The 123,769-nt window shown below is 39.5% G+C and overlaps 2 protein-coding genes across 2 annotated transcripts; both read right to left on the bottom strand.

Annotated features, from left to right (window-relative positions):
* Nucleotides 1-12,446: 12,446 nt before the first annotated feature.
* LOC528282 (phosphatidylcholine transfer protein) lies at nt 12,447-91,650 on the bottom strand. The gene is made up of 9 exons (XM_002695566.6): nt 91,559-91,650; nt 82,656-82,744; nt 58,823-58,897; nt 54,934-55,088; nt 19,917-20,031; nt 16,271-16,350; nt 14,683-14,854; nt 13,635-13,702; nt 12,447-12,512 (listed from the first exon to the last, which is right to left on the bottom strand). Exons 1-9 carry the CDS (start codon nt 91,648-91,650, stop codon nt 12,447-12,449), a joined length of 912 nt encoding a protein of 303 aa, XP_002695612.1.
* Nucleotides 90,513-108,505, bottom strand: LOC616574 (phosphatidylcholine transfer protein). The gene is made up of 5 exons (XM_024980591.2): nt 98,819-108,505; nt 96,258-96,337; nt 93,804-93,975; nt 92,866-92,933; nt 90,513-91,761 (listed from the first exon to the last, which is right to left on the bottom strand). The coding sequence occupies exons 1-5, from the start codon at nt 98,859-98,861 to the stop codon at nt 91,684-91,686; spliced, it is 441 nt and encodes a 146-aa protein (XP_024836359.2). The 5' UTR covers nt 98,862-108,505; the 3' UTR covers nt 90,513-91,683.
* Nucleotides 108,506-123,769: the final 15,264 nt, after the last annotated feature.

Raw genomic sequence — 123,769 nt, 5'->3', positions numbered from 1 at the left:
TCAGTGCCTCTAGTGACCGTGTGAAGAAACTGGGTGTCTGTTAAGTGAATGTGCTTATGTCTAGCACATTGTAACTCTTTAGAAAACGGAAGATATTTGGGGAGGTCCCCAAGGCTGTTGGTTGCTGGGCAAAGAATCATCTCTGTTTGTTCAGTAAGTGGCAGGAACCAATCTTAGATCATGAAAAGGAAGTGTGTTGTTCATGTAACTTAGTTACAGCCTCAGGCAGAGTTGGATCCAGGTGTACAAATATAATCAGGATTCTCTAACTCCCTCTCTTTCTTCCTCTGTGCACCCTGGAGGTTCTCAGACAGGCAAAAATGTCTCCACCACTCTGGACATCTGTCCTTGCAGCTCAGTAGAAAGGGAGCCCCTCAATCCAGATCAGATCAGTCATTCAGTCGTGTCTGACTCTTTGCGACCCCATGAATCGTAGCACGCCAGGCCTCCCTGTCCATCACCAACTCCCAGAGTTCACTCAGACTCATGTCCATCGAGTCAGTGATGCCATCCAGCCATCTCATCCTCTATCGTCCCCTTCTCCTCCTGCCCCCAATCCCTCCCAGCATCAGAGTCTTTTCCAATGAGTCAACTCTTCCCATGAGGTGGCCAAAGTACTGGAGTTTCAGCTTTAGCATCATTCCTTCCAAAGAAATCCCAGGGCTGATCTCCTTCAGAATGGACTGGTTGGATCTCCTTGCAGTCCAAGGGACTCTCAAAAGTCTTCTCCAACACCACAGTTCAAAAGCATCAATTCTTTGGTGCTCAGGCTTCTTCACAGTCCAACTCTCACATCCATACATGACCACAGGAAAAACCATAGCCTTGACTAGATGAACCTTTGTTGGCAAAGTTCATTCCAAGGAGTAAGCGTCTTTTAATTTCATAGCTGCAGTCACCATCTGCTGTGATTTTGGAGCCCAGAAAAATAAAGTCTGACACTGTTTCCACTGTTTCCCCATCTATTTCCCACGAAGTGGTGGGACCGGATGCCATGATCTTCGTTTTCTGAATGTTGAGCTTTAAGCCAACTTTTTCACTCTCCACTTTCACTTTCATCAAGAGGCTTTTGAGTTCCTCTTCACTTTCTGCCATAAGGGTGGTGTCATCTGCATATCTGAGGTTATTGATATTTCTCCCAGCAATCTAAATTCCAGTTTGTGTTTCTTACAGTCCAGCGTTTCTCATGATGTATTCTGCATATAAGTTAAATAAATAGGGTGACAGTATACAGCCTTGACGAACTCCTTTTCCTATTTGGAACCAGTCTGTTGTTCCACGTCCAGTTCTAACTGTTGCTTCCTGACCTGCATACAGATTTCTCAAGAGGCAGATCAGGTGATCTGGTATTCCTATCTCTTGAAGAATTTTCCACAGTTTATTGTGATCCACACAGTCAAAGGATTTGGCATAGTCAATAAAGCAGAAATAGATGTTTTTCTTGAACTCTCTTGCTTTTTCCATGATCCAGCGGATGTTGGCAATTTGATATCTGGTTCCTCTGCCTTTTCTAAAACCAGCTTGAACATCAGGAAGTTCAGAGTTCACATATTGCTGAAGCCTGGCTTGGAGAATTTTGAGCATTACTTTACTAGCGTGTGAGATGAGTGCAACTGTGCAGTAGTTAGAGCATTCTTTGGCATTGCCTTTCTTTGGGATTGGAATGAAAACTGACCTTTTCCAGATAGCACAAATAAAATTCCCAGAGGCGGTCCTTCTTAACTGGCTTGGGTCATATGCCCATTACTGAGCTAATCACTGACCAGGCTAAGGTCCTGGGATAGAAGAGCCCCACCCAAGTCCTGAGGGAGGAAGGTAGTGCTCCCTGGAGGAAATGCTGAGTCCTTGTGCCAGGAAAGGGCATGTGGAATGTGCAGAATGGCAGCTGCCCCACCACTGCCATCCTGAGGCCCCTGGGAGAAGCTGCCAGAATGACTCCTAATAATGACAGCTGCTCTTTATTAAACACCAGCCTGGTGCTAAGGGCTCTGATAAGTGTTCCACCCATGGAGGAGCTGTGCGGTCAGGCAACCTGGGTTCAAATTCCATTTCTTACTGTGTAACTCTGAATGAGCACTTCATCCCCCAGGCCTCAGCTGCCCTATTTGTTAAGTGATATATTAGTGAATACAGTAAGCACTTAGTTAGTGCTTGTTGCTATTTCCATTGATCATTTTTCTTTTTTTTTTTTTCAGGTTACAGCTCAGAGTTTTATTCACCAAGCAAAGGAAAGTACACCCTCCAGGCATGGGGTTGGGCGGACCTCAAAGGAGAGAGGCCTCAATCTGTCTTGGCTTTCTCTTTTTATACATTTTGTCTCCCCCCCGCCCCCCTCTAACCCCCCGCCCCCCCGCCCCCCGCCTCCCCGGCCCTCTCCATCCAGTCTACTGATCATTTTAAGGTCACTTCTATTTATAGCTGGGAAAACAGACTAGAGGAGAAGCTTTACTTGCCCTGTATCACACAGTCAGGATTCAAGCCCAGGCCAGCCAGACCCCACAGAAGGATTCAAAGGTGGGGCCTAGATCCTTACCCCAGACTTGAATGTCAGGCCAGAGCCTCATGGAGGGACCAGAGGGCACAGGCTGGAGGGCAGGGAACCAGTTCTGTTTTCTTGATTCCCCTGTTATTCCTGGCCAGCTCCTGACTCCACTTCTCTGTTCTGCATTTATACTAAACAAAAAACACCCAGCCCTAAGACTCTGGCCCCCAGCCAGGGGCCCCACCCAGCCCAGCTTCAGGATCCTTGAGAGTCAACTTCCGTACCAGACTTGTCTCCCATGGCAGCCATGGGGCCTCCTGCCTGCACGGTACACAGACATAGCTATACCACCACCCTGTGCAAGCTGGTGCCTCCAAAAATTCAATCTTTGGTCCCACTTAACTCCCTGTTGCTGTAACCAGGCCCAGTCTATGCCTTTCTTGGGCAGACCAGTTCAGTTCAGTTCACTTCAGTTGCTCAGTCGTGTCTGACTCTTTGTGATCCCATGGACTGCAGCACGCCAGGCCTCCCTGTCCATCACCAACTCCTGGAGCCTACTCAAACTCATGTCTGTTGAGTCAGTGATGCCGTCCAACCATCTCATCCTCTGTCATCCCTTTCTTCTCCTGCCTTCAATCCTTCCCAGCATCAGGGTCTTTTCAAGTGAGTCAGTTCTTCATATTAGGTGGCCAAAATATTGGAGTTTCAACTTCAGCATCAGTCCTTCCAATGAATATTCAGGAGTGATATCCTTTAGGATGGACTGGCTGGATCACCTTGCAGTCCACGGGACTCTGAAGAGTCTTCTCCAACACCACAGTTCAAAAGCATCAATTCTTTGGTGCTCAGCTTTCTTCACAGTCCAACTCTCACATCCATACATGACTACTGGAAAAACCATAGCCTTGACTAGACGGACCTTTGTTGACAAACGAATGCCTCTGCTTCTTAATATGCTATCTAGGTTGGTCATAACTTTTCTTCCAAGGAGCAAGTGTCTTTTCATTTCATGGCTGCAGTCAGCATCTGCAGTGATTTTGGAGCCCCCCAAAATGAAGTCTGTCACTGTTTCCCCATCTATTTGCCATGAAGGGATGGAACCAGATGCCATGATAGTGTTCTGAACATTGTTTTTTTTTTAAATTAATTTATTTATTTTAATTGGAGGCTAATTACTTTGCAATATTGTAGTGGTTTAGCCAACTTTTTCACTCTCATCTTTCACTTTCATCAAGAGGCTCTTTAGTTCCTCTTCACTTTCTGCCATAAGAATGGTGTCATCTGCATATCTGAGGTTATTGATGTCTCTCCCGGGAATCTTGATTCCAGCTCGTGCTTCTTCCAGCACAGCATTTCTCATGATGTACTCTGCATATAAGTTAAATAAGCAGGGTCACAGTATATAGCCTTGGGCAGAACAGGCATGTGCTAATTCACTTCAATATCTTCTCATCCTCCAAACATGTGTTGAGTACTTGCTATTTGCCAGACTCTTCCAGGCACTGGGGACACATCAGTGAACAAGACAGGTAAAGACCTTCAGAATAAACAAGAGACCACTGGAAGAAATATCATTCAGAGAACACATGCTTGAAGCAAATAAAACAAGGGCATGGAATGGCTGGTGTTTGGATGGAGTTGTGGTTTGGGTTCAAATTCTGGTTTCCATGCACTCAGGCTCCGTGCCTTCTCTGTGCGGCATTTGCAAATTAGTGGTCCTGACAGTCTGATGTCACCAGATCAGTGTAAGTTTAAAAGCATCAGTTGGTGCTGAATGTTCAGCATGGTACCAGGTGCTGGAAGGTGATCAAAGTTTAGCTGTTGGCTCTTTGAAGCAAGATGTGAAAGGAAAGAAACAGCCAGGTGGCTGCTTGACAAATGCTTGGACTGCTTTTTCTTTCAGGTCAGTAAGCTCAATGGATAGATCAGACACAGGAGGCAGGGAGGAGCCCAGCCTTTCTAGCATCTAAGATTTGCTTGCTGCAGCCAAGCGCAGGGAAGGTGACTGGCAGGCTTCCCCTCAGGCTGGCAAATGTGAGTGGGTAAGGCAGAGACGCCTGGACACCCTACAAAGTCTCCTTCACCCTACATCTCTCAAAGGTACCACAGAGAGATTAGTGGGAGAAGGGGCAGTGGGGTGCATGCATCCATGGGGTCTCTCCAAGGCTTTGACATTTCTCATGATTTTGTTTGAAAAATTCCTATGAAAGCAATTCTTTGTGGAAGTTTTGAAAAGTACAGAGGATTCTAGAACACAAAGTAAAGTGTCCATACCCCTCCCCCACAACCACCAAAAATCCCAAAATCAAAAACCTTGAATCTAATATCCACTGAAACACAATCTTTTTCTCTCTAAAATAATCCTAATTTCTACCAAATATAGCCAAATTTAGATGAATTTTTTTGCAAAATAACTCTGGTTTCAGTACTTGGCCTGATGAGAATTTCAGAAGTATAATTGATCATAAAGGCTGTTTTAAAACTGGTTTTGTGGAAATCTTTTACAAGGAAGCTCAGAGTGAATTTTTAAAATGTTTATCAAGGCCAGAAAAGCCACACTAAAGGCTTGTCACAGATTTCACCTGAGATAACTACAAATTTGGGCAAATTCCTCCATTTTCAAGGTACCTCAAATGCTTTAGGATTCTTGTGCATGTTGGGAAATGAACCTCCTAATTTACCTGATTTTTAAAGTTGTTTGGAACCAAAGAGTTTCCAATCAAAGGAAGAATCAGTTACATAAAAAAGACAACTTTTGATTCTGCTTACAAAAGTATAATTTACCAAATTGTTGTAAGTCATAATTAGCTTGAGAGGAAATCTCTCTTTATATCTAGAAAACACAGATTAAAAGTCAGTAATATTTCACACAGAAACCATAAATTTTATAATGACATTCATCAGTTCCCACAGTCCTATATAAGTGATCCTTTTAGTTAACAACTTTATAAAGTCATCAGATTTTCCATTAGAATTATTTAATTTCTTACTCAGTTCAGTGGTATGATCAGAAAGTTGTCAGAATCTTGTACTTGTCAAAAAGTCCTTGCTAAGAGTCTTCTTGAAAAGGAAGCACTTTTGCAAAAGCATCAAAATAAAACAATAACTGTATGAATGACTATTTAAGAAGATGTGGTTGAAGACCTGTTCACAATGCAATCGACGAAGAAACTTGCTTACTGCTGTGACATACAACATTTTCAGATAATGACTAGAATTATGACAAATAATATTTTACTAGGAAATATGAGAGTTTTAGGAGTTCCATTTAATTTCTGGAATATCTAGATTAATAATATTTACTCATATGATATAACCTAAGGAGATTTATTACTCATTTGACAATGCTTCCCATGTAATTTAACATAGCAAATATACCTAATTAGTTTAATATCTCTCTTTGGGATGTTTCAGGGTCCTTTGTTTTTTTTTTTTTCTCTAATTTTATTTTATTTTTAAACTTTACATAATTGTATTAGTTTTGCCAAATATCAAAATGAATCTGCCACAGGTATACATGTGCTCCCCATCCCGAACCCTCCTCCCTCCTCCCTCCCCATACCATCCCTCTGGGCCGTCCCAGTGCACCAGCCCCAAGCATCCAGCATCATGCATCGAACCTGGACTGGCAACTCGTTTCCTACATGATATTTTACATGTTTCATTGCCATTCTCCCAAATCTTCCCACCCTCTCCCTCTCCCACAGAGTCCAAAGACTGTTCTATACATCAGTGTCTCTTTTGCTGTCTCGTACACCGGGTTATTGTTACCATCTTTCTAAATTCCATATATATGCGTTAGTATACTGTATTTATGTTTTTCCTTCTGGCTTACTTCACTCTGTATAATAGGCTCCAGTTTCATCCACCTAATTAGAACTGATTCAAATGTATTCTTTTTAATGGCTGAGTAATACTCCATTGTGTATATGTACCACAGCTTTCTTATCCATTCATCTGCTGATGGACATCTAGGTTGCTTCCATGTCTTGGCTATTATAAACAGTGCTGTGATGAACATTGGGGTACACGTGTCTCTTTCCCTTCTGGTTTCCTCAGTGTGTATGCCCAGCAGTGGGGTTGCTGGATCATAAGGCAGTTCTATTTCCAGTTTTTTAAGGAATCTCCACACTGTTCTCCATAGTGGCTGTACTAGTTTGCATTCCCACCAATAGTGTAAGAGGGTTCCCTTTTCTCCACACCCTCTCCAGCATTTATTATTTGTAGACTTTTGGATTGCAGCCATTCTGACTGGTGTGAAATGGTACCTCTTAGTGGTTTTGATTTGCATTTCTCTGATAATGAGTGATGTTGAGCATCTTTTCATGTGTTTGTTAGCCATCTGTATGTCTTTTTTGGAGAAATGTCTATTTAGTTCTTTGGCCCATTTTTTGATTGGGTCGTTTATTTTTCTGGAGTTGAGCTGTAGGAGTTGCTTGTATATTTTTGAGATTAGTTGTTTGTCCGTTGCTTCATTTGCTATTATTTTCTCCCATTCTGAAGGCTGTCTTTTCACCTTGCTAATAGTTTCCTTTGATGTGCAGAAGCTTTTAAGGTTAATTAGGTCCCATTTGTTTATTTTTGCTTTTATTTCCAATATTCTGGGAGGTGGGTCATAGAGGATCCTGCTGTGATGTATGTCGGAGAGTGTTTTGCCTATGTTCTCCTCTAGGAGTTTTATAGTTTCTGGTCTTACGTTTAGATCTTTAATCCATTTTGAGTTTATTTTTGTGTATGGTGTTAGAAAGTGGTCCAGTTTCATTCTTTTACAAGTGGTTGACCATATTTCCCAGCACCACTTGTTAAAGAGATTGTCTTTAATCCATTGTATATTCTTGCCTCCTTTGTCGAAGATAAGGTGTCCATATGTGCGTGGATTTATCTCTGGGCTTTCTATTTTATTCCATTGATCAATATTTCTGTCTTTGTGCCAGTACCATACTGTCTTGATAACTGTGGCTTTGTAGTAGAGCCTGAAGTCAGGTAGGTTGATTCCTCCAGTTCCATTCTTCTTTCTCAAGATCGCTTTGGCTATTCGAGGTTTTTTGTATTTCCATACAAATTGTGAAATTATTTGTTCTAGCTCTGTGAAGAATACTGTTGGTAGCTTGATAGGGATTGCGTTGAATCTATAAATTGCTTTGGGTAGTATACTCATTTTCACTATATTGATTCTTCCAATCCATGAACATGGTATATTTCTCCATCTATTAGTGTCCTCTTTGATTTCTTTCACCAGTGTTTTATAGTTTTCTATATATAGGTCTTTAATCCTGCTCAAACTCTTCCAGAAAATTGCAGAGGAAGGTAAACTTCCAAACTCATTCTATGAGGCCACCATCACCCTAATACCAAAACCTGACAAAGATCCCACAAAAAAAGAAAACTACAGGCCAATATCACTGATGAACATAGATGCAAAAATCCTAAACAAAATTCTAGCAATCAGAATCCAACAACACATTAAAAAGATCATACACCATGATCAAGTGGGCTTTATCCCAGGGATGCAAGGATTCTTCAATATCCACAAATCAATCAATGTAATACACCACATTAACAAATTGAAAAATAAAAACCATATGATTATCTCAATAGATGCAGAGAAAGCCTTTGACAAAATTCAACATCCATTTATGATAAAAACTCTCCAGAAAGCAGGAATAGAAGGAACATACCTCAACATAATAAAAGCTATATATGACAAACCCACAGCAAACATTATCCTCAATGGTGAAAAATTGAAAGCATTTCCTCTAAAGTCAGGAACAAGACAAGGGTGCCCACTTTCACCATTACTATTCAACATAGTTTTGGAAGTTTTGGCCACAGCAATCAGAGCAGAAAAAGAAATAAAAGGAATCCAAATTGGAAAAGAAGAAGTAAAACTCTCACTATTTGCAGATGACATGATCCTCTACATAGAAAACCCTAAAGAATCCACCAGAAAATTACTAGAAATAATCAATGACTACAGTAAAGTTGCAGGATATAAAATCAACACACAGAAATTTCAGGGTCCTTTGAAGCATTTTAAAATTAGCTAGACTAGACAGTTACATGTAAAAGAATGCAATTGGGACACTTCCTAACACCATACAAAAGAATAAACTCAAAATGGATTAAAGACCTAAATGTAAGTCCAGAAAGTATAAAACTCTTAGAGGAAAACACAGGCAAAACATTCTATGACATAAATCATAGCAAGATCCTCTATGACACATCTCTTAGAGTAACAGAATTTTTTTTTAAATGGTACTTAATTAAAGTTAAAAACTTTTGCACAGCAAATGAAACCATAAATAAGATGAAAAGATGAACCTCAGAATGGGAGAAAATAATTGTAAATGAATTTCAAAAACATACAAGAAGTTCATGAAGTTATACAGTTCAATATCAGAAAAACAAACAACCAAATCAAAAAGTGGGCAAAAGATTTAGATATTTCACAAAGAAGACATACAGATGGCTAATAAATAGATGAAAAAATGCTCAACATTGCTTATTATTCAGATCAGATCAGATCAGTCGCTCAGTAGTATCCGACTCTTTGCGACCCCATGAATCGTAGCATGCCAGGCCTCCCTGTCCATCACCAACTCCCGGAGTTCACTCAGACTCACGTCCGTCAAGTCAGTGATGCCATCCAGCCATCTCATCCTCTGTCGTCCCCTTCTCCTCTTGCCCCCAATCCCTCCCAGCATCAGAGTCTTTTCCAATGAGTCAACTCTTCCCATGAGGTGGCCAAAGTACTGGAGTTTCAGCTTTAGCATCATTCCTTCCAAAGAAATCCCAGGGCTGATCTCCTTCAGAATGGACTGGTTGGATCTCCTTGCAGTCCAAGGGACTCTCAAGAGTCTTCTCCAACACCACAGTTTAAAAGCATCAATTCTTCGGCGCTCAGCCTTCTTCACAGTCCAACTCTCACATCCATACATGACCACTGGAAAAACCATAGCCTTGACTAGACGGACCTTTGATGGAAAAGTAATGTCTCTGCTTTTAAATATGATATCCATGTTGGACATAACTTTCCTTCCAAGAAGTAAGCGTCTTTTAATTTCATGGCTGGAGTCACCATCTGCAGTGATTTTGGAGCCCCCAAAAATAAAGTCTGACACTGTTTCCACTCTTTTCCCATCTATTTCCCATGAAGTGATGGGAGCAGATGCCATGATCTTCGTTTTCTGAATGTTGAGCTTTAAGCCAACTTTTTCACTCTCCTCTTTCACTTTCATCAAGAGGCTTTTGAGTTCCTCTTCACTTTCTGCCATAAGGGTGGTGTCATCTGCATATCTGAGGTTATTGAGATTTCTCCCGGCAATCTTGATTCCAACTTGTGTTTCTTCCAGTCCAGCGTTTCTCATGATGTACTCTGCATATAAGTTAAATAAGCAGGGTGACAATATACAGCCTTGACGTACTCCTTTTCCTATTTGGAACCAGTCTGTTGTTCCATGTCCAGTTCTAACTGTTGCTTCCTGACCTGCATACAGATTTCTCAAGAGGCGGGTCAGGTGGTCTGCTATTCCCATCTCTTTCAGACTTTTCCACAGTTTCTTGATATTCACACAGTCAAAGGTTTTGGCATAGTCAATAAAGCAGAAATAGATGTTTTTTCTGGAACTCTGTTGCTTTTTCGATGATCCAGTGGATGTTGGCAATTTGATCTCTGGTTCCTCTGCCTTTTCTAAAACCAGCTTGAACATCTGGAAGTTCATGGTTCACATATTGCTGAAGCCTGGCTTGGAGAATTTTGAGCATTACTTTACTAGCATGTGAGATGAGTGCAATTGTGCGGTAGTTTGAGCATATTTTTGCATTGCTTTTCTTTGGGATTGGAATGAAAACTGACCTTTTCCAGTCCTGGAAAAGGACTGCTTTTCCAGGTGGCCATTGCTGAGTTTTCCAAATATGCTGGCATATTGAGTGCAGCACTTTCACACCATCATCTTTCAGGATTTGAAATAGCTCAACTGGAATTCCATCACCTCCACTAGCTTTGTTCGTAGTGATGCTTTCTAAGGCCCACTTAACTTCACATTCCATGATGTCTGGCTCTAGGTCAGTGATCACACCATAGTGATTATCTTGGTTGTGAAGATCTTTTTTGTACAGTTCTTCTGTGTATTCCTGCCACCTCTTCTTAATATCTTCTGCTTCTATTAGGTCCATACCATTTCTGTCCTTTATCTAGCTCATCTTTGCATGAAATGTTCCCTTGCTATCTCTAATTTTCTTGAAGAGATCTCTCGTCTTTCCCATTCTGTCCCCTGACCTCAGACATGGGTTAGTTCCTCTCGGCCGTGCTCTGTGCCCCATCTCAGCCATCCGTGCTCTACTCTGCGCTTTGCTCAAGCAGCCGTGAAGAGATACCCACGTCCAAGGTAAGAGAAACCCAAATAAGACAGTAGGTGTTGCAAGAGGGCAGATACATTGAAACCATAATCACAGAAAACTAGTCAATCTAATCACACTAGGACCACAGCCTTGTCTAACTCAGTGAAACTAAGCCATGCCTGTGGGTCCACCCAAGATGGGCGGGTCATGGTGGAGAGGTCTGACAGAATGTGGTCCACTGGAGAAGGGAATGGCAAACTACTTCAGTATTCTTGCCTTGAGAACCCCATGAATAGTATAAAAGTTTGGGTATATTACCAGATTAAAATGAGGGTATTTTCAGTGTTTTTGTAGCACCACTCAATTGTCCTTGTAAAATAGGTTTATTTACCAAATATTATCCTAGATCACATGAATCTGGAAAACATTTGGGTTAGTTTCTATATTTCTGATAGTACACTTGATTTGTATATTTTTTGTTGAACTTCAAGTCAATTACTGGAGCCTTTAAAAATAACTTTGGAAATATAATTCAGAAATACAAAAAATTCACTATAGCATATAGATAGAGAAAGAAATAAACAGATATGATAATATGAAACTCAGGGGTTTATAAAAGAAGATTTGGGTCCATTGTGATTCTGGAAGATGGAATAAATTAAGGTTATCTGCTCAGATAGTTTTTTACTAATATTTACAAGTGAGACTTTTAAGATGTTTCCTGCTCCTAATTATCAAAATGGACTTTTTTCTCTCCTTCTTATGAGATTCCTTTGTATCCTAGAGAAGACTATGTAGAATATTTATATGTCAAAGACACAAAGAAAGGATGGAAGTTGCACCCAGGACTTTTGTTCCTTAAGTTCATAACTTTTAGAATATCTGCAAACATTTTAAGATGAAAAGGGTACATTTGGGCATTGGTAAAAAGGACAAGTGGGCTTTGGATTCTTCCTAGAGCCCCCTTTTCAGTTATAATAAAGGCCTGGTTTGTAAGATAATATAGGTTTCTTTAATTCCTCAAAGAATTGAGTGGCAACTTGAACAATATGGAGGACAACCCACCCGTCCATCTTTATTATCCTCAGTTTGCTTCTTTAAATCAGGGAGAAGATCTTCAACTGAGATGGAAATCAAAAGATTCCTATGTTCTCAATCTAGAGGGGTGGGATGGGGAGGGAGACCAGAGGGAAGTTCAAAAGGGAGGAGATATATATATATATACACATACACCATTCGTGTTAAGGTTTGACAGAAAATGACAAAATTCTGTAAAGCAATTATCTTTCAATAAAAAAATAAATTATATATAAAAAATATTCCTATGTTTTTGATTTAGAATTGTATGTCTTTGGAGCATTTTGGTAAGTCCATCCACAAAGACTTCTGAGTTTTTCTTCAAGGGTTTTCCGAATCTGACCCACATTTTACAGTGAAACAAGGCAGTGTGTCCCAGAGTGGGGAGAATGGGAAAGGAAGCCAGGCATCAGGCTGGCACCCTTGGGCACAAGGTGCTGGAGTATGTGCAGGCTTCTGAGATGGAAAAATGACAGACATCCTGAGCAGCAGTAGTTGTGGCACTTCCAGGGACATCATTCATGAACAAAAAGCTCCCAAATCTCTCTTAGGTTCTCCCCTGGTACCTCAGGCAGGCATCCTCCAGGTCAGCCAGGAAGCCAGGAATTCCATTCTGCAAAGAAAAGGAGATTGTCATTACTCTGTCCTCACAGCAACTACTCTTGACTCTCAGGATGTGGCAAAGGTGAAGGAAGATGCCTTGGGGAATAATAAATATGACAATAGGGCTCCTGGTAAGATTTCAACAGAATGTTGGCACTGATGATGAAAAAGGTAAGACTCAGGGCACAGGTAAAGTAGGGGCCACAGTTTTCAGACCTTGCATATTTTAGCTTTTGCTAGTAGAAAGCTAAGACAATTCTAAGAGACTATTTTTGAAAAGAAAAAGAAAACTCAGGAAATGGGACTGGGCTGGGCTGTGTGATTCTTCCAAAAAGATGAAAGAAAGGACTTGCTTTACAAAATTAGAAATTGGTAAGAATTGGGAGCAAGAGGCAGGATATGTCTTCTCTTAGTTAGTGTTGAACATTGCCCAGACTTTCCCCAAATGTTGTTTTGGTTACTCCTTCTCTACATTGTGGAAATATCCATCCCCGTGTTTTTTTTTTTTTTTTTTTTTTTGAGGGGAGAAACTGATAGCTTCCCTAGATTACATAGTTGGAAGTAGGGACCAGAATTCAAACTATGATGTGTTTTACTCAAGTTTGTGTACTTTCTTACTCTCCCTGTGAATTGGTGAGCCCACCAGCCCGTAAGTAGGACCTCACAAAGCAGACTGAATGGTCTCCATGAGTGATCTGCATACCACTGAAGTCCCTTCTCCTTATAGAAAGAAAACACAGAAATGAAACTGGAGGCTTCCCCAGGCTTGAGCATATCTCATTGTCTCCCAAGCCATGTTGGCCTAACTCCTCCATAAGCAGATACAGGGCCCACAGGCACCCTTGTTCCTACAAGGAGCAGGTTATTGTCCAAAGGTTCCAGAGAGTGATGCTGGCGGGATCTTGGTGGGAAAGTAGTGGGGAGCTGATGTTCCGGGTGAAGAGTTTGGTCTTTTGTCCCAGCCTCAGTCCTGGGTGTTGGCAACCCCAGTCCTAACCAGAGTCAGTCAACCGTGCTGCTTCGTAAAAGAGCATCATGAGTCCTGAGATTGCACATCTCTTCAGCCTAACAGCCCCACAGGGTAAGTCAACATTTGTCAAGCACGCTTCCCCCCTGCCTCTGGGGGTCTCACCTTGACAAGCAAGTTGATGAGCCAGGATGGAATCCAGCCACCAGGGTTTATGAACCAATAAATTAATACTAGAGAGGGAAAGAAAGGGCAATTAAAAAGGAGGAAAAATACAGCAGCAAACATCCAGGTTTACATTCAGGCCAAAAATTAAGGAGGGAGGTAGACACAATTCAAGTGGACTCTCCCATCTCCTTTATGGGACACTTATATACACACTTTGGCAAACAGTCAAAGCACATTCTGCTGCTATGTCTTAAACCCATGGCAAGTGTTAGATGGGGAGGGCATGGCAATCCAGTCCAGTATTCTTGCCTGGAGAATCCCCATGGACAGAGGAGCCTGGGGGGCTACAGTCCATAGAGTTTGACATGACTGAAGTGACTTAGCATAGCATTGCATAGCATAGCATAAGTACTAGATATTTGGATATGTATCTCAGTTATTGCTCTCAATTATCTTCATTATAAACATTGATAAAATTAAACTCCAGTTTATAAATGATAAAATTGAGACTTAGAAGAGTGGGGTGATGCATCCAAGGCGGCAGATCTAACACACACCAGAACAATGTTCAGATTTCCCTGCAGTCTCCAGGCCACACCCATTCCAGTCCAGCAGGTAGCCACATAAACCCCTCCCAGATTCTCTCCTGAGTATGGAACTCAAGGCAGACAGGTCCTGAGTCCCTTAGTTTTTGCTGAGTGAGAGGTACCTCCTCAGAGATGGTCCCACTAGGTTTCCTGCTCACCTCCAGCCAGAATGTGCAGAACAAGAGCAGCCTGAAGTGAATTCCTAACCTTTTGGTTCACTTCGATGTTCTGATTTCATTTGGACAATGCAAGAGTAAGTAAAAAATAGATTGATCAGATTTAAACATCCACCTTGCATTGCAGCCAAACGTCAGGGGTGAATTGAGTCTCCTCTGTTTCCTTTGAAGCCATGCCCAGTTCTCTGACCTCAGGGGAAATGCATCCTGCATTTTCTGAGCCTCACAGTCACCGCAGCCTTCACAGAGTGCACCACACACCAACAGCTGCCTTCATTTTACCTTTGCTCCGGTTATGGCCATCGCTCTCCACAGCCAGCTTCACCTGGCACTGCCTCACCCGGATGAAGCCTGGCCTCTCTGGAAACTGTGGCAGCGAGGTGCCCTTGGCCAGGACCACCTGAATCTTCCGCCCTCTGAAGTCCAGGTCTCGCCGCTGCTTCACATAGACGCACTACACTGCCAGTCAAGGCAAGGCCAGAGTCAAACCTCTCAGATGGATGAAAGGAAAGCCCACAAGTCAGAAGCAAAAGGCAATTGTTTTGTTGCCTCCACTTGGTGTTTGCTCCCTTAATCTGCCAGTTCACTGCCTGCTTGATCTGCCTAACTTCCCTGCAGAGCCCTGTCACCTCCCACCTGGGGTTCTCTTTTCATAGCAGGCATGGTGTACATACTCAGTTTCCAGCTGGTGTCTGACTCTTTGCAACCCCATGGACTGTAGCCTGACAGGTTCTTCTGTCCATAGGATTTCCCAGGCAAGAATACTGGAGTGGGTTGCCATGTCCTTCTCAAGGGAATCTTCCTGACCCAGGGCTCAAACCCACAGCTCCTACATATCTTGTACTGGCAGGCAGATTCTTCACCACTGAGCCACCTGGGAAGCTCAAGAGCATGCATTACCCAGCTGTCAATGATTCCTTGCTGCTCTAATTATGAGGGGAACCCACTCCTCCTTTCTCCAATAAAGCAATGAGATCTCAGAGGATTGGTCATTTACCAGCTGTGATCCTGGGTAACTTAATTTTTCTGAGATTCGGCTTCACTGTGCAAGAACAGAGAGGAACACTGCCTGTAGACAGGCTTGGTGGGGGCATTGGAGAAAGACTGGAGCAGAATCTCACGCAGGAAACAACGGGGTCATTGTTCTCTGTCGTCCCCTTAAGCCCTAATCATTGACCTCTGGGCACAGAGGATGGTCAGGCAAGGTTACTTACACCTGGTGACCACAGGAAGCTATGTGGATATCCAAATAGTAGTAGGCAAATGTCCTCACTGGTTCTGGTTCACCAAGAGTAATATAATCATTTCATCGCAATAAAGATTCACAGACCAGCCACCATGTGTAAGGCACTATTACAGGGAAGGTAATTCAATGTTAAGAAACTGAGCAGGAAACACACACACACAGGGTCCAGAGCCAATGCTGGGGGAGGAGGGGCGGTGGAGAGAGCTGGAAACGCGGGGCCTGAGTTCCATCCCCAAGTCGGCTGCTCACCGCCTGACTGTGCGCCTCGGTCACCTTAACTCTCTGGGGCCCAGCTTCCTCCTCTACAGACTGAGGGAGTGTAGTGAATACTCTGAAGGAAAAGTTGTTTTCACGCCCCCAAATCTGTGGTACAAGGATTTTCTAGGAAAAATCTCAGGAAAGTATGAGCTGCCTTCCCACAATTATAGATGCTCCATGTCGTCAGACCCAGAAATCACACTGAGATCTCTGAAAGCTACACAAGAAGTAACAGCTTTAGCAGATGCTTATGCAAGAGTCAAAGACAATGTTGTCCACCTTCTGGATATACCGCCATTGAGTCATGGCCATGAAGAACAAAGACACTTAGAAAGCTGAATAATAGTATGCATTCGAAAAGGATACATCTCTGCTGGACACAAAAAAAGGGAACTCCATTTTCATGTAGGTCACTGTTTCTCCATCGCATTCTGTTTCATAGGCTTCTATTAGACAAAGCAAAACAAACAAACAAAAAAAACAACACAAAAGACGTTATTACATCTGGAAGTTCCTTTGGCTTCAATTAACAAGAACCTTTGATATGACAACCTTGTAGGGTAATAAACCACTAACTCACAAGGCATTGAATTTTAGAGAAAGTCAGATATTTAGAACCACTGAAATCTTGTTGTCCAGGTACAGTGCCTGGTAGATAGAAAAACACAGTAGAAATAAAAGAACCCAACATAACTTGTTCATTGTATACCACAAACAACATTCTAAGACAGAATGCAGTGAAACAAAATTAGGCATCCAAAAATAAATTTTCAAGTTCTAAAATCTTGGTAATCATCAGATGACACTACAGTGCCAATAATTTTTCTGTTGTGACCTTTCTCCTCATCTTAAATTTTGTGACATATTACAGGTGTCCTGGAAATGAGCAGCTTAGAAATGAAGTTTCAAGAGAGGTTAGTGTCCTTCTGAAAAAGCTAGAAAGTGGCTTAACTATGTTAACTGTAAGTTTCTTGCCTCTCTCCCGTGTTGCTTTATATCATAGTTACAGGAACCAAATCTCCTTAAACCCACCATGCTACTGTGTGCAAATAGCATCGGCTCTTGGAGAGAGAGAGCAAAGCGATGCTATGAAGTGCACAGCCTCTGCCCTCAAGCTGTGTGGGAAGCTTCTAACTAACCATTTAGAAGAGGAGCCAAGCCTAAGCTTCTGAAGGAACCAAGAGAATCCCTAGAGAAGGTGCTGACAGCACAGAAAGGTGTTATTTAATTCAGCTTTTGAAAGAAAGAAAACCTATTAGAAGCAGAACATGGAGTAAAAAATTTATCAGTCCATTACTACAAGAGGTTGAAGATGACCTTAAAGGAAGGGAATGAGTGGACATCTGCTTTTGCCTGCTCTGCTATGACTTTCCCCTTCTTGCACCAGAATCTCATGCTCCTTCAGGGCATCACCTTTTACCTCCTTCTTCACTATGTGGTTTAAGCAGGACTGTTAAGTTCAGTTCAGTCACTCAGTCATGTCTGACTCTGAGACCCTATGGACCACAGTATGCCAGGCCTCCCTGTCCATCATCAACTCCCAGGGTTTACTCAAACTCATGTCCATTGAGTTGGTGATGCCATCCAATCATCTCATCCTCTGTCATCCCCTTCTTCTCCTGCCTTCAATCTTTCCCAGCATCAGGATCTTTTCAAATGAGTCAGCTCTTCGCATCAGGTGGCCAAAGTATTTGAGTTTCAGTTTCAACATTAGTCCTTCCAATGAACACCCAGGGCTGATCTCCTTTAGGATGGACTGGTTGGATCTCTTTGCAGTCCAAGGGACTCTCAAGAGTCTTCTCCAACACCACAGTTCAAAAGCATCAATTCTTCAGCACTCAGCTTTCTTTATAGTCCAACTCTCACATCCATACATGACTACTGGAAAAACCATAGCTTTGACTCTGCGGACTTTTGTTGGCAAAGTATAAATGTCTGCTTTTTAATATAATGTCTAGGTTGGTCATCACTTTCCTTCCAAGGAGTAAGCGTCTTTTAATTTCATGGCTGCAGTCACCATCTGCAGTGATTTTTGGAGCCCCCCAAAATAAAGTCAGCCACTGTTTCCACTGTTTCCCAATCTATTTGCCATGAAGTGATGGGGCCAGATGCCATGATCTTCATTTTCTGAATGTTGAGCTTTAAGCCAACTTTTTTACTCTCCTCTTTCACCTTCATCAAGAGGCTTTTTAGTTCCTCTTCACTTTCTGCCATAAGGCTGGTGTCATCTCCATATCTGAGGTTATTGATATTTCTCCCAGCAATCTTGATTCCAGCTTGTGGTTCATCCAGCCCAGCATTTCTCATGATATACTCTGCATATAAGTTAAATAAGCAGGATGACAGTATACAGCCTTGACATACTCCTTTTCCTATTTGGAACCAGTCTGTTGTTACATGTCCAGTTCTAACTGTTGCTTCCTGACCTGTATACAGATTTCTCAAGAGGCAGGTCAGGTGATCTGGTATTCCCAGACTGACTCAGTGTTAATTTCAGGGCTGAGAAAATGAGCAGAACATGGTCACAGTGATTAGTTCAGGGAAGGCATATGTGGACAGAATCCTGGCTTGCCACTCTAGCAAGTTTAGGCCCAAAAGTGTCTTGGTAAAGTTCTCAGGTGGCTTATAGAAGATCTGGGAGGACCAGAGTTAGGTTAAGAACCTCAGGATGATTCCAGAAAAGTCAAACTACTGCAGCCTCTGGACCATACTCCATAGTGTGGACTGTTGATAGCAAGTACCACACATCACATCAGAGGCTCTGTAAATGGCTACAGCACATGACTGAATCACAACTGGCAGGGAGATGGCCAGAGAACACCTGGCTTCTCCCTCGAATATACGGCACCACCATTCCCCATAAAGTAAGAGTAGCTGAAAATAGTATGCGGCCCTAAACCATGACAAGCATGCTGAAGGAAATAATATATGATCCAGGCTGAGGCGATAAGAGCCAATCCTGAGACTCTGGATGCCATCAGTAGAAAAGTTCCTGTTCCTCTGGGGTTGTGTACTCGGTTAGAATGTTAGCCTGCATCTTCTGGTGGCCTCTCTGCATGACACAGAATCTGCCTGAGAATCTGGTCAATACAGAAGAAGACAGAATCAAGCTGGAGAAATGAACTATTATGTGCAGCTATCCTGGAAGCCAGACAACTGTGGATTTTCAATGTCATGAACCAATAAACACTTTTTCCTTTCATTACACTGCAATTTGTTAGCTTTTCTTCCTTGCAACCAGCATTCCTAACCACAGCAAGTGCGTGTCAGGGTTTCTGGCCCCTGGGCTAGCTGTGTCTGTTCCGTTGTGCCTGGGACAGCAGAGATCACTCCCCACTCTAAGTGCCAGAAATATCCCCTATTTAATGCCACTCATAATTCTCCATCATTTCTGGGAAAAATCTAAGAAGTGTAGTCAGGTGACCAGCCCAGGCCCTTGGGTCCCTGGACTCTCCTCCCAGGCTAATTCCAGATTCTGTTACCACAACAACCCAAAAGCACCCAACTGCTCACAGATTAAAAAAAAATCATATTGTTTCACACCTTCTTCATTTTACTCATACTGTTCCCTGGGCCAAACATCCTCAACCCACTCACCCTTCACTTTTTACCTCACCATGTATATATATTCTTGCTGTTTATAAAACTTTGGTTCAATTTGTCAAATAAAGCTCAGACACCCCTTTCTCCAAGAAGTCTTCCATGCTTTTCCAGGTGTATATGTGTGTATGTGTGTGTGTGTGTGTGTGTGTGTGTGTGTGTGTATGATGACAACAAACTTGTAGTAAGTTCAAACAGAAGCAAACAGGAGAGTGAATCTATTAAAGTATAAAAAGGAAGTCCTAGAAATATTGAAGGCATATTTCAGTGCAGCACCTCAGATATTTAAGCCAAAATTTAAAATAAAACATAGTATAATAGAAAGTAAACCTATTTATCTCTGCTGGTTAGAGAAAATAGCAATAGATTCTACCTTCTAACTGATTTTTTTTAAGGAATACACGTCACTCACCTGTAACTTGTGGGATCTGCCGTCTTATATAGCCTAAATCCATACCGATATCTACAAGTAGATCTGGTAGAGCTCTCAGAGTACCAATGAACTTATACTCATAAAGTCCAGTTGGCTGTAAAATGAAAACAGATAGAAACAGCCTATTGATTCCCCAGTTGCTATTACACAGCATATGAAAAATAGTTGCTTGTGCCATCTCACTACTGGGCATCTCCTCTGCGGTCTTGGAAATGCAATGGTGAAAAAACAGGTGAAGATCTTGCTGATCTTGCTCTCATAGTTCTATTTGTTCTTTGCCACAGGTGCTGGTGACAGCTACCCAGGTAATTTAAGTAGGATAAAAGGAGGTGATGTGATAAATGGTGTCTAGTTTTGGGGGGCTGGTGGTTTGTTGTATATCACCAGGTGTTCAGGGAATGTCTCTATGAGGGATTTATCAGAAGAATTTGTTCTGAGTATTAGAAAGAGCTGGCCATGGGAAGATGAGAAATGTCCATACCTGGTAGGGAGAAGGCCCACAGGCTGATGTATTGGTTGTCTTCCTCAAAGAACAGAAAGTCAGGGAGACCAGAGAACTGTGATGGGGAAAAGTGATAGGAGCTGCTGTCAGAGAAGTAGTGGGGGCTGGGTCCAGAGGGCTTTGTGAACCAAGGCAGTGGGCAAAAAAATTTATTCTAGTAGCTATGGAAAGCCAGTCAATAACTTAAAATAGGGAAATTTTTTTTTAATAGTTCTTGCTTCTTGGTAGAAAATAGAACATAAATGAGTAAGGAGATGGGTTAGAAGACCAGTACAATGATCCAGAGAAGAGAGGTTGACGATTGGCCAGAGCAGTAACAATAGTGATGGGGAGAAGTCAGTAATTTAGGGTAACATTTTGCAAGTAATGTCAACAGAAATTGCTGACAGGTTGGCTGTAGAGACAGAGATAGCTGGAACAAATCTTCTAACATTTGCTTAAACAACCAGGTAGATGGGAGATCCATTTTTGAGAGAGAGAAAGCTTGCAGAGGTGGTGACCTGTGGGCTGACCGAGAGTTCTACTTTGAGCATGTTGAGTTTGAAGTGCTTATTAAACACTCATGTGGAAATGTCACATAGGCAGAGTTCAGACTATTTTAGATAACCATGGGCCATAATGAAACCCAAAACATTATTGTTTTACCAATTTCAAGATGGAATTTTTCAGCAACTGCTTTTTTTTTTTTCTATAAAAAACTTGTGTATAAAAGAATGAAAAAGAGATATATGTAGATAGAGAACAGATTTGTGGATACAACAGGAGAAGGAGAGGGTGGGACAAATTGAGAGTAGCATTGAAACATATACTACTCTACATATGTGAAATAGAAAGCTGGTGGAAGCTGTTGTATAACACAGGGAGCTCAGCCTAGTGCTCTGTGACAACCTAGAGGGGTGGGATGAAGCGGGAGGGATGGAGGAGATGTACAAGAGGGAGGGGATATATGGATACTTATGGCTGATTCATGCTGTTGTATTGTATTGCAGAAACCAACACAACATTGTAAAGCAATTATCCTCCAATTAAAATTTTTTAAAAAGCTTAAAAAAAGAACTAAATGGGGGAAGAAACACCAGCTTCAAACCATAGTCCTTTTTATTCAGAAAAAAAGATCATTTCTAAGTACAAGAGATTTTCCTTGTTTTCAAGCCATATTCTGTGAGGATGTAGGCTGGAGGGGATACACTTCACTCTCTGTACAATGACAACTAATTCCTGACACCCCTGCCAAAAAGTTTATTGTACAATTCCTGACCCTCTTGGCAAAGGGTTCTTTGTTAAGATTAAACTAATGACTTAATTCCAGTACAGAAACAAACAAACAAAAGAAACAAAAATGAACCTTTTAAATGCACCTCTACTTCCAGGTGCTAACACAGTCCTAATGGCTAACCCCAGAGGAGTGAACCTACATCCTTAAACACTGTTCCAAGAACTTATGTGAAGTCAAGGTGTAAACGTGAAAATCTTTCTAGAGATCCTGAGGCTTCAAGGGTCTCCTGACTTAGGTGGCATAACCATAATTCTCAGTTTAGGAATCTCAGATGTCTGTGAAAGTACCTGGTGGAAAATGGAAAGTAAAGTTGAAACTGAATTCATACGGGTGTTTTAGCTCTGAGAGCATGTGGTATTATACCAAGAGTTTCCAATGAGCAAATGAGAGACTGGTAGGTCTGACCTCCATGCGTGCTGTGCTGTGGAAGCCCCACAGGAGGGAGGGAGTCAAGAGAAAAGCCCTCCTCCTCCTGTCTCCTCCCATCAACTTCACAGAGGATGAGGCTTTATACCAGCACACATCTACACCCACACACGTTTTAGTTAGCTTGGGAAGACAAAGAATTAGCTTCTGTTCAAGAATAGTGTGGCCCCATTTTCTATACCCAGTGAGCAAAAAGGATAGCTATGTATAGAGATTATGATCTCCCCAACTTACATGAATCAGCTTTGGTTATCTGGATAAATGAAGACAAACTGCTTCCTGGAACTAGTCCCCATCCCTCCTGAATGTATTGATAAATTTAGCCCTTAGTGACTTCAGTCCTGTAATATTATAGAAAAGAAAAAAGAAAGCCCTCAAGGAAGAGAAAAATAGAACAGTGTGATTTATGTGAATACCCAAGAATGAACTATCATGACAACTTTCTTTAAACACTGTCTTCATGGCAGCACTGAGAAATGCCAGAACACTAGAGGACAAATTGTGGGATGACATCTTTCCTTCTCCATCAATAAAATGTTCTTTACAGGTGTTTAGCAGCCCCATCCAAATTCTTGCATCAAAGAATCATTTCCTTTGAAAGAGGATCTCAACAAACATATTCACAATTTCATTTTTCCTTTGAAACAATGAAGTGAATTTTTATAACTATAAAAATAATTAATATTCATTAAGAAAAATTATAACATGTGAAGAAAATTTAGATGGCATGTAATGCTAAAATCCACAAATACCTAATTGCAATACATGATATATTGCTTCTCTTTTTAAAACTTTTTATTGAAGTACAATTGATTTACAATGTTGTATTAAATTCTGCTGTTTAGTAAAGTGACTCAGTTATAGATATACATACCTTCTTTTCCATAGTCTTTCCCATTATGTTTTAATTTATCACAGGATATTGAATGTAGTCCTGAGCTATACAGTAGGATTTTGTTGTTCACCCATCTTATATGTAAAAGTTTGCAACTGCCAGCCCCAAACTCCCAATCCTTCCCACCTGCGCTCTATCTCCCCCAGGCAACCACAAGTCTGTTCTCTATATCTGTTAGTCTGTTTTTTTTCATAAACATGCTCATTTGTGTCATACTTTAGATTCCATATATAAGTGATAGCATATGGTATTTGTCTTTCTCTTTGTGACCTGAACTTCACTTAGTATGATCATCTCTAGGTCCATTCTTGTTGCTGCAAAGGGCATTATTTCATTCTTTATAATGGCCCAGTGATGATTATATATATATTTATATATGTATATATATAAATACCACATCTTCTTTATCCATTCATCTGTCGGTGGACATTTAGGTTGTTTCCATGTCTTGACTATTGTAAATAGTGCTGCTTTGAACATATGGATGCATTTATCTTTTTGAATTATAGTTTTTCTGATAATATGCCCAGGAATGGGATTGCTGGATCATGTGGCAAATCTATTTTTAGTTTTTTGACAACCTCCATAATTTTTTCCACGACTGCATCAGATTACATTGCCACCAACCCTGTTAAGAGTTTCCTTCTTCTCCACACTCTCTCTAGGATTTATTATTTGTAGATTTTTAATGATGTCCATTATGACTGCTGTGAGGTGGTACCAGTGTTGTTTGGATTTTCATTTCTCTAATAATTAGTGATGATGAGCATCTTTTCATGTTCCTATTGGCCATCTGTATATATCTTCTCTGGAGAAATGTCTATTTAGGTCTTCTGCTCATTTTTTGGTTGGGTTGTTTGGTTTTTGCTATTGAATTATAGGGCACGTTTGTATCTTTTGGAAATTAAGCCATGTCAGTGGCATCATTTGCAAATATTTTCTCCAAGTCCATAGTTTGCCTTTCTGTTTTGTTTATGGTTTCCTTTGCTGTGAAAAATCCTGTAAGTTTCATTAAGTCCCATTTGTTTATTTTTGCTTTTATTTCCATCGCCTTGGAAAGCTGAACTAAGAAAACATTGTATGATTTAAATCAGAGAATGTTTTGCTTCTTCTAGGAATTTTATGGTGTCTTGTCTTATATTTAAATTTTAAAGTATTTTGAGTTTACTTTTGTGTATGCTGCTGCTGCTGCTGCTGCTAAGTCGCTTCAGTCGTGAATGACTCTGTGCGACCCCAGAGACGGCAGCCCATCAGGCTCTGCGGTCCCTGGGATTCTCCAGGCAAGAACATTGGAGTGGGCTGCCATTGCCTTCTCCAATGCATGAAAGTGAAAAGTGAAAGTGAAGTCGCTCAGTCGTGTCTGACTCCTAGCGACTCCATGGACTTCAGCCTACCAGGCTCCTCCATCCATGGGATTTTCCAGGCAAGAGTACTGGAGTAGGTTGCCATTGCCTTCTCCACTTCTATGTATAGAGTGAGGATAAGTTCTAACTTCATTGATTTACATGTGGCTGTCCAACATTCCTAACACTGCTTGCTAAAAAGACTGCATTTTTCCCATTGTATATTATTCTTGTTTCCTTTATCAAAGATTAATTGTCCATAGGTATGTGGGTTTATTGCTGAGCTGTCTATTCTGTTCCATTGACCTGAATGTCTGTCTCTGTGCTAGTACCGTGCTGATTTAATTACTGTAGGTATGTAGTATTGACTGAAAGTTATGCCTCCCGCTTTGTTCTTTGTCCTCAGGATCGTTTTGGCAATTTGTTGTCTTTTATGTTTCCATATGAATTTTAGAATTATTTGTTAGAATTCTGGGAAAACCATCATGAATATGTTGATAGGCATTTCATTGAATCTGTATATTGTTTTGGGTAGTAGGCCATTTTAACAAAATTCTTCCAATCCAAGAGCATAGGATGTCTTTTTATTTTTATTTTTTGAATCTTACTTAATTTCCTTATTAATGTTTTATATTTATCAGCATGCAAGTCTTTCAACTCCTTGGTCATGTTTATTCCTAGATAATCTACTTTTCTGGTTCATTATTAGCTTTTTTTTTTTTTTACATACTCTTTCTGATATATGACTGTTAGCATAAAGAAATGCAACTGATTTCTGTATGTTAATCTTGTATCCTGCTACTTTGCTGAATTCATGCGTAAGTTCTAATATTTTGGTGTGAAGTCCTTAGTGTTTTGTATATGGAGTATTATGTCACATGCATATAATGACAATTTTACCTTTTCCCTACCATTCTGAATATATTTTATTCATTTTTCTTGTCTGATTGCTATGGCTAAGACACATGTCTTCAATACTATGTTGAAGAGAAGTGGTGAGAGTAGGCATCCTTGTTTTGTTCCCTACTTTATTGGGAAGGCTTTCAACTTTTCACCATTGATTTTTATGTTGGCTGTGGGTTTGTCATAAATAGCTTTTATTATATTGAGACATGTTCCCTCCATATTTGCTTTCATAAGGGTTTTATCATGAATTGGTGTGAAATTTTATCAAATACTTGTTTTGCATCCATTAAAATTATTATGTGGCTTTGTCTTTTCTTTTGTTGGTGTGGTGGTGTATCACAGATTTATTTGTATATGCTGTGCCAGCCATGTGGCCCTAGGATAAATCCCACTTGGTTGTGGTGCATGATTTTTTATGTGTTGTTCAATTCAGTCTACAAATATTTTATTGAACATTATTGCATGTATATTCATCAAAAGATATTGGTCTGTAATTTTCTTTTTTGGTAGTGCCTTTGTCTTATTTTAGTAGCAGGGTGACGGTGGCCCCATAAAATGTCTTTGGGTATGTTCCTTTCTCTTCGAACTTTAGGATGAGTAATAGAATGATCAGTCTAAATTCTTCTTTGTGTGTTTTGTAGAATTTGCCTGTGAAGCCATCTGGTCTTGTACTTTTATTCGTACAGATTTTTTTTTTTTTAATTAAAGATTCTATTTCACTTCTAGTGATTGGTCTGTTCAAGCAACCTATTTCTACTTGATTCAGTTTTGGTGGGCTGTTTGATTCTAAAAAGTTGTTCATTTCTTCTAATTTGTCAAATTTGTTGGCATATAATTGTGCATAGTCATATATATATATATATATATTTTTTTTTTTTCCCCAGTATCAGTTGTTTTTCCTCTTTCACTTTTTATTTTATTTGGTCTTCTCTCTTTTTTTCTTGGTGAGCCCAGCCAGAGGTTTATCAAATTTGTTTACCCTTTCAAAGAACCTGGTCTTGGTTTTATTGATTTTTCTATTTCCATTATTTTTATCTCTATTGATTTATTAACTTCTTAACTCCTTCCTTAAGCTTCCTTGAAGTTTTGTTTGTTCTTCTTTTTCTAATTATTTTAGGTGGTGAGTTTGATTATTCACTTGAAATTTCTTATTTCTTAAAGAAGACCTGTATCAACATAAACTTTCCTCTGAAAACTATTTTTGCCACATTCCATAGTGTTTCTATCGTTCTGCTTTCATTGTCATTTTTCTTGAAGTATTTTTTATTTTCTTCTTTGATTTTATCATTTAAACACTTTTTAGTAGCATGCTATTTAGTCTCTATGTAATTGTTTCTTCCTTTTTTTTTGTTTTTCTGGGATTCATTTCTAGTTTCATGCCATTATGGTCAGAAAAGATGCTTGAAATAATTTCTATAACTCTTAAATTTGTTGAGGGTTATTTTGTGCTCTAGTATGTGGTCAGTTGTAGAGAGTGTTGCCTGTGCACTTGAAAAGAATGTCTATTCTGCTTTTTTGGAATGATACATATTTCTTTTAAGTAAATAAATAATTCTTTGTAACATATGTTACAAAATGAAAGTAACATGGTATAAATGGGTGGTGTTCTTATTTTGAAAGTGAAAGTCACTCAGTCATCAACAAATATCATGGCATCTGGTCCCATCACTTCATGGCAAATAGATGGGGAAACAATGGAAACAGTGACAGACTTCATTTTCTTAGCCTCCAAAATCACTGCAGCCATGAAATTAAAAGATGCTTGCTCCATTGAAGAAAAGCTATGACCAACCTGGACAGCATATTAAAAGGCAGAGACATTACTTTGCTGACAAAGGTTCATATAGACAAAGCTATGGTTTTTCCAGTGGTCATGTACAGGTGCGAGAACTGGACTATAGAGAAGGCTGAGTGCCAAAGAATTGATGCTTTTGAACTCTGATGTTGGAGAAGACTCTTGAGAGTCCCTTGGGCTGCAACGAGGTCCAACCAGTTAATCCTAAAGGAAATCAGCCCTGCATATTCATTGGAGGGACTGATGCTAAAACTGAAACTCAAATACTTTGGCCACCTGATATGAAGAACTGACTGATTAGAATAGACCTTGATGCTAGGAAAGATTGAAGGCGGGAGGAGAAGGGGACAACAGAGGAGGAGATGGTTGGATGGTATCAACAACTCAATGGAGAAGAATTTGAGCAAGCTCTAAAAATTGGTGATGGACAGAGAGGCCTGGCATGCTGCTATGCATGGGGTCACAAAGAGTCAGACATGACTGAGTGACTGAACTGACTGACTGTTCTTATTTTAAAGAATATAATTTTAAGCTATGGAAAGATCATTCCTAGTTTATTTTCATGAGCTATTTCTGTTTCCAAACAATTTTACAAATCTGAATATTGTGAAGTAAATACTCCATATAAGCCTGGTCCATAATTATAATTTTTTGCATTTTAAAAGCAGTAAGTTTTATTAGAGATAAATTTTAGAGTAAAGGACATTAATATTTGAAGTGTCTATACATTTCATAAATTTTTCAGATAGTTGTTTTCTCTATACAATCATTGGTATCAAAAGAGCATCTCATCAAGATTGGGTACCATTGTTTTTACAAAAGAAAAGAGAATAAATCAGTTTATTTGGGCAATGTTTTTAGTATTGATGTGTAAGTCTCTTGCAAATTATATAAACTTTTTCAAACTTGTTGCTATATTTGTCAACCATATTAACACTTCAACAACTTCAAACACGTTTATTCAAGATGTTCTTGGTTTTCCTAAAGCTCCTCCAGAAAACCAGTTCTAAGAATGGCTCATTTTTTCTTAATTTAAAGTAAAACACATTGCATGGTTTTCTATACTCCATTTATAGGATATTTCATTTGCTACACTTAGTATATCTAGAGAATTTTTCAATGGTAGAGAATCAGTGACTATAAAGTGTATAATACAATTACTAGAAGAAATAAAATATTTGTTAGAGCACATACTATCTTTCTTGCAGAGAGAAACCCTATGGTCATATGCATAGTTAATAAATTTTCTGGTCTCCTACACAGGACTGGAAAAGGTCAGTTTTCATTGCAATCCCAAAGAAAGGCAGTGCCAAAGAATGTTCAAAGTACTGCACAATTGCACTTAGCTCACAGGCTAGTAAAGTAATGCTTAAAATTCTCCCAGCCAGGCTTCAGCAATACGTGTACCATGAACTTCCAAATGTTCAGGATGGTTTTAGAAAAGGCAGAGGAACCAGAGATCAAATTGCCAACATCCACTGGATCATCAAAAAAGCAACAGAGTTCCAGGAAAAAAAAAAAAAAACCACACACACACACATCTATTTCTGCTTTATTGACTATGCCAAAGCCTTTGACTGTGTGGATCACAATAAACTGTGGAAAAGTCTGAAAGAGATGGGAATACCAGACCACCTGACTTGCCTCTTGAGAAACCTGTATGCAGGTCAGGAAGCAACAGTTAGAACTGGACATGGAACAACAGACTGGTTCCAAATAGCAAAAGGAGTACATCAAAGCTGTATATTGTCACCCTGCTTATTTAACTTATATGCAGAGTACATCATGAGAAACGCTGGGCTGGAAGAAGCACAAGGTGGAATCAAGGTTGCCGGGAGAAATCTCAATAACCTCAGATATGCAGATGACACCACCCTTATGGCAGAAAGTGAAGAAGAACTAAAGAGCCTCTTGATGAAGGTGAAAGAGGAGAGTAAAAAAGTTGGCTTAAAGCTCAACATTCAGAAAACGAAGATCATGGCATCCGGCCCCATCACTTCATGGGAAATAGATGGGAAAACAGTGGAAACAGTATCAGACTTTATTTTGGGGGGCTCCAAAATCACTGCAGATAGTGATTGCAGCCATGAAATTAAGATGCTTACTCTTTGGAAGGAAGGTTATGACCAGCCTAGACAGCATATTGAAAAGCAGAGACATTACTCTGTCAACAAAGGTCCATCTAGTCAAGGCTACGGTTTTTCCAGTGGTCATGTATGGATGTGAGAATTGAACTATAAGAAAAGCTGAGAACTCTAGGGGAAGATGGCGGAGGAATAGGATGGGGAGACCACTTTCTCCCCCACAAATTCATCAAAAAGCATTTAAACACCAAGTAAATTCCACAAAACAACTTCTGAATGCCGGCAGAGGACATCAGGCACCCAGAAAAGCAACCTATTGTCTTCAAAAGGAGGTAGGAAAAAATATAAAAGACAAAAAAAGAGACAAAAGATGGGGGGACAGAGCTGTGTCCCGGCAACGGAGTCTTAAAAAGAGAGAAGTTTCCAAATACCAGGAAACACTCTCACTGCCGAGTCTGTGCCGAACCTTGGAAGCACAGAGGGCAACATAACAGGGAGGAAAAATAAATAAACAATTAAAAACCCACAGATTACGAGCCCAAAGGTAACTCCCCCAGCGGAGAAGCAGCACAGACGTCTGCACCCGCCACTAGCCAGCGGGGGCTGGGCAGGGAGGCGCAGAGCTGGCTGCATCGCTTAGAGTAAGGATCTGGCCTGAATGCCCTGAGCACTATCTGAGTGAACTAATTTGGGCTAGCAAACCAGACTGTCGGATATCTACCATGCAAAAAGCCAGCCCTAACCTAAGACACCGCCAGGCCCGCGCACGGAACAAAGGACTGAACAGAGATAGCTGGCTGCAGACCATCCCCCTCTGGTGACAAGCAGCCAGAGCCGGAAGGGGACAATCGCAGCCCCAGAGAGACATTATCTACAAAACTGTAAGCAGGCTTCTTTGCTTACTAAGACTTCTTGGGGTTCTGGACGGTCAACATCCACCTGAGAAGGTGCGCCGGTTGTACACCCAGAAAACCAAACAGCGGGGAGGCAATAAGTCGCAGCAACTGCGCTCGCCAAACACCTCATCACCTGAGCTGCTCGGACCTGGGAAGGGCACAAAACGCAGGCCCAACCGAGTCTGCGCCTCTGAGGACTACCCGAGTGCCAGAACCTGAGTGGCTTAGACCTGGGAGGTGCAGGCAGCCCAGGGCCAACTTTGGATGGTTCCTGGCAGAGCAACCTAGAGCTTGAGCAGTGTGGGCAGGGAGGCTACACATGCCATGAGCGGGGGCAGGCCCAGTGTGGCTGAGGCACTGCGAGCACACGCCAGTGTTATTTGTTTGCAGTGTCCCTCCCTCCCCACAGCACAACTGAACAAGTGAGCCTAAAAAAAAAAAAAAAAAAAAAAGTGTCCACCACCGCCCCCTTTGTATCAGGGCGGAAATCAGACACTAAAGAGTCCAGCCAACAGAAGAAGTTCTAACAGAGGGAACCGCCTTGGAGGCTACAGGCAATAGATTAAAACCCTGTCGTTAGTACCGACTACATAGGAAGGGGCCTATAGATCTTGAGAAATATAAGCCGGACCAAGGAACTAGCCAAAAATGAACTGAACCCACAATACCCACAACAACACCAGAGAAAGTCCTAGATATATTTTAACTATTTTTATGATCATTCTTTCTTTCTTTTTTTTTTTAATTTTTTTTAATTTTTAAGTCCTCTATTACTCTTTTAATTTTCACTTTTATAACCTACTATTACTTTGCAAAAAAAAAAAAACAAAAACCCTATTTTTTTAAAAAGCAAACTTCATATTTTTTTTTTATAATTTTTGTGACCTTGTTTTTTTTTTCTCTTTTTCTTTATTTTTTTTTTCTTCTTTTCTTTAACATTGTATTTTTGAAATTTCAAACTCTACTCTAGATTTTTAATTTTAGCTTTTTGGTATTTGTTATCAATTTTGTACCTATATTTTTAAAATAATTTTTGTGACTTTTTTTTTCTCTCTTTCTTTCTCTTCTTCTTTTCTTTAACATTATATTTCTGAAATTCTGAACTCTACTCTAGATTTTTAATTTATGCTTTTTGGTATTTGTTATCAATTTTGTACTTATATTTTCTTTATAATTTTTGTGACTTTGTTTTTGTTTTTTTCTCTTTCTTTTTCTTCTTCTTTTCTTTAACATAGTATTTTTGAAATTCCAAACTCTAGATTTTTATCTTTTGCTGTTAGGTATTTGTTACCAATTTTATACCTTTAAGAACCCAATCTTCAGTACCCATTTTTTACTTGGGAGTGAGATTACTGGCTTGACTGCTCTCTCACCCTTTGGACTCTTCTTTTTCTCCACCAGGTAGCCTGTGTCTCCTCCCTAACCCCTCTCTACTCTGCCCAACTCTGATTTTCTGTGTGTTCCAGACAGTGGAGAACACTTAGGGAACTGATTACTGGCTGGATCTGTCTCTCTCCTTTTCATTCCCCCCTTTTATCCTCCTGGCCACCTCTGTCTCCTTCCTCCCTCTTCTCTTCTCTGTATAACTCCATGAACATCTCTGAGCAGTCCAGTTGTGGAGTGCACATAAGGAAGTGATTACTGGCTAGCCCGCTGTCTCCTCTATTGATTCCACCTCATCTCATTTGGGTCACCTCTAACTCCCTCCTCCCTCTTCACTTCTCCATGTAATGCTATGAACCTCTCTGGGTGACCCTCATGGTGGAGAAACTTTTCATCTTTAACCTAGATGTTTTATCAATGGTATAGATAAAAGGAGAAGTTTTAGCTGTTAGGAGAAGTTAAAGCTGTATAGAAGGAGAAGTTTTGAGACTACTGTAAAAATAAGACCAATAACTGGAAGCAGGAGGCTTAAGTCTAAACCCTGACTCCAGGGAACATTAATTGACAGGAGCTCATCCAATGCCTCCATACGTACACTAAAACCAAGCACCACACAAGGACCAACAAGTTCCAGGGAAAGACATACCAAGCAAATTCTCCAGCAACACAGGAACACAGCCCTGAGCTCTAATATACAGGCTGCCCAAAGTTACTCCAAATCCATAGACATCTCATAACTCATTACTGGACACTTCATTGCACTCCAGAGAGAAGAAATCCAACTCTACCCACCAGAACACCAACACAAGCTTCCCTAACCAAGAAACCTTGACAAGCCACCTGTAAAAACCCACACACAGTGAGGAAATGCCACAATAAAGAGAACTCCACAAATTGCCAGAATACAGAAAGGACACCCCAAACTCAGCAATTTAAACAAGATGAAGAGATAGAGGAATATCCAGCAGGTAAAGGAACAGGATAAATGCCCACCAAACCAAACAAAAGAGGAAGAGATAGGGAATCTACCTGATAAAGAATTCCAGATAATGATAGTGAAATTGATCCAAAATCTTGAAATCAAAATGGAATCACAGATAAATAGCCTGGAGACAAGGATTGAGAAGATGCAAGAAAGGTTTAACAAGGACCTAGAAGAAATAAAAAAGAGTCAATATATAATGAATAATGCAATAAATGAGATCAAAAATACTCTGGAGGCAACAAATAGTAGAATAACAGAGGCAGAAGATAGGATTAGTGAATTAGAAGATAGAATGGTAGAAATAAGTGAATCAGAGAGGAAAAAAGAAAAACGAATTAAAAGAAATGAGGACAATCTCAGAGACCTCCAGGACAATATTAAACACTACAACATTTGAATCATAGGAGTCCCAGAAGAAGAAGACAAAAGAAAGACCATGAGAAAATACTTGAGGAGCTAATAGTTGAAAACTTCCCTAAAATGGGGAAGGAAATAATCACTCAAGTCCAAGAAACCCAGAGAGTCCCAAACAGGATAAACCCAAGGCGAAACACCCTAAGACACATATTAATCAAATTAACAAAGATCAAACACAAAGAACAAATATTAAAAGCAGCAAGGGAAAAACAACAAATAACACATAAGGCAATTCTCATAAGGATAACAGCTGATCTTTCAATAGAAACTCTTCAAGCCAGGAGGGAATGGCAGGACATACTTAAAGTGATGAAAGAAAATAACCTACAGCCCAGATTATTGTACCCAGCAAGGATCTCATTCAAATATGAAGGAGAAACCAAAAGCTTTACAGACAAGCAAAAGCTGAGAGAATTCAGCACCACCAAACCAGCTCTCCAACAAATACTAAAGGATATTCTCTAAACAGGAAACACAAAAATGGTGTATAAACTCGAACCCAAAACAATAAAATAAATCACAACAGGATCATACTTATCAATAATTACCTAAAACGTAAATAGGTTCAATGCTCCAACCAAAAGACAAAGACTGGCTGAATGGATACAAAAATAAGACCCCTACATATGTTGTCTACCAGAAACCCACCTCAAAACAGGAGACACATACAGACTGAAAGTGAAGGGCTGGAAAAAGATTTTCCATGCAAATAGGGACTAAAAGAAAGCAGGAGTAGCAATACTCATATCAGATAAAATAGACTTTAAAGCAAAGGCTGTGAAAAGAGACAAAGAAGGTCACTACATAATGATCAAAGGATCAATCCAAAAAGAAGATATAACAATTATAAATATATATGCACCCAACACAGGAGCACTGAAATATGTAAGAAAAATGCTAACAAGTATGAAAGGAGAAATTAACAATAACACAATAATAGTGGGAGACTTTAATACCCCACTCACACCTATAGATAGATCAACTAAAAAGAAAATTAACAAGGAAACACAAACTGTAAACTATACAATAGACCAGTTAGATGTAGTTGATGTCTATAGAACATTTCATCCCAAAACAATGAATTTCACCTTTTTCTCAAGTGCACACGGAACCTTCTCCAGGATAGATCACATCCTGGGCCATAATTCTAGCCTTGGTAAATTCAAAAAAACTGAAATCACTCCAAGCATCTTTTCTGACCACAATGAAGTAAGATTAGATCTCAATTACAGAAGAAAAACTATTAAAAATTCCGACATATGGAGGCTGAACAACACTCTGCTGAGTAACTAACAAATCACAGAAGAAATTAAAAAAAGAAATCAAAATTTGCATAGAAACTAATGAAAATGAAAACACAACAACCCCAAACCTGTGGGACACTGTAAAAGCAGTCCTAAGGGGAAAGTTCATAGCAATACAGGCATACCTCAAGAAACAAGAAAAAAGTCAAATAAATAACCTAACTCTACACCTAAAGCAACTAGAAAAGGAAGAAATGAAGAACCCCAGGGTTAGTAGAAGGAAAGAAATCTTAAAAATTAGGGCAGAAATAAATGCAAAAGAAACAAAAGAGACCATAGCAAAAATCAACAAAGCCAAAAGCTGGTTCTTTGAAAGGACAAATAAAATTGACAAACCATTAGCCAGACTCATCAAGAAACAAAGGGAGAAAAATCAAATCAATAAAATTAGAAATGAAAATGGAGAGATCACAACAGACAACACAGAAATACAAAGGATCATAAGAGACTACTATCAGCAATTAAATGCCAATAAAATGGACAACATGGAAGAAATGGACAAATTCTTAGAAAAGTACAACTTTCCAAAACTGGACCAGGAAGAAATAGAAAATCTTCACAGACCCATCACAAGCACAGAAATTGAAACTGAAATCAGAAATCTTCCAGCAAACAAAATGCTCAGGTCCAGACAGCTTCACAGCTGAATTCTACCAAAAATTTAGAGAAGAGCTAACACCTATCCTGCTCAAACTCTTCCAGAAAATTGCAGAGGAAGGTAAGCTTCCAAACTCATTCTATGAGGCCACCATCACCCTAATACCAAAACCTGACAAAGATCCCACAAAAAAAGAAAACTACAGGCCAATATCACTGATGAATATAGATGCAAAAATCCTTAACAAAATTCTAGCAATCAGAATCCAACAACACATTAGAAAGATCATACACCATGACCAAGTGGGCTTTATCCCAGGGATGCAAGGATTCTTCAATATCCACAAATCAATCAATGTAATACACCACATTAACAAACTGAAAAATAAAAACCACAGGATCATCTCAATAGATGAATAGAAAGCCTTCGACAAAATTCAGCATCCATTTATGATAAAAACTCTCCAGAAAGCAGGAATAGAAGGAACATACTTCAACATAATAAAAGCTATATATGACAAACCCACAGCAAACATTATCCTCAATGGTGAAAAATTGAAAGCACTTCCCCTAAAGTCAGGAACAAGACAAGGGTGCCCACTTTCACCATTACTATTCAACATAGTTTTGGAAGTTTTGGCCACAGCGATTAGAGCAGAAAAAGAAATAAAAGGAATCCAAATTGGAAAAGAAGAAGTAAAACTCTCACTGTTTGCAGATGACATGATCCTCTACATAGAAAACCCTAAAAACTCCACCAGAAAATTACTAGAACTAATCAATGAATATAGTAAAGTTGCAGGATATAAAATCAACACACAGAAATTCCTTGCATTCCTATACACTAATAATGAGAAAATAGAAAGAGAAATTAAGGAAACAATTCCATTCACCATTGCAACGGAAAGAATAAAATACTTAGGAATATATCTACCTAAAGAAACTAAAGACCTATATATAGAAAACTATAAAACACTGGTGAAAGAAATCAAAGAGGACACTAATAGATGGAGAAATATACCATGTTCATGGATTGGAAGAATCAATATAGTGAAAATGAGTATACTACCCAAAGCAATTTTATAGATTCAATGCAATCCCTATCAAGCTACCAATGGTATTCTTCACAGAGCTAGAACAAATAATTTCACAATTTGTATGGAAATGCAAAAAACCTCAAATAGCCAAAGCAATCTTGAGAAAGAAGAATGGAACTTGAGGAATCAACCTGCCTGACTTCAGGCTCTACTACAAAGCCACAGTCATCAAGTATGGTACTGGCACAAAGACAGAAATATAGATCAATGGAACAAAATAGAAAGCCCAGAGATAAATCCATGCACATATGGACACCTTATCTTTGACAAAGGAGGCAAGAATATACAATGGATTAAAGACAATCTCTTTAACAAATAGTGCTGGGAAAACTGGTCAACCACTTGTAAAAGAATGAAACCAGAACACTTTCTAACACCATACACAAAAATAAACTCAAAATGGATTAAAAATCTAAACGTAAGACCAGAAACTATAAAAGTCCTAGAGGAGAACATAGGCAAAACACTCTCCGACACACATCACAGCAGGATCCTCTATGACCCACCTCACAGAATATTGGAAATAAAGGCAAAAATAAACAAATGGGACCTAATTAAACTTAAAAGCTTCTGCACAACAAAGGAAACTATAAGCAAAGTGAAAAGACAGCCTTCAGAATGGGAGAAAATAATAGCAAATGAAGCAACTGACAAATAACTAATCTCAAAAATATACAAGCAACTCCTACAGCTCAATTCCAGAAAAATAAATGACCCAATCAAAAAATGGGCCAAAGAACTAAATAGACATTTCTCCAAAGAAGACATACAAATGGCTAACAAACACATGAAAAGATGCTCAACATCACTCATTATCAGAGAAATGCAAATCAAAACCACAATGAGGTACCATTTCAAGCCAGTCAGAATGGCTGTGATCCAAAAGTCTACAAGCAATAAGTGCTGGAAAGGGTGTGGAGAAAAAGGAACCCTTTTACACTGTTGGTGGGAATGCAAACTAGTACAGCCACTATGGAGAACAGTGTGGAGATTCCTTTAAAAAACTGGAAATAGAACTGCCTTATGACCAAGCAATCCCACTGCTGGGCATACACACTGAGGAAACCAGAAGGGAAAGAGACACATGTACCCCAATGTTCATCACAGCACTGTTTATAACAGCCAGGACATGGAAGCAACCTAGATGCCCATCAGCAGATGAATGGATAAGAAAGCTGTGGTACATATACACAATAGAGTATTACTCAGCCATTAAAAAGAATACATTTGAATCAGTTCTAATGAGTTGGATGAAACTGGAGCCTATTATACAGAGTGAGGTAAGCCAGAAAGAAAAACACCAATACAGTATACTAACACATATATATGGAATTTAGAAAGATGGTAACAATAATCCTGTATATGAGACAGCAAAAGAGACACTGACGTATAGAACAGTTTTTTTTTTTTTGGACTCTGTGGGAATGGGAGAGGGTGGGATGATTTGGGAGAATGGTATTGAAACATGTATAATACCATATATGAAACGAGTCACCAGTCCAGGTTTGATGCACAATACTGGATGCTTGGGGCTGGTGCACTGGGACAACCCAGAGGGATGGTATGGGGAGGAAGGAGGGAGGAGGGTTCAGGATGGGGAGCACATGTATACCTGTGGCGGATTCATTTTGATATATGGCAAAACCAATACAATATTGTAAAGTTAAAAAATAAAATTACATTAAAAAAAAGAAGAAGTATCAGAACAGAAATTTAAAATATTACACTATGTTGCTTTGGCTGCTTTAGAATATAGGAAATCAAAGGAAATCCTCAAGCTCTTCTACAGTTATCCTATTAAATAAGTCTTGAGAAATGGGCATTCTGTATCTGTAAATTTCACTCGGAATTCCAGTGACAAAAGCTTTACTTCCATGAAAAAGATGCTCTTGCTGATTAAGCTTGAATTCTTGAGATTGCTATCATCAGAGGCTCAACTGATACTGTTGAACAAAACAAAGCAAGGTTTTTTATTCAACAAAAATAAACTTAAATTTCTTAAACAGTCAAAAAAACAAAAAGAAAGAAAGAAAAGAAAAGCTGAGCACCAAAGAATTTATGCTTTTGAACTGTGGTGTTGGAGAAGACTCTTGAGAGTCCCTTGGACTGAAAGGAGATCCAACCAGTCCATCCTAAAGAGAACTAGGTAAAATAACACTGATAGCTAATGTTTACTGCATCCTTATTGAATTCCTGGCCCTGGGCTGAGTGCTTTACAGGGGTCACCCCACTTAATGTACACAATAAAAACATGAGGTATAGACCATTAGTAAACTCATTTACAGACAACAAAAAAAGAGGTTTAAAGAAGTTCTGAGAAATTCTTGGAAAAGTTAGAGATAAGAAGTATCTTATAGAAAAGTTAGAGATAAGAAGTATCTTATAGAAAAGTTAGAGATAAGAAGTATCTTGGTGTTTGTCTGGAATTGGAAAAGGGAACAGCAAGGGACTGCAAATGAACAAGACATTTCTTTGGAGGTTACACAAATGTTCCAACTTAAACTCTGGTGAATGTTTCATAACCCCATAAATTTACTAAAAATCACTGAATTGTACATTTTAAACAAAAAAGAATTTATAGGACTTAATAAGTCTGTAAGGCTTTTAATTATAGTGTGAAACTCACCCAGTGTCATACAACTAAGGAACCTGACTTGAAATTAGTTGCAACAGAACTTGGACTTGAAGCCAGCGATGTGATGACAGAACTCAAAGTGTATTATCCTGCCTTCAAAGAGTCACTGACCTCTCCCAACATATTATTAGATAAACAATAAGCAGTTGGAGTGCACACAGCCACAGCCAGGGTACCTTATAATTTTTCATTTCAACCATAACTCTTTCAAATGACAGGGGTGTTATTATATTTTTCAACAGGAAAAGGGTAAGTTAAGCTTATGGTAGATATGTTGGGACACAGATCACTCTAGCTATAGCTCACAGCCAAACACCATTTAATTTATTAGGTGCTTCAAAATGTATCTTCCAACTGGATCCCTGTACAAATTTGGCAGAGAAGGATTTCTCTCCACTTTATAGACTCAGCTAGGGTTTTAGGTTCATAAATCCTTAACTTACAGAGCAACTTGGCATTAAAACTACATTTTAAACTGGAGGTTGCTGAATCTGCCATGTTAGCTGTTATTGAACAGTCTACAATCTAAGAATAGCTTTTACATTTTAAGTAGTTATAAAAGTCTGTACAAAATAACCATCATTTTGCCTTTTAGCCTGTAAAGCCTAAAATATTTCCTATTTGGCTCTTACAGGGGGAATAAAATGACAATCTTGGCTTTAGACAATTGGTACCATCCATTCTAAAGCAACAACCCAGGAAAGCTCTGAATTACTAGAGTCATGTTGCAATTCCACATATAGGAGAGGAATCTTTGTGTCATAACTCCCCAATATATTATATTTTGAATCACATGGAAGCTTATTATTTAAGTTCAGGCTGCCCTTCAAGTAAATCTGTCAATCTTCAGCAAACTACACAAGATAAATACCAAAATTCTTAAATATATCATATACAAAGAGAAAAATAAAATCTTAAAAGAAGCCATGGAAGGGAGGATGGGGAGCACTTTATCAATTGAGGAATACAGGTGGAAATTATAGCATGCATCCCATCAGAAACCTGACAAAAAGAGAGTGGAGTGAAATATATAGCATTTTGAAAGAAATAAGCCACCAACCTAGTGTATTATATCCACTAAAACTGTTCTTCAAAACTGAAGACAAAATAAAAAACTTTTGGACAAATAAAAACTGAGCAAGCAGAAGATCACCTGCTCTGAAAGTAATGCTAAAAGAAGTTTGTCAGGGAGAAAAAAATGGTTTAGGTCAGGAACTCAGATCTACATAGCATAAAAAGTGCCTGTTTTAGCCTTACAGTTTCTAGATGGCATGGACTTTGTTCTGTTCATCAGGCATTACTGGAGCTTAGCAAAATACTGGCATACCATGTACAATACAACCTGAAAGACTGGTTGGATAGATCATGAACCAATATTCTGGAGTTTTTGTCATATTCAGACAACCCAAAGGCAGACATGGAAAGAGGTATTTCCTACACAAAATGCCAAGATAAGGAAGCTGTATTTTATTTCTTAGCCTTTTTATGTCTTAACAACACATTAAAAGTCCAAGGCTAAAATTCAAAGTTTTATATTCACAGGATTCTCCCTTTCTTACAAAAATATATTTGTCTGCATGGTTTCCATGGAGAGCAAAATAGTTTGCCAAAATAGTGCTGGGAGTGGTGAGCTTGTGAAGTAACAAAGTACCCCCACTGGCGAGCCTGCTAGAATTTTCCTTCTGCTCACAGGTGATGATTTTGATGCTAAAGGCAGGTTGGAAGATCAAACAAGAATCATTTTCTATGTGATATTGCCCTGGTTTCAGCCCTGATTAGCCCAGGTATTGGTGTAATATAGGTCTAAAGATCCAGAAGGTCTAATTCCTTCCTATAAGTCACCATACCTGTCCAGGTTTCCCAAGGCCCAGTGATAATAAAAGTTCTGGTTGATTAATAGCCACCTGGTGTGATCTTCATGCAAGGATGTAGTGAACAGAGTGGCAGCACAAAGTTATACCTTCAGACAAATGTGGGGAATCCTCTCAACTCTCTCACTTCATTCCCTCAAAGCTACATCTTGGGACCAGCATCTTCATACTGCCTCATACCACACCCTCCTCCTGAGAGAGAACCGAAGCTCTGACATGTCTATCCAGTTGTATGCTCAGGGATGGTGCAATAGGACAGAAAGACACGCAGAGGGAGGTGGCCTCAATCAGTAGCACGAAGTAGGAGGAGGCTGCATATGATTTTCAGTTTTAAGCCCTGGTGACCCTACTTATGAGTAAATAGGGTCCATAGTGTCCTGCATGCAAAAAAAAAAAAAAATTGTTCCATGAATCATGCCAGTACATAGAAGGATGGGAGAAGGGAGAAGAATAGTCCCGTTATCCAGAACTAAAGAAGACAATGATTCTATCAGATTATGATTCTACCTGGAGAATGAGAGTGGAAGCTTCTCTTTCATGGAGGTAAATGGCAATTAAATATCTGCTTCCCTCTGAAAGGCCAAACTTCCTCTCAGCCCAGTCTAGCGAACCACAGAGTTTTCCCAGAGAGGCCAGGCTCCTAATAGTTTAGTAGGTTAACAGCATAGGAAAGAACAGTCCCTGGGAAAGTGTGATCTTCTACTCACCAAACTTACTGATTAGAAGATCTATGAAAGGATAAAAGCAGCTTTATCTCACAGTCAGATCAGATCAGATCAGTCACTCAGTCGTGTCCGACTCTTTGCGACCCCATGAATCGCAGCACGCCAGGCCTCCCTGTCCATCACCAACTCCTGAAGTTCACTGAGACTCATGTTCATCGAGTCAGTGATGCCATCCAGCCATCTCATCCTCTGTCGTCCCCTTCTCCTCTTGCCCCCAATCCCTCCCAGCATCTCACAGTAATAGACATCTAAAAAACATAAGAAGTCAAACCATCAGCCAGATCTTTGTGTTCTGCTGCACTGAAGGTCTTGTGGGATGTTAGTTCTGTTATCAGAGATCAAACCTGCAACCTCAGCAGTGAAAGCACAGAGTCCTATCCCCTGGATCACCAGGAAATTCCCCAGATCTTTTTATACCAACATTTCCCTGGCCTAAATCAATGATGTGCATGCTGCACATGATCTGCATGCTGATTTCACATGATCTGCTGTCATGTCACCATTTTTACTGGCATGGGAACCAGCCTAAAGCTCCAGGGAGAACTGGCTGCAGATCCCTGGGAAAACTTTTGTAAGTGACACATGGTCCTATTCTGCCAAGAGAACTTCTCAACATTGTTCAGGGAACCTCTTGCACTAATTGATGACTATTTTAAATATCAGAGAGAGTGAGTCTTAAAGTGGATGTTGCCTTTGTCTTAAGATACTCTTTTACTTTGGCTCTTATCTTTCAGTTCCCACTGTTTATCAACTCCTGCCTCCAAACTCAGAACCCTCTTGAGCACCATGCAAGATGCTCCTCATACATCAGTTGTCCTCAAATCTGGTCCCTGGACCAGGAGTTTCAGCATAAGTTGTTGTTGTTCAGTTGCTCGGTCATGTCCAGCTATTTGTGACCCTATGAACTATAGCACAGCAGGTTTCCCTGTCCTTCACCATCTCCTGGAGCACACTCAAACTCATGTCCATTGAGTTGGTGATGCCAACCAATCATCTCATCCTCTGCCTTCCCCTTCTCCTCCTGCCTTCAATTTTCCCCAGTATCAGGGTATTTTCTAATGAGTCGGCTCTTTGCATCAGGTGGCCAAAGTATTGGAGCTTCAGAGTCAGTATCAGTCTTCCCAATAAATAGTCAGGGCATATTTCCTTTACAATTGACTGGTTTGATCTCCTTGCAGTCCAAAGGACTCTCAAGAGTCTTCTCCAACATCACGGTTCAAAAACATCAATTCTTTGGCACTCAGCCTTCTTTATGGTCCAACTCTCACATCTGTACATGACTACTGGAAAAACCGTAGCTTTAACTGTATGGACCTTTGTTGGCAAAGTAATGTCTTTGCTTTTTAATATTCTGTCTAGGTTTGCTTTCCAAGGAGCAAGCATCTTTTAATTTCATGGCTGCAGTCACAATGTGCAGTGATTTTGGAGCCCAGGAAAATAAAATCTATCACTGTTTCCATTGCTTCCCCATCTATTTACCATGAAGTGATGGGACTGGATACCATGATCTTCATTTTTAGAATGTTGAGTTTTAAGCCAGCTTTTTCACTCTCCTCTTTCACCTTCATCAAGAGGCTCTTTAGTTCCTCTTCACTTTCTGCCATAAGGGTGGAGTCATCTGCATATCTGAGGCTACTGATACTTCTGGCAATCTTGATTCCAGCTTGTGCTTCATACAACCCAACATTTTGCATTGAAATTAAATAAACAGGATGACAATATACAGCCTTGACATTCTCCTTTCCCAATTTGGAACCAGTCCATTGTTTCATGTCTGGTTCTAACTTTTGCTTCTTGACCTGCATACAGGTTTCACAGGAGGCAAGTAAGGTGGTCCGGCATTCCCATCTCTTTAAGAACTTTCCAGTTTGTTGTGATCGACACAGCATGGGAAATGAGTGCAATCGTCTGATTGTTAGTGCATTCTTTAGTACTACCCTTCTTGGGAACTGGGATAAGGATTGACCTTTTCCAGTCCTGTGGCCACTGCTAGGTCTTCCAGATTTGCTGACACATTGAATGCAACACCTTCATAGAATCATCCTTTAGGGTTTTGAATAGTTCTACTAGAATTCTGTCACATCCACTAACTTTATTAACAGAGGTGCTTTCTAAGGCCCACTTTACTACACTCTCCATAATGTCTGGCTCTGGGTAGCTGACCACACCCTGGTAGTCATCAGGATTAGGATGTACTTCATCTGGATCTTTATTATACAGTTCTTCCATGTATTCTTTCCATCTCTTTTTGATCTCTTCAGCGTCTACTAGGTCTCTACTGTTTTTGTCCTTTATCGTGCCCATCTTTGGACAAAACATTTTCCTGATATCTCCAATTTTACTTAACAGATCTCTAATCTTTCCCCTTCTGCCGTTTTCTTCCAGTTTTATACACTGTTCATTGAAGAAGAACTTCTTTTCTCTCCATGCTGTTGGCATGTGTTTAGTTTAACATACCTTCTGTGTTTAGTTTAATATGCCTTTCCCTTTCTCCCTTGCTTTGCACATCTCTTCTTCTTCTTCTTCTTTTTTTTTTTTAGTTATTTGTAAGGCTTCCTCAGATAATCATTTTGCCTTCTTACTTTTTCTTTGGGATGGTTTTGTTCATTGCCTCCTGTATAATATTATGGACTTCTGCCCATAGTTCTTCAAGCACACAGTTTATAAGTTCTAACCCCTTGAATCTATTTGTTACCTCCACTGCATATTCATAGGGGACTTGATTTAAGTTGTGCCCAGCTGGCCTAGTGGTTTTACCCCACATCCTTTAGCCTAAACCTGAATTTTTCTATGAGAAACTGATGATCTGGGCTTTTCCATTCTATTTTTAATATAAGTTGACAACTGGCTAAAAATAGAATGCAAAATGGAAAACATGAAGGAGGAGAAGGAGAGGAGAAAAAAAGCAAAATGTGAACTCCTTATCCATACTTACTGAATTAAAATTGGGAGTTTAGCTCTACTGTGAATTTTAATAGGGCCTGCAGGTGATTCTGGTGCACTCGCATTTCAATGTACACAAAAGCAGGGAGGACAGAATAATCAACCTCTATGTGAAAGGGAAGCTTTTCAAATGGACCATCCCCACCTAAACTCAGCTGCATCTCAATTAAATCTGGATTCTAAGTAAAGTTTGGTGATGTCCTTAGATCTCCTTAGACAATTCTAATGTGCTTGAGCTTTGAGAAACTGTCTCTAGTCCATTTCTCCTCCACATATTTGCATGACACAATATCTCATTTTACTTCTATTTCCACTCAGTTGTTACCTTTGGAAAAGGAGCTTTCCAGATTCCCTTTATCTAGAACACATCACATCACACCTAGATACCCCCATCCCCCACCATAATATCTCTGTATCTCTTCATCCCACTTTTCTTTCTTTGTAGCATTTTTCAACTGCCATTTCATTATATACTGATAGCTTACAGTGAACGATGTAGGATTTGTGATCTCCAAAGAAGATTTAGCTTTGGAATGAGAAACCAGGCTTGGCCACTCTGGAATCTTGTGAGGCAGAAGATTTATTACAGTGAAAAGTAACAGAGGAAGTTTCTGACGTAGACATCAGAAGAGGGCAAAGAGTGCCCCCTCACTAGTCTTAGCAAGGGAGCTATAAACTTTTTAAATTGGTTATTATAATGAATTAAAAGAATTTCTCAAGTTTGCAAATATCTTTCTAGACCCACTCCCACAATTTACATTTTAAGATGATAGGATTAGAACTAAAAATAGAAAGATCTTACCAGACTCACTCCATGAAAGTATGAAAAGGCAAAAAGATAGGAAACTGAAAGATGAACTCCCCAGGTCGGTAGGTGCCCAATATGCTAATGGAGATCAGTGGAGAAATAACTCCAGAAAGAATGAAAGGATGGAGCCAAAGCAAAAACAAAACCCAATTACAGATGTGACTGGTGATGGAATCAAGGTCTGATTCTATAAAGAGCAATATTACATAGGAACCTGGAATGTTAGATCAATGAAATAAGGCAAATTGAAAGTGGTCAAACAGGAGATGGTAAGAGTGAGCATTAACATTTTAGGAATCAGTGAACTAAAAAGGACTGTAATGGGTGAATGTACCTCAGATGACCATTATATCTACTACTGCGGGCAAGAATCCCTTAGAAGACATGGAGTGGCCATCACAGTCAAGAAAAGAGTCCAAAATGCAGTACTTGGATGCAATCTCACAAACGACAGAATGATCTCTGTTTGTTTCCAAGGCAAACCATTCAATATCACAGTAATCCAAGTTTATGCCCCCAACCAGTAATGCTGAGGAAGCTGAAGTTGAAGGTTCCATGAAGACCTACAGGAGTTTCTAGAACTAATAACCAAAAAAGATGCCCTTTTCATTACAGGGGACTGGAGTGCAAAAGTAGGAAGTCAAGAAACACCTGGAGTAACAGGCAAATTTGGCCTTGGAGTACAGAATGAAGCATGGCAAAGGCCAATAGAGCTTTGCCAAGAGAATGCACTGGTCATAGCAAACACCCTCTTCCAACAACACAAGAGACAACTCTGCACATGGACATCACCAGATGGTCAACACCGAAATCAGATTGATTCTATTCTTTGCAGCCAAAGATGGAGAAGCTCTATACAGTCAATAAAAACAAGACCAGGAGCTGACTGTGGCTCAGATCATGAACTCCTTATTGTCAAATTCAGACTGAAATTGAAGAAAGTAGGGAAAACCACTAGACCATTCAGGTATGACCTAAATCAAATCCCTTACGATTATACAGCAGAAGTGAGAAATAGATCCAAGAGACTAGATCTGATAGACAGAATGCCTGATGAACTATGGAAGGAGTTCCATAACACTGTACAGGAGATAGGGATTGAGACCACCCCCAAGAAAAACAAATGCAAAAAAACAAAATGGCTGTCTGAGGAGGCCTTACAAAGAGCTGTGAAAAGAATAAAGTGAAAAGCAAAGGAGAAATGGAAAGATATACCCATTTGAATGCAGAGTTCCTAAGAATAGCAAGGAGAGATAAGAAAGCCTTCCTCAGTGATCAGTACAAATACATAGAGGAAAACAATGGAATGGAAAAGACTAAAGATCTCTCCAAGAAAATTAGAGATACCAAGGGAAAATTTCATGCAAAGATGGTCTCAATAAAGACAGAAATGGTATGGACCTAACAGGAGCAGAAGATATTAAGAAGAGGTGGCAAGAATACACAAAAGAACTATTCAAAAAAGATTTACATGACCCAGATAATCACGATGGTGTGATCACTCACCTAGAGCCAGATATCCTGAAATGTGACACCAAGTGGGCCTTAGGAAGCATTACTACAAAGCTAGTGGAGGTGATGGAATTCCGGTGAGCTATTTCAAATCCTAAAAGATGATGCTGTGAAAGTGCTGCACTCAATATGCCAGCAAATTTGGAAAACTCAGCAGTGGCCACAGGACTGGAAAAAATCAGTTTTCATTCCAATCCCAAAGAAAGGCAAGCCCAGAGAATGCTCAAACTACCGCACAATTGCACTAAATCTCACACACTAGTAAAGTAATGCTCAAAATTCTCCAAGTCAGGCTTCAGCAATACATGAACCATGAACTGCCAGATGTTCAAGCTGGATTTAGAAAAGGCAGAGGAACCAGAGATCAAATTGCCAAAATCTGTTGGATCATTGAAAAAGCAAGAGATTTCCAGGAAAACATCTATTTCTGCTTTATTGACTATGGCAAAGCCTTCGACCATGTGGATCACAACAAACTGGAAAATTCTGAAAGAGATGGGAATACCAGACCACCTGACCTGCCTCTTGAGAAATCTGTATGCAGGTCAGGAAGCAACAGTTAGAACTGGACATGGAAAAACATACTGGTTCCAAATAGGAAAAGGAGTATGTCAAGGCTGTATATTGTCACCCTGCTTATTTAACTTTTATGCAGAGTACATCATGAGAAACGCTGGGCTGGATGAAGCACAAGCTGGTATCAAGATTGCCGGGAGAAATATCAATAACCTCAGATATGCAGATGACATCACTCTTATGGCAGAAAATGAAGAACTAAAAAGCCTCTTGATGAAAGTGAAAGAGGAGAATGAAAAAGTTGGCTTAAAACTCAACATTCGGCAAAACTAATCCAATTATGTAAAGTTTAAAAATAAAATAAAATAAAATTTAAAAAAATAAAAAAAAAAACACCTCAACATTCAGAAAACTAATATCATGGCATCCAGTTCCATCACTTCATGTCATGTATATGGGGAAATAGTGGAACTGTTGCAGTCTTTTATTTTTTTCTGTTCCAAAATCATTGCAGATGGTGACTGCAGCCATCAAATTGAAAGATGCTTACTCCTTGAAAGAAAAGTTAGGACCAATCTAGACAGCATATTGAAAAGCAGAGACATTACTTTGCCAACAAAGGTCCGTCTAGTCAAGGCTATGGTTTTTCCAGTATTCATGTATGGATGTTAGAGTTGAATGCTGAAGAACTGATACTTTTGAACTGTGGTGTTGAAGAAGACTCTTGAGAATCTCTTGGACTGCAAGAGATCCAACCAGTCCATCCTTAAGCAAACTGATGTTGAAGTTGAAACTACAATACTTTGGCCACCTGATGCGACGAACTGACTCATTTGAAAAGACCCTGATGCTGGGAGAGATTGAAGGCAGGAGGAGAAGGGGACGACAGAGGATGAGATGGTTGGATTGCATCACCGACTCAATGGACATGAGTTTGTGTAAACTCCGGGAGTTGATGACAGACAGGGAGGCCTGGTGTGCAGCAGTCCACAGGGTCACAAAAAGTCAGACACGACTAAGTGACTGAACTGAACTGAACTGAACTACCAGACTCACTCCCATAATATAAATTTTAACAGGATTAGTCATAAGGTTTTCAAGAAGGAGAAATTGTCCTCAAACAGGATACTTTGTTGTTATATAATCTTTAGTACAGAGTTAAGCTGAGTTGTTTTGTTGTGTATCATCACCTCTGGGCTTAAAGAAAAATGTTTTATGTGACTAAGACTAAGGAATGCAGAAGAAGAAGAAGAAGAAGAAGAAGAAGAAGAAGAAGAAGAAAAAAAAGTTTGCCCTTTTGTCCTCCTTGAGAATTCCAGACCCCTGTCTCCTCTTCAAGAGCCCCATACCCTTCTCTCCTCCTTGGGGACCCAAGACTTCTTATCAACCTATCTAGAAATTGAGTCTGTCATTACTATGAGTTTATTCTCATTATCAAATATGGTTTATTGTTCATTCATTGAAGCAGCAGCTCTGACCTCCTGCTCTGAGGCAGTGCCTGCCAGGGCAGACTACATAGGAAGCATTTGATGAGTATCTCCTGAGTAAATGGCAACCCACTCCAGTATTCTTGCCTGGAAAATCCCATGCACAGAGAATCCTGGCAGGCTACAGTCCATGGGGTCTCAAGAGTCGGACACAACAGCTAAAACACCACCACATCCTGAGTAAATTAATGAGAGCATGAAAGCGTGGTGTAGCAGAAATGACTATCTGAGTCTAACCCATATTCTTCCCACAATACCACTCGGAATAGCACATACCAGCTTTACATTAGTTTTGCTTCATTTGGGGAAAAGAAGATACATCTGAATTGAAGCAAACTTTATATTTTGGCACTGAGTTTATCAAAGTAGACTGGTTCATATCTGGTTACAAGTTATGAGGTCTTATATGGCTCACTTAACAACCCTGGGTCTAATATCATTTGTAAAGTAGGAAAAGAAGCCTATATCTGTATATCTTCTAGAATTCTTAAGAGGGATACATGAAAACTTATATGCAATAGCATTTTGTATATTAAAACACCATGTAAAGATAAATTATTACCATTACAACATGGAGAGAAAAAAAGGAAAGGTGAGAACAGGGAAGCTGAAAAAAAGAAAAGAAAGTAAAAGAAAAGTAAAAAGAAAATGTGATGGTGTTCGACAGAATGGTTTCTAAGATTTTCTAAGCCTAAAATTCTCTGATTCAATAGAAAAAGAAAATAAAAATATCAAAATATTGTCTATCAAAGTAGCAATTTGTCCAAGAATAAGATTCAGTAGTATTTGTATCTACTAAAACCACAATCTGTTTTACTTTAAAATATATATATTTTTTGTTACATTGAAAACTCTTTCAAATGCCTCTACACTTATTTTAGTCTTTTTAATTCATGTAAAAGTAGCTTTCTTACAGCATCATTTAGATCATGATCATATCTCACTGTGGCTTCTTAGCCAATTGTACATAGCAATACATGATCCAAACTCATAGCAGATTATTCCCTAGGGAATAATACCCAGCTTGGTTCTACTGGATAAAGGCCACTGAAAAGTCTGAGAAGGGGGACTCTCTGATTCTTCTCAATCTACAAATTCCAAATAATAAACCCCTGATGAAGCGGCTGATATGATTTGTATGTAAGCCATGATGAACTGCCTTTATCATGATCAGGACATTCATCCATTGAACATCGCCTTACTCAGCAAACATTTGGCAAGAACTTTGACGACAAGGGTAACCTACTGCAGCAAACTCCAGCAATCCAACAATGCTTATTTGATTACCTGTCTCAGCTTCCCCTTATAGGTCTTACATAAACAAAAATGGGGAGAGACAGTAAAATCAAGGGACTCATTACAGCAGGGTGGAAATCTTTTGATGATTATTAAGAAATAAGATGATTGATATGGCTATTGATGGTCTGAAGTAAACGTCTTAATATAGACTTTCAAAAGTCAGGTGGTATAGTCATTTTCACAATATTGATTCTTCCTACCCAGGAACGTGGAATATCTCTCCATCTTTTTACGTCATCTTTGATTTATTTCATCAGTGTCTTATCATTTTCTGTGTATATTTCTTTTGTCTCCTTAGGTAAGCTTATTCCTAGATATTTAATTCTTTTTGTTGCAATGGTGAATGGCACTGATTCCTTTATTTCTCTTTCTGATTTTTCATTGTTAGTATATAGAAATGCAAGTGATTTCTGTGTATTTATTTGGTATCTTGAAATTTTGCTAAATTCACTGATTAGCTCTAGCAATTTTCTGATACTATCTTTAGGGTTTTCTACATGCAGCATCATGTCATCTGCAAACATTGCGAGCTTTATTTCTTCTTTTCCAGTCTAGATTCCTTTTATTTCTTTTTCTTCTCTCCTTGTTTTAGCTAGGACTTCCAAAAGTATGCTGAATAATAGTGGCAAAAGTGAACACGCTTGTCTTGTTCCTGATCTTAGGGGGAATGCTTTCCGTTTTTCATCATTGAGAATAATGTTTGCCATAGGCTTAACATATATGGCCTTTACTATGTTGAGGTAGGTTCCTTCCATGCCCAGTTTTTGAAGTTTTAATCATAAATGGGTGCTGAATTTTGTCAAAGGCTTTTTCTGCATCTATTGAGATGATCATATGGTTTTTAATCTTTCAACTTATTAATATGGTGTATCACATTGATTTGTATATATTGAAGAATCTTTGCATTGCTGGAATAAACCCAATTTGATCATGGTATATGAACTTTTTGATGTGTTGCCAAATTCTGTTTGCTAAAATTTTGTAGAGGATTTTTGCATCTGTGTTCATCAGTGATATTGGCCTGTAGTTATCTTTTTCTGTGTTGTCTTTGGTTTTGGTATCAGGGTGATGGCGATCTTGTAGAATGAGTTTGGAAGTGTTCCTTCCTCTGCAATTTTTTGAAAGAGTTTTAGAAGGATAGGCATTAGCTCTTCTCTAAATGTTTAATAGAATTCTCCTGTGAAGCCATCCTGGGCTTTTGTTTTGGGGGAGATTTTTGATCACCACTTCAATTTCAGTGCTTGTAATTGGGGTGTTCATAATTTCTATTTCTTCCTGGTTCAGTCTTGGAAGAGTGAACTTTTCTAAGAATCTGTCCATTTCTTTCAGATTATCTATTTTATTGCCATGTAGTTGTTCATAATAGTCTCTTATAATCCTTTGTATTTTTGCATTTTCTCTTGTCATCTCTCCTTTTCATTTCTAATTTTGTTGATTTGATTCATCTTTCTTTTTCTTGATGAGTCTGGCTAAAGTTTTGTCAATTTTGTTTATCTTCTCAAAGAACCAGCTTTTACTTTTATTAATCTTTACTATTGTTTCTCTCATTTCTTTTTCATTTTTTTCTGCTCAGATCCTTATGGTTTGTTTCCTTCTACTTATTTTTTTTTTTTTTTGTTCTTCTTCCAGTTGTTTTAGGTGTAAATTTAGGTTGTCTATTCGATGTTTTTCTTATTTCTTGAAGTAGGATTATATTGCTATAAACTTCCCTCTTAGGACTGCTTTTGCTGCATCCCATAGGATTTAGGTTGCTGTGTTTTTAATACGATCCCTATCAAATTACCAATAGCATTTTTCACAGAACTAGAACAAAAAATTTCACAATTCATATGGAAACACAAAATACCCCGAATAGCCAAGGCAGTCTTGAGAAGGAAGAATGGAACTGGAGGAATCAACCTTCCTGACTTCAGATTATTCTACAAAGCTACGGTCATCAAGACAGTATGGTGCTGACACAAAAACAGAAATATAGACCAATGGAACAAAATAGAAAGCCCAGAAATAAACCCATGTGCCAACTTATTTTTGACAAAGGAGGCAAGAATATACAATGGGGCAAAGATAACCTCTTCAATAAATGGTGCTGGGAAAACTGGACAGCTACATATAAAAGAATGAAATTAGAGCACTTCCTAACACCATACATAAACTCAAAATGGATTAAAGATCTAAATGTAAGACCAGAAACTATAAAACTCTTAGAGGAAAATATAGGCAGGACACTCAATCAAAGCAAGATCCTCTATGACACACCTCCTAGAATAATGGAAATAAGAACAAAAGAAAACAAGTGGAACCTGATTAAGCTTAAAAGCTTTTGCACAGCAAAGGAAATTATAAGCAAGGTGAAAAGACAACCCCCAGGATGAAAGTAAATAATAGCAAATGAAACAACTGACAAAGGATTAATTTCCAAAATATACAAGCAGCTCATACAACTCAATACCAGAAAAACAAACAACCCAATCAAAAAGTGGGGGAAAGACCTAAACAGACATTTCTCCAAAGAAGACATACAGATGGATAACAAACACATGAAAAGTCAGAATGGCCATCATCAAAAAGTACAAACAACAAATATTGGAAAGGTTGTGGAGAAAAGGGAACACTCTTGCACTGTGGGAATGCAAAGTGATACAGCCACTATGGCAGACAGTATGGAGATTCCTTAAGAAACTAGGAATGAAAGTACCATATGACCCAGCAATCCCACTCCTAGGCATATACCCCGAGGAAACCAAAATTGAAAGAGACACATGTATCCCATTGTTCATTGCAGCACTATTTACAGTAGCTAGAACATGGTAGCAATCTAGATGTCCATCGACAGATGAATGGAAAAGAAGATGTGGTACATACACACAATGGAATACTACTCAGCCATAAAAAGGAACACATTTGAATCAGTTCTAATGAGATGGGTGAGCCTAGAACCTCTTATACAGAGTGAAGTGAGTCAGAAAGAGAAAGATAAATACCATATTCTAATGCATATATACGGAATCTAGAATAACAGTACCGAATAATTTATTTACAGGGCAACAGTGGAGAGACATACATAGAGAATAGACTTATGGACCTGGGGAGAGGGGAGGAGAGGGTAAGATGTATGCAAAGAATAACATGGAAACTTACATTGCCATATACAAAGTAGATAGCCAATAGGAATTTGCTATAAGGCTCAGGAAACAAACAGGGGCTCTATATCAACCCAGAGGGGTGGGATGGTGAGGGAGATGGGAGAGAGTTTCATAAGGGAGTGAATATATATGTATACCTATGGCTGATTCAGGTTGAGGTTTGACAGAAAACAATAAAATTCTGCAAAGCAATTATCCATCAGTAAAAAAAAATAATTTTTTAAAAAAGTTGGGTGGATCATTGTGACCCTCTGCTTGTCCCCCAATATTAGTAAACCTTAAACAAGTCTACTCTGTGTATGCTACTCTGAGGAATTTATAAAGAAGGCAAAGATTGCAAAAACCTGATTTGGAATTTTATAGATAATAGTCTGGTATGTTAATCAAGGTAAAGATTGCCAGAGAGGCCAGGCTCTTCTGTTTGACCTCCAATCAAGGACCTGGAGACCAAAAGACATACCTATATGCACAGGTAAAATGGCTGCAAGCAGGGAAGTGCATGGCTGTGGAAAAATGACATAATGTTAACAACATGCATGGTAGGTGAAACCACACAGACCTACAAGACAGAAAAGGGCAAAGGCCTTTAGAGGAGGTAAGTGCAGGCCTAGAGAGAGTATGGGACAAGCTGAATTCACTTTTGGTTTGGAGTGGTATTTGGAAGACAAGATTTACTAACTGGAGATTAGAGGGAATTCTCTTCCAGGAGGAAAGTAAAGGATAGAAATCAACTTGGAAAGAAAATGAGGCTCTAGCAAAATGGGTCAGGCAGCATATAATACTGGATGTGGACTAAGGTTGTAGGAAAGGGCTTGCACCTGATACAACAGGGCCTCTTGCTATTTAACACAAAGGGAAATCAAGGTGGCATGGGAGAGTGGCCCTCCAACCTAGTTGCTGAAGCTCAAGGGCACACCTATAGGACCATACGGCCTCTGACATCTGGAAGTTCTCTGGAAAGACTTGTAGCTTATGACAATGTACCATGACTGCTCTCATGCCCAGAACAGGTGGAAATAAGACATATTATAGTTGATAGGGATAGGAACCATTCTGAATACCTATCCTCCCCCCAAGAGAGAGGTGGGCCTTGCTACATATCAATATACAATGGAAACAATACACAATACAAAGCCAGACACTCTGTCTCAGTTCAGGGGATGAAAGCCACACACACACACACACACACACACACACACACACACACACAAAGAAAAAGGAGCAAAAAGGCTTTTGGGAGAGGTGGGAGGAATGGTCAGTGTTGACTAGAGGGCAGAGGGAGGTGGATTAGTCATGGGAGATATAGTACCTAGTTCCACATGCATAGCCCACCTGACAGCAATTGCCCTCTTTCAGAATCAGTGAAAGAGAACTTTTATGGCACAAGTCTGGAGTTAGACAGCCAAATCAATCATGAGAAATCAATTTAACTGTTTCACATATTCATTTCCATATAACTATAAAGGTGACAATCCTAGTACCTTATATTAGGATTGATTTGAGGATTGAATAAGTCAATGTCTGCAAAGAATTTGAACAATGCCTGGAGCCTAAGAAAGCATTAGCTATTATAGTCACTATTAGTATGAATAATTCTATAAACAACAGTGCCACAGGAAGGGGATTGATAGATCATAGCCTCTCTCTCAGGTGCTTGACTGAGCTCTACTATGTAGGATGGAAGGGATAGAGTGGTGGAAGGCCAAACAGCTAGTTAGAAAGTCATTGGATTTCTTCACGCAGATTGCCCTGCACACCCATTTTCTGAAAAGTCCACTCTCTTCTCTACTTGTATTCAAACCTAAGATACTCCATGCCACACAAACACCATGGGCATCAGCCAAAGAGAGGGGTTCCATATCTTTTGCAGGCAATTGCATGGGGCTGAGAATCAGGCACACCCACATGTTAAGTCTACCATTAACCTCTCTTACATACCACTTGCCCTGCCAGGCAGGCCTCAGATATGAGAATAAATTCAATTGTCCTCTCCACCCACTACAACCCAAAAGTGACAAAGTCAGCTGAAGGCACCACCCAAGTGCTTGCCCCTCCTGGCTCCAGAAGATGTCTGGGGTCCAGACAGGCTGCAGCTTCCCAGTGTCCCCTGTGTGCTGCCACCCTGGCAGCCTGCAGCAGGCTAACTCCTACCCTGTGTAGCTTCCGGTAGATGGTAAGGCCCCTGGATTCCACCTGCCAATTCCAGCCTAATAGCCAGGGACTCTGAAGTTCTGCACAAGCCTCCTGAAATTGCTCCTCAGAAAAACTCCTAGCAGAGGCCATTCTTCCAGCCACAAGTCTTCTGCCTGCAAGGAAGGCCACACACAGCCTTAGTATGTGTTAAGGATCAGGACAAGAGCATGGCCAAGCGTGATTGGCAGGAACCAAAGAAGAGATAGGGTAGAAGACGGAACTTATCTATGCACTTGCTGGCAATGTAGCCCACTTTCCTAAGTTAAGAGCCATCTGGTTCTATAAACAAGCTTCTTAACTTCACTTTCACTTTTCTCCCAGATTCCTTCTTCCCACTCACAAATTTGTGCACCCAAAGTTTTTTTTTTTTTTTTTCAAGAAACCATTAAAACAGGGATGAAAGAAAAAACTGGAAACATTAAAAGAACTGGTGATTATATGAAAACTATCCCATATTATGGGTGCACCAAAGAATCTAGAGTTGTGATTCCCAGGAAGTTCCCAAAGGAAGACTAATGGGTCTTGAATTAGCCCCAGAGAAGGCCACTCCTGCTTTCAAAGCCTTGACCTTCTGCAGGAAACTGGGATAAATATAAAACCCAGATCTGTCTATTTCTATCAGGGACAAAGTGATCTACCGAATGTTTAACAGCTAATAAATGTTGACACCAAAAGCATCTGTCACTACCATGAGGCAACTCCTATTATAGATTATTCCCACTTGAGATTTGGACCTTGGACACTTTTTACTGATATGTACAGTATTATCAGCTGGGGATGGAGCAGTTGTTAGCTTGAAATGAACACCGACTTGAGACAAGAGACAACCCAGAGGCGTTAGAAGTCAGGTCATGCCCAGTGTTGCTGGGGCTGTACCTGTCTCCATCTTTAATTTCAAAATGGCTTTCCCAGTGCATTGCATCTGGTGAGTTGAACAAGAATTAGACTGGTGGAAACTGACCAATCTAACAAGCCAGGTGGACACAATCTCCAAGGTCTTGTCCACAGCAAGAATATCCAGAGTAGTAACTAGATAACTACAGCTAGGCAATGGCAACCCACTCCAGTACTCTTGCCTGGAAAATCCCATGGACGAAGGAGCCTGGTGGGTTGCAGTCCATGGGGTCGCTAAAAGTCGGACACGACTGAGTAACTTCACTCTCACTTTTCACTTTCCTGCATTGGAGAAGGAAATGGCAACCCACTCCAGTGTTCTTGCCTGGAGAATCCCAGGGACGGGGGAGCCTCATGGGCTAACGCCTCTGGGGTCACACAGAGTCGGACACGACTGAAGTGACTTAGCAGCAGCAGCAGAATCTTGACTAGTAAGCTAGAGGTATAATCTCGTTTGGAAAAGGAGAAGGTATCAGGACTGCAGTTCTAGATTGCAGACTGGGTGCAATCTAGAAAATTTTCTACGGGAAAAATGTAGAAGAAGTGAACTGCAGCACAAATGTACACAAGTCCTCCTAGTAACCAATCTTGCTAGTATACCTCAGAACTAATTAGCAGCAAGCAGTGTGGGAGTCCCTCAGTCACCTAGGGTCATGAATTTGGGGTCAAGGGTAACATAATACCAACCTGGAATGGGAGTCATGATGCATTATTCATCTTCATCAGGAAAAGATAAGGGATCTGAGCCTGTACCTGGGGAGCATCAGCAGAAGCAGCTGGGACCAGCTGGGAACTCAGAAGAAGTGAAAGCAAGGCTGGAGCTAAGGTAGCACTGAAAAAGTTATAATACCTGTTAACATGTCCACAGTGAGTACCATAAGGTGCTCTATCAATAACTGCCTAGACTAGAACCCACTAAAAATGATTCTTCCTACCATAATGAATTTGTATATTACATTGATATGCATAAATAGAAGGAAGAGGAGACTGGGAAATAGCTTTTTGCCTTGAAGCAAAAATGCAAGGTTCTGGGTTATTTCTTTCATGAGATTCTATTTTATATCTTAATTTTCAAATTTTGCTTTCTCATGCATAAAAAAAAATCTGATAATGAGAATATAATAATAAGGAAAGAAATGATCATGGAGAAAATTTTAGCTCCATATTAATGTAAGCATTTCCCAAGCTCTATTTTTCAGTTATTTGGGGGGAAAAAATTTTAAAAGATGCATCTACTTGCTTTTACTTCTCAGAAGATTCAACTTTGAGCACAACATATTATTTTAATGGTAAAGACAATGTTCAGCAGTATGTGAACCATAAATTTCCAGATGTTCAAGCTGGTTTTAGAAAAGGCAGAGGAACCAGAGATCAAATTGCCAAAATCTGTTGGATCATCAAAAAAGCAAGAGAGTTCCAGAAAAACATCTATTTCTGCTTTATTGACTATGCCAAAGCCTTTGACTGTGTGGATCACAATAAACTGTGGAAAATTCTGAAAAAGATGGGAATACCAGACCACCTGACCTGCCTCTTGAGAAACCTGTATGCAGGTCAGGAAGCAACAGTTAGAACTGGACATGGAACAACAGACTGGTTCCAAATTGGAAAAGGAGTATGTCAAGGCTGTATATTGTCACCCTGCTTATTTAACTTCTATGCAGAGTACATCATGAGAAATGCTGGGCTGGAAGAAACACAAGCTGGAATCAAGATTTCTGGGAGAAATATCAATAACCTCAGATATGCAGATGACACCACCCTTATGGCAGAAAGTGAAGAGGAACTAGAAAGCCTCCTGATGAAAGTGAAAGAGGAGAGTGAAAAAGTTGGCTTAAAGCTCAACATTCAGAAAACCAAGATCATGGCATCTGGTCCCATCACTTCATGGGAAATAGATGGATAAACAGTGGAAACAGTTTCAGACTTTATTTTGGGGGGCTCCAAAATCACTGCAGATGGTGACTGCAGCCATGAAATTAAAAGACGTTTACTCCTTGGAAGGAAAGTTATGACCACCCTAGACAGCATATTCAAAAGCAGAGACATTACTTTGCCAACTAAGTTCCGTCTAATCAAGGCTATGGTTTTTCCTGTGGTCATGTATGGATGTGAGAGTTGACTGTGAAGAAAGCTGAGCGCCGAAGACTTGATGCTTTTGAACTGTTGTGTTGGAGAAGACTCTTGAGAGTCCCTTGGACTGCAAGGAGATCCAACCAGTCCATCCTAAAGGAGATCAGTCTTGGGTGTTCATTGGAAGGAATGATGCTAAAGCTGAAACTCCAATACTTTGGCCACCTCATGCGAAGAGTTGACTCATTGGAAAAGACCTTGATGCTGGGAGGGACTGGGGGCAGGAGGAGAAGGGGACGACAGAGGATGAGATGGCTGGATGGCATCACTGACTCAATGGACGTGAGTCTGAATGAACTCCGGGAGTTGGTGATGGACATGGAGGCCTGGTGTGCTGTGATTCATGGGGTCTCAAAGAGTCAGACACGACTGAGCGACTGAACTGAACTGAAAGACAATGTATTCTATCCAAGGTAACAGTGGAGGTCGATGTTAAAATTTATCAGCAAAATAGAATAAATATTTGTAGTACTAGAGTTAAAAGTCTGATGGGGAATTAAGCTGCATATAGGAGACCAACTCAGCAGCAGACTTTTACAAATAATTTAATATTATATTTCCCAAATGACTATGTTTTTCTGTTTTCTTTATTCACTGGAATGTGAACTCCAGGAGTGCAAGGAATTTCATATTTTATTTACTGCTGATAATTCAGCTGGTAAAGAATCCGACTACAATGCAGGAGATACAGGAGACTTGAGTTTGGTCTCTGGGTCAGGAAGATCCTCTGGAGAAGGAAATGGCAACCCTCTCTGAATACCCTCTTTGCTTCTAGAACTTATGCCCAATACTGATATCATCTTCCATTTCACCTCCTTACCAGTCTCAACTGATTGTATACCATTTCTTAACACATTATTGACAAAAGACTTATTAATGCCACAGGTGTTCATTTCTGAAAAAAAAAAAAAATATCCAGTCAAAAATGTGTTAATTAATGGCCATTGCTTTCCCCAGGTTCCTATCTTAAACTTTATTCAGTTCAGTTCAGTTGCTCAGTCATGTCCGACTCTTTGCAACCCCATGCACTGCAGCACACCAGGCCTCCCTGTCCATCGCCAACTCCCGGAGTCCACCCAAACCCATGTCCATTGAGTCAATGATGCCATCTAACCATCTCATCCTCTGTCGTCCCCTTTTCCTCCTGCCCTCAGTCTTTCCCAGTCATCCTTTATTCCTTTATTTTAAAACTCATATTATTTATGAAGTTCTCTAAATTCATGAGTATATATACATATATTTAAATATTTTATATTATATATACTAAATACATTAAATTACTATTAAAGATTTTATGTATAATATAAAATATTTAAATATGCTCCTTTCACCTCTCACTTACAAACTAAGATTGCTGTTATTTAGTTTTTATGATTTCTCACCTAGACCTTGCCAAAATCTTACTAGCTCAAGGATAGCAAATGCTCAGCTTATGCCTTCTGTCACTTTCCCTACTTTCCCTTCTTACACTAAAGACAAGTTTGTTTCCTTATTACTGGAGACTTTCCTGATGAGTCCAGATGCAATTCTGAAGTCCTTCTCAAAGCAGCATTCCATAGAGACAGTACTAGAGTTGATAAACAAGTGGAATCCCATTTGTCCTCTCCTCTTTTTCCTTCTCCACCAGATGGTGTGTAGACAGTATAGACTGTCCCAGCATCTGGCCCTGGCTGCGGGGACTGAGGGTAGATGGCAGTATGGTTCAGCAGGCCAAGAGAGAAACCAGAGGCAGGAGTGGTGTTTCCTCAGAATGCTGTTACTGCTTGTATTTGCTTAAAGCTCATGGTCTCCCCCTGTATTGTACCTGTTAAGCATCTTACATTTCACTCCCTGTCTGAGTGGAGGGAAACCTCTTTGCAGTTTAGGTCACAGTGGTGGCCTCACTGTGACATGAGTCCGATTGCTGAGTCTACATCAAGATGCTGTTGTTGTTCTCCTCTGGACTTTCATGAAAAATTGACATAAGTGAATACCTGGCTTATTCTTGATAGTCTTAGCTGCAGGAGTCTGTATTGCATTTGTGATGTTTTCTTACAGTGCACCTCAACACAGCTGACTCCAGAGATGTCAAGACAGAGGGTTGGACATTGATTATAAAATTCCTGCAGGGTATGTAGTGGTAATGTGCATGCCCAGTTCACTCAAGATGGCTGTTCTCTTGCTCTTTGTACATGCCCTGCTTGAGAGTCCATGCTTCATCTATACCCTACTCACAAGAATGTGCTTGCCCCTTTGCCCCAAAGATGCATCACTACAGGAAATCTGATCCTATCCTTCCATGTTTGAAGTCTATGAGGATCTCTTGCTTACAAAAAAAGGTGACAGCTCACTAGTTGAGTATATAAGGCCTTATACAATCCAATTCTAATGGAAAAGTTCAGACTAACTTGTTCTTACTGACACAAGTCCTCTAATTGTTCATAGCAACACATCCTATTTCTACAATCTGAAGATCTTTTATTTTTATTTTGTTTATGTCCTTACTTTTTCTAAAATTCCCTTCCTCATTCATCACAAGCTTGTTGAACTTCTATAGATTCTAAATCTTTATGAAATTTCTCTAAACAGAATGTTGATTCTTGCTCTAAATCTCCAAGAAATTTTTTTAAAATTTTTAATATAGAATATGGGGCTTTTCATTATTATGTTTTTAATTATTTACATACATGGCTAGAAAATCATTCCAAGTAACAACTGTGTCCTCATTCAATGTAAGAATGTCTGGCAGGTGTCCAGTTAATATATCTTAAAATAATACATTCAGTAGGCTATCCTCTTTTTTCTTTGTGAAGAGTGACAAAGATATTTGCTTATTTCTCTTTACTCATTTACTTTACAAATACATTATATATGTGTGTGTGTGTGTATGTATATATATATATATATATATGATGTGTTAGTCATGAGCAGCATCCATGACAGAAATCTGCAGTTTCAGCCAAAACCTCACACTGTATCTAAAGCAGCAGAAACTGAGCGAGAACCACTTTAAGTGGCCTTCGTGCCAACATTTCAGTCTGCCGTGCTCCTTCCTGGGACGGATGGACAGAAAATGAAGTATTTGGCTCTCGAGGAGTATGGCACAATTCTTGGCTCACATTGATAAATATCGATCTTATATAAATTCCTCAGGAGAGGCAGTTGATGGTTCTCTGAGAATCACATACAAAGTCCCCACTCCCTTTTATGCAAAGACATAAATCATTTGTGAATAGAGCCCAACATCTGTGAAGTCCAAGATGACTGATACTCAGAGATTTTTCTCATTTGAGAACAAACCTAAATTAAGCAAGCAGTCGGACTACATGAAGTTACAATGCCCTTTTGTTCACTCTAACTTGAGGGATGAATAATACATTTGCAAGGGTAAACATCACATGCTTCCAAGTAAACACCATTAAGTGTGACTACACATCTGTGTCTTTAATAAAACTGAAGGCAAAGGACAGCTCTTTAAAGATCTCATGTCATGATCACTCAATTTTAAGTTTCAGTTGCTGATGGGAAGTGGATTGTTAGTGTATGTCTGTGTGTGAAATTGTGCAGAATTCCTTTTCTTTGACTACAGTTGAATCACACCTTGGGTTTCATCTGGAAAGTGTGAATAGCACAATGAGGAATCTGTGTATGGTGAGGAATTATTGAGATTAAAAACCAAAAGGCAGCAAACACTGGTTTTCAGGGCTCTAGGGGTGAGATTCCTAGAGGATAGTTTAACCTCTGGGGACTTAATCACAGAACAGGAGGAAGATAAACAGAGACTGACAAACAGCTTGAGGTCACTTGGCAGGAGCTGGAATTTGTCGTTTGAGCTCACACAAAGGGTCAAGATGCTGACTTCTTGGAAGAAATAAAAGAATACAAATTATGCTTCTTGGTACCCTTATTTATGTGGCTTTCCTCAACTGGGAATGCTTTTTGCCCTTCCATTAAAACTTTTCACATTCTCTGTATTTTTGTCAGTTTTGTTCACAGTTTAAAAGGCATATAATCTGTGACAGAGGAAATCCTACTTTTAGGAATTGATAGAAAAATCTTTAATAAGGACTCATAAACATACATATATATATATATATATATATATATATACACACACATTCACACACACATACATATATATTGTTATTCAATCGCTAAGTCATGTCCAACTCTTTGCTAAGAGTCATATCCATGATTTATAGCATGCTATTGAGAGGGTAAAGCCAGGGGTCTCCAAATGGAGGAAATAGGCTGCAAGTGTCAGACATTTTTATCTCTCTTAAGTGGCAGGAGGAAACAAACTAGTGATATTTTTTTCCTTCTCTATACAAATTTAAAAAGAGGTTTCTCTTAAAATACCGTGTTGCCATAATGACACCTGGTTTCACCTGAAGTTAACTATTCTCAAACCTTGAGTTAACCAATGCATTTTTCTTATGGAAATGTTTGTCTTAAGCTATGTTAATGTACTACGTATTTACCCCAGACTCTGTCTTCAAGTCGGTTCCGCCTAGTGGCTCAGAACCTACTTGACAAACCAGTATGTTATACTCAGATATTGTTCCCCTAATCTATGTAAATGAAACTATTTTTATGGTAATCTGCCCTTCTACAAAATTCAAGTCAATCGTTTTATGGCCCAGGATGAATCATCTGGTGACAAGATTATTCCAAAATGCATCTTATGGGTGAGGGGGCTGGTGCCATTCTGAGTTTTAAGATATTCCTTTCTTTCATTAACAGACTGCTAGTGACTATATAACATCCAGCTGAAGATTAGTAGGGGATACTCTTTCTGCCCCCTTCTGATGCCTTTGTCAGAAGCTTTCTCTATCTCCTTTATACTTTAATAAAACTTTATTACACAAAAGCTCTGACTGATCAAGCCTCGTCTCTGGCCCCAGATTGAATTCTTCTACTCCGGAGGCCAAGAATCCCCGCGTCTTTTCATTCAGCAACAACCTTGCACTATGCTTCCCTGTCCTTCAGTGTCTCGAGTGCACTTCTCCTCTTGCCTCACACACAAGAGAATTATTGAAGAAATATTTAAAGCAGAGAAAATCACCTGAAAGCCCACAATACGAAAGTGATTAAACAAATTATAGAACATACTTAAAGAAATGAAATGCAGCAGTTCAAAGTACCATAGGTAAGTATAAGATTGAAGGCAGGAGAAGGGGTTGACAGAGGATGAGATGGTTGGATGGTATCACCGATTCAATGGATATGAGTTTGAGTAAACTCTGGGAGTTTGTGATGGAAGACCTGATGTACTGCAGTCCATGGGGTCGCAAAGAGTCAGCCATGACTGGAGCGACTGAACTGAACTGAAGGTGATAGAAAAATTTACCTCTTCTGACATCAAATTTGTGAACCAAATCATCTAACAACACATTAAAGATATGAGTTTCTAAGAATTTTATTTTTCAAAGGGTAAAAGAAGAAGAAAGCTTGAATGGATATTAACTGCTTAATTCAGATTTGTAAAGAAGGAAATGATGGCAATGTGCTTGGTGTATAAGTTCAGAAAGTAGCAGAAGTGTGGTAGATACATTTTAAATATGCTAAGTGATTTTGTACTTAATTTTATTTATTTTTCAAACAGCTTAGAGTGTTAACATTATCCCATTTTAGGGATGCAGAAAATCGAGGCTCAGAGACATTAAGTGATTTGTCAAGGGGCACAGAGTCAGTTCATGCTAGGCTCTTAGTTGGAGTCATAGTCCATCTTTACTTTGAGTGTTCTTTGTGTTATGCAATAATTTTACCAGGAATCCCGGGAGACAGAGGCTGTAGCATCCTGAAGTTCATAAAAAGCAAGAAAAGCTATCTAAGGAGTTTAAAAAAGGGATATGCATAATTCCATGATTGTGAAAGACAAGTAAAATTTACCCCAAAACTTTATTATTAAAAATTTCAAATATATATAAAAGTAGAAAGAAATACAGGGCTTCCTTGGTGGCTCGCAATAAAGAATCCTTCTGCCAGAGCAAGAGACATAGGTCCATCCCACAGGATCAGGAAGAGCCTCTGAATAAGGAGATGGTAGGCCACTCCAGTATGTTTGTCTGGGAAATCCCATGAATAGAGGATCCTGGCAGGCTACAGTCCAAGGAGTTACAGAGTCAGACATGACTGAGGGACTAAACAACAAGAAAGAAATATACAGTGAATAACCCAACTATCCCCCACATAAATTCTACAGTTAACATTGCACTGTTTTTGCTTTATCAAGATTGGTACTTTAAAAAAAGTAAAATTCTGAATATAAAAATTTAGAAATTATAGTATTGTCTAACAAACAGTTCAAAAAATGTGAATAGTAAGCTTGAGTTTCACGAGGTCAAGAATCACGTTTGCTTGTTGATCTTTGTGTATTCAATGTCCAGCTTGGCTCCTGGCACAGAGTTGACCCTTGATGCATCTTTATTGAATACAAGGATGACATAATCTCAGTGAGTAAGAAATTGGCTTTACATCTAAAAAAAGCTAATATAGTATGCCTTCTGATAAGTTAATAAGAGCAAAAAATGTCATATATATTGAAGAAATAGCAGTTCACCAGGGATCAATATATCAGAGGATTGGCAGTTTAGTAAAGACAGGAATAAACACCTGATGTGAAGAGCTGATTCATTTGAAAAGACCCTGATGCTGGGAAAGATTGAAAGTGGGAGGAGAAGGGGATGACAGAGGATGAGATGGTTGGATGGCAACACTGACTCAATGGACATGAGTTTGAGTAAACTCCAGGAGTTGGTGATGGACACGGAAGCCTGGCGTGCTGCAGTCCATGGGGTTGCAAAGAGTCGGACACGAATGAGCAACTGAACTGGAGTCTTTCTGCATAGACTGACATTCTTCAAAAGGGTGTGAGAGGTTAAAACTAACTTGGTAAAACTCAGTAGAGACTAGTGTGAAGTCTCTCATTCTGGAGTACAGGAGTGTGCTTGGCAGAGTTTAATATTTAAAATATGGACAAGGGGTAGCACACTCCTCTACAAAGTTGATTATTATGAAGCAGCAGCAGTTGTATAAATATATGGTTTAAAAAGATAAATCAGAGTTAGCGCTAACAGAAAAATAGAGTACAAGGAAGAATAGTCCCACCATACTCTATTCCTCTCACACTGGCAGCCATATAGCGCTACTGAATGAACTCTAACGTATCTACTGGAATAGAGCAGGAAGTTTTGGTAACAAAATATAAGAAAATCATTGGAGATTATTCACTAGAGAAGAGATAACTTTAGACATAGGAAGTGAGAATATGGGATGATGTGCTAAAGATCTTCAAATACTTGAAGGGCCGATGGAAAGCAAGGTAGAGATAATAGTTTCAAGATGGGAGCTAAGTTGACTGCTGCTGCTGCTGCTGCTGCTAAGTCGCTTCAGTCATGTCCGACTCTGTGTGACCCCATAGATTGCAGCCCACCAGGCTCCCCCATCTCTGGGATTCTCCAGGCAAGAACACTGGAGTGGGTTGCCATTTCCTTCTCCAATGCATGAAAGTGAAATTGAAGTTGCTCAGTCGTGTCTGACTCTTCGTGACCCCATGGACTGCAGCCTACCAGGCTCCTCCGTCCATGGCATTTCCCAGGCAAGAGTACTGGAGTGGGGTGCCATTGCCTTCTCCTAAGTTGACTATTTGTACATATACATATGTGTATGTCAAATATAAATATAATCATATTTTATATTTTTATACAGACATAACTATATACAAAAGGATTTCAACATAAGAATTGTTATCCTTTGTGGTCCAGAAATAGACAGCAAATGGATTAAAAGCTTGCAAAGAAAGCTAGAGGCCAGGACTCTTGAAATAACTCAGTTGTAAAAATAGAGCAACATAGATGGTCCACGTTTAGAGGCTGTCTATCTCGCTGTATCTTATGAGAGTAGGAAAGTAGCCAGGTCAATTAACATTGACAGTGCACACACATACAACAGGGCTACCGTAGAGGACTCTGCCTTGAGATAAGAAGAGTGACTGTGGGAGCTTCGGGCAGACACACAGCGTGGTTCATCAGTCTGGTGATGCAGGAGATGGTTCCTAGGGGTCTGGTTAATGGCACCATGAGCCTGCCCCCTCCCGGTGGAAGCCAGGAGACAGTGCGCCTCAGCAGTAGCTCGCACACCTCCTCTAAGGAAGCAGAGAGTTGAAACGGAATCTCAATGGCAAATGTGAACACCCAATGAGGAAACATCAAACATCCAGTAAAAGTCTACAATGTGACATAAATTTATTTTCTACATCTATGGGGGGAGGGGATAAATTAGAAGACTGAGACTGACACATACACACTCCTATGCATAAATTACATAACTAATAAGGACCTACTGTATAGCACAGAGAATGTTACTCAGTACTCTTGTAGTGGCCTATATGGGAAAAGAATCTTTAAAATAGTGTGTGCATGTATAACTGATTCACTTTTTTGTACACCTGAAACGAACACATTAAAAATCAACCAAACTTCAATTAAAAGTAAAAATACACTAAAGTAAAATTCCCATGCTTAAACTCCAAAAAAAGTCTACAGCATACAAAATAAATGTAATAACCAGATCTTATACCCAAAAAAGTAGATTTAACAGAACAATTAGAACTGGGTTTGTGGAACAGAATTGATATGTTCTTTATTATTTCTGAGAGCAAAACTAAGGCCAATAGAGATATCTACCAGTCTACCTACATCTATTTAGAAATTTACTGACCTAGATACCAGGGAATCTATAATCACTGGACCTGGTATATATTAGCCCTGTAATAAGCATTAGATGAATATATCTAAGCAGCATTGGGGCAAATATATATTCATCTTATTTACCAAAAAAATGACAGACATGGTGTTCATTGGATTTTCATTCTAGTAGGGAAGCCAGCTAATCAATAAATAGGTAATACAAAAGTAAGTAGCAATAATTTTCCATAAGGAAAAATGAAGATGAGCAAGGATATAGGGGATAAGGGGGGATCAATTTTGCTGGCCTCCTTGGTTCAGGAGGCAAGAGACTACTATAAACAGGGAGCCACTTGAGCAGAAACCTGACTGAAGTGAGTCGCCTATCACTGAGTAGCCAGAATTTATTTACTATAAACAACATTTCTTATCTAAGAGTTTCAGTGTGTCTGGAGCCTGGGTGTGGTTGAGCTGGTCCTGGTGTCTGGCTCAGCGTCTCTCAAGGCTGCAGTCAGGGGTCCTCTGGGACTGCAGTCCTTGCAAAGCCAGACAGCACAGAGATGGATTCTCTTCAGTCTCACTCAGAAGACTGCTGGCAGGACTCAGTTCCCCCCAGCCTATTGGGCAGAGGGTCTCAGCTCCTGACTGGCTGCCGGTCAAAAGACCACCTTCAGTTCTTTGTCACATCAGCCTCTCCAGAGAGCAGCTCACAAATGGCGACTTGCTTCATCAGAGGAAGAGAGAAGCTCCAGAGAGAGAAAATGAGCAAGAAGGACATCACAGTTTTTCGTAGTCTAATCTCTGGGTGACATCCCATTACTCTTGCTCTTCTTTACACCAATTCTAGCATGGTCTGCTCTTTACAAGCAAGTTGCTAGGTCCAGCTCAGACAAAAGGGGTGGGGGGGGGGGTGGAATATGGTGAACGTGATCCTGACTGTACCCAGGGAGCTGTGGTGGAGGTTCTCCTCCAGCCCTGGGATATTCAAGGAGTGCAGGGTCTAACTGCTCCTGGAGAATAAACAGGCTTAAATTGCTGAGTCCTTCTTCCTAGTTATCTGGATGAGTTAACCCCAGCTCAGATCTTCCAGCTGAACTCTTCCCTGGACAAGCTTCTCTACTTAGAAAATCTCCTGCAGGCCTCACCCAGTGGTGTCAGAAGGGGTGTGTGCCCATCAGTCCTCCCCTCTCATGAGATGTGAATGCTCTGACTTTGCATCAGGAAACATCTGGTTGACCTCCTAGTCCCCTAGCAGATGCTGGATGTCTCATAAATTAGTGGAATATAATTGGATGGGAAGGCATGGAGCTTTAGTGATTATTCAACCCTACCAGCATGTTATAAACCAGATGAGACATGAGAAAACAGCCTCCTTGCACACCCTCTCCAGGGACCCAGCACCTTGGCTGCACAGGCACATTTCCTAGCTTGTGATGGAAAGCAAATGTATATGAGAGCCTGAAGTAGCTGGAAGCAAACAGGAGCTCCTATTTGGATGCTTTTAGCAATCCAGCAATTATTCAACACTGGCCTGAAATTAGGTTCCTAAGAAAGAGTTTATTCACTGTCCCTGGGAAAATGAAACTCCGCGTTCATCGGTAAGCAGAAACCATGACCACTTAGAAACAGATCAGGTCCCTCCTAAGCTCTTGACGTAGAAGAAAAGTTGCTGTGTATCCTTCACTGAGCTCTAAATGCCATTTTTCACCTGTTTGGTTTTCATTGGCTTCTTCTCAGTTTATGAACCACTAGAGAGGAATTAAGTAAAATAGGTAGGAGAAAATGGGTTTGATAACTGCTCCCCACCCCCACCAACCTCCATACCTGTCCCTGAGGGAATCAGATTTTTTTTAACTTCCAGCACCCTGGCCTGCAAATGAAAAACTCTTCTTTTCTTGAAGTGTTTTGCCTCTCTCCTCCCCCATTCACACCAATGATAACTTCGAATGTGTCAACTTCTAGACAGTCATTATACATCCTGCAAAGGTATTCAAAAAGAATGCAGAATCATTTTTAAATTTTTAATCAATAAAACTAAGCAAAAAATAAAACACACAAAAAAATCTATTTGTTAAAAATTCTAAAAGTTCATTTTTCTAAGAGCTCACTCTTTTGTTAAGTAATAAGTGGAACATGAGATAAAGTGTAAATTTTTATATCCATCTTTCTGCCATAAGGTCAGATTGAGATCCTAGGGCTTTAGAGTGGTGTTCTACTTTCGATTCATTCATTCATTCATCAGAGGGTTGAAAATTGTGTATGTTCTATATATTGAGTGTATTTAGCTGGGGACAAGATAAAGTTCCCTGCTCTGTTACAGTCTTTATACTTACAGATGTGTTAGGATGAAACATTCTAATGAGTGAAATGTTCAGAGTGTGCTTGGCATTTTGAAAATGGTAAGTAAACCTTCACTATTATTACTTACTTCTGTGCTTTCACTGAATCTAGTTCTTTTACTTCCCCACATTTTAAAGGAAATTCTCTCTGTGTTTTGACTAATCTTCATCCAAATTCAACTTTATCACAGGGATTTCACTCACACAATTATGTAGACTGGGAAGTCCCAAAAAGATGGTGGAAATCCTTGCTGCACAGGCTTTCTCTAGTTGCGGTGAGTGGGTTTACACTTCATTGCAGTTCATGTGGACTTCTTATTGCTGTGGCTTATCTTGCTATGGGTTTCCCTGATGGCTCAGTGGATAAAGAACCCATCTGCAAAACACAGGAGACACAGAAGATACGAGTTCAGTCCCTGGGTCTGGAAGATCCCCTGGAGGAAGAAATGGCAACCCACTCCAGGATTCTTGCCGGTAAAATGCCATGGATAGAGGAGCCTGGTGGGCTACAGTCCAAAGTGTCTCAGTGAGTCGGGCATGACTGAGACACTAAGCACACGTGGTTTTGTTGCAGGTTGTGAACTCTAGAGCACACAGGCTTCAGTAGTCGTGGTGCACATGCCCAGTTGCACAGAAGCATGGGGAATCTTCCTAGAACAGGGATAAAACCCATGGCCCCTGTGTTGTCAGGCGGGTTCTTAAACCCTGGACCACCAGGGAAGTCCAGCTTATTATCTTTCTTGCTACAGACTCTGTGATAGAGATAACATGAACTTATGTGACTTTCAGCAGACACAGGTAGAATAAAAGTATTTAATGCTGAAAAATCTAAAAATATGCTTATTTTAATTAAACTAAACTAAAACTAGCTTTATATGACAAGTGGACACAAAGCTTTATGGTGAATCCTGCTTTTCTTTTAGTGATAGAGCACAATGCCACACACCATAACTTACATTGTCATACTCCTTTATGTGTATTTTTCAAAATGATCCTCCATTGAAAGGAAAATCTTAGGGATGCAGAAAACCTTGGAGTTGTTTTTGGCCCAACGTTCAAGAGACCTTAGAGCAATGACTGCCTTAAATTATGTAGAATATCAAAGATGGTGGTAGAGTTGCTTATCAAAAATGCTGCTGCTGCTGCTAAGTCACTTCAGTCATGTCCGACTCTGTGGGACCCCATAGACAGCAGCCAATGAGCCTCCCGCATCCCTGGGATTCTCCAAGCAAGAACACTGGAATGGGTTGCCATTTGCTTCTCCAATGCATGAAAGTGAAAAGTGAAACTGAAGTCGCTCAGTCGTGTCCAACTCTTAGCGACTCCATGGACTGCAGCCCATCAGGCTCCTCCATCCATGGGATTTCCCAGGCAAGAGTAATGGAGTGGGTTGCCATGAGAACATTTTATTTAACATTTTTAGTCTGAAGGCGTTGACTGAAAAAAAAATACAGAGCATGAGAGCTGTGAGTTAAGTTTTCTTTGGGGCAAAATGAGGACTATAGCCCTGGAGAAAGTTACTCAAATCATTCTGAGGAACTGCTCTGATGAGCTTATGGAAGGGGAGATCAGTATGTATGTGATTTTAGTGAAAGAGGATACATGCGATCAAGCACACATGTTGGCAGAAGGTTCCTATCAGTCACAAAAATGTTGCTATTAGTCATGAGGATCAGACGTGTCTGTTAAAGACTTCAGTGATTGTCTAGATAGGAGAAGATGAAAGAAAGTGGTCTGATGAAATCTTCCTCTGAAAATATCTGGATATTTGAAGGCCTGTTCTGCCAGAATTTCTCAGTGAAAAAGCGTGCCTTATTCCTGACCTCCACCCTGAACTCCTTTCAGGGTGTACCGAAGGTCCCCAACTGCAGTGGTTACTGATATCATACTTGTAGTGACAGGTTGCAAGTGCCAAGTTTTAGTTGGCAGTGCCTTCTCATGGTCACAAATTGGACCATAGCCTGGGAGGCATTTCATGATTATTTTGTGTCAGAGGGCTAGGATTGCTTGTTCCTAGGTCAGGCCAAGATTTCATTCTTAGGCCTCTCAGTGTGCTATTGCTGGACTAGGCCCTATCAACCACTGCCAAGTCTCAGGACCACCTGTCTTACTAGTGCATTACGACTCCCTCTGGTTGCTTCTTCCCATATTTAAAGTTACACTATTACTATTATTGATCTTATATAGAACTATATGTCTCGTCAACTACTTCAAGTCATCTAATCATTATTTTATCAGTATGAAATAAGCAGAATATAAGTAATAGAGTTAGTAGTATCTGTAAGGTTATAAGTAAGAACTCAAGAACTTCCATTAGGTGCCACCCAGTATATTCACAGCTCATCTGACTTAATATATTCAGTACCAATCCTTGTCTTTGAAGGAAATGATATCTTGGCATTGTTCATATAGCACCCAGTCACATTTCTTCATACTATTAAGCTGGTCACACTTACTATTGTTTAATTGTTTCCAACATAAGGGGGAGGATCTTTTATATTTATGACAATGATCAGAGCAGCTGTGATTGATTGGCCAAATGAGAGAATCTCATCCAGTAATATCAATGTCAAAAGAACTATAGCTTCTTCCTTCTAGAATAATTTCCTAAGGGTCATCCATTTAGAGCCTTGAGTGGAGAAATCCACTCAAGTTAATCTAGAAATACTGGGACTAATGCATTCATTTCATAAGCAAGGACGAGCAATTATCAAAGTACTCAGTCCGCAGGCCTGCTTGGCAACTTAGATCACCTGTCTACTTTTTCCTACCACCCTGTCTGGTGGTTTGCCCTCTGCGTGACCGTTGTTTTAAGGTGATTTTGAGATCAGTAGCCTGTGTATAGTCCAGTACATTGTAAAGTCCCTCTCTAGGTGAAAGCAGTAATCAAAACATCAATTTCCTTCAGATGAAATATGCATGAGCTAGTGAAGAGTACCTGATAAGAATCCTTCCATCTAGGTTGGGGATAGTCCTTTGAATCATGCCTTTTCCAGTATGAATAATCCCCTGGTTGCAGGTCATGGGGCATCTGATCTTCATCCAAAGACATACTAATGAACGGCACTTCAGAAACAAACTAAAGTGTCCTTTTAATAATTCAACTAAAAGTTACAGCAATGTAACAGCAGAGCTATCTGGGAAGTGACTCTTGGTAAATAAAGACTTCTATTAACACAACTTGAATTTACTCTCCACATAAACATAACCTTTTTCTCCCTAAAATTACCCTTGTTTCTACCAAAAACAAGACTAATTTGTTTGCAAAATAACTCTGGTTTCAATAAACTTGGCCTGATGATTTATACACATGTAATCACACAGGTCTTTTGAAATAGGTTTTGCTAAAACCTTTTATATGGAAATTCAGATTGAATTTTTAAAAGGCCTCCTAAAGCCAGGAAAGTCAGGCCAAAGTCTAGTCACAGATTTCACCTGTGTTAACTATAGATTTGAGTCAATCTATCCCTTTTCAAGGGCCCCAAATACTTTGAGATTCCTGAACCTGTTAGGAGATTGCTTTCCTAATTTACTTGATTTTCAAAGTTTCTGGAAACCTAAGAGTTTCCAGTCTCTGGAGGGATCATTGAGAGAGAAAAGATAAACGTTTCAATTCTGCTTAAAAGGTATAATTCACCAAGTTGCTGTAACTCATAATTTACTTGATTTTCAAAGTTTCTGGAAACCTAAGAGTTTCCAGTCTCTGGAGGGATCATTGAGAGAGAAAAGATAAATGTTTCAATTCTGCTTAAAAGGTATAATTCACCAAGTTGCTGTAACTCATAATTAGTTTGAGGGGGAGAGTCTTTTCCAGATAAAAGTCTTTTATCTGGAAAAGAAAGATTGAAAGTTAGTAATACTTTAGATAGAAACCATAAATTTATAACCATATTCACTATTTCACACAGTGCTATATAAATAACCCTTTTTGTTACCAGTTTTAAGAAGGCATGGTTAAAGACCTGCTCACTACACAATTGACAAAGGAATTTGGTTACAGCTGTGACATGGAACATTTTAAGATAATGACTTAAATTATGACTGATAACATTTTACCAGAACATACCATATTCTTAGAAATTACATATAATTTCTAGATTAATAACATTTATTCACACAGTGTAACCTAAGAAGACTTTTTACTTATTTGACAATACTTCCCATGTAATTTAACATACCAAATAAACCTAATTAGTTTATATCTCTCTTTGGGATGTTTCAATGGTCCTTTGAAGTAACCAAAATTTGGCTAGAGGTCAAAGAACTACGTTAGAATTTGATCTGGGAAATTTTTCATCAAAAATATCAAAACGTTTCAAGCTACTTGGTCAAATAGGATCATAGTTCACTGTGAATCAGTGTTTATTCACTTGACCAAAATGACAACCAAAGATTTCAAAGGCAAAATAAGGAAGTTATAACAGATTCCTGGTTAAAGGTAGGAGATCAGTATTTTAAGAAAACTGTCCTCAGCAGAGAAAAAAAACAAATCCTGCTTTTATACACATTTACTTTTAAAATTTACTCAATCAAATTAATTCTAAGCCAATCATTCCGATGCACAAAACTCTGTTCTCAGGGTTGTTTTCTCTAATCTTCCATAAATTTCTGTATCCACATTAGTTTGTCTTTTTTTTTTTTTTTTTTTCAATCAGGACAACCAGCTCTAAGACAAAATTACTTTCTTTTCTTTTTTTAACATAATGCAGTTCCACTCCTATCTTTTTTTTACTGAAAACACACATCCTACTTTGCTACTATATACTGAAATGTTTCCCTTATTACTTCTACTACCACTACTATTAAGTCACTTCAGTCGTGTCCGACTCTGTGTGACCCCATAGACGGCAGCCCACCAGGCTCCCCTGTCCCTGGGATTCTCCAGGCAAGAACACGGGTGGGTTGCCATTTCCTTCTCCAATGCAGGAAAGTGAAAGGTGAAAGTGAAGTCGCTCAGTCATGTCTGACTCTTCACGACCCCATGGACTGCAGCCCACCAGGCTCCTCCATCCACGGGATTTTCCAGGAAAGAGTTCTGGAGTGGGGTGCCATTGCTTCTAGCAACTTTAATTTCATATTTAAATTCAAATCCTCAATTCTGTAAACCTTAATTATAAGTGAAAACTAAGAAGTGACCAATTATGAACTTTTTACATTAGCATTCTGTAGATTGGCAAGCATAAAACCAGTAATATTTTTTTAAATATGTGCTTTTTCATAGAAAACACCTCAGTGTGGCACCAAATATATTTTTTAAATCATCCTAAATACTTTTAATTTCTTTGCAAAAGGAAGCTCATATCATATCAGATCAGATCAGATGAATCACTCAGTCATGTCCGACTCTTTACAACCCCATGAATCACAGCACGCCAGGCCTCCCTATCCAACACCAACTCCCGGAGTTCACCGAGACTCACGTCCATCGAGTCAGTGATGCCATCCAGCCATCTCATCCTCTGTCGTCCCCTTCTCCTCTTGCCCTCAATCCCCCCCAGCATCAGAGTCTTTTCCAATGAGTCAACTCTTCGCATGAGGTGGCCAAAGTACTGGAGCTTCAGCTTTAGCATCATTCCTTCCAAAGAAATCCCAGGGCTGATCTCCTTCAGAATGGACTGGTTGGATCTCCTTGCAGTCCAAGGGACTCTCAAGAGTCTTCTCCAACACCACAGTTCAAAAGCATCAATTCTTCGGTGCTTAGCCTTCTTCACAGTACAAATCTCACATCCATACATGACCACAGGAAAAACCATAGCCTTGACTAGATGGACCTTTGTTGGCAAAGTAATGTCTCTGCTTTTGAATATGCTATCTAGGTTGGTCATAAGTTTCCTTCCAAGGAGTAAGTGTCTTTTAATTTCATGGCTGCAGTCACCATCTGCAGTGATTTTGGAGCCCAGAAAAATAAAGTCTGACACTGTTTCCACTGTTTCCCCATCTATTTCCCATGAAGTGGTGGGACCAGATGCCATGATCTTCGTTTTCTGAATGTTGAGCTTTAAGCCAACTTTTCACTCTCCACTTTCACTTTCATCAAGAGGCTTTTTAGTTCCTCTTCACATTCTGCCATAAGGGTGGTGTCATCTGCATATCTGAGGTTATTGAGATTTCTCCTGGCAATCTTGATTCCAGCTTGTGTTTCTTCCAGTCCAGTGTTTCTCATGATGTACTTTGCATAGAAGTTAAATAAGCACGGTGACAATATACAGCCTTGACATACTCCTTTTCCTATTTGGAACCAGTCTGTTGTTCCATGTCCAGTTCTAACTGTTGCTTCCTGACCTGCATACAGATTTCTCAAGAGGCAGGTCAGGTGGTCTGGTATTCCCATCTCTTTCAGAATTTCCCACAGTTTATTGTGATCCACACAGTCAAAGGCTTTGGCATAGTCAATAAAGCAGAAATAGATGCTTTTCTGGAACTCTCTTGCTTTTTCCATGATCCAGCAGATGTGGGCAATTTGATCTCTGGTTCCTCTGCCTTTTCTAAAACCAGCTTGAACATCAGGAAGTTCATGGTTCACGTATTGCTGAAGCCTGGCTTGGAGAATTTTGAGCATTACTTTACAAGCATGTGAGATGAGTACAACTGTGTGGTAGCCTGAGCATTCTTTGGCATTGCCTTTCTTTGGGATTGGAATGAAAACTGACCTATTCCAGTCCTGTGGCCACTGCTGAGTTTTCCAAATTTGCTGGCATATTGAGTGCAGCACTTTCACAGCAACATCTTTCAGGATTTGGAATAGCTCAACTGGAACTCTATCACCTCCACTAGCTTTGTTCGTAGTGATGCTTTCTAAGGCCCACTTGACTTCACATTCCAGGATGTCTGGCTCCAAGTCAGTGATCACACCATCGTGATTATCTGGGTCGTGAAGATCTTTTTTGTACAGTTCTTCTGTGTATTCTTGCCACCTCTTAATATCTTCTGCTTCTGTTAGGTCCATACCATTTCTGTCCTTTATCGATCCCATCTTTGCATGAAATGTTCCTTTGGTATCTCTGATTTTCTTGAAGAGATCTCTAGTCTTTCCCATTCTGTTGTTTTCGTCTATTTCTTTGCACTGATCGCTGAGGAAGGCTTTCTTATCTCTCCTTGCTATTCTTTGGAACTCTGCATTCAGATGTTTATATCTTTCCTTTTCTCCTTTGCTTTTTGCTTCTCTTCTTTTCATAGCTATTTGTAAGGCCTCCACAGACAGCCATTTTGCTTTTTCCATTTCTTTTCCATGGGGATGGTCTTGATCCCTGTCTCCTGTACAATGTCACAGACCTCATTCCATAGTTCATCAGGCACTCTGTCTATCAGATCTAGGCCCTTAAATCTATTTCTCACTTACACTGTATAATCAAAAGGGATATGATTTAGGTCATACCTGAATGGTCTAGTGGTTTTCCCTACTTTCTTCAATTTCAGTCTGAATTTGGCAATAAGGAGTTCATGGTCTGAGCCATAGTCAGCTCCTGGTCTTGTTTTTGCTCACTATATAGAGCTTCTCCATCTTTGGCTGCAAAGAATATAATCAATCTGATTTCAGTGTTGACCATCTGGTGATGTCCATGTATAGAGTCTTCTCTTGTGTTGTTGGAAGAGGCTGTTTGTTATGACCAGTGCATTTTCTTGGCAAAAGTCTATTAGTCTTTGCCCTGCTTCATTCTGTATTCCAAGGCCAAATTTGCCTGTTACTCCAGGTGTTTCTTGACTTCCTACTTTTGCATTCAGGTCCCCTATAATGAAAAGGACATCTTTTTTGGGTGTTAGTTCTAAAAGGTCTTGTACGTCTTCATAGAACCGTTCAACTTCAGCTTCTTCAGCATTACTGGTTGGGGCATAGACTTGGATTACTGTGATATTGAATGGTTTGCCTTGGAAATGAACAGAGATCATTCTGTCATTTTGGGGATTGCATCCAAGTACTGCATTTCGGACTCTTTTGTTGACCACGATGGCTACTCCATTTCTTCTGTGGGATTCCTGCCCACAGTAGTAGATATAATGGTCATCTGAGTTAAATTCACCCATTCCAGTCCATTTCAGTTCGCTGATTCCTAGAATGTCGACATTCACTCTTGCCATCTCTTGTTTGACCACTTCTAATTTGCCTTGATTCATAGACCTGACATTCCAGGTTCCTATTCAATATTGGTCTTTACAGCATCGGACCTTGCTTCTATCACCAGTCACATCCACAGCTGGGTATTGTTTTTGCTTTGGCTCCATCCCTTCATTCTTTCCTGAGTTATTTCTCCACTGATCTCCAGTAGCATATTGGGCACCTACCGACCTGGGGAGTTTCTCTTTCAGTATCCTATCATTTTGCCTTTTCATATTGTTCATGGGGTTCTCAAGGCAAGAATACTGAAGTGGTTTGCCATTTCCTTCCCCAGTGGACCACATTCTGTCAGATCTCTCCACCATGACCTGCCCATCTTGGGTTGCCCCACAGGCATGGCTTAGTTTCATTGAGTTAGACAAGGCTGTGGTTCTAGTGTGATTAGATCAACTAGTTTTCTGTGAGTATGGTTTCAATGTGTCTGCCCTCTGATGCCCTCTTGCAACACCTACCGTCTTACTTGGGTTTCTCTTACCTTGGGCATGGAGTATCTCTTCACGGCTGCTCCAGCAAAGCACAGCCATTGCTCCTTACCTTGGACGAAGGGTATCTCCTCACCGCCACCCTTCCTGACCTTCAACGTGGGATAGCTCCTCTAGGCCCTCCTGTGCCCGCACAGCCAGGGCTCCTTTGACGTGGGGTTGGTCCTCCCAGCCACCGCCCCTGGCCTGGGGCGTGGGTTGCTCCTCCTGGCCACCGCCTCTAGTGTTCAGTAATTAATGTTTTGGTATTTTTTTAATTTGGAAATGACCCATTTAATAAACTTTCATCATTTAACTTAATTGATCACAATTCCTAATTTCAAGTGCCTAAAATCTGGAGATATTTTTTATTAATTTTTCTGTATAAGTGTAGTTGATTTACAATGTTGTGCTAGTTCAGGTATACAGCTAATTGATTCATATTCTTCCATAGTAGCTTATTGAAAGATATGGAGTATATAGTTCCCTCTACCATATAGTAAGTCCTTGTTGGTTTGAGAGATTATTTTTAACTAGTTATTTCTAAAATGTAATTATTCCTAAGGAGTTTACCCAGAAGCTCTTATTTATATTCAGTTTACTTACAAAAATGTTGTCATATGGTAAGCAATTTTTATTTTCTTTATAAACAAATGTAATTATATTAAGGACTTTTTGTTATTATTTTTCAATAACAGTTAAGATCAAATATTGAGAAAGAGTTTGATATTTCACATGAAGCAACCACAGGCAATAATTTTTTAATTTATTTATTTTTAATTGAAGAATAATTGCTTTACAGTATTGTGTTGGTTTCTCCCAAACATCAACATGAATCAGCCATAGCTTTATGCATGTCCCCTCCCACTTGAACATCCCTCCAATGTTTATTGCAGCTATATTTACAATAGCTAGGACAGAGCCTAAGGTAAATACACAGTTCATTAATATAACTTAAGAAAAACATTTCCATAAGAAAAACACATTGGCTAGCTCAAGGTTTGAGAAAAGTTAAGTTCAGATCGAACTAGGTGTTGTCATGGCAACACAGAATTTTCAAAGAAACCTTCTTTAAGTTTTGTATAGAGAAGGAGAAGAAAACATCTGACACTTGCATTCTATTTCCTCCCACTTGCGGGCCCCTAGCCTTCTTGCCTGGAGAATCCCGTGGATGGAGAAGCCTGGTAGGCTGCAGTTCATGGGGTTGCACAGAGTCTGACATGACTGAAGCAACTTAGCAGCAGCAGCAGCAGCCTTCTTGCCTATTATACTCTCATGTGGAAGCAACCTAGATATCCATCGACAGATGAATGGATAAAGAAACTATGGTACATACTTACAATGAAATATCATCCAGTTATAAAAAGGAACACGTTTGAGTCAGTACTAATGAGGTGGATGAACCTATTACACAGAGTGAAGTAAATCAGAAAGAGAAAAAAAATAATGTATACTAAATCACCACAGATGGTGACTGCAGACATGAAATCAAAAGATGCTTACTCCTTGGAAGGAAAGTTATGACCAACCTAGATAGCATATTATAAAGCAAAGACATTACTTTGCCAACAATGGTCTGTCTAGTCAAGGCTATGGTTTTTTCAGTAGTCATGTATGGGTGTGAGAGTTAGACTGTGAAGAAAGCTGAGTGCTGAAGAATTGATGCTTTTGAACTGTGGTGTTGGAGAAGACTCTTGAGAGTCCCTTGGACTGCAAAGAGATCCAACCAGTCCATCCTAAAGGAGATCAGTCCTGGATGTTCATTGGAAAGACTGATGCTAAAGCTGAAACTCCAGTACTTTGGCCACCTCATGTGAAGAGTTGACTCATTGGAAAAGACCCTGATCCTGGGAGGGACTGGAGGTAGGAGAAAGGGACGACAGAGGATGAGATGGCTGGATGGCATCACTGACTCAATGGACATGAGTTTGAGTAAACTCTGGGAATTGGCAATAGACAGGGAGGCCTGGCATGCTGCGATACATGGGGTTGCAAAGAGTTGGACACAACTGAGCGACTGAACGGAACCGAACTGAACACATATATATGGCATCTAGAATGATGGTACTGATGCGTCTATTTGCAGAGCAACAATAGAGACACATAGAGAAAAGATTTATGGACATAGCTGTGGGAGAGGAAGGAGAGTGTGGGATGTATGGAGAGAGTAACATGTAAACACACATTACCACATGTGAAATAGATAGTCATTAGGGCTTTGCTGTATGACTCAGGGAACTCAAACCAGGGCTCAGTAACAACCTAAAGGGGTGGGATGGGGAGGGAGGTGGGAGGGATGTTCAAGTGATAGACTTAAGATTTTTTTTAACTCCTTATTTCAAAAGTAGTCTTTTTTTTTTCTTTCCTTCTGACAACAATCCCCTTGTTTCCTAAAGAAGATTATGTAGAATATTTACATCTCAAAGGCACAAAGAAAGAAGGGAAGTTGAACCAGTTGTTCCTTAAGTCCAGAACTTTTACAATATCTGCAAGACTTCTGAGATCAAAAAAGTACATTTGGGGATTGGTGGAAAGGATAAGAGGGCTTAGAATTATTTCTAGATCCTCATTTCTGTTCTTATAAAGGCTTGATTTATAAGACAAGTAGTGAAGTAGTGAAGTTGCTCAGTCGGGTCCACTTCTTTGCGATCCCACAGACTGTAGCCTACCAGGCTCCTCTGTCCATGAAATTTTCCAGGCAAGAGTACTGGAGTGGGTTGCCATTTAATCCTTGGAGGTAATCTGAATGATATGGAGGTTTCCTTACCCATCCAACTATGTTATCCTGAATTCCCTTTTTAACATCAACAAAAAGATCTTCAACTAAAGTGGAAGTCAATCAAAATTGACAGAGACACATGTTCCCCAATGTTCATTGCAGCACTATTTACAAAAGCTAGGAAATGGAAACAACCTAGATGTCCATCAACTAATGAATGGATACAGAAGTTGTGGTGCATATGTACAATGGAATATTACTCAGCCATAAAAAGGAACACATATGAGCCAATTCTAATGAGGTGGATGATCCTAGAGCCTATTACACTGAGTGAAGTAAGTCAGAAAGTGAAAATGAAAGTGAAAGGCACTTTAGTTCAGTTCAGTCACTCAGTCGTGTCCAACTCTTTGTGACCCCATGAATCGCAGCACACCAGGCCTCCCTGTCTATCACCAACTCCCAGAGTTCACCCAGACTCACGTCCATCGAGTCAGTGATGCCATCCAGCCATCTCATCCTCTGTCGTCCCCTTCTCCTCTTGCCCTCAATCCCTCCCAGCATCAGAGTCTTTTCCAATGAGTCAACTCTTCGCATGAGGTGGCCAAAGTACTGGAGTTTCAGCTTTAGCATCATTCCTTCCAAAGAAATCCCAGGGCTGATCTCCTTCAGAGTGGACTGGTTGGATCTCCTTGCAGTCCAAGGGACTCTCAAGAGTCTTCTCCAACACCACAGTTCAAAAGCATCAATTCTTCTGCGCTCAGCCTTCTTCACAGTCCAATTCTCACATCCATACATGACCACAGGAAAAACCATAGCCTTGACTAGACAGACCTTTGTTGGCAAAGTAATGTCTCTGCTTTTGAATATGCTATCTATGTTGGTCATAACTTTCTTTCTTAGTTGTGTCCAACTCTTTGCAATCTCAGAGACTATACAGTCCATAGAATTTTCCAGGCCAGAATACTGGAGTGGGTAGTCTTTCCCTTTTCCAGGGGATCTTCTGAACCTAAATCTCCCTCATTTCATGTGGATTCTTTACCAGCCACAAGGGAAGCCTGTAAATCAGAAAGAGAAAAGCAAATATAGATTATTAATGGATATATATAGAATCCAGAAAGGTGGTACTAATGAAGCTATTTGAAGGGCAGGAATGGAGATGCAGACATAGAGAACAGACTTGTGGGCACAGAGGGGGAAGGAGAGGGAGGGACAAATTGAAAGCATAGCATTGAAATATAAACATTACCATATTTAAAATAGATAGCCAGTGGGAATTTGCTGTATGACACAGGGAGCTTAAACCTGGTACTCTGTGATTCATAGAGAGTTGGACAGGGTGACAACCTAGAGAGATGGAAGGGGTGGGTGGTGGGAGGGGTGTTCAAGAGGGAGGGAGAATATGTATGCCTGTGGCTGATTCATATTAATTTATGGCTAAAACCAACACACTATTGTAAAGCAATTATCCTCCAACTAAAAATAAATTTTAAAATGTGATAGTCAAGGATAAATGCAAAAATTTTTTTAAAAGGCTATTTATTAAGACCTACTTAAAGGATATAATTTGAAGGAATAGTAACAAATTTCTACTCAAGAATAAAGAATAATCAAAATATTGCTTTTTTAAAAAGTCCTATATTCTAGATTTAGAGCTGTGTGTCTGTGAAGTGTTTTAATAAGCTTTTCCACAAAGGCTTCAGAATTTTTCTTTGCCTCTGGCTCAATAGTTTCACTTTAGTTTAGAAGAAAAGGCCTTAAGAAAAGGTTTCCAAACAAGCTCTGAATGTCAACTTCCAATTTGGCCAATTTCCTAACATAGAATTTAAAAAATATATTTTCCTATGAATATCTTACCGTGTTCTGCTGGACAAACAGTACATACTCCTAGGTCATAAATACTGAACAAGCCCATAAGGCGCAAAAGACATTACCCCCACCCCCTCCCCAAGTTCCAGAACTATACCAAAGATAACAAAAAGAAAGAAAGAAAGGCTCAGATAGCTCCCTTGAAAGCTGACAACAGTGGTAGGTCATAGGCTGCACATGGAGTGCAGCCCACATTTCCCCCCAGCTAAAATTTTTGGATCTTTAAATTGGTTACCGCCAAGCCAAGTTATCAGGACAGAAGTTAGACAAACAGGAACACAATGGCTGTGCTTGAGAAAGAAGGAATCCACAACCCTCAGGTACTCAAAAGCCAATTTACAATTCAAAGATCTAATTCTTAAGAATGCTTACTGCCTACCAGTCTGAATTTAGAAAGGAAGGGAGAAAATGAAATTTTACCTCCTCTGTTAGCCATGCACTATTGATGGAGATAGCGATGAGAGAACTGACTTTGGTAAGAATTCTTACCTTTGCTGGCTTCTGGCAGTTTTCCTAGGATCCTTTCTGCAGGCTCTGGAGTGAGTAGGGTCCAGCAAACCACATTCTGGTCATCTAAACTTTTAGAGAAGAAAAAATCATATTCCCCCTACCTTTATAATGAGTTCTTGGCTGAGATCCCCATTTTTTTTTAATTTAAATTTATTTATTTTAATTAGAGGCTAATTACTTTACAATATTGTATTGGTTTTGCCATATATCAACATGAATCCGCCACGGGTGTACATGTGTTCCCAATCCTGAACCCCCTTCCTACCTCCCTCCCTATACCATCCCTCTGGGTCATCCCAGTGCACCAGCCCCAAGCTTCCTATATCCTGCATCGAATCTGGATTGGTGATTAGTTTCTTATATGATATTACACATTTTTCAATGCCATTCTCCCAAATCACCCCCCCCCCAACCCCTGGCCTGTCCCACAGCGTCCAAAAGACTGTTCTATACATCTGTGTCTCTTTTGCTGTCTCGCATACAGGGTTATCGTTACCATCTTTCTAAATTCCATATATATGCGTTAGTATACTGTATTGGTGTTTTTCTTTCTTGCTTACTTCACTCTGTATAGTAGGCTCCAGTTTCATCCACCTCATTAGACCTGATTCAAATGTATTATTTTTAATGGCTGAGTAATACTCCATTGTGTATATGTACCACAGCTTTCTTATCCATTCATCTGCTGATGGACATCTAGGTTGTTTCCAAGTCCTGGCTATTATAAGCAGTGCTGCAATGAACATTGGGGTACACGTGTCTCTTTCAATTCTGGTTTCCCATTTTATTCTAATGCTGTGCTGTGCTTAGTTGCTCAGTCCTGTTCTACTCTGCAACCCCATGGACTGCAGCCCACAGGCTCCTCTGTCCATGGGGATTCTCCAGGAAAGAATATTGGTTGCCATTCTCTTCTCCAGGGGATCTTCCCAACCCAGGGATCGAACATGCAATCCCATATTGCAGGAGGATTCTTTACCATCTGAGTCACCAGGGAAGCCCAAGAACACTGGAGTGGGTAGCCTATCCCTTCTCCAGGGGAACTTCCTGATCCAGCAGTTGAATCAGGGTCTCCTGCATTACAGGTGGATTCTTTACCAGCTGAGCTACCCAGGAAGCTCTTTTATTCTAGATCATATCATAAATGATAAGATTATCAAGGTTACAATTTCTCCACTGGGGCCACTGTGATTCAAGATTATCTTTGGTAAGGCTATCCTGTTGGTCCAGCCCTAAAACAAAATTTTATTCACCTGAAGTCTCACACCAGTCTCAGTCCAACTTAAGTATGATCCAGACTGACTCTACACTCATTTAAGTTTCTAATCTTGATCCAGTTCAATCCCAGACTCAGTCCAATTTCTAGTGAAGTGCAAGTAACTCAGTTGTGTCTGACTCTTTGAAACCCCATGGACTATACAGTCCATGGAATTCTCCAGGCCAGAATACTGGAGTGGGTAGCTGTTCCCTTCTCCAGCGGATCTTCTCAACCCAAGAATCAAACCAGGTCTCCTGCATTGCAGGCAAATTCCTTACCAAATGAGCTATCAGGGAAGCCCGTCCAATTTTTAAGACAGATCCAATCTGGTTTTAGCCAGTTTCTGGACACAGTCATGAAGAAGATGTGCTCAAGTAAAGTCTGATACCTCAAGGAAAAGCTACAGAACTAGAATCTAAGAGGAACTTACCACCTCCAGAAATTCCTGATAAGAAAGCAGAGTTCAGGGGCTCAGTAAGTACCCAAGTCTGGTTGCTTTTGCTCCTGGGGGCCTTCTGGGGGTCTTCTTTGATATCCTCTTTTTATCCCAGAATGTTTCAAAGATAAACTAAGACATATTAAAATTTTTAAGAGCTTCTTTAAGTAAAAATTGAGGGTAGGATGATTTGAGAGAATAGCATTGAAACATGTATATTACCATATGTAAAACAGACGACCTGTTGAAGTTCGATGCAAGAAGCAGGGCACTCAAAGCTGGTGCTCAGAATGGGGAGGGAGGTGGAAGGGGGGTTCAGGATGGGGGGACACATGTACACCCATGGCTGATGCATGTCAGTGTATAGCAAAAAGCATCACAATATTGTAAAGTAATTCGCCTCCAATTAAAATAAATTTAAAATAAAAAAAATAATACATTCAAGGGGGGTAAAAAAGAACCAATGAAATAAAGCATGCAATAAGTTTAGTTCCTAACACATAATAATTGCTCAATAAATGATAGCCATTATTGTTTTAAAAAAAGTCAATTCAATTGGACAGCATCTCTCCTAGGAGACAGTAAGGGGCTTCAAGGGATGAATAAATGAGAGACTTTTGTAAGCAGAAGAGAGCAGAAATAAAGAGGTTATATTAGGAAAAGAGCAGGTTGGTTATTACAAGGTTACTTTCATTTAGGGGAGGGCAGGGGTCTATCCATGTATAAAATCACCTCTTGTGTTGTTGGAAGAGAGGGCTTGCTCTGACCAGTGTGTTCTTTTGACAAAACTCTTTAGCCTTTGGCCTGCTTCATTCTGTACTCCAAGGCCAAACCTGCCTGTTACTCCAGGTGTCTCTTGACTTCCTACTTTTGTATTCTAACCCCCTATGATGCAAAGGACAGCTTTTTTTTTTCTTTTTTTCTTTTGGTGTTAGTTCTAGAAGGTCTTGGAGGTGTTCATAGCACTGTTCAAGTACAGCTACTTTGGCATTAGTGGTTGGGGCATAGACTTGAATTATTGTGATGTTAAATGGTTTGCCTTGGAAATGAACAAAGATCGTTCTGTCACTTTTGAGACTGCACCCAAGTGCTGCATTTCAGACTCTTTTGTTGACTATGAGGGCTACTCCTTTTCTTCTAAGGGGTTCTTGACCACATTAATTGATATAATGGTCATCTGAATTAAATTCACCCTTTTCTGTTCATTCTAGTTCACTGATTCCAAAAATGTCAATTTTCATTCAAGCCATCTCCAGCTTGACTACATACAATTTATCTTGATTCCTGGACTTAACATTCCAGGTTCCTATGCAGTATTGTTCTTTACAACACTGGACTTAACTTTCACCAACAGACACAACCACACCTGAGTGTCACTTCTGCTTTGGCCCAGCTCTCTTTCTGAAGCTATTTCTCCATTCTTCCACAATAGCACACTGGACACCTACCAACCTGGGGGGCTCTTCTTCTGGTGTCATATCTTTTTGCCTTTTCATACTGTTCATGAGATCCTCAAGGCAGTAATACTGGAGTGGTTTGCCATTCCCTTCTCCAGTGGACCATGTTAAAGGAGATCAATCCGAATATTTATTGGAAGAATTGATGCTGAGGCTCTGATACTTTGGCCATCTGATGCAAAGAGCCAACTGGGTGGAAAAGACCCTGATTCTGGGAAAGCTTGAGAGCAGGAGGAGAGGAGGGGCTACAGAAGATGAGATGGTTGGATGGCATCACTGACTCAATGGACATGAGTTTGACGAAACTCTGGGAGATACTGAAGGATAAGGAAGCCTGGCATGCTGCAGTTCTTGGGGTCACAAAGAGCCAGAAACAACTTAGTGACTGAACAACAGCAAGAGGTCTATCAGGCAGATTAACTTGTGCTGATCAAGAATTCTTTATGGACCACATTGTGATTCTATTCCTGGGAGAGCCAAATCTGAAATTAGTCCCCATTTGGAATGGGGGCTTTGCATAAGGCTCCATTTGGGGCCTGTTATCTTTTATTTTTTAATCAATTAACCACAGAATCCCAAAATATCATGTTTTCCTTCTGTATGGTGGTGATCACAGCTTCTCATTATTGTAGACTGTGTGCATGTTCCATATTCTCTGTAGTCTGTTAATTCTCTACCAGAAGAATTAATTAAACTATATGAACTCCACTGCCTAGCACTTAACCTGGCACATCAGGTAGAGAACTTTCAAACTCACTCCCATAACATGCTGCCTCATTGTTGCTCCATTATTTTATCTGAGGAAATGGAACATACATTATATGTATCCAAGCAGACACACAAAACCACATACAAATAGATTAGCGGTACAAATAGCTTTTCTGAAATCCTCCCATTTTGGCGGTTCTAAACTCTGAGAACCTAAACAGATAAAGTGTATTTATATTCTCAAGAAAAAAAAAAAAAGTATTCTTCCTTGTAGTTGGAGAGTTGTGTACAAAATTGAACTTTGGTGAAGGTAGCCCTGCTTACATGTTGCATGACTTCCTTTTTTCACCACCACTTCTGGCTCCTGCACTGACTCTGCTCTCATGGGGTGCGTGGTGCACTCACACTGGAAGGCATGTTGACAGCAGCATGGGCCAGGAGCATCAGGGCGATGGGCATGGATGTTCCCTTTCCCTCCAATTAAGTTTCAGAGCCTGATGCTCTACCTTAGAAATTAGGTTTGGATGTGGACTACTGAGAGTGCGGTCTCACAGTGGGAGGGATACAGAGTGGCAAGGCTTAGAGCATCTTGGAGAGCACCTCCATGACAGTGCTGGAGGGATGCTGGAGATGGTGGAGAACCAGGCGGGGAAGTGAGCTGGTGTTAGGAATGACTGTGCTTTATTGGGTCACTGCTCAGCCTAAAATTCTTCAAACTTCACTCGCATTCTGGGTAGAAAGTCCAAATCCTTGCCATAGCTCTCAGGATCTCCTGTAGCCTCACTGCCTCCTTCTTCAGCCACATGTGAGCAATGTCTTCCTCCACTCTGATTGTTCAGATCCTTTGGAAGTTCCTGCAACATGACTGGCTCTTCTGCTTAAGGGATTTTATGGAAATGGTTCTTTAAATGTGGAAGAGTCTTCTTTTCCAACCTTCATCCAGCCAACTCCAACATGTTCTCTGCAACCCCTCAGATTTAGTTAGTGCCCCAAGTTTAGACTCTAACCCACTTTATTTGCCCTTTCTCACAATTTGTCATCCTTCAACAGCTTCTCCACTGTGTCTTCATCACTAGATCATAAGCTCCTTGAGAGTGGACCCCAAGCACCTACTCATCCAAGGAGCTACCGTGCTGTCCCCTGGCCAGATGGATGCCAGACCATTGAGAAATACCTGTGAAGTGAATATAGATCTCAAAGCATTTAAAGATAATTCTCTGAACTGACTGGGTGGTGCCGGACTGAATGGGCTCTTCTTGCTTTCTCTCTTTCAAACCCAGTTGGGAAGAAGGAGTTTTGAAGGGCAGGCCCTTGAGGTGGGGATCTTTGGTGAGGAATCTCAGCCAGGAGCCAGGCCAGGACCCTCAATGTGACATAGCAACATTTTCATGAAGTGATCATCTACTGGAATTCCTCAGCTCCAAGGTCATCATTAACTTTAAACTGTTATGCAGTATGAATAATTAGACTGTGGAAAAAAATTAGCACTGAGAGTAGTTGCTACTTTAGTCATCAAAATCCTGAAATCCTGACTAATCTCAGCTGGACTGTCTAGACAGTAAGATTTTTGTAACATTGAAGTATAACCTATAGTCACATCAGCAAAGTCATCCTGTTATAAGCAAAGGACCTGAGCACTTTCAAGGAAAGACCCTAGAGATCCTGAGGAATCAAGAACCCCTAAAATGATGATGTGGGAAAAATTGCCTTGGATTAGATTATTAAGTATTAAAATGGTATTTCATATAATCAAATCTAACCTCTACGTTTTGCCTTCTGGGTGGGTATGGTCAATCTTCTTCAGATCATTAAAGTCCCTCATTAGATACCATTTGAGTGCCTAGAATATACTCGCTTCAGTTCAGTTCAGTTCAGTCGCTCAGTCATGTCCAACTCTTTGTGACCCCATGAATCGTAGCACGCCAGGCCTCCCTGTCCATCACCAACTCCCGGAGTTCACTCAGACTCACGACCATCGAGTCAGTGATGCCATCCAACCATCTCATCCTCTGTCATCTCCTTCTCCTCCTGCCCCCAATCCCTCCCAGAATCAGTCTTTTCCAGTGAGTCAACTCTTCACGTGAGGTGGCCAAAGTACTGGAGTTTCAGCTTTAACATCATTCCTTCCAAAGAAATCCCAGGGCAGATCTCCTTCAGAATGGACTGGTTGGATCTGCTTGCAGTCCAAGGGACTCTCAAGAGTCTTCTCCAACACCACAGTTCAAAAGCATCAATTCTTCGGCACTCAGCCTTCACAATCCAACTCTCACATCCATACATGACCACTGGAAAAACCATAGCCTTGACTAGACGGACCTTTGTTGGCAAAGTAATGTCTCTGCTTTTGAGTATGCTGTCTAGGTTGGACATAACTTTCCTTCCAAGGAGTAAGCATCTTTTAATTTCATGGCTGCAGTCACCATCTGCAGTCAGTAATCTAAGAGAAAGAAGAGTTTCTACCCACAAAGATCTTATTATCTACTCAGAGGGACAGATAAAATAGGTGAAACAAAGAGTTAGAGGAATGAGAATATAATTACATAATTAAATAATCATGTAATTATATAATTTAATTATAATATTTAATTATATTAAATTATATATATATTATATTATATATAAATATATGATTTATAAATATATTATATATTTATAAATTAATAAATATTAATTTAATAAATTAATATTTATTAATAATATATATCATGTAATTATATATTAATTACATAATTAAATAATGATGTAATTATATAATTAAATTCCAAATGATGCATTCAATCCCTGCAGCGAGTCACATTGTAAAAGTCTAGCTCAAACTCCAAAGTGCCAGTTCCATGTTTTCTGGTCCTCTGGCATTTACTGTTTGGTCAGGGGTTCTATGCTTCCCACTATTTGGTACTATCTTCTCCAATTTAGTAAACTTGAATGCCAAAGGGTTTTAACTCTACTAATTATAGCAAATGGTGATTTTTAAAGCTGCCTTACCTAAAAAGTTGGTGAAGAATCTGCCTGCAATGCATGAAATCTTCCTGCATCGGGAAAATCCCCTGGAGTAGGGAATGGCTACCCACTCTTGTACTTTTGCCTTGAGAATTCCATGGACAGAGGAGACTGGCAGGCTACAGTCCATGGGGTGACAAAGAGTTGTCGACTAATGCTTTCAGATACACTTTCACTTTCACATGTAGAAACTCAGCATTCTTAGTATTCTGTGTTAGCAGATTATCAAACACTGTTAGTTTGCATGATACCATTTCATGTAGATTCTCTGCTGAAAGACTATAATCCTAGTGCTTGTATTTCAATGACTTTATATATAAACAGTCAACTTAACCTCTATTACATGAGATATTCAGATTTACTTTACCTAAAATTAAATTGCAGCTCCTCTGTCCATGGAATTCTCCTGGGAAGAATACTGGAGTGGACAGCCATTCCCTTCTCCAGGAGATCTACCCAACCCAGGGATTGAACCCAGGTCTCCTGCATTGTAGGCAAATTATTTACCATCTGAGCCACAAGATAAGCCCTACATTACTGATAGTGCTATTTTAATGATACATTTCTGAAGTATTCACTTATTTGCAGAATTCTATCCACATGACTAATCACTGGGACAGGGATTGGTACATGGTTTAAAGGGAATCATGGGATGATTCAGGATCTACTGAAGGAATTTTTTTTTTTTTTGGACTCGGTGTGAACCCGGGAAGATGCAGGTCTTCCATTTTTTATTAGCAGCGATCCTGCCACCAAACATGGCCCCAAATCTAAGAAACCTCAAAGAAGGACAGAGCAGATTTCTGTCAAGCACCTGTATCAACCACTACCTAAAGCCACTCGACACCTGACCTTGCATGTAAGTGAGCCTAAAATTCTCTTTTATGTTCAAGTCCATGAGTTAGGTTGGATTTCACTTGCAAACCAAAGAGACCTAACAGTCTCATTCATAGAGAATAAGGCAGAAAAGAGACTGTAGACAAGACAAGTATAAATCACTGGGTATTTATTTGATAGTCAACACACTTCCTTTTCCAGAGAGAAAAGACACAGTCTGAGTTATCCCATTTTAATAAATCCCATGCTTCTGGAATTATATCCTGAATTTGTATGTCCAGTAATCAAGATTTGGTACCATCACACAAAGTGATTAAAATTTTTCCCTGAGATTATAAGGCTGTGCCTTTGTCCACAGAATAGCTTTCCTACCAAAATTCAAAAGAAAAGTAGGAAAAGGGAAGTTTTCTGTTGGTGGGAAAGGCAGATAATTTAGAATTCCTGAGAAAAAAGGTGTAGGGTCAACCACACCACTAATTCATATTTCCCTGGCTGTGAACACTTATTCTTGCAACATGTCCAAATGTTATAGAAGGAAATTACACATAAAGAAAATTAATCTCAATGCTGTGTGCAGAGCAAGTTGGCTAATTCTAACCACCAGAGTTATCTTAATGCCTCATTGTCCAGTAAAACATGGAACTAGAGAGGTACAGACAGCCTTCCCCAGTGGCATGTAGGAAAGAGAAAAATTCAGGCATGGATGATGAGACGAAAACTGTCTCACACTATATGCATAGTCAGGGCTGTGACATCTTTCAAAATGGTTTGAAATCAAAACAGCTCATGATCCTCCCCAAGTAGGAATGCGTAGAGGTTTAGGGGATTATCATCTCAAATCAGCAAAGCATAAGGCCAATGGACATAGGTCTTCTGGTCTTGGCACACTGAGAGTCAGTTCTGAAGGCAAAGCAACTGCAACAGGAGATCACTCTCCTGAGTTGCAATGACCCAGGTGTGGGAAGGAGCCGGCTCACTGGGATCAGTCGCCCTGAGGTGGTGGTGTCAGTCCTTCACCCACAACAACCTAGAATGGCATAATGAAATGGCTGTGCTCCCTAGAGGACTCCCCTTTTTAAAAATAAACAAACAAAGGTTTCCTTAACATCACCCACATTCAACAGTGGAAGAAGGCAGTGGGTCCCAGGTCGGGAGAGTGGCAAAGGAAGTGGATTTCAGGCAAACGCACTTGAGAACAAGCTGATGGAGAGCGTGTGGGCCTCCGAGGATGGAAAAGAGAGAGGCAGACTGAGTGTCAGTGCTCGTGGCACTTGCAGACATCATTCTATGGACATCACTCCACGGACACAAGGCTCACAAATCTCTCTCTTCGGCTCTGTGGTACTTCAGACAGGCATTCTCCAAGTCTCTCAGGAAGCCAGGAATTTCACTCTGCAAAGGAAAGGAAACTTGTCACTTCTCTGTCCTCACAGTGCTCTCTCTTGATTCTTCAGGAAGTGGCAAAGATAACGAAGATGGCCTTTGGAATAATAAATGTGACAATAGGGCCCCCGAGCAGGTTTCCACAGAATGTGGCCACAGATGATGACACAAGTTAAGACACAAGGCACTGGTAAGGCAAGGTGGCCACTGTTGTAAGACCTTGTGTATTTTGCTAATAAAAAGCTAAGATATTTCTGAGATATCATATTTTGAAAGAAAAAGGAAGATAGGAGATAGGGATGGGCTGTGGGACTCTTCCAAAAAAGTGAGAGAAAGGACTTGCTTTACAGAATTAGAAAATGGTAAGGATGGGGGTGGGCAGGGGAATGAAGCAGGATATGTGATCCTTCAGTTAGCATTGATCATTTCAATTTCCCCAAATGTTGTTTTATTTAATCCTTCTCTATAGAGTGGGGATATCCATCTCTATTTTTTGGAGGGGAGAAACTGATGGCTTGCCTAGATTACACAGTCAGAAACAAGGTCAGGATTCAAAATATCTTGTGCTTGATTCAAAGCCTATGTGCTTTTTCATTCCCCCAGAGAACTGGTGATCCCTCCAGTCAGTAGGTAGGACCTTACAAAGCAGACTGAATGGCAGGCATAATTCCAGGTCCTAAGCAGTCTCTAGTGATCCGGGTCAACTGAGGCTCCCACTTCTCAACAGAAAAAGAAAATAAGAACAAAACTGGAAGTTTTCCCAGGCTTGGACATGACTCACTGCCTCCCAAGTCAGCTTGGCCTAACTCCTCCATAAGCAAATACAGGGCCCGCAGGCACCATTGTTCCTACAAGGAGCAGGCTGTTATCTGGAGGTTCCAGAGAGTGATCCTGATGAGCTCTTTGTGGGCAAGCAGGGAGGACTGGCATTCCAGGTAAAGACTCTATGTCTTTTGTCCTGGCTGCTGTCCTGGCTGCAACTCCAGTCCTAACCAGACTCAGTCAAACAAGCTGTGTGAGGCCCGAGACAGCGCATCTCTCCAGACCGACAGCACTACAGGCTAAGTTAACATCTGCCAAACACACCTCCCCTGCTGCCTTCTGGGATCTTACCTTGGTGAAATTGTTAAGGATCCAGAACGGAATTTGGCCACCTGGGTTATTGAAGTAATACATGAAAACTAGAGAGGGAAAGAAAGCACAATTTACAAGAAGGAAAAATAGAGCCAAACCCCTGGAAATGCCCAGGCGTATATTCATTACAGAAATTAAGGAGGGAAGTAACACTGAATTCAAGTGAACTCTTGCCTCTGCCTTGTCTTGTGGGAGACTTACATATATGCATTTAGGAAAACAGCCCAGGCACATTCTGCTGCTTTTTATTAAAGGCATGATACTTATTATCTATATCTAAATGGGATATATCTCCCATTTAATTTTTTCTCTCATTAACTGTATCAATTATAAAAAGTTGATAAAATTGAATGCCAGTTTATAAATGATAAAATGAAGACTCAGAAGAGTAAAGTGACATGTAAAGGTGGCAGATTTAACACATGTCAGAACTAAGTTCAGATTTTGCTGCTGCCTCAAGGTCATATCCATTCCATTCCAGCAGATGGCTGCATTGACTCCTCCCAGACTCTTTCCTAAGGCTGGAACTCAAGGCAGACAGGTTCTGAGTCCCTGGGTTTTTGCTGAGGAGGAGCTGCCTCCCCAGAGGTGGTCCCACCAGCCCTCCTGCCCACCCCTGTCCAGCTTGTGCATGTACAGGACTTTCCTGAAGTGAGTTTCTAAACCTTCTGGTTCACTTGGATGTTTTGATTTCATCTGGACAATGGAGTCAGTAAAGAATGGACTGATAAGATTTAAACATCCATCTCTCATTGTAGCTAAGCTTAGGGGTGAACTGAGTCTCATTTGATTTATTTGCACCCATGCTCAGTCTCTGACCTCAGGGAAAAAGCATCCTGCATTTGATAGGCCTGCAACCCATGTGGCCTTCACATGGGTGGCCCAGGCAGATGCACCAACATATGCCCAGTATTTACCTTCACTCCTCCAAGAGTCATAGCTCTGGATTGCCAGGCTCTGCTTGTACTGCTTCACCCGGATCATGCCCGACTTCTCTGAAAACCACGGCACAGAGATGCTCTGGGCCAGGATCACGTGGACCTTCCGCCCTTCAAAGTTCAGCTCTCGCCGCTGCCGCACATAGACACACTACACCACCAGTCAAGGACCAACATCAAGTCCAGCATCTCAGACGAGTCAGAAGCAAAGGGACATGATTCTCTTCCTCCACTTGGTGTTTGCTCCCTTTATTGTTACTTCACTTCCTGTCCTACATACCCTGCAACACCATGGCTCTTCCCACCTGCTGTTCCCATTTGAGAGCATGCATTGAGGGAAGCATCACTACAAACAAAGCTGGTGGAGGTGATGGAATTCCAGTTGAGCTATTTCAAATCCTGAAAGATGATGCTGTGAAAGTGCTGTACTCAATATGCCAGCAAACTTGGAAGACTCAGCAGTGGCCACAGGACTGGAAAAGGTCAGTTTTCATTCCAATCCCAAAGAAAGGCAATGACAAAGAATGCTCAAACTACCGCACAATTGCACTCATCTCACATGCTAATAAAGTAAGGCTTAAAATTCTCCAAGCCAGGCTTCAGCAATACGTGAACTGTGAACTTCCAGATGTTCAAGATGGTTTTAGAAAAGGCAGAGGAACCAGAGATCAAATTGCCAGCATCTGCTGGATCATCGAAAACACAAGAAAGTTCCAGAAAAACATCTATTTCTGCTTTATTGACTATGCCAAAGCCTTTGACTGTGTGGATCACAATAAACTGTGGAAAATTCTGAAAGAGATGGGAATACCAGACCGCCTGACCTGCCTCTTGAGAAACCTGTATGCAGGTCAGGAAGCAACAGTTAGAACTGGACATGGAACAACAGACTGGTTCCAAATAGGAAAAGGAGTACATCAAGGCTGTATATTGTCATCCTGCTTATTTAACTTATATGCAGAGTACATCATGAGAAATGCTGAGCTGGATGAAGCACAAGCTGGAATCAAGATTGCCGGGAGAAATACCAATAACCTCAGATATGCAGATGACACCACCCTTATGGCAGAAAGTGAAGAAGAACTAAAGAGCCTCTTGATGAAAGTGAAAGAGGAGAGTGAAAAGGTGACTTAAAGCTCAACATTCAGAAAACTATGATCATGGCATCTGATCCCATCACTTCATGGCAAATAGATGGGGTAACAGTGGAAACAGTGGCTGATTTTATTTTGGGGGGCTCTAAAATCACTGCAGATGGTGATTTCAGCCATGAAATTAAAAGACGCTTACACCTTGGAAGGAAAGTTGTGACCAACCTAGACAGTATATTAAAAAGCAGAGACATTACTTTGCCAACAAAGGTCCATCTAGTCAAGGCTATGGTTTTTCCAGTGGTCATGTATGGATGTGAGAGTTGGACTATAATGAAAGCTGAGCACAGAAGAATTGATGCTTTTGAACTGTGGTATTGGAGAAGACTCTTGAGAGTCCCTTGGGCTGCAAGGAGGTCCAACCAGTCCATCCTAAAGGAGATCAGTCCTGGGTGTTCATTGGAAGGACTGATGTTGTAGCTGAAACTCCAGTAATTTGGCCACTTGATGCGAAGAGCTGACTCATTTGAAAAGACCCTGATGCTGAAAAAGATTGAGGGCATGAAGAGAAGGGGATGACAGAGGATGAGATGGTTGGATGGCATCACCACTCAATGGACATGGGTTTGGGTGGACTCCTGGAGTTGGTGATGGACAGGGAGGCCTGGTGCTGCAATCTATGCGGTCTCAAAGAGTCGGACTTGACTGAGCAACTGAACTGAGCTGAACTGATTGCAGCCCCAAGTCAGCTGCTAATCACCTGTCTGTGCACCTCTGTCACCTTAACTCTCTAGGTCCCCGCATCCTCCTCTGCAGACTGAGGGAGTGTATTGAATACTCTTTATGAAAAGTTTTTTTCAGGTCCTCAATTCTGACACAAGAAGATTTCCTAGAAAAGTTCTCAAGAAACTATTAGCTGCCTCCCACAGTTATTGATGCTACATGTAGTCAGGCTCAGAAGCCACACCCTGAGGTCTCTGAAACCCACACAAGAAGCAACAGCTTTAGCAGATGCTTACACAAGAGTAAAAGACAGTGTTGTCTACAACTCCTGGCCATGCCACCATTGGGTGATAGCCACGAGGCACAGAAACACTAAGAAAGCTGATCAATGTTACACCAGGATGGGCTTCCCTGGTAGTTCAGATGATAAAGAATCTGCATCCAATTGGAGTCTCATCCCTAGAACCAGAAGATCCCCTGGAAAAGAGAATTGCTACTTACTCCAGTATTCTTACTTGGAGAATCCCACAGATAGAAGAGAATGGCAGGCTACAGTTCATGGGGTTGCAAAGAGTTGGACACTTTTGAGGGACTAACACTTGACTTTTGGAAAGGATACATCTCTGTTGGACATGGGAAAAGGGTACTTCATTTGCCAATAGACCGCTTCTTCTCCATCGACTTTTATTTCACGGAGTTCTAAAAAAAAAAAAAAAAAAAAAAAAATCAAATGACGTTATTGCATCTGGAAGTCTCTTTGGCTTCAATTAACAAAAAGTGTTGATATGACAGTCTTGTAGAAGACGATAAACCAGTAACTCAGAAGGCACTGACTTCCAGGAAAAGTCATTATCACTGAAAGCTTGTTGCCCAGGAACAATGTTTAGTAGACTTAAAAACACATTAAAAATAAATGAATCCAACAAAATTTGTTCATTGGAAGCTACACACATTCTGAGGTAGAATGTGATAATAAAATTAGGCTTCCAAAAAATAAAATTTCAAGTTATTAAATCATGGTAACCATTGGATGGCACTGCAATATCAATAGTTCTACTGTTGTGACCTTACTCCTCACCTTAAATTTATTGACATATTACAACTATCCTGGGACTGAGCAATGCAGTTTAGTGTTTACAGTTGTTTAATGAAGGTTTTGGAGAGGTTTGTCTTCCTCCTAAGCAGGAAGGAGCTTAACTATGCTAACACTATGCTACTTGCCTCTCTCCCGTTTTGCTTTATATTACAGAGACAGGAAGTAAATCTGCATAATGTCCACCATCCTTTTGTATGCAAATAACATCAGTTCAAGGAGGATAGCAAAGGGATACGATGAAGTGCACAGCCTCTGCCCTCAAGCTGGGTGGGAAGCTTCTAACTAACCATGTAGAGGAGTCAAGCTAAGACTGCTGAAAGAGCCAAGAGAGCCCCTTGAGGAGGTGCTGACAGCAGAAATGTGTTATTTAATTCAGCTTCTGAAAGAAATAAAACCTATTAGAAGCAGACTATGCAGTAAAGAACTTATCAGTCCATTACTACAAGAGGCTGAAAATGCCCTTGAAAGGAAGGGAAGGAGGGACCATCCATTGCTTTTGGCTGCTCTGCTATGATTCTCCCCTTCTTGTACCAGAATCTCTTTCTCCTTCAGATCATCACCCTTCCCCTCCTTCTCCACAGTATGGTTTAAGCAGCTCTAACTCAGTGTTAATTTCGGGCATGGGAAAAATGAGTCAAACATGATCACAGCAATTGGTTTAGGGAAGGCATGTGTGGATAGTCTTGGCTTGCCACTCTAGCAAGTTTAGGCCCAAAAGTGGTTTTGTAAAGGCTCTCAGGAAGCTCAGAGAAGATCTAGGAGGAATAGAGTTAGGTTAGGAACCTCAGGATTGCTCCAGAGATGTCAAGCTACTGCAGCCTCTGGACCATACTCCATAGTGCAGACTCTTAATGCCAAGTACCACACATCAGAGGCTCTGCCAGCATCTACAGCACATGACTGAACCATGACTGCTAGGAAGATGAACAGAGAATGTGTGACTTCTCCCTTGAATTAGTGGGCATCACAATGAACCCTAAATAGTAAGAGTATTTGATAACATTAAATGACCCCAAACCATGACAAACATCCCCAGGAAATAAGCGCATGATCCATGCTGAAGCAATAGAAGCCAATCCTGGGAATCTGGATGCCATAAGTAGGAATGTTCCTGTCCTTCTGTGGTTGTGTACATGGTTAGAATGTAAGCCTACATCTTCTGGTGGTATTTCTGCCAAGACACAAGAATCTGCCTGAGATTGTGGTCAACACAAAAGAAAACAGTCAAACTGGAGAACTGAAGTACCGAATACAGCTGTCCTGGAGGCCAGATACTCTTGGATTTTTAATGCCATGAAACAATAAACTCTTTCCTTTCCTTACAGTGCCATTTGTTAGCTTTTCTTACTTGCAAACAAAATTCTTGACCACAGCAAGGGTCTGTCAGGATTTCTATGCCCCTCAGCTAGCTGTGTATCTATTTCACAGTGACTGAGATGGCAGAGGCCATTGCTCACTCTAAGTGGGAAAAAGATACCTTATCTATTCCCTCTATAATTCTCCATCACTTATAGGAAAAATCTAAGAAGTGTAGCCAGGTGGCCAGCCTAGGCCTTTGGGGCTAATTCCAATTCTGCTACCACAACTATGCAAGAACACAAAATTGCTCATAGTTGTCTTCCTTTTTTAACATTTCATGTTGTTTCAGGTCTTTTTCATTTTACTAATGCTGTTATTTGGGCCAAATATCCTTATTCCACTCACCCCCTCATCTCTCACTTCCCCATACACATGTATTCTTGCCATTTATAAAACTTTGATTCCACTTCTAAAGCAAAGTTCAAACATGATCTCTTCCAAAAAGCCTTTCATGAACATCCAGGTATATATATATCCAGGTACATATACCTGGATATTCAGGTATATATATGTATGAGATGACAACAAACTTGCAGTAAGGGCAAAATACCACATTTAAGCCCAGCACTTCAGATATTTAAGCCAAAATTTTAAATGAAACATAATATAACTAAACTTATTGCATATATAACATAATATAACTAAACCTATTGCATTCTACTGGGTAGAGTAAATAGGAATATATTCTACTTTCTAATAGTGTTTTTAGATCAAGTGTGACTCACCTTGGACATACTGGTCCCACTGTTTTCTATATTCTAAGTCCATATAGACATCTGCAAGTAGATCTGGTGGAGATCTCACAATACCAGAGACCTTATACTCATGAAGTCCAGTCAGCTATAAAATGAGAGCAGACAGAAATAGCCTACTGATTCTCGAGTTGCTATTACACAGCACACGAAAAGTTGTTGTTTGTGCAACGTCATTCCTGAGCACCTCCTCTGTAGACTCGGTGATGCAATGCTGAAAAAGCAGGTGAGGATTCTGCTCTCATTGCCTTTGCCACTGGTGGTGACAGCTACCCAGGCGATGTAAATAGGATAAAAGAGAGTTATGTGATAAATGGTATCTAGTTTTGGTGGGCTGGTGGTCAAGTGTCCGGGAAATGTCTCTATGTTGGACTGATCAGAAGAATTTTTTCTAAATAGTAGAAGGAGCCAGCTATGGGAAGATTAGGAAAGCCCATTCCTGGTTGGGAAAGGGCCTTCAGGTTGATTGATTGTCTTACTCAAAGAACAGAAAGTCAAGGGGTCCAGAGAACCATGGTGGGGGACAATCAGAGAAGCAGCGGGGGCTGGGTCCAAAGGGATTTGTGAACCAAGGTAAAGGGGTAAGAGGTCTTATTCTAATTGCTATGGAAAACGAATTAATTAAAACAAGGAAATAATTTTTAAAAACATGGTTCTTGCTGCTTGAAAATAGATCATAAGGGGGCAAGAAGATGGGTTAGAAGACCAGGACAATGATCCAGAGAAGAGACGTTGGTGACTGGACAAAGGTAGCAGAAATGATGGGGAGAAGTTAGTGATTTAGGGACACATTTTCAAGTAATGTCAACAGGAATTGCTGACAGACTGGCTGTGGGGACAGAGAAAGCAAAGAATTTTTTAAAAGTCTTATAACATTTGCTTAAACAACCAGGTAGACAGGAGATCACTTTTCTGAGATAGCTACAACTTGTGGAGGTGGTGATCTTACGGCTTCAGGGTAACCAAGAGCTCTATGGTGAGAATGTTGAGCTAGAAATGGTTATTAAATATCCATGTGGAGGTATCATATAGGCAGCTAGCATCCAGGCTTCAGACTATTTTAGATAACCACAGAGAATAATGAAATTAAAAATATTGTTTTACCAATTTCAACACAGAATTTTTCACCAACTGCATCCTTTTTTCTGTAAGCAACTCGTGTATAGAAAAGAATGAAAGAGGGGAAGAAATACCAACTTCAAACCATACTAGTCCCTTTTAATCAGAAAAGGGCCATTTCTAGATTCCTAACTAGAAAACATATTCCTTGTTTCTATGTTAAGCCATATTATGTGAGGATGTGGGCTGGAGTGGATACACTCCACTCTCTATACAATGGCAGCTAAGAATTCCTGACCTTCACCTTGACTAGAGACTATATTGTTAAGGTTAAACTAATGACGTAATCTGGAGAAGGCAATGGCAACCCATTCCAGTACTCTTGCCTGGAAAATCCCATGGGCAGAGGAACCTGGTGGGCTGCAGTCCATGGGGTCGCGAAGAGTTGGACATGACTAAGTGACTTCACTTTGACTTTTCACTTTCATGCATTGGACAAGGAAATGGCAACCCACACCAGTGTTCTTGGCTGGAGAATCCCAGGGACAGGGGAGCCTGGTGGGCTGCTGTCTATTGGGTTGCACAGAGTGGGACACGACTGAAGTGACTTAGCAGCAGCAGCAGCAGCAGCAGCAATGACTTAATTAATTTCAGTGCAAAAGCTAATAAACTAAACAAAGTGAACCTTTTAGATGGACTCGTACTTCCAGTTGTTAACGCAATGCTATTGCCTAATCAAACATGAATGAACCCATGTTCTTAAACACTGTCCCAGGAACTTATGTGAAGTCAAGGGGTAAACATGGAAATCTTTCTAGAGATTCTGAGGTTTCAAGGGTCTCCTGACTCAGGGGGCATAACCATAATTCCCAGTTGAGGAATCTCAGATGTATGTGAGGGTACCTGGCAGGAAATGGAAAATAAAATTGAAACTGAATTCAGAAGGAAGTGTCAGCTTTAAAAGTAAATGGCTTTATACCAAGTATTTCCAACCAGCAAATGACATGCTGGTAGGTCTGACCCCTTTACATGCTGTGCCATGGATGCCCCAAAGAAGGGCAGGTCAAGGTGAAAATATCTTCTTCTCCTCCTCCCTCTCCCCTCCTTCTCAAGGATGGGAAGACAGTGAGGGTTTATAGACAACACACATCTACACTCATACACACTTTAATCAGCTTTGAGAGAGAGAGAATTAGCTGCTCTTCAGGAATAATGTGGCCCCATTTTCTACACAGAGTGAACAAAGGGGATAATTATGTATAGAGATTATGATCTTCCCAACTTCACATGAGTTAGCTTTGATTATTTGGATGAATTAAGGCAAACTGAATCCTCTAAGAGTGTTTCCCTTTCCTCCTAAATGTATTGATAATTTTAGCTCTTAGTGACTTCAGTCCTGTAATATTGCAGAAAAGGAAACAGAAAGCCCTCTAATAAGAGAGAAATATAATGCTGTGATTTGTGTCAATACCCAAGAATGAATTATTATGACAACTTCCTTTAAACATTCCCTTCATGATACGACTGAAAAATGCCAGAACACCGAAGAAACCAAATGCTTAATGACTCCTTTCCTAGTCTATCAGTAAAATGTTTTTTTCAGGCACTTAGCAGCCTCACTCAAATTTGGATCAATGCACTTTTTTAAACCATCATTTCTTTTAAAAGAGAAATTCAGCCAACACAATAATGTTTTGTCATTGAAAAAATAAAGTGAATTTTTATAATTATAAAAATAATTCATAATCTTTAAGAAAAATTATAAAATGCCCAAAATAACAAAGTTAAAATGCCATGCAACTCTATAATTCACAAACACCTAATTGCAATATATGACATATTTCTCCTTTTTTCAAAATATTTTATTGAAACAGTTGATTTACAATATTGTGTTAATATCTGCTGTACAGCAAAGTGACTCAGTTGTAAAATATACGTATATTCTTTTCCATTGTGATTTATCACAGGACATTGAATATAGTTCCCTGAGCTTTACAATAGAACTTTGTTGTTTATCCATCATGTATACAATAGACTGCATCTGCTAATCCTAAACTCCCCACTCCTTCACTCCCTAATCCTTCCTCTCCCTCTTGGCAACCACAAGCCTGTTCTACATTTCTGTTAGTCTTTTTGTTCATAAGTACATTCATTTGTTTCATACTATGGATTTAACATAAAAGTGATATCATATGGCATTTGTCTTTCTTTTTCTGACTTTTTCACTTAGTAGGGTAATTTCTAGGTCCAATAATATTGCTGAAAATGGCATTATTTCATTGCCAGCAACAATGTAAGAGGTTCCTTCTCACACCCTCTCCATCAGTCATTATTTGTAGATTTTTAATGATAGCCTTTCTGACTAGTGTGAGGTGGGACCTTGTTGTTTGGATTTGCATTTCTCTAATAATATCATTGGAAGGACTGATGCTGAGGCTGAAACTCCAGTACTTTGGCCACCTCATGAGAAGAATTGACTCATTGGAAAAGACCCTGATTCTAGGAGGGATTGGGGGCAGGAGGAGAAGGGGATGACAGAGGATGGGATGGCTGGATGGCATCACCGACTCGATGCACATGAGTTTGGGTGAACTCCAGGAGTTGGTGATGGACAGGGAGGCCTGGCGTGCTGCGATTCATGGGGTCACAAAGAGTTGGACACGACTGAGCAACTGAACTGAACTGAATAATTAGTGATGATGACCATCTTTTCAAATGCCTGTTGGCCATCTGTGTATCTTCTTTGAAGAAATGTCTATTTAGGTCTTCTGCTCATTTTTCTATTGGGTTGTATTTTTTTGTTATTGAATTGAGGAGAGGTTAAATTAAGCCTTGTTAGTCATATCATTTACAAATATTTTCTCACAGTCCATAGGCTGTCTTTTTGTTTTGTTTATGGTTTCCTTTGCTGTGCAAAACTTATGTCTAATTAGGTCCTATTTGTTTATTTTTACTGATATTTCCATTGCCTTGGGAAACTGACCTAAGAACACATTGGTATGACATGTCAGAAATTTTTTGCCTCTTCTAGGAGTCATCTGGTGTCTTGTCTCATATTTAAATTTTTAAGCCATTTTGAGTTTATTTTTGTGTGGTGCGAGGGTATGTACCTACTTCATTGATTTACATTTGGCTGTCCAACTTTCCCAGCACCACCTGCTGAAGCAATTGTTCTTTACCAATTGTATGTCCTTGCTTCACTTATCAAAGATTAATTGTCCATAAATATGTTGGTGTATTGTTGGACTCTCTATTCTGTGCCATTGATTCATATGTCTGTTTTTGTGCCAATACCGTATGGATTTGACTACTGTGGCTTTGTAGTATTGTCTAAAGTCTGGGATGGTTATGCTTCCTGCTTTGCTCTTTGTCCTCAAGATTGTTTTGGCAATTCTGGGTCTTTTATTGTTCCATATGAATTTAAGGATTATTTTCTATAGTTCTGTGAAAAATGTAATGAATATGTTGATAGGTATTGTATTAAATCTTTATATTGCTTTGGATAGTATGGCCATTTTAACAATATTTATTCTTACAATCCAAGAGCATGGGATATCTTTCTATCCCTTGGAATCTCTTTAATTTTCTTTATTAATGTGTTACAGTTCACAGTGTATGTCTTTCACCTCCTTAGTCAGGTTTTACCTCCTAGATACTTTACTTTTTTGCTGCAATTTTTGCATTCTCTTTCTGATAGTTCAAGTTAGCATAAAGAAATGTAACAGATGTATGTATGTTAATTTTGTATTCTGCTACTTTGCTGAATTCATTTATCAGTTCTAGCAGTTTGTGAAGTGAGTCTTTATGGTTTTCTACATGCAGTATCAAATCATATCATATCATTATATATGAACATCAGTTCAGTTCAGTTCAATCTCTCAGTTGTGTCCGACTCTTTGAGATCCCATGAATCGCAGCACACCAGGCCTCCCTGTCCATCACCAACTCCCGGAGTTCACTCAGACTCATGTCCATCGAGTCAGTGATGCCATCCAGCCATCCCATCCTCTGTCATCCCCTTCTCCTTCTGCCCCCAATCCCTCCCAGCATCAGAGTCTTTTCCAGTGAGTCAACTCTTCGCGTGAGGTGGCCAAAGTACTGGAGTTTCAGCTTTAGCATCATTCCTTCCAAAGAAATCCCAGGGCTGATCTCCTTCAGAAGGGACTGGTTGGATCTCCTTGCAGTCCAAGGGACTCTCAAGAGTCTTCTCCAACACCACAGTGCAAAAGCATCAATTCTTCAGGGCTCAGCTTTCTTCACAGTCCAACTCTCCATCCATACATGACCACTGGAGAAACCATAGCCTTGACTAGATGGACCTTTGTTGGCAAAGTAATGTCTCTGCTTTTCAATATGCTATCTGGGTTGGTCATAACTTTTCTTCCGAGGAGCAAGCGTCTTTTAATTTCATGGCTGCAGTCACCATCTGCAGTGATTTTGGAGCCCAAAAAAAGAAAGTCTGACACTGTTTCTACTGTTTTCCCATATATTTCCCATGAAGTGATGGGACAAGATGCCATGATCTTCATTTTCTGAATGTTGAGCTTTAAGTCAACTATTATATATAATGACAATTTTACCTCCTCCTTATCATTTTGAATAGGTTTTATTTCTTTTTATTGTCTGGTTTGTGTGTCTAAGACTTTCAATACTATGTTGAAGAGAAATCATGAAAGTGGTTATCTTTGTGTTGTTCCAGATTTTAATGGAAAATTTCCAACTTCTCACCCTTGGTTATTATATTGGCTGTGACTTTGTCATAAATAACTTTTATTATGCTGAGATATTTTCCCTCTATACTGACTTTCATAAGAGTTTTATCATAAATGGATATGAAATTTTACCAAATTATTTTCTTGCATCTATTGAGATGATCCTGCGGGCTTTGTCACTTTTGCTGATATGAGGTACATACTTATTGATTTGCGTGTTGAAACGTTATGGTGGCCTGAGAGGATTTCAACTTGGTTGTGGTGTATGACTTTTTTATTGCTGTTGGAATTGATTTATTAATATTTTGTTGAGATTTTTTGTATCTATATTTACCAAAAATATTGGCCTGTAATTTTCTTTTTCTATAATATCTTTCTCTGGTTTTAGTATCAGAGTGATGGCTTAATAGAATGTTTTCAGGCATGTTCATTCCTCTTCAAACTTTTGGAACAGTTTGAGGAAGATTGGTACAAGTTCCTCTCTGTGTGTTTGGTAGAATTTAACTGTGAGGCCATCTTGTTCTGGACTTTTGTTTGTAGGGATTTTTTAAATTATAAATCCAATTTCACTTTTAGTGATTGATCTGATCATGCAATTTATTTCTTCTTGATTCAATTTTGATGGGGTGTGTGTTTCTAGAAAGTTGTCTCTTTTTTCTAGCTTGTCAAATTTGTTGGTATATAATGGCTTATAGTCTAATATGTGTGTGTGTGTGTATATATATATATATATATATATATATATATTTTTTTTTTTATGGTTGTTATTGTTGTTGTTAAGTTGCTCAGTCATGTCTGCATGCTATCCTTCACCATCTCCCAAAACTTGCTTAAACTCATGCCCATTGATTTGGTGATACCATTCAACCATCTCATCCTTTATCATCTCCTTCTCCTCTTGTCTTCAACCTTTCCCAATATCGGGGTCTTTTCTAGTGAGTCAGCTTTTTGCCTCAGGTGGCCAAAGTATTGGAGCTTCAGTTTCAGCATCAGTCCTTCCAGTGAGTTTTCAGGGTTGACTACCTTTAGGATTGACTGGTTTGAACTTTTGTTGTCCAAGGGATTCTCAAGGGTCTTCTCCAGCATCACAGTTCGAAGGGATCAATTCTTTGGTGCTCAGCCATTTTTACTGTCCAGCTTTCCCATCTGTACATGACTACTGGAAAAACCATAGCTTTGACTAGACAGACCTTTGTTGACATAGTAATGTCTCTGATTTTCAATATGATGTCTAGGTTTGTCACTGCTTTTTCTTCCAAGGAGAAAGTGTCTTTTAATTTCATGGCTGCAGTCACTGTCCACAGTGATTTTGGAGCACAAGAAATCCAATTTTCTATGGTATTGATTGCTATTTCTAGCAATCTATAGTATTGATTGTTATCTCTCCTCTTTCAGTTCTTATTTTGTTTTTGGTCTTGTTTTCCATCTTATCTTCTTGGTGGGTATGGCCAGAGGTTTGTCTTTTTTTTTTTTTACCCTTTCAAAGCACCAGGTCCTGGTTATATTGATTTTTCCTGTTTCATAATCTCTATTTTATTGTTTCCTTTCTGATCATTATTATCTCCTTCCTTCTGCTGCCTTTAAGTTTTGTTTGTTCTTTTGCTTTTCTAACTCTTCTAGGTTAATGTTAGATTGTTTAACTGAGATTTCTTATTTCTTATAGAAGACCTGTATCACTATGAACTTCCTTCTAAGAACTGGTTTTCCTGCATCCCATAGATTTTATATCACTGGGTTTTCATTATCATTTGTCTCAAGGTATTTTTAGTTTATTCTCTGACTTCATCATAACATATTTAAGATGCTTGAAATAATTTCTATACTCTTAAATTTGTTGAGGCCTTTCTTGTGACCTAGTATGTCATCAATCCTAGAGAATTTCCCAAGTGCTCTTGAAAATAATGTGTATTTTGCTTTTTGGGAAAGTAGACATATTTCTTTTAAGTAAATAGATAGTTGTAATTGTTACAAAATGGAAGTAATATAAACAAGTTATGCTATTTTAAAGAATATTACTTTGAAGCTTGGAGAGATAACACCTAATTTATTAATTACCACGAATTATTTCTGTTTCCATATACTTCTACAAATGTGAAATATTTTTGAAACAACTATTCTATATAAACATGGACAATAATGACAATTTTTCCTTCAGAAAGCAGGAAATTTTAGTAGAGATATATTTTTAGGGTAAATGATACTAACACTTTGTTTATAGTTTTTATAAATGTTTACAAATGTTTAAGGAAACTGTTTTCCATTGTTGTATTCTCACCAGTAGCACAGGAGCATCTTATCAGTATTGGGTACCACTGTTTCTACAAAAACATTTAATAGGAAAAGAGCATAAACCTTAGTTTTATTTGGTCAATGTTTTTAGTATTGATGTGTAAGTCTCTTGCAAAGTATTGATATGTAAGCTCTGCAACACCTGTTGAAGATACTTTTCCAAGCATACGAACATTTCAATGACTCCAAACAAGCTTATTCAAGGGGTTCTTGGCTTGTCCTAAGGCTCCTCCAAAAGACCAGTTCTAAGAATGACTCAATTTCTTTATCTAAAGTAAAACACATCGCATGATTTTCTAATACTCTATTTATAGGGTATTTAATTCCCTATACTTCAAATAGTTAATGAATTATTCAATAGTAGAGAATTAGTATGAAGTGTATAACACAATTAGCAGAAGAAACAGAATATTTGTTAGAGTATATACTATCTTTCTTGCTAGAGAATCCCTATGGCCATGTGCATAGTTAATAACTATCCTGTCTCCTATGCCGGTGAAGGCAAAAATGAAAGTCACTCAGTCGTGTTCAACTCTTTGCGGCCCCATGGACTATACAGTCCATGGAATTCTCCAGGCCAAAATACTGGAGTGGGTAGCTGTTCCCTTTTCCAGAGGATCTTTCCAACCCAGGGATCAAACCCAGGTCTCCTGCATTGCAGATGGATTCTTTACTAGCTGAGCCACCAGGGAAGCCTATATGACACCTCCTTCCTGTTTGGAATACATACAGGACATTAACAACTACAACAGCTATTCTGTGGCTAAGAGACAGCAAAGAGGATGTGGACTAAAAAGATTCAAAGAGTTTTACTAGCCATACTGGTCAGGTGATCCAATGCTAGCAACTGGTGACCTCTAACTACTTATTAGGTGAAAAAAATAAACCTCATTTTATAAAGTCATTGTTAATCCAGTTTTCCTTTACTTGTAACTAAAAAGCAATCCTAATTATTTTGAGTAGTCCTACTGACAATGAATTTTACTTCAGTTCTGTGATCCTGGAAAAGAGTAGAGGTATGAAACACTCACTATCTTTGTGTTCCAGAAAACAGCTTACCACAAAAAAGCCACCTTTCTCCCCATGATTTAGATGAGACTCATACACACACACACACATGTCTTATTCACCTATCACAAGGCCAGACACAGCACCTCTAAATTTCCTTTCATTGTCCCATAAATGATCACCGAAACAGTTTACTCCAATGATCAATCAGAACAAAATGCTTGATAACCAAACTGGTTAAACATATTTCCTTCCTTCAGATCCCTAAACTTGATCAAGCTCAGCCTGAGCAGCATCTAGATACTTCTAAAAATAAACTGGTTCCAGGCAACAAAAATCTCTTTTCTATTCTCCAGTCAGGCCACCTTCATATCACTTCCCCACACATGACTTCAGTTTTGTTGACTCCTGTCTGTAAAAAATACCTTTCTGCCTCACTCCTGAGACACCTACAGATTTTATGGTCAAAGTATTCTGCCTCAATGGACATGAGTTTGAGCAAGTTCCAGGAGATGGTGAAGGACAGGGAAGCCTGGCATGCTGCAGTCCATGGGGTCACAAAGAGTCGGACATGACTGAGTGACTGAACAGCAACAACAATTCTACCTACTATAATAACCCCCCCCCCCACCCCCGGCTTCTTGCCCGCCCCTCCTCCCCAGCGAACCGGCTCTCACGGGCCAGCCGGCCGGCCTGGCTCCCCTCCCCGGCCCCGACGGGCGGGCGGGCTGCCCTGAGGAGGCGGGGAGGGGAGGGCTGGGTCGGCCGGCTGGCAGACAAGGATGCCGAACTTCTGCGCGGCCCCCAACTGCACGCGGAAGAGCACGCAGTCGGACCTGGCCTTCTTCAGGTTCCCGCGGGATCCGACCAGATGCCAGAAGTGGGTGGAGAACTGTAGGAGAGCAGACTTAGAAGATAAAACACCTGATCAACTAAATAAACATTATCGATTGTGTGCCAAACACTTTGAAACTTCTATGATCTGCAAAACTAGTCCTTACAGGACAGTTCTCCGAGATAATGCCATACCAACAATATTCGATCTTAGCAGCCGTTTGAATAATCCACATAGTAGACACAGAAAACGAATAAAAGAATTGAGTGAAGATGAAATCAGGACACTGAAACAGAAAAAAATTGATGAAACTTCTGAACAGGAACCAAAACATAAGGAAATAAACAACAGCAATGCTCAGAATCCCAGTGCAGAAGAAGTGGGTGAAGAGCAGGATGAAGACATTTTACCTTTAACTCTTGAAGAGAAGGAAAACAAGGAATATTTAAAATCTTTATTTGAAATTTTGATTCTTATGGGAAAACAAAACATACCTCTGGATGGACATGAAACTGATGAAATCCCAGAAGGTCTTTTTACTCCTGATAACTTTCAAGCACTGCTAGAGTGCCGGATCAATTCTGGTGAAGAGGTTCTGAGAAAGCGCTTTGAGACAACAGCAGTTAACACATTGTTCTGTTCCAAAACACAGCAGAAACAGATGCTGGAGATCTGTGAGAGCTGCATTCGGGAAGAAACCCTCAGGGAAGTGAGAGATTCTCACTTCTTTTCCATCATCACTGATGATGTGGTGGACATAGCAGGGGAAGAGCACCTGCTGGTGTTGGTGAGGTTTGTCGACGAAGCTCATAACCTGAGAGAGGAATTTGTAGGCTTCCTGCCTTAACAAGCTGATGCAGAAATTTTGGCTGTGAAATTTCACACTACAATAACTGAGAAATGGGGATTAAACATGGAGTACTGTCGTGGCCAGGCTTACATTGTATCTAGTGGATTTTCATCCAAAATGAAAGTTGTTGCTTCTAGACTTTTAGAGAAATATCCCCAAGCTATCTACACACTCTGCTCTTCCTGTGCCTTAAATATGTGGTTGGCAAAATCAGTGCCTGTTATGGGAGTATCTGTTGCATTAGGAACAATTGAGGAAGTTTGTTCTTTTTTTCATCGATCACCACAACTGCTTTTAGAGCTTGAAAATGTAATTTCTCTCCTCTTTCAGAACAATGAAGAAAGGGGCAAAGAACTGAAGGAAATTTGCCATTCTCAGTGGACAGGCAGGCATGATGCTTTTGAAATCTTAGTGGACCTCCTACAAGCACTTGTTTTATGTTTAGATGGTATAAATAGTGACACAAATGTTAGATGGAATAACTGTATAGCTGGCCGAGCATTTGTGCTCTGTAGTGCGGTAACAGATTTTGATTTCATCGTTACCATTGTTGTTCTTAAAAATGTTTTATCTTTTACAAGAGCTTTTGGGAAAAATCTTCAGGGGCAAACCTCTGATGTCTTTTTTGCAGCCAGTAGCTTGACTGCAGTGTTACATTCACTAAATGAAGTGATGGAAAATATTGAAGTTTATCATGAATTTTGGTTTGAGGAAGCCACAAATTTGGCAACCAAACTTGATATTCAGATGAAACTCCCAGGGAAATTTCGCAGAGCTCAGCACAGTAACCTGGAATCTCAGCTAACCTCTGAGAGTTACTACAAAGAGACTCTAAGTGTTCCAACTGTGGAACACATTATTCAGGAACTGAAAGATATATTCTCAGAACAGCACCTCAAAGCGCTTAAATGCTTATCCCTGGTACCCTCTGTCATGGGACAGCTCAAATTCAATACATCAGAGGAGCACCATGCTGACATGTACCGAAGTGACTTACCTAATTCTGACACACTCTCTGCTGAGCTGCATTGTTGGAGAATTAAATGGAAACACAGAGGGAAAGATATAGAACTTCCATCCACTATTTATGAAGCCCTTCATCTACCAGACATCAAGTTTTTTCCTAATGTTTATGCATTGCTGAAGGTCCTATGTATTCTTCCTGTGATGAAAGTTGAGAATGAACGCTATGAAAATGGGCGAAAGCGTCTCAAAGCATACCTGAGGAACACTTTAACAGATCAAAGATCAAGTAACTTGGCTTTGCTTAACATAAATTTTGATATAAAACACGATTTGGATTTAATGGTGGATACATATATCAAACTGTATACAAGTAAGTCAGAGCTTCCTACAGATAATTCAGAAACCATTGAAAATACCTAAGAGACTTTTAACCTAGACTTTCTCTTATATTTGATATTTGAAAAAAAAATGTAAGAAATTTTTAAATATCTTACAGAAAAGTTGTAAGGGTAGGCCACTTAATCACTGAATATCTTGATCTGTAGGCCTCCCATTGAGTATATTAGTCATTGATAATCTGCCTGTTTAAATGGCCTGTTCAAATGCCCATGCTTTGGAGACCTAACTGTTCTTCCAGAAGATAGCATTGAAAGTACCATATTACAGTTTTATGTGATCTCTGCTAATGGCACTTTGGAATTGTTTTAGTTAAGTGATTTTAGACATTACGTTTATCACTGTGGATCAAATTGTCAGGTATTAAGTTATCGGATCTTTGAAAAAATAAAATTAGAGGAGGTATGGGAGGAAGGAATGCATTTTGTAAAATGTTACAGTGAAGCTCATGACTGACTTTTGAATAGTAGGAGTTATAAGTATGCTATTAAAAATCTGTAAAGGACAGTTAAGAAAATTATCAGACTCTAAGAGAAATGTGTAAGCTTGTCCAACAAGGATTTCAGTGTAGATTTTCTCTTTATCAAATGAAGTTAAAATTTGAATGGAAGAGCCTGCCATTGTTGTTCCACATCTGGTATTGCTGTTTACATTCCTTTATTGAGCCTACGTCTTCATAAGCTTTTTGGCAGGTATATGTTGAACACTTCAATTTCATGGTCAAGAAAGGATCAGAGGCCATGGATACTGACAGCTGATTTGTCTGTTTTCTTCTGGCTTTTTCCATGACTGTATCTACTGCCTCATCTTGATTTACAAGCAAAGCCTAGAAAGCCTACAAAAATAAGTGTTTTGTAGTTTATCTAGGAATAATACAGAAAATATTGCTGTTATTTTTGGTGAAGAAAATCAATTTTGTATAGTTTATTTCAACCTAAATAAAATGTGAATTTTGTGTAAAAAAAAAAAAATAACCCCCCAACCCTTGGCAATAATCCTTTGAATGAAAGTCTTTCCTTGTTAAGTCCAGGTTTGTTTTTTATCTGATATTACACTAAAGTACTGTTAAAAACTTTATATATAAATACCCTAAATATTAACATACTAGAGTTAATATTAACTCTAATATTAACATTAGTGAAACACTACTGACAATTGTACAGTTACTTGTCCTAAAGCAGAATAAAGTCTATAAGAGCCAATGCATTTACATATGACAAATATCCAAATATCATAACATTTGTATATGACATTTGCAATTCCCCACATGACAGTACTTCATACAGAGGAGTAACCCCCACTGCCCCTATACCCTGCCACTTGACCTGGAGAAAGTCATCTCTCATTTGCTTTAATTTTGGTATTTATCCGCATTTATATCACTAACCATAAGACAGCCCTGATGAATCACATCTTTCTAATCCTATCAGTACACATCAAGTGTGCACTGAATTTTCTTTGCCTTTAACAGAAGAGTTCATTTCCATTCTTCAGGGGCCAGGAAGTCTCCTCAACCCACTACTTTGGGAGATTTCCAACACTAGCCCTCTGGGGCAAGAGTAACAGGCTCAGAAGGTATGAGAATCAAACATTTTTTTCATCAAAGGGAAACACTCCTAATTGCAAGTGTCAAAGCTGTAGCTGCCACTGGGAAGTGTGTACCATGACTGTAAGAAGAAAGACAGGTGACTAAATCTGATTCAGTATTTGATATCTCTTCAAAACACACAGCAAGTTTAATACTGAAGGACTGTAGAGAGCTGGCAAAGATAACACTAATAGCAAATGTTTTTTGAGTGCTTACTGAATACCAGGGCCTGGGCTGAGTGCTTTACAAGGGTCACCCTACTAATCTGCACAATGAAAACATGAGATGTGGACCATTAGTAAATCCATTTAAAGACAACAAAATTGAGGTTTAAGGAAGTTCTGAGAAATTCCTAGAAAAGTTAATTTGTAAACACAGGAAGTAGCTTGGTGTTTGTCTGAGATTAGGAATGGGAACAAAAAGAGATTGAAAATGAGCAAGACATTTATTTGGAGGTTACACAAATGTTCCAAAATTAGACTCTGGTGAATGTTGCATAACTCCATAAATTTACTAAAAACCATTGAATCGCAACACTTTAAATTAATGTATTTTATGGTAGTTAATAAATCTTCAAAGCTTTTAATTTTATATATATATATATATATGTGTGTGTGTTATGAAACTTACCCAAGTTTCATAACACACTTGGCTTGAAGTTCATTAGTTACAACAGAACTTGAACCTGAAGCCAGTGATGTGACAGTAGAGTTCAAAGTTTATTATCCTGCCTCCAAAAGTCACTAACTTCTCCCAACATATTATTAGATAAATATTAGGTTGAGACAAAAGTAATTGCTGTTTTGCATTGTTGAAAATTTCCCTTTGTATTGGAATACATTCTTATATAAATGTGGTTATATTATACATCATTTTAATGTGCATTTCTCACTTTATGTTTTTTTTGCTAATGACTTATTACTTGCTATTTATTTTATATTTATTTTAGACTAGCAAAATGATGTTAGATCAAAAACAAATTAGAGTAATTTTCTTATTCAAGTTCAAAATGGGTCATAAAGCATCAGAGACAACTCACAACATTAACAAAGCGTTTGGACTAGGAACTGCTAACGAATGTACAGTGCAGTGGTGGTTCAAGAAGTTTTGAAAAGGAGACAAGAGCCTTGAAGATGAGGAGTGCAATGACTGGCCATCAGAAGTTGACAGTGACCAATTGGGAGAATCATCAAAGCTGATCCTGTTACAACTACACAAGAAGTTCCCCCAAGAACTTGATATTGACTGTTTATGGTTATTCAACATTTGAAACAAATCAGAAAGGTGAAAAACCTTGGTGCCTCATGAGCTGATTACAAAAAAATTGTCATTTTGAAGAGTCATTTTCTCTAATTCTATGCAACAACAATGAACCATCTCTCAATCAGATTGTGATGTACAATGAAAAGTGGACTTTATAGGGCAACTGGCAACAACTAGCTCAGTGGTTGAAATGAGAAGAAGCTCCAAAGCATTTTCCAAAGCCAAACTTGTACCAAAAAAAGGTCATGGTCACTGTTTGGAGGTCTACTGCTGGTCTGATCCACTGTAGCTTTCTGAATCCTGGAAAAAACACTGCATCTGAGCAGTATGCTCAGCAAATAGATGAGATGCACCAAAAACTGCAATGCCTGCAGCCAGCATTGGTCTACAGAAAGGGTCTAACTCTTCTCCATGACAACTCCTGACTGTATGTCACACAACCAATGCTTCAAAAGCTGAATGAATTCGTCTACGAAGTTTTGCCTCATCTGCCATATTTATCTGACCTCTTGCCAACCAGCTACCACTTCTTCAAGCATCTCAACAACTTTTTGCAGGGAAAATGATTTCACAACCAGCAAGAGGCAGAAAATGCTTTCTAGAGTTCTTTAAAACCTGAAGCTTGGATTTTTATTTTTATTTATTTTATTTTTTTTAATTTTATTTTATTTTTAAACTTTACAATATTGTATTAGTTTTGCCAAATATCGAAATGAATCTGCCACAGGTATACCTGTCTTTTCTCTTGTTGGCAAAAATGTGTTGATTGCAATGATTCCTGTTTTGATTAATAAAGATGTGTTTGAACCTAGTTATAAAGATTTAAAATACATGGTATGAAACCACAATTATGTTTTGCACCAACCTAATAATAATCCACTGAAATGCACACAGTTATAGCAAGGATAATTTATATTTTGTCATTCCAACCATAACTCATTTTAGTGAGAGAGGTGTTATAATTTTTTTTTTTCCACCAAGGCAAGGGTAAACTAAACCTGTAATGGATATACTGGGATATAGATCACCCTATCTACAGCTCACAGACAAAGGCCATTTAATTAATTAGGTGCTTCAAAACATCTTCTCATTAGATCTCTGGACAAATTTGGAAGAGCAAGATTTATCTCCAGTGTATAGATGGGGAAGCTGAGACTCAGCTAGCGTTTTAGGTTCATAAATCTTAAAATCCTAGAACAATTAAGCGTCAAAATTATACTTTAGACCAGAGGTTACTAAATATGTCATGCTGATTATTTTTAAACAGTCCACAAGCTAAGAATGTTTTCTATATTTCTAAGCAGTTATATAAGTCAATACAAAATAACTTCCATTTTGCCTTATAGCCTGTAAAGCCCAAAATATTTTCTATGTGGCTTTTACAGAAAAAAAGTTGGCAATCTCTGCTTTAGACCACTGCCACCATTACTTTTAAAACATATAACCTGAGAAAGATGTGAATTACTAGTCACATTGCATTTCCACCTGTAAGAAAAGAATCTTTGTGGCATAAGTTCTAAATGTATTGTATTCTGAATCACATGGGACTTTATGATTTAAGTTCAGACCACCCTTCAAACTAAATCTGTCAATCTTTAGAACACCATAGAAAATAAATACCAAAAAAAAAACCCCCACAAAACTTAAATATTTCATATACAAATTCAGAAAACCAAAAAGAAAAAGAAAATCTTTAAAGAAGCTAGATAGGGGAGGAGGATGGGGGAGCACTTTATCAATAGAGGAATACAGATGAGGATTATAGCAGACATCCTATCAGAAACCACCCTGCTAAAAGAGTGTGGGGTGGAATACAGAACATTTTGAAAGAAATAAGCCACTGACCTAGAACTCTATATCCAATGAAACTGTCCTTTAAAAGTGAAGAAATAAAAACTGAGGGAGTCCATCAGCAGCAGACTACTCTGGAAGAAATGTTAAAAGACATTTCTGAATGAGAAAAAAGTATAGGTCAGGAACTCAGATCTACATAACATTGAAAGTGTCTCTTGTCTTAAAGCTTGTGAAAGACAGGAGCTTTGTCTTATTCATCAGGGCTTAGGAAAACACAGGCAAACAATAAATTCTGAAAGATTGCCAAATGGGTCATGAAGCAATATTCTTGTGTATTCTTCTTATGAAGGTATATTCAGAAAATCCAAAGGCAGCTATAGAAGGATCTGCTTCCTACATTAAATGGTAGCTATTATATTTGTATAAGATGTATATATTTATATAAGATGAGGTAGCTATGTTATATTTCTAAGCCTTTTTGTGTATTAGCAACACATTAAAAGTCCCAAGGTAAAATGTAAAAGTTCATATTCACAGGGATTCTCCCTTTCTTACAAAACAATAACCATTTGCATGGTTTCCATGAAGAGTAAAATAGTTTTCCAAAATAGTGTCAGGGAGCGGTGAGCTTGTCAGGTAACAAAGTACTCACACTGAGAGCCTGTTAGAATTCTCCTTCTGCCCACAGGTGTTGATTCTGATGTTAAAGACCAGTTGGAAGACCAGGCAAGAATTGACTTCTACTTGGCATTGCCCTGGTTCAGCTCATGATTCACACAGGTATTGGTATGGTGTTACGTCCAAGGATCTGGAATGTCCAAAATCTTCCTAAAAGTCACCTTGCCTGTCAAGGTTTTCCAAGGCCCAATGATAATAAAAGCTTTGGTTGATTAATAGCCACCTGGTGTGATCTTCATGCAAGGATGGGGTTCAAGACAGGGTGGCAGCACAAATATATATATATTTTTTAATTTATTTATTTTTTATTGAAGGATAATTGCTTTACAGAATTTTGCTGTTTTCTGTCAAATCTCAACATGAATCAGCCATCGCTATACATATATGGCCTCCCTTTTGAACCTCCCTCCCATATCCCTCCCCATCCCACCCCTCTAGGTTGATACAGAGCCCCTGTTTGAGTTTCCTGAGCCATACAGCAAATTCCATTGGCTGTCTAGTTTACATATGGTAATGTAAGTTTCCATGTTACTCTCTCCATACATCTCAACTCCTCCTCCCCTCTCCCCAGGTCCATAAGTCTGTTCTCTATGTCTGTTTCTCCATTGTTGCCCTGTAAATAAATTTTTCAGAACCATTTTTTAGATTCCGTATATATGTGTTAGAATACAGTATTTAACCTTCGTTTTCTGACTCACTTCACTCTGTATAACAGGTTATAGATTCATCCACTTCATTAGAACTGATTCAAATGTGTTCCTTTTTATGGCTGAGTAATATTCCATTGTGTATATGTATCACAACTTCTTTACCCATTCATCTGTTGAGACATCTAGGTTGCTTCCATGTTCTAGCTATTGTAAATAGTGCTGCAATGAACAATGGGATACATGTGTCTCTTTCAATTTTGGTTTCCTCAGGGTTTATGCCTAGGAGTGGGACTGCTGGGTCATATGGTGGTTTTAATCCCAGTTTTTTAAGGAATCTCCATACCGTCTTCCATAGTGGCTGTATCAATTTACATTCCCACCAACAGTGAAAGAGCATTCCCTTTACTCCACACCCTCTCCAGCACTTATTGTTTTTAGACATTTTGATGATGGCCATTCTGACCAGTGTGAGGTGATATCTCATTCTAGTTTTGATTTGCATTTCTCTAATAATGAGTGATGTTGAGCATCTTTTCATGTGTTTGTTATCCATCTGTATGTCTTCTTTGGAGAGATGTCTGTTTAGGTCTTTTTCTCACTTTTTGATTGGGTTGTTTGTTTTTCAGGCATTGAGTTGTATGAGCTCCTTGTATATTTTGAAAATTAATCCTTTGTCAGTTGTTTCATTTTCTGTTATGTTCCCCCATCCTGAGGGCTGTCTTTTCACCTTGCTTTTAGTTTACTTTGCTGTGCAAAAGCTTTTAAGCTTAATCAGGTCCCACTTGTTTGCTTTTGTTCTTATTTCCATTACTGTAGGAAGTAGGTCATAGAGGATCTTGCTTTCATTTATGTCATTGAGTGTTCTGCCTATGTTTTCCTCTAAGAGTTTATAGTTTCTAGTCTTACATTTAGTCTTTAATCCATTTTGAGTTTATCTTTGTGTATGGTGTTAGGAAGTGTTCTAATTTCATTCTTTTACATGTAGCTGTCCAGTTTTCCCAATACCATTTATTGAAGAGGTTTTCTTTGCCCCATTGTATATTCTTGCCTCCTTTGCCAAAAATAAGGTACCCATAGGTGCATGGGTTTATTTCTGGGCTTTCTATCTAGTTCCATTGGTCCATATGTCTGTTTTTGTTCCGGTACCATACTGTCTTGATGACTGTAGCTTTGCAGAATAATCTGAAGTCAGGAAAGTTGATTCCTCCAACTCCATTCTTCTTTCTCAAGACTGCTTTGGCTATTCGGGATCTTTTGTGTTTCCATAAGAATTGTGAACTTTTTTGTTCTGTTTCTGTGAAAAATGCCCTTGGTAATTTGGTAGGGATCACATTAAATCTGTAGATTGCATTTGACAGTATTGCCATTTTCACAATATTGATTCTTCCTACCAAGGAACATGGAATATCACTCCATCTGTTTATTTAGTCTTTGATTTCTTTCATTAGTGTTTTATAGTTTTCTGTGTATAGTTCTTTTCTCTGCTTATGTAAGTTTATTCCTAGATATTTAATTCTTTTTGTTGCAATGGTGAATGGGATTGATTCCTTAATTTCGCTTTCTGATATTTCATTGTTAGTATATAGAAATGCAAGTGATTTCTGAGTACTGATTTTGGATCCTGCCACTTTGTGAAATTAACTGATTAGCTCTGGTAATTTTCTGATACTCTCTTTAGGGTTTTCTATGCACTATGTCATGTCTTGTGCAAACAGTGAGACCTTTTCTTCTTCTTTTCCAGTCTAGATTCCTTTTACTTCTGTTCCTCCTCTGATTGCTGTAGCTAGGACTTCCAGAACTATGTTGAATAATAGTGGTAAAAGTGGACACCCTTATTTTGTTCCTGATCTTAGGGGGATGCTTTCAGTTTTTCATCACTGAGAATAATGTTTGCTGTCAGCTTATCATATACTGCCTTTACTAAATTGAGGTAGTTTCCTTTTATGTCCATTTTTTGAAGAGTTTTAATCATAAACGGGTGCTGAATTTTGTCAAAGGCTTTTTCTGCATCTATTAAGATGATCATATGGTTTTTAATCTTTCAATTTGTTAACATAGTGTATCACATTGATTGATTTGCATATATTGAAGAATGCTTGCATTCCTGGAGTAAACCCAACTTGATCATGCTGTATGAACTTTTTGACGTATTGCTGAATTCTGTTTGCTAAAATTTTGTAGAGGATTTTTGCATCTATGTTCATCAGTGATATTGGCTTGTAGTTCTCTTTTTTCTGTGTTGTCTTTGTCTGATTTTGGTATCAGGGTGATGGTGGCCTTGTAGAATGAATTTGGAAGCGTTCTTTCCTCTGCAATTTAATGAAAGAGTTTTAAAAGGATAGGCACCAGCTCTTCTCTGAATGTTTGATAGAATTCTCCTTTGAAGCCAACTGGTCCTGGGCTTTTGATTTTGGGGAGATTTTTGATGACAGCTTCAATTTCAGTGTTTGTAATTGGGCTGTTCATAATTTCTATTTCTTCCTGGTTCAGTCTTAGAAGATAGAATTTTTCTAAGAATTTGTCCATTTCTTCCAGGTTATCTATTTTATTGCCATATAGTTGTTCATAATAGTCTCTTATAATCCTTTGTATTTCTGTACTGTCTGTTGTAACCTCTCCTTTTTCATTTCTAACTTTGTTGATTTGATTCTTCTCTCTTTTTTTCTTGATGAGTCTGGCTAAGGGTTTGTCAATTTTGTTTATCTTTTCAAAGAACCAGCATTTAGTTTTATTAATCTTTACTATTGTTTCTTTCATTTCCTTTTCATTTATTTCTGCTTGGATCTTTATTATTTCTTTCCTTTTACTAATTTTTTTTCCTTCTTCTTTCTCCAGTTGCTTTAGGTGTAATGTTAGGTTGTCTATTTTATGTTTTTCTTATTTCTTGAGGTAGGATTGTATTGCTATAAACTTCCCTCTTAGGACTGCTTTTGCTGTATCCCATAGGTTTTGATTTGTGTTTTCATTATCATTTGTTACTAGAAATTTTTTGATTTCCCTTTTCATTTCTTCAGTAACCTGTTGGTTATTTAGAAACATATTGTTTAATCTCCATGTGTTTGTATTTCTTACAGTTCTTTTCTTCTAATTGATATCTAGTCTCATAGCATTGTGGTTGGAGAAGATACTTGATATGATTTTTTTGTTGTTGTTAAATTTATTTATTTTAATTGGAGGTTAATTACTTTAAAATATTGTATTGGTTTTGGCATACATCAACATGAATCTGCCATGGGTGTACACATGCTCCCCATCCTGAACCCCTCTCCCACCTCCCTCCCCATACCATCCCTCTGGGTCATCCCAGTACACCAGCCCCAAGCATCCTGAATCCTGCATTGAACCTGGACTGGTGATTCGTTTCTTATATGATATTATACATGTTTCAATGCCATTCTCCCAAATCATCCCACCCTCTCCCTCTCCCACATGCAAATCAAAACCATAATGTTGATATGATTTTAATTTTCTTAAATTTACTGAGGTTTGATTTGTGACCCAAGATGTGGTCTATCCTGGAGAATGTTCCATGTGCACTTGGGAAGAAGGTGTACTCTTCTGCATTTGTATGGAATGTCCTGAAGATATCAGTGAGATCCATCTCATCTAAAGTATCATTTAAGACTTGTATTTTCTTATTAATTTTCTGTTTTGATGGTCTGTCCATTGGTGTGAGTGGGGTGCTAAAGTCCCCTACTATTTTTGTGTTATTGTCAGTTTATCTTTATATGTCTGTTACTGTTTGTCTTATGTATTGAGGCGTCCCTATGTTGGATGCATAGATATTTACAATTGTTATGTCTTCCTCTTGGATTGATCCTTCGATTATTATGTAGTGTCCTTCCTTATCTCTTGTAATCTTCTTTATTTTAAGGTCTATTTTGTCTGATATGAGGATTGCTACTCCAGCTTTCTTTGCTTCCCATTTGCATGGAATATATTTTTCCATCCTCTCACTTTCAATCTATATGTGTCTTGAAGTCTGAAGTGGGTTTCTTGTAGACAACATATATATGGGTCTTGTTTTTGTATCCATTCAGCCAGTCTGTGTCTTTTCGTTGGAGCATTTAATCCATTTACATTTAAAGTAATTATTGATATATATGTTCCTATTGCCATTTTCTAATTGTTTGGGGTTGATTTTGTAGATCTTTTTTCTTCTATTGTATTTCTTGACCATATAAATCTGTTTAACATTTGTTGTAAAGCTGATTTGGTGTACTCTGTTCTCTTAACTTTTACTTGTCTGAAAAGCTTTTCATTTCTCCATCAGTTTTGAACAAGATCCTTGCTGAATATAGTAATCTTGGTTGTATATTTTTCTCTTTCAGTACTTTAAATATATCCTGCCATTCCCTTCTGGCCTACAGAGTTTCTGCTGAAAGATCAGCTGTTAAGAGTATGCGGTTTCCATTGCATGTTACATGTGGCTTCTCCTTGCTGCTTTTAATATTTCTTCTTTGTGTTTAATATTTGTTAGTTTGATTAGTATGTTTCTCTTTGGGTTTATCCTGTATGGGACTCTTTGTGCCTCTTGGACATGATTGAGTATTTCCTTTTCCATGCTGAGGATATTTTCAACTATAATCTCTTCAAAAATTTTTATCATATCCTTTCTTTTTCTTTTCTTCTTCTTGGACTCCTATAAATGTTGGTGTGTTTGAAATGGTCTCAGAAGTCTCTGAGACTATCCTCAGCTCTTTTCATTCATTTTACTTTATTATCCTCTTCAGAAGTTTTTTCCACCATTTTATCTTCCAGCTCACTGATTCTTTCTTCTGCTTCAGATATTCTGCTACTGATTCCTTCTAGAGTATTCTTAATTTCAGTAATTGTGTTGTTCATCTCTGTATGCTTATTTTTAATTCTTCTAGGTCTTTGTTAATTGATTCTTAATTTTCTCCATTTTGTTTTCAAGGTTTTTGATCATCTTTACTATCATTATTCTGAATTCATTTTCAGACAATTTTCCTATTTCCTCTTCATTTATTTGGACTTCTGTGTGTCTCGTTTGTTCCTTCATTTGTGCAGTATTTCTCTGCCTTTTCATTTGTTTTTTTAGGTTATTGTGTTTGAGGTTTCTTTTTCCCAGGCTTCAAGGAAGGTTGAATTTTTTTCCTTGAAGAAGGTTGAATTCTTTATTCCTTTTGATTTCTGCCCTCCTAAGGTTGGTCCAGTAGTTTTTGTGAGCTTCAAATAGGGTGAGATTTATGCTGAGTTTTTGTTTGTTTATTTGTTTTTCCTCTGACGGGCAAGGCTGAGTGAGGTGAAAGTTATACTTTTATCTGCAGACAGAAGTAGGGAATCCTCTTCATTCCCTCTCCCTTCATTCCCTCAAAGCTACATCTTGGAACCAGCATCTTCATACTGCCTGATACCACACCCTCCTCCTGAAAGAGAACTGAGACTCTGACATGTCTGTCTATCCAATTGTATGCTCAGGGATCTCCAGGATGAAGGAATAGGGACGAGAGACAGAGAGTGAGAGGTGGTCTTGATCAGTGGCAGGAAATAGAAGGAGGCCACACCAGGTGCTCAGCTTTAAGCTGTGGTGGTTTCACCCATGAATGAATAGGCTCCATTAAGTGTCCTGGGTACAGTAACTGTTCCAACAATCATGCTGGTACATAGAAGGGTGGGAGAAAGTAGAATAGTCCTGTCATCCAGAAGTAAAAAATCCCATGATGCTATCAGATTGTGATCCCACCTTGAGAATGGGAGTGGAAGCTTCTCTTTCATGGAGGTAAGTATGTTTTCATGGCAATTAAATATCTGCTTCCCTCTGAAAAGTTAAACTTTCTCTCAGCCCTGCCTGGTGAGCCACAGAGTTTTACTCAAGAGGCCAGGCTCTCAACAATTTAGTAGATTGTCAGCATAGGAAAGAACAAACAGTCCCTGGGAAAATACGGTCTGCCCCTCACCAAACTCACTGATTAGAAGACCTATGAAAGAACAAACACAGGCCCCTCTCACAGTGCCAGACAGTGGGCTTAAAAAACATAAGACGTCCAACCATCAACCAGATCTTGGTATTTTGCCAAGTTGGCTTGTGGGGTCTTAGTTCCCTGCCCAGGGATCAAATCTGTGACTTCAACAGTGAAAGCACAGAGTCCTATCCCCTGGACCTCCAGGGAATTACTAGATCTTTCTTTATACCAACATTTTCTTGGTCTGAGTCAATGATGTGAGCCTCTGCAAACCATTGACTGTCATGCCACTGTGTCTACTGACATAGCTCCATCTAGACCTGACTGTAGTTCCCTGGAAAACTTTTGTGAGTGATCTATGGCCTTATCCTGCCAGGAGAACTTCTAAGCACTGTTCAGGAAACCACATTCACTCCCAAGTGGCCACTAAGTTAAAAATCATGGAAAGTGAATCTTAAAGTAGATGTTGCTTTCATCTTAAGACACTCTTTTACTTTCACTCTTACCTTTCAGTTCCCACAGTTTCTCATCTCTAGGGCCCTCTCCTGACTCCAAAGTCAGAACCTCCTTGAGCACCATGCAAGATGCTCTGCATACATCAATGGTTATCAAAGTCTGGTCCCTGGACCAATAATTTCTATGTAACCAGAGAACTGGTTAAATAGAAAATGAAAAAGAGGAAGGAGGAAGAGGAGGAAGGGAAGAAGGAGGAGAAAGAGAGAAAGGGGAAGTGGAAGGAAAAAAGAAGTTAAAAGCGAACTTTGAATCCAGATGCACTGGGTCAAAATTGGGATTTGGGTTCCTACTGTGAATTTTAACAGGCCCTGCAGGTGATTCTGGCACACTAGCATTTCAACATACACAAAAGTAGGGAGGACAGAATAATCAACCTCTATGTGAGAGGGGAGT

The sequence above is a fragment of the Bos taurus genome, chromosome 19 (genome assembly GCF_002263795.3).
Source record: "Bos taurus isolate L1 Dominette 01449 registration number 42190680 breed Hereford chromosome 19, ARS-UCD2.0, whole genome shotgun sequence".
Lineage (NCBI taxonomy): Eukaryota > Metazoa > Chordata > Mammalia > Artiodactyla > Bovidae > Bos > Bos taurus.
This window is presented reverse-complemented; position numbering and strand designations above follow the sequence as displayed.

Excerpts from the sequence above, each read along its gene's own strand:
- LOC528282 (XM_002695566.6), bottom strand. The coding sequence starts at position 91,650 with ATGTCTGCAAGTGCCACGAGCACTGACACTCAGTCTGCCTCTCTCTTT. Across the intron at positions 55,089-58,822 it reads TATACAATCAGTTGAGACTG|GCAGAAGACTTGTGGCTGGA; the intron begins GTAAGGAGGTGA and ends CCTTCCTTGCAG. Across the intron at positions 16,351-19,916 it reads GCAGATCCCACAAGTTACAG|AAGCCTATGAAACAGAATGC; the intron begins GTGAGTGACGTG and ends TTTGTCTAATAG.
- LOC616574 (XM_024980591.2), bottom strand. The coding sequence starts at position 98,861 with ATGGACTTAGAATATAGAAAACAGTGGGACCAGTATGTCCAAG. Across the intron at positions 93,976-96,257 it reads TTCCCATGTCCAACAGAGAT|TGTGTCTATGTGCGGCAGCG; the intron begins GTATCCTTTCCA and ends CTGGTGGTGTAG. Across the intron at positions 91,762-92,865 it reads TCCTTAACAATTTCACCAAG|AGTGAAATTCCTGGCTTCCT; the intron begins GTAAGATCCCAG and ends TTTCCTTTGCAG.